Source organism: Carassius carassius, chromosome 38 (genome assembly GCF_963082965.1).
Source record: "Carassius carassius chromosome 38, fCarCar2.1, whole genome shotgun sequence".
NCBI classification, from domain to species: Eukaryota; Metazoa; Chordata; class Actinopteri; order Cypriniformes; family Cyprinidae; genus Carassius; species Carassius carassius.
The window spans coordinates 10,628,109-10,772,287 of NC_081792.1; the positions used below are offsets into that span (position 1 = coordinate 10,628,109).

Consider the following 144,179-nt stretch of genomic DNA (forward strand, 5'->3'; position numbering starts at 1 on the left):
TATATATATATTCCATTCAGGTTATGCAAAGCGAAATAAGAACGCTATGCATTCAGAAATAATCCTTAGAAAATTTGCTATTATTCTTGAATTTTTATCGAATTATGCCTCTACTGTTTGACCAAAAATGATGGAGTCTGTTTTATGTTTCAGCTGTTTGATCGCGCCGGCACCTCACGTGCGCACTCTGCTACTCAGAGGCGGCCTTACCTATTTTTCACCCGTTTCAATTGAAACGGGCCCCGCCCTCCAAGGGGGCCCCCAACAGAACAGGAAAATCCCATTCATTTTCTCCCTAGGATATTGATTTTCAGACATAATGTCTAAAGTGGTCTCAAACACGTCGCTCGCGAGAGTAGCTCGTGACCTGATTGGAGGTAGCTCGAGGGCCGTTCAATATCGCGTCTTTTGCATGCTCAAGTTCATTATTTCAAATAATTGAAGCGACGCGCTCTTTTTCCAGGCGCAACAAGTCAACATGAAGGATGGGGGTGCACCCAAACTACGGGTGTTTTTTCTAAATAAATCTTCTAGCAGAGCTACAGCAAAGCGTTTTTCGGTGGTGGAAATCCATTAGCTATTAAAACTTCTCTGTCGTTGTGGAGAGCGCATGGTGCATAGCAACGACAGACGCCACGGGAACCGAATTTTACTATTAATAATAAAAGATAAGCTAATAATGTGCATTGTAAATGTCAGTATTTTGTCTTCTTTTGAATCATTATTTCTATAAAAATGATTTAAAGGCTGAAATATGCGAGGTTTATCTTTTTATAAAAACTTTTTTGTCAAAACTTTATTTGAACGTGTACATGTTAGATAACATGTTGCAAGACACTCCTTTCAAATTTGGCCATCATTTTTAATGTTACTATTTTAATGTTCATGTAAACAAAAAGTGCATATTGATGGTAAGTTTATTTGTTATTTGGTTTTCTACATAAAACTTGGTGAATTGATTTTATTGTGTAGTATTAGTACTTTTTGAACAGGATTATGTGATAACCATGCTCATTTTGGTCACTATAATCATGAAATTACATTTTTATACCATTTTATCTCTAGTTATGATGCACTATAAAATCAACAATAATTATGTGTTTTTACAGTATAATATTTTGATATATATAGCCTATGTCAATTAAGGGGGACATATATAGGCCTACAATAACTCTTTTAGGTCTAAAACAGTTAGCATAGTTGTTAATATGAGAGTTATGAGACATTATTTAAGAGATTTAATTATTGCATGAGTAGCTCTCGGCCACTTTCATTTTTAAAAAGTAGCTCTCAAATGATCTTCTAAAATGAGTGAGCCACAAATCCGTGAGTACATTTTACAAACCCGTGGGAACGGATTGCGAAAGCGTGGGCACGGTTTATGAATTCGTGGGTACAGATTTCAGAAACTGCAGGCACTGTTTACAAATCTGAGAGCGCGGGTTAGAAACTCGTGGGTACGGTTTATTAATCCGTGGGCACGATTTGTTAAACCGAGGGAACAGTTTGAGAATTCGTGAGTGCGGTTTAGGGCGCACGGATTGCCAAAACCGTCGTCACGGATTTTTTTAAAATTATTTTTACTTACACAGGTGACTTCCCGGGCTCCGTAATACGGCAAGTTGAGGGGATGTTTGAGCTGTTTTTTTTTTTTTTAAAGTCAGCCCAGACAGCTGAAAATATAGCTACTGCGCAAATCAAATACGCAGTGATGTTGCCCTGCGTGAAAGGGCGAGGCTTATTCCAACGTAAAACGCTGTATTGTATATAGTTTGTATAAAGCTGCCTTTTAATGAAGCTGAAAGTGCGAGTAATAAAATAATATGATGCAAACCAACAGGAATCCTTGCTTTTTCTGCTCTATTATGTTTACATTTTATGTGGGCAGGGCCCCATATTAGTTATTGAAACGGGCCCCCAGATGCTTAAGGCAGCCCCTGCTGCTACTGCATTCATTGGAAACAGCGAATGCCAAAATCTATTTTTGCGTATCAATACCACAATTTTTCGTTTTTATTTGGCATACTTTTTATACGCATTTTCTTGAGACTGTGCTTGAATATCCGACCACGTGAAATGTTGACAAACACCCAATTCTCAAACTATGGCTATATGTTAATAAATTGTTCATATAGGCCTAGATTATTTTCATGTTTGTGTTTATCCCATATTTTTTTAATCTGAAAATTACTTTCAGAAACATCTATTTATTTATTTTTTTTTCAAACCAATAAAGATGACAAGCTGATATTTGCATTTTTAGGCTGTGGGTGTAAATAAGAAAAGTATGGAAGCCCATTCCCGCCACATAAGAAAAAAAAACGAGCATAAAAACTCGAAATTATGACATTCTTAAGTCATTATTATGACATAAAATGTCGAATTTATGATTTAGTAAATCGAAATTTTGACATACCAAGTCGAAATTTTGACATACTAAATCGAAATTATGACTTTAAAAGTCATAATTATGAGATAAAAAGTCAAAATTTTGACATACTAAGTCGAAATTATGACATTAAAAAGTCGAAATTATGACTTTAAAAGTCAAAATTATGACATAACTAAATCAAAATTATGACTTGCCGACTGGCACGCTCATTGATCTGACGCACGCGACCCGACACATGATGAATTATGAACAGATTAAGGAGTATTTCGATCGTGGTTTTACAAATGATGAAATTCTTGCCGTACTAGCGGAACAGCATGGAATAGCTCTGAGCAAACGCACTCTTGAGAGGATTTTAAGCAAGAACAAACTTTGGCGCAGAAAGAACAAAACGGATGTGGCGGAGGTGGCATCTTTCATAGAACAACAACTTCAAACATCTGGGCAATGTCATGGCTATAGATGGATGCACCAAAAATGTTGGATGAATGGGATTGTAACTGATAGGGAAACAGTGAGAGTTCTGCTGCGGCTTTTAGATGGTGAAGGGGTTGATCTGAGGTCACGAAATAGACTGAGGCGGCGTGTGTATCATAGCCATGGTCCTAACTTTGTGTGGCATATAGATGGCTATGAGAAGCCATTTGGAATTGGAATAAGTGGATGTATCGGCGGATTTTCCAGGAGCATGATATGGCTAGAGGCATATAAGACCAACAATGATCCAAGACTTATTGCTGGATACTTCACGGATGCAGTCATTAAAGCTGGGGGTTGTCCTGCTAGAGTTAGGCTAGATTTAGGAACAGAAAATGTTCATGTGGCTGAGATGCAAAGATTTTTGACTTTTTCTGACGATCGACCTGCAACAGACCATGTTACTTTTGGCCCAAGCACTGGAAACCAGCGCATCGAAAGATGGTGGCTCACTTTGCGAAGTGAATGTGTTCAATTTTGGATAGACCTCTTTGACAAGCTGAGAGAGGACGGGCACTTTGCAGACACTTTTTTGGACAAATCTTTGGTGCAGTTCTGTTTCCTTAACAAAATTCAGGTGAGTTTATTTCACTTTATCTCAATTGCCTTGCATGCCTAACATCTTTTAATTCATAAAAGAGAAGATTGTAGTCTCAAATATTAAATTATCTGTGTTCTGTAGACTTAATAATACCTACATTTATGTCGTGGTACTGTTTTCAAAATTATTTGGCTTAGACATTAAACGTTACAAAAGTATTCTTAATAGAATCAAAAAGGGAATAATGTGTGGTTTAACACTAGAACTGCCATGGCAGTCATTTTGACCGTTTTGAATTTTATATCTGCTATCTTTGTTGAAAAAATAAATAAAATCCTGCTGGTAGGCTACCTGAGTTTTCCTAAAAGTGTCTGTATTTTCATTTAAAATGTTTTCATATAAATTACAAATAGGCTAAGGCAAAAAAAAATAATTAACATATTTACCTATTTCGGCCATGGACGGTCAGATTGACCGCACTGAAATTCGCGGTATTATTATAGCCTATACATATACCAATATACACAAAAATAAAATGTGGTAAAAAATACACAAAACATATTCCAAAAAAAATTATTTAAATGCAGTGATATTCAGAACAGAACAAGAATGAAAGAATAACTATAAACAAGCCAAAATGAAATAGGCTACTTTCAAGCGAAAGTGAACTCTCTAATTAGAATAAAAATGTTTCAACATTTGCGATGTATTTAGATGGTAAACTATTCTTCATTATAGGCTTTGTAGGCTTCACTCACGTTCCAATATCGACGGAACAAAAAAACATCCTCTTCACATGCGCAAAATGGTACGAATTGTAGCCTATAGGCCTACTTAGGCTACTATATAACAGTGGAATTTTTATATGTTAGGTTGACTTTTTTATTAATATATTTTATTATGGCTATAATGAACAGGCTGCAATGTCAAGATTGCAATGCTGGAACATGCTGTGTGTGTGTAAGGCGCGGGCACGATCGAACAGTGTGGCAAGTTTTTGTTCAGGGGTGCGTTCTCCGAAACTACCTTAACGCTACGTCGTTCTTAAGTTGTACCTTAAGAAGTACCTTATCGTTTATACGTGTTTTCCGAAACCTTCTTAGTTAAGTATACCTTCTGTAAGTCATACGTTCGTAAGGTTGGTCTGGAGCGCTCTTAGCTATACCTTATCGCTGCTGACGGTTCATACCGCTAGTGGCCACCACTACGCAAAAAGCTTTTTTACATCGCAGTTTAATTACACATAGACAATTTTATATGAACATTTAATATAAAATCTGATTTAGTATTAAAATTACATTTTTACTTTACTTTAAAATTTTACACATAAAATACTTAAGTTGTTATAGCCTACACCCAGTGTATGGAAGTGTTTTCATTAATAAAGTTTCCATACACTAATGGTTGTTATCTTTTTTAATTAGCCTACTATCCTAAGGCACATCAGCTGGCGAACCATTTGACAGAAAAGGCTTAGGAGTCTATATAAAGAAAGATGAGTTTACACAAATTTATAGCTATATGGCAGCGAGACAGCGAGTACTTGTTTTAAATCAAAGACGGCGCCGTCCGCGGAGCCAGTTAGTGTATGTCAACTACATGGCTGGTGGATAATCAGCATTCGTTGTGGAGAACATTAACCCACTTATGGCCGTGAGGGTTTGGGATTGCACACTTGCTAAATTATAAACATGTACTCATATTTATTTCTGCATGTACATATTTCAATAAATGCAGTTTGTACTATTTCTAAAACGCTTCTTTATAAAGAACATTGTTTTCTCAATACTTTACCTATACCACTGTGAAGGAAAGAGCGCACAATCGATCATCGAGGCATCGATATCAACCAATTCAGCACCTCCACCATAGACTGCGCCTGCTAAGGTCGAACTTAAGAAAGTGAAGTGACATTCAGCCAAGTATGGTGACCCATACTCAGAATTTGTGCTCTGCATTTAACCCATCCGAAATGCACACACACAGAGTAGTGAACACACACACACTGTGAGCACACACCTGGAGCAGTGGGCAGCCATTTATGCTGCGGCGCCCGGGGAGCAGTTGGGGGTTCGATGCCTTGCTCAAGGGCACCTAAGTCGTGGTATTGAAGGTGGAGAGAGAACTGTACATGCACTCCCCCCACCCACAATTCCTGCCAGCCCGAGACTCGAACTCACAACCTTTCGATTGGGAGTCCAACTCTCTAACCATTAGGCCACGACTTCCCAGAAAGTTAGGCCAGAAGGTTTACCTTAAGCAACATCCTAAGGTATAGTTCGAAGAACACACGTAGCAAAGGTATACCTGTAGTTAAGGTGTAGGCCTACCTTTTGAGTCTTCGTAGCGCGCTAAGAGACAATGTTATCGGAGAACGCACCCCTGGACATCTACGGATATTATTATTTATAGATGTATAATTAAACTTGTTTAAATGTACAGTTTGGTGTTGTTTTGTTTTTTAAAAGATATCCCAATACAATAAATGCATTAATCTCTTAATTGGGTATTTATCATTAAAGGGCCTATATGCAACGTTTTCCCCAAAATAAACGTACCAATAGCCTTTGTATTTTACCATTTATGACTCAAACATGTCCTGATGAGCATACTGACACCTTTTCCGCTCACCGTGGGTGCAACTATAAGTCTGTATCCTATTTTTCCTATTTTCTGTCGGGTCGGATTTTTCCCACGCTGTCTGCGGATATGACGTCAAGCGCGTTCATGTTAAACGTCTCAGATCACTCTGCCACCCCCGCTAGTCAGAAAACATACTTAGTTTCTCAAACAAATTTATGTATTTGACTTTTCTTACCTCTGTAAACATAATGTTGACTTCTTTGCAGCAAGGAAGAGCAGTTCCGTTTTTTGGCCACAGGTGTCAGTAGCGAGTTTAAATTTCACAAAAACGCATATAGGCCCTTTAAAGATATAGAGTTTGAAATCTAGCGGTCAAAATGACCACTTGCGGCAGTTCTAGTAGTTATGGAATTCTGGCACTTCTAGAAATGATAATTTAGAAGTTTTGTGCCATGAATTATGAAATATAAAAATACCATAAATGACTGACATGAGAAAAGCTGGCAACAAAAGAGTTTATCTAAAACCATTATTTAATTTCATCTGATTGGAGTAAGGCTCTGTGATTTTGTCCACACGTGGGTTCACAAAATTAGTTTTTACGTGCATGATACGCATGTTTTCGCGTGCATATGATACACAATTTATTGCGTGTAATACACACGCACCCCACTCCCTAATCCTACCCAAACGTATAATACATACGTACCCCACAAACATGCGTTACACGAAAAAACTCATTTTCGCGTGCTCATGCAGGTTTGGAACATGAGGATGAGTTAATTATGATTTTTGGGGGGTGAACTAACACTTTAAGTCAAACACTGAATTGTAACGTGGCTTACATATCGTATTTATAATGTATTACACATACCAAAAATTAAAATATCTTAAAATACTATTCGTTGCACATTTTTCTGTGATTTGATACCTTGTTCCATGATTCATGCTCTGTGTGATTCTTCTGCTACACACACAGCCTCCCAGACATCTAACTCTACTAACATGTTTCCTTACAGGAAGAGCTTGATGAGAGTCTTCACTTGGAACAACCACAGAATACGGCCAGTCCACAACTCACGTTCACCACATGGCCGACCATCCATCATGTATGCAGTGTCTCATCTATATGGAGCCACAGACCATCTGCATCCAGTGTGTCTGGAGAAGGTTCAAGTCTGTTTAGAAGAGTGTGTTTTCAAGGACTTTCCATGCGATGAAGACACTTTTAACGTATGTGTTGATCTTATGTCAGAGCATGATTTGAACCATACGAATGATGTGTTTGCAGCAGTGGACTTGTACATAACTCTTAGAGTGCTAATTAAAAGTGAGTTGGAGCCTCATATCTAAAAAATATGTGTTGCTAAAGACTAAATTTTAGATTTGTATTATAAGAGTCAGTAGGGAAGACAAACAGGTTGTGTTTTAACCAGGGAATAGTTTAATTGACTCAAAATAACACTTTCCAAAATTGCAGAACAAAAAAACTGTACAATAAACTGTACTTGAGTTATGGGCATAACTGAACATGCTAGAAATGAATACTAGAAAAACAAAAGGAAAGTGTTGTATAATAAAGTGCATTCAAATAAAAACATTCTTTTTATCAAAATACATGGCAAAATAAATTATGGTACAAGCTTTGTAACTGACCCTTTCAAACCTTGTGCCTCAGAGAGAGTACTAACAGGAACTTTGGAAATGTGAACATGTAAAACACATCTTGAAAAAAACATCAAGAAATGAAGCCTGTTATGACCTCAATTATGTTGTTGAAGCTTAACTTCAATTGAAGCTTAATCTTACTGATAGTAAGTCTGTAGTGTACTAGACTATATCCATGACCCATATGTTGCTCTCTAACACTTTGTTCATTTCATGGCGAAACTCTGGGTAGTTGTCATAATTCACAGGCAGCTCCAGGTAACAGCCACATGTGTGTGCAATGGGTCGTCTCTGAAAGCCTTCCAACTGTGTGAAGCTAACAGTGATGGTCTTTCCCAGGAACAAATCTGACCCGGTACAAAACCGAAGGAAGAGGGACAGGTGTTGTTTATCTGATTCTCTAAGAAATGTACTTAGATACCTGCCAGTGTGTTTTTGTTGTAAATTCATTGTAGCAGGGTAGGCTATTGATTTCATGACCTTTCTTGATGACGGTTGTAGTTCATCATAGGCAGCTGCGATGTCCTGGAGCTCAATTCTCATAGGCGCAAGCACATTATGCCACTGCTCTATCAAAAACGCAGGTTCTTGAATGAGCTTCTGATGTGCCATCTCCTCCAATAGCTGCTCGATATTATCTGTTGTTGGGACTCTTCGAGAGTTATGATGATGCATGACCTCAAAGAGCTCTTCTTTGTCCACATCTTCAAAATGTGAACGGCATGATTCTAGGATCATTCTGTCTGATTCTGTAACATATCTGAGAAAGCAGTCCACAAGACTGGTTGTGACACATCCATGGGCCGCCTGTTCCAGCATTACAGGTGCTATTTTTACAGGCAGGTACTTCTCTCTTTGCCAGCCAAATGCAATGATTCGGCCTATGCTTTCCCACTGTTGTTGACCAAAGTCATGTCGTAGATAAGGGACCTTAAAGCTAGTTCCCAAAGTACATTGCTCATAAAAGTCATGCCAAAACTCTGAAAGCACATCCCTCAAAACACCCCCTTCATCAACAGCATTTTCCAGCCTTCCATCGGGAAGAATGACTTTCATAGATATGTCATCCGTCAAGACACTTTCATCACAAAAATGTTCAATAAGCTGTCGAAAGGCCTGACCACGATGAATAACAAGAATTTTCTTCACCCTTTCACTCTGAACAAAGGGCTCCAGTGAGTTATCAATTGGAGAAGGTACAGAATATGATTCCTCTAAAATAGGTAATGTGTCATCAAGCGCAGTGTCTTCCAGTCAAGAGATAAGTCCTGTGGAGATTGTTACAGTGCCACTATCCTCCAAATTGTCCACCTCTGGCTGCCTGGCTGCATCAATTTCAAACACACTTGATGGATCAGTCATGCTAATTATGGAGTCTGACAATAAAACATCATCACTGCCTGTTTCAATTAAAGTGCTACTCCCAACGTAAAGTAGGTCTAACTCTACATTCTCAGTCAACAGAGGGGATTGGCTGGTACGTATGGGAGATCTGGAATCTCGCTCTGTCAACAAAGGGGATTGGCTGGTACGTATGGGAGATCTGGAATCTCGCTCAGGCAGCAGAGAGGGATTGGCTGGTACGTATGGGAGATCTGGAATCTCGCTCAGGCAGCAGAGGGGATTGGCTGGTACGTATGGTAGATCTGGAATCTCGCTCAGTCAACAGAGGGGATTTGCTGGTACGTATGGGAGATCTGGAATCTCGCTCAGGCAGCAGAGGGGATTGGATGGTACGTATGGGAGATCTGGAATCTCGCTCAGGCAGCAGAGGGGATTGGATGGTACGTATGGGAGATCTGGAATCTCGCTCCATCAGAAAGGATTGGCTGGTACGTATGGGAGATCTGGAATCTCGCTCCGTCAGAAAGGATTGGCTAGTACGTATGGGAGATCTGGAATCTTGCTCAGTCAACAGAGGCGATTGGCTGGTACGTATGGGAGATCTGGAATCTCGCTCAGGCAGCAGAGGGGATTGGATGGTACGTATGGGAGATCTGGAATCTCGTTCCATCAGAAAGGATTGGCTGGTACGTATGGGAGATCTGGAATCTCGCTCAGTCAACAGAGGGAATTGGCTGGTACGTATGGGAGATCTGGAATCTCGCTCAGGCAGCAGAGGGGATTGGATGGTACGTATGGGAGATCTGGAATCTCGCTCCATCAGAAAGGATTGGCTGGTACGTATGGGAGATCTGGAATCTCGCTCAGTCAACAGAGGGGATTGGCTGGTACGTATGGGAGATCTGGAATCTCGCTCAGGCAGCAGAGGGGATTGGATGGTACGTATGGGAGATCTGGAATCTCGCTCCATCAGAAAGGATTGGCTGGTACGTATGGGAGATCTGGAATCTCGCTCCGTCAGAAAGGATTGGCTGGTACGTATGGGAGATCTGGAATCTCGCTTCATCAGAAAGGATTGGCTGGTATGTATGGGAGATCTGGAATCTCGCTCAGTCAACAGAGGGGATTGGCTGGTACGTATGGGAGATCTGGAATCTCGCTCAGGCAGCAGAGGGGATTGGATGGTACGTATGGGAGATCTGGAATCTCGCTCAGGCAGCAGAGGGGATTGGATGGTAGGTATGGGAGATCTGGAATCTCGCTCAGGCAGCAGAGGGGATTGGATGGTACGTATGGGAGATCTGGAATCTCGCTCCATCAGAAAGGATTGGCTGGTACGTATGGGAGATCTGGAATCTCGCTCCGTCAGAAAGGATTGGCTGGTACGTATGGGGGATCTGGAATCTTGCTCCATCAGGAAGGATTGGCTGGTACGTATGGGAGATCTGAAATCTTGCCTATTTCCCCCTCCCTGCACAATTGTTTCGTTGTTGAAGTTCAACTGTGTGTCACTAACGATGGCTTTCTTCTTAGTTGTCAAGTAAAAACGCAAGATTGGTAATTTGGTCAGCTCATAAAGTTCTCCAACTGTAATCTGGTCATCTATTGTTTGCTCTTGAAAGTCTGTTACATCGACCAAAAAATCTGTGAAGCTTCCCACGGAACATTTTTCACCTGGAAAAAACAACTCGGCAGCCTTTGCAAGTATATCCTTTTTTGTACAGTCCTTTGACACGCAAATTTTACGTGTACCCCCACCTTTTTTTGTTCGGACCTGAATAAACTTCCCTTCTCGAAAATGCATCCATCCCATTTCAATATTTCGCATACTCTTTTGAGCATTTTTTGACCTTTTTTCATATACATTGTCAGTGTCACCTCTGCTTCTTGCTAGCCTGGTTCTCAGCCGATCAAAAAGTTTAGATTTTCGGCCTCTGGGATCTTGTTCTTTTCGCCTGTAGTATCCATGAATAGCCAGTCGGTCACCATAGGAAGGCAGATATTCCTTCAGCTGGTCATCTGTCATAAGCTGTATGACACTGCAATCAATCTGCAAAAGGAATACAATTTAAAACACTTTAGATATAAGTTTACAATTCTCTGATGACAGTGACCCTGTGAGGTACACTGTTAGACCTTACCAGGCTTTTTTTACAGTAAAATACTGGCAACACTGTTGCCAGTAATTTACTGTTAATTGTACAGTTATTTACTGTAATCTACAAAATGTTACTGTAACAATGCACTAAATTGAAACTCGAGTTAACTAATTTCACTTGGAGACACCGACTGCCTTAAATGAACCAACTGTCGTTTAAATGTGTTATCTAAAATGTATAATGCACTAATAATGTGAGCAAAGAATTAATGTTAACTTATTTCATTTGAGACCACTAAAAAAATATAATAAATAAAGAGACTTCAACTGGACCAGCAACTACACAGTCTCCGCCTGTTAAATAAAGCAACATGCAGCATATCATTAATGTTTGTAGATCTTCTCCTGGACTGAAGCACAGGCTCTACTCTTCAGCACAACGGGGACCCAAAAAACAACATTTTACAGTATAGTGTAATATAGTGTAATATAAAAAGACACCACAACATGTATTTAACAGTAAAATGTTGTTTTTTGGGTCACCATTGTTGCAGAAGAGTAGAGTCTGTGCTTCAGTCCAGGAGAAGATCTACAAACATTGATGATATGCTGCATGTTGCTTTATTTAACAGGTGGAGACTGTGTAGTTGCTCTTTTTATGTTCAATGTTTTTTTAGTGGCCTCAAATGAAATAAGTTCACAGTAATACTTTGCTCGCATTATTTATGCATTAAATATATAATACATTTAAATGACAGTTGGTCAATTCAAGGCAGTCGGTTTCTCCAAGTGAAATTAGTTAACTCGAGTTTCAATTTAGTGCATTTTTACAGTAACAAACTGTAGATTACAGTAAATAACTGTACAATTAACAGTATATTATGGCAACAGTGTTGCCAGTATTTTACTGTAAAAAAAACCTGGTAAGGTCTAACAGTGTAGTCCCAGACTAAATGCGTTATTGAGCTGTTTTAGCTGAAAACAACTTGCACTGATATATCTTAAAATACGTCTGTGGCATTGTTTGTCTCAAGATGCAGACCAGTAGGCTAATGTTTTTTTTTCTTTTTCTAAGGCATGTATATTAAAGCTAGCCTACTTAAATTACCTAACTGAACTAAGGCCTAATCCTGGCTTAATAAGCCCTGCTGTGAAACCAGGTAAATGTGTATTGTATTAAGAACAATAGAAATAAAGGTGACTAATTGCAATAGCTTATTGGATAATTTGATTTCTCGTTTTGTCTTCTAAATGGAAAAATGAAGAAAACTAATTTATCACATATTCATCCCTTCTCATGAACATAAATGAACAAATCTCAAGACGTTTTTTAATATTTTTATTTTTGGACTGTGATGCATATTTATCAGTTTCATGATTACCTTATCCTGTTGCATTCGCTGTATGGTGTCATCAGAGACATTTCTTGACTTCAAAAACTCCCAAAGGTCATCCATCCTAGAAGAACAGACATTATAATATATAAAAAATATTATAACAAACTCTGGAGTTAGCTGGAATAAGATCGGTCCATTCGTTTTGCCCTCTAGTGGACAGTACGACACACATTTGAACGATAGAACGATAGAAATCACACTGAAAAAGGCCAAGTCTTATGATTTAGTTAAATCCAAGTCTTTTACAATACACAAAACTGAATTCAGTATTAGTTCCGAAATATATAGTCAAAATTCGGACTTTTTAAAAACTTAGAGACTTTGGACCTACATAGGCCTATGCACATCATAGCACAATATGGATAATTGGCAACCCTATTACTGTTAAACATGATTAACAGATATTATAAAACTACAATTTTATGACCGAAGCTACATGTTTATGCAGTAAAATTGACCCAATATATTGTGGCACTATGGTACGCATGGCCGGCCCAAGTCTTTATGGGTCCCTAAGCAGAATTTTATTTGGAGGCCACCAATATGATTAACTATTGTCAATACTTGACTATAAATCTAACACACCCATAATCAATTTTATTAGTTGTAGCTGTGTGATACCTGGCATGTTTTTAATCGTAACTGTAGCTAACCCACAAGTGGTGTTTTTTTGTGTGTGTGTTTTTTTTTTTTTGCACTTAAAAACTTTAAATCTTTTCAAAGTCTTTTAAAGTGGTGTACTGAAAGTTAAATAAACCAGCAGAAAAAGAAGTTGTAAACAAGCGCTTTAATTGCTTTTGGTTAAAAAAAAGTGTAAAAGTGCAATTAACTTCTACTAAAATAACTTTAGATAACAGTATCCTCTTATATAAAAAATGTAATTGTACAAAACTGACTATATTAAGTAAAATACTTAAGACAAAAAAAGTCTTCATTTACTCACTCTCAATGTGTTTTAAACATGAATGAGTTTCTTTCTTCTGTTGCACATAAAAGTTATTTTGAAGAATTTGGGTAACCAAACAGTTGCTTGTCACCAGCGACTTCCATAGTATATTTTTGCTATGGAAGTCAATAGACCTACAACTGTTTGGTTACCCAAATTCTTCAAAATTTCTTCTTTTGTGTTTTTCACCGGGTGTAGCCTATGCTTAAAAAAAGCAATTAATTATATTTTGTTATTGCGAATAAGTGCAGTGTCTCGTGAGTGGAAGTCTACAGCTGCGTTTAACATGTGATGTAAATAGCCAATACATCAAGTTGTAGGCTACAACATCCCAGCAAACATTGGTCCGACGGCGACGGCGTGTCCCCGGCAAAAAATAGTTGCGGTAGGACGGCATAAATCGGTGAAAATATGTAACACAGAACATTTCCTAAAAATGCATTCAGATATGTTTGTACATGTCTATAGTTCTATGGGGTTGCATGTATAATTGTTACTTTGACTTTTAGCTGCGTGTAGTTCAATATTTACCCGTGTTGTGAATTGGTTGTGAGAGGACGTCACTAATTGACGTTTTTACACGTGCATTACACATCCATCGTGACCCTCTATGAAATCCTTGTGGAATATGCAAAAGCTGTGCTTACACCTTGATTAATACTGCAATAATTAATATAAGTGCACCAAGTAGTTTTTAAGAAGTTTTAAAGAGGTTGTGAATAGACGTCCACTGACGTCTTTTACACGTCTTGTCACGGTTGTGAAAAGACTCCAAACAAGACTAACAGGGAAAAATTTTTATACAAAGTAAATATAATTACTTTATCTTGTTTAAATAAATTATAATCACAAACTGCCCAGTGTGGTCAAGTGATTGCCATGCTACAATTTAGTCATCATTTCAACCTGTTTTATGAATTCGTTGTTATTATTTTTATGGAATCTATGCATATGTAAAACAGATATATATCCGGTCACCATTTCGGTCTGAGTTGTATGCAATTGCCAAAACGGTGCTGCCAAGATGTAGACACAAAACATAGTAATATATTTTGTGATATTACAAAATCATTTATTCATCTTTTGTATTTGTAATGTCTATGAATCTTTTGTGAATTGTTTTTTTTAGTAGACTGCCCCTTATCTACTGCCTTGCTTTACTCTAAATGTACTGTATTATTTTTTTGTGTGTGCTTGATTCTGTATCCCCTGTGCATTTTGTTAAATAATAAAAAAAAAAGTAAAACTTGTTTGACACGAAGGAACCGAGAGAAATGATGCCCACGTTGTCAACTGAAATTCACTGAGTATGGCTAAAACTCGCTAAGGTTAGAAGGCTAAAAGTTACTTATATTGATGTAATTTTTATTGGTATGCTTTAATTAATTATTCAGGGGACATCACAGCCCTCCTGTCTTATCAGACGTGTCCTGTTCACTTTCTCACAGTTACACACACAGTTGGGTGTTCCTCAACGGCAACACATTAAAACACAACATCTTGTATTCAATAAAAATAAAATCTAATGCATGTTGATTACCTTTTTCTAATGTTTCATTCATGATTCATTCATTTTGTTCCAAGGTTTTTTATTTATTTATTTTTTTTAGCTGTAGACCATAAAGATATTTTGAAAATAAGTGCATGTCATTTATCTCAAATTTTTTATTTTATTTATTTTAAAAATAAATATATTCTCTTCCCTCAGCTGCTGTGAAGAGGTAGATTCTCTGAGACAGATGCAGCGATGGCAGAACACCTGAAGCTCGCTCCAGGAAGAGCTGAGGGTGGAGGTTACAATTTTCTCACCCTCATGTTACGATCATAATCATTTTTCCTACAATGGCAGTTAATGGATTGTGAGATCTGCTTGGTTACAAATATTCTTCCAAATATCTTTGTGTTTATAAGACAACTGTGTAAGTCAATGACAAGATTAATAAAGACATGATAAAAAGAAACCATCTTTTAACATTTTAGTCGAAAACACGTGAACACATTCTCAGAAATGTAATATTTGAATTCATGTCGGTTCTATACAGTTTAACATCATTTACGCTACTTTGATTTTATAAATAGCAATGATTTCAAACATATTTTATGATGAGGGTCTTCTATGTTTTATGATTTTCTTGTAACATGACAACAATGGCTCCTGCAAGGTGTTTATGCCACGTTCAAATATAATATTCTTAATATTATTTATATGATTAAAGTATTTAAAAATAAATGAAATTAATAAATACATTAATAAACAAATTCTGCGAAAATAGAAATTTTTGACAATAATAATGGACTTCAAGATTGAGTATTTCAGCACTTTTTATTCAGTGATGACCCTCATTAAATCATATTTCTGACGAAAATGGTAAGCCTGTAAACTGATTTCAGAAATCCAAAATGGATACAAAGATTACATTGAAAACCTATTTTTTTAAATAGATTTTTATCATCTTGAAGATTCTTATTTGTCATTGACCCAGTAAAGATAACGTGAAAACAATATCATCAGAACATAGAAAGGTATACAGGTTTGAAACATGAGGGTGAGTAAATGACAGAATTTCCCCTTTATATAATAATTCAGTATTTTGTAATTGGTATTTTAGTTTGGTTAACAGATGCTAAACTGTTTAAAAACAATAAAATGTGCTAAATCAGAGCATGCTTCTTTTTTGCATATGTCCACAAATAATGTGTTATTGTTTGTGATGTACACTTGATTAAGATGTTTTATGGATGTTCAGGTCTGACTGATCTAGAACTTTTGTCAAGATGTGTTAAACCTCAAGACATAATTGATTGCCTTTCACGATGTTACACAGTGGGTGTGTGATTATTTTATATGCAGGCTTATATATACATACACTTAAACAATGCAGCAACGCATTTAAAAATTTAAACGACAACGTCCAGAAATCGACGCATTTGGACGTCCAGAAGACGACGCATTTAGACGTCCAGGAGACGTGCAGAAAAGACGTGCAGTTCACGTCCAGAAGACGTCAAAGACGTCGGTTCAACTTTCATTTTGGAACTATTTTTCAACCATGACGGGACGTGTCGGACGGACGTCTTTTCAACTGTCAAAAGATGTCCAAATTTTTGCTGGGATGTTACGGTCAGGGTCTTGGGGTCCACCTAGAGGCGGCGGGGCCCTAAGCAGCTGCTTCGTTCACTTAGGAGGTGGCTGATTATGATGGTAGCCTACATGAAATAAAATGTTATATTGGTTCCCCCATAAAATGTTATATACTGCCATAATTTATTAGGCCTATACATCTGAAACTTTAACATGCGTTCTAATTTTCCCTTATATAGGCCTATTCTTAGAGTGTTTTAGGCGCCAAAGCCATAACATGTTCTAAATGTGATTTAATAGGCCTATATGACGCGGGATCATTCATATTCACATCTATAAATAGGCTACGCGAAATGTAATCTTCATTTTGTGAGTCTTTACTTATGTGCAATTATGCAATAGCCAACTTCTGTGTAGCCTAGGCTACTTTATGACTTACCTGGGATGATGCAATTCTTTCCTTAAATCTTTTCAGAAGTGAGTTTGCTCAGATCCGCTCGCTAAAGGCAAGAATTTCATCCAACTACGATAAAAATAGCCCAATTAATGTGTTCACAATTCTATGGAAGCATGCATGTCATCCTGTGTCGTGTCGTGCCGTGTCCTGTCGAGTGAAGCCTGAAGATCAATAAGCTAGTCGACAAGTCATAATTTCGATTTAGTTATGTCATAATTTTGACTTTTAAAGTCATAATTTCGATTTAGTATGTCAAAATTTTGACTTTTTATCTCATAATTATGACTTTTAAAGTCATAATTTCGGTTTAGTATGTCAAAATTTCGACTTGGTATGTCAAAATTTCGACTTTTTATCTCATAATTATGACTTTTAAAGTCATAATTTCGATTTACTAAATCATATTTTGATGATTTATTTTTATTCTGATGATATTTTTTTTTTCTTATGTGGCGGGAATGGGCTTTCATAATAAGATTAAAAAATTAATCTATGCCCACCACTAATATATATATATATATATATATATATATATATATATATATATATTAGTGGTGGGCATAGATTAATTTTTTTAATCTAGATTAATCTCACTGTGATCTTGAAATTAATCTAGATTACAATGGCTCATTCGAAATCTGCCGAAGGCATTCAGAATATGTGTGTTACCCAAATAAAATTGACAAACAGTAAGTCTTTGAGAAAGGGTTTATCAAGCTAGGTGGTGCATTAGAAAAGGGGCTCATCTCCTGTTTCCAAAATGCATCACAAAGTGCTTGAAAAAGATGTAAACTAATTCCACATTGCACAAGGTGCAAACAACCTTACGCTTGTTTCACACATATACATACACGCATATTTTTTCACGCACCCATGTTAACGGGTTCCAGTTGTGTTCCAGGAGCGTTGCGTCTGCAGCAGTGCAGCAAACGTTTACGTACCGAGTAGCGAACTGCAAACGGGTCCTGTGTGAAAGCACATCGAGTCTGTGCTGCACCACATACGTAACGCACACGGTGAAGGTTGTACCAGTGGGCCCTGTTTGAAATTGTTTAATTTGTATGTTCGTTTATTTTTATTTATTTGTGCTATTTACACAATGTTTAAGTTTTTTCAAGTTTGTAGGCAGTGTTGGGGAGTAACTAGTTACATGTAACGGCGTTACGTAATTTAATTACAAAATAAATGTAACAGTAATCAGTTACAGTTACTAAGAAAAAATGAGTAATTAAATTACAGTTACTTATGAAAATTGTAACGATTACAAAGAGGATTACATTTGAATATTTACACACATCCACATACAGCTTATTTCTTTCCCAAATTGCACTAAGACATATGGCCCATAATCTCCGAGACGCGGAAAACACATTCGTAGAATCCAGTCATAAAAATGGAATTCAGCCTATAACGCGGACGCAATATGCCACATTTTGGACGAATAGATCAAAAGTAGGTCAGTACACTTGAATCAAAACCCGATATGGACTGATGTCTGTGAATATTAAGCCGCAAAAAGACTGAATATGAATCCTGCACGTTCTGCGTGTCTGTGGAAATCATGCGCTGACTGGACATCGGGAGAACCGGGACTATTCCCGGTGGCCTGGCAGACGATTTGGACTTCTACTTTAATATAGTTATTGTATAATTGCAGGCCGAATATACTAAAGCGATTATTTCCGAATCCGCCATTCGATAATTAAATCTCTAATAAATCATGAATCGGTTAGTCGTGACTGGCAATGGTTGGGCTCGCGCGCTCTCTGCGCCTCCGCCGAACGGTTTGGATCAGACTCCGAGTAATCAATGCGAGAGAGAGAGACCGGAGTGAACTGTGTAAGCGCACAGCTGGAGCAGAGAAGCGACACTTCTGTTCAGGGTTTCAGGTGCAGGTCAGTTTCATCTGTAAAGATGCTATTGTAGTTTTGTCTTTAGTCAAGCAGCAGCAGAACATTGCTCGCAATCACTCAAAATACTGTATAAACGACGTCATTATTATCTTTTGTAATGTTACAGTAGTAAGTTAGCAGACAAATCATCATATTTTATCATAGGTTTAGGGGGAGCTAGTGGATACAAAAACACAACCCTTAGGAAAATTAATGTAGCCTATGGTATGGCACTAACCGTGGTTTAACTATGGAATTTGTAGTAAAAATAAATACAAGTGGTAATTCATTTGCCAAAAAAACAAAATTGCACTTACAAAACATGGTAAAAGTCAAATAAAAATCTGAAGGTATTAAATTCATGAGAGAGATGGATGGATAATGGAAGTGAAGGTGCAGTTCAGGAGAGAACTCTTAATTACGTTGCATGTCCCCAACCTAAGGATTCAAATCTTTTTCATGTCAGGTCCAAAAAAAAATAGGGTTGTCCATGTATCAGAATGGGTTGTGGGTGTATGAGTGTGAGATTTCCCAGCCTATTTTTTTTTCCCAGTCCACCCCTCATGGAAATTAATCTCTAGAACAGTCACTTCATGAGCATTTTTACTTATTTTGAGAAACTATCATCATATCATATACAAAGAGACTGAATCATATATTCAGAAAGACACCAATGTTTCAGGAGTTTAGTACACAAAATAGGACACATGCTTATTAGATAACCGTATTTGAGTTGATGTATATGCTTTTATTTTTTTTATTAACTATTTTTCCCCAAACCATTGTTAGATGCAGTTAGATGCCTGTAGTTATGCAAAGATTTGGTTTCAAAAACAGTATCTATAACCTATTCCTTTTGATTTTAAATCTGCTTTGAACTTCAGATCAATCTCTAAGTAAAAGGCAGTACTAAAGTCTGATTGTGTGGTGGATGTGTTCAAATTTGATCATCTTAATTCAGGTGATGAAGAATGATGAAAGTCTGACAGTATTGAGCACTACTGTTAAGGTTAAACCTGCATGGTGTAAAATGGTTGAAGATGATTAACAGTTGCAAATTAACATTCATTAGAAATTTATAAAAGTAATCAAAATGTACTCAAAAGTAATTAGTTACATTACTTTATTAAAGTAATTAAAAAAGTTACACTACTATTACATTTTAAATAGGGTAACTTGTAATCTGTAACCTATTACATTTCCAATGTAACCTTCCCAACACTGTTTGTAGGTTTCAAGGTACAGAAACCAAATAATTAAATGTAAAATAGCACTGGATAGTCTTCAATGTAAAAATGAAATATACAATCAAACCTACATTTATTCAGACACCTTCAACATTTCTCACATTATTACAGTTTTGCTATATATATATCAAAAATTATATCTGGTGTCTGAATTTTTTTTAGTTTGACTGTTAAAACTACAAAGTAATTCAGTCAAGAGCAGTGAGTGATTTTCATTTTCATTTTCTTAGAATTAACATTACAGCAGCTGTAACGCTTTGACTCGGATAACTCAGTATAAGTCCATTAAAATGAAGAGATATGAAGCGAGGAGTTGGTGTCTCACACATTTAATGGTTGGTACACTGCAACCCGCTCTTCTCATACATGAGATATCAACTCTTCCTTGGCGTTACAAATAAACAAAGACAGAAGAATAACAAGCGGCAGAGCTTATTATCTGTCGTGGTTCTCGTTACACAGTCACGTAGTCCTTCTACGTCATCACCAAACAGCGCCTTAAAGTCAAGCAATCAGTCTCTTAAAGGGCACACCGCAATATAACTTGATGCATGCAAAACATACAGTTTTGGCCGTTACAGATTCCCCACCGGAAAGAAAAAGGCTGTCCTCAGCCGTACACAACATAAGGACAACATTTGAATTCAGCTCCATACATGGAAACTTGGAAATCCATCAACACAAATGTTTTACATACACATGGAAATAACTGGCATACATGTCAGTACAAACTTCACATTACACAGTATGCTTTTAAAAGACATATCACAGAAAAAACAAAAGCTTGTGTAACCAACCCATGTGTAAAACAATTTTCTTCTCTTTTTCCTCAACACAACACATGAAAACATAAGAACTAGAACAATGCTTTCTAGATTCCCATTGCCACGCAAGGAAAGTAAAGCATATTAGTAACTTTTAACACATGAGAAATCCAAACCACCAGACACATTACTACTTCAGATCCAATCTGTCAGTATGATACTCGTTAGTCCATTTATTGTCTGACCACCCGGATGTGATTCTAGGTGCCAGTCTAGGTCTGAGATTGTAGTGATGACCTTTAAGATCAGCGTCAAAGTCAGGAAGATGTGCATGTTGTGAAGATGTATTAACATCAGAGTCAGCATTAGGAGTACAACTATTCATGTTAAGCTTGGTCGCGTCATGGGAATTGTCAATGGAATCATCACAATTAATATCGGCCTCACTAGGCAGAGAAAAGCATGCATCTTGAGGTTGGTCCTCACCCCTCTGTCTCACCAGCAACCTGTCCTCCAACCCCTCATAGGGTGTTTCAGACTCATCCTGAGGACCACTTGGTGTATGGCTGCTGTATGCATTCCAAGTGTGGAAAGGCTGCATATTGACCACATGGTAGACACCCGCATCCTGTCCTGTGTCCAGCTTTGCAAGTCTGTAATTCACATCAGACAAAACCTGAGTGACACGGTATGGACCAGAGTACAAGGGTGCCAATTTTGCTGTAAAATTAGCCAGTGCATCTGATTTGGGGTGGGTTTTCACTCTGACAAGGTCACCAATAGCATAAAAAACAGAGCGACGTCTTTTGTCATAGTGCTGCTTCCTTTTGTTGTGACTGGTTTCCAGGGCTGCCCTAGCATGGTCATGTGCCGCTTGCAATGTCATTCTCAAGCTCTCGGGATAAGTAATTTCAGGTTCCTCTATTCCATCCCAGACAGGCTGAGTCACCAGGTCTAATGAAGTGTTCAACTCTCTCCCATACAACATCATGGATGGGGTTTGACCTGTACTTTCATGTGGTGCTGTTCGTAGTGCAAATCAAATTTGTGGAATATATCGGTCCCAAGTTGTATGTTTATCATCCACGTATGCTCGAATTGCTGTCTTGAGAGTCCGGTTCACCCTCTCGGTGGCATTTGTCTGTGGGTGATATGCACCCGTTCAAAAAGGTCGCTCACGAAAGGAGAACCTCTGTCTGAAATTAGGTATGTCGGGGCCCCGTGACGGGAAAACACTTCACTTAGCAGATTATTTGCTGCCACTTGAGCAGTAGCTTCTCTCACTGCCACAATCTCGACCCACTTTGAAAAATAATCGACAAAAACCAAAATGTAAGAATTCCCACTGGCAGTACGTGGCAAAGGACCAACGAAATCCACCCCAACATACTCCCAAGGGTTTTGGGGCCGAATTGGGACCATCAGACCGGCAGGTTTTCTCTGACTTGGTTTTGTTAGTTGGCAAACCGTGCAAGAGGTTACATATTTCTTCACCTCAGATGCCATTTTAGGCCAAAAAAACCTGAGTTTCAGTCGGGCCAAGGTTTTTGTTATCCCTAGGTGACCCGCAGTTGGGTGATCATGGTAGTATCTCAGCAAAGTACTTCTAAGAGACGCAGGAGCATACAGCCTTAAAGATTTCAAGGGGTGGATGCCGCAAGCAAGTTTGGGATCATGGAAGTACAACAGGCCGTCCTGAATGGAATACTGAGAGCAATCATCCATCTCACTCTCCCGTTGAAATGCAGACTCTAGTTTACGGAGGAGATCACCTGTGATTGGATCATCAAGCTGCAATTGTCTAACATGAGAGCGATCCGTGAGAGTCACTGAAGGCAGTGTACGGAGGTCAAGACCACCAATCACAGCGTAGTCAGGAAGGAGGTCCATTGGTGGCACATCATCTACCAGAGGATTTCTTGATAGCGCATCAGGGACTTTGTTTCGAGATCCAGGCTTGTGGACAACATCAAAATCAAAGTCCTGAAGGCGGAGAGACCAACGAGCGAGGCAGCCAGTGGGGTTGGGACGGGACATCAACCACTTGAGACCACTGTGGTCAGTGAAGACTGTGACGCGGAGACCCTCAATGTAAGGCCTAAAGTGCTCAAGGGCCCAAATGACGGCCAGACACTCTTTCTCGGGCGTGGAATAAGGTTTCTCCGATTTATGCAGGGCACGACTAGCACACGCCACAGCAACTTCTCTGCCATGCAGATCTCTCTGCATCAGCGCAGCTCCTAATCCCGCGTCGCAGGCATCGGCATGAACAAAGAAAGGTAGAGAGAAGTCTGGGAAACTTAGCACAGGTGCCGAGGTTAATTTTCGTTTCAGAAGGTCTATGGCGTCTTGGCATGCACTGTCCCATACAAAAGGAGCATCAGTTTTAGTGAGCGCGAAAAGTGGTTCAGCGTGGCGGGCGTAGTCCTGTATGAACCGTCTGTAATAGCCTGATAGGCCCAAAAACTGCCTCATTGCTTCACATTGACAGGGGTTTTAAAGTCCATAACTGCCTTCACTTTGTTCTGGTCCGGCAGGACGCCACTTGGACAGACACGGTACCCCAAGAAAGTGAGCTCTCTGCGACAAAACTGGCATTTGACCAGCTTAATGGTCAACCCAGCAGACTTAAGCCGTGAAAGGACTTCCCTGAGGTCATCGAGATGTTGCTTGAAAGTGGGTGAAGCCACCACGATGTCATCCAAGTAGACTGCACAGCACCTATAAATAAGACCAGCCAAGACACTGTTCATCAGTCTTTGAAAGGTCGCTGGTGCATTGCAAAGACCAAAAGGAAGCACACGGAACTGAAATAGCCCACAATGTGACACAAAAGCAGTCTTAGATCTTGAGTCTTCTGCCATGGAGACCTGCCAGTACCCCCGAGCAAGGTCGATCGTGCTTAAAAATTTTCCTCTAGAAAGGAAGTCTAGGGACTCATCGACTCTTGGTAATGGATAAGAGTCCTTCACCGTAAGCTGGTTTAACCCACGATAGTCCACACAAAATCGTGGTTCACCACAAGGCTTCTGAACAATCACAACGGGGGCTGCCCAAGGTCCTGTTGCCGGTTCAATGATGCCGTCGTTCAACATTTTTCCTATTTGATCCTCAATCAACCGCTTTTTTGCTGGGGAGGTTCGATAAGGGGGAAGGTGGACTGGCTTGGCATTCCCCGTGTCAATGGAGTGCTCTGTTAGTGATGTGCGACCCAGACGACCATCAAAGAGATCTGAAAAACTTTCAAGTACCCCTGACAGTTGTTCCTTCTCAGCATTACTTAGACATGCTTCCTCAACCTTTCCTTGAAGAGTGGAAGGTGGGACTTCCATAAATAACAAACTGCTTTCCGACTCCATTACTTCCCCACCTTCCATCTCCTCTATTAATAAAGGATCGTTGCCTATGACAACAGTTCTGGATGGGATGTGAATGGTGATGGAGGCACACAACATGAAATCCATCCCTAAAACCAATGTTGAGGGTAAGCGTGGGACCATGGCAAACCGGTGATAAAAACGCTGTCCCATGAATCCAAAAGCCAACCATGTCAGACCTAAGGGTTGGCATGCCCCACCATCTGCTAGTTGGATTGGGGGAGCAGACCATGGTTTAATGTTAACCTTCAGTTTGGCATGATTTTGAACAATGTCTGCTTGTACCGCTGAAAGCGATGCACCGGTGTCTAGTGTAGCATCTAACACCTGGCCATGCAGGTTAATCTTGACTCTAAATGGAGTGTTCCAAAAGGAAGATGATGTTGGATCTTCCACATGGCAAAGGACAGGATGTTCTGGAACAGCAGCATTAGACGGTTGAGGCGAAATTATCTTCTGGAGGGAGGATTGCCTCTTCGAATCATCCTCCCCCCTTTGGAGTTTCCCTTGTGTCTTACAAATGAATTTCCTTCCCCTGCATTGTTACTTCCAGGGTCGTTCGTAACACTTGCATCAAGAGCAGGTTCCAAAGGAGCATTAGGGGACTCACTTGGTCGTGGGCCCATTCCAGAAAGTGAGTTGCAGTCTGGACATGTACGAGAAGTGAAACCAGGGCGTGAGCACTTGTAACAGTAGGTTTCTTTGGCAAATTTAGCTTTATTCTGCATTGCAGGCAAAGAACATTTACCTGGTCCCAGGACCACATGGAGCTTGTGAGCCCTAAGCAAAAGATCCATGCCAGAGGAAACAGAAGTTCCATAGAGAGCAACTCTATACTTTTCAAGAGCATGTTTACAAATAAGGCTGATTTGCTCTTGCTCTGGTGGAGGAGTTTTCAATTTTCTGAATTCACTTAGCATGTGAGCCACAAAAGTAGGCAGGGGCTCTTCAGGGCTTTGCATACGGTCCAAGATTCCTCTCATTATTTGTTCCTGGCTGTCGGAAGGAAGAAAGACTTTCCTGAAGAAATCACAGAACTGGGCCCATGTAACAACATGTGAGTCAAGGACGGAAAACCATTTCTTTGGCTCTTTAGCTAAAAACCGTGGCAGCTCAAGAAGAATCTGAGCATCGGCTAAATCAAGGGAGGTTCTGTACACATTTACAGATTGTAGCCAATCTTCCGGGTTAACATGTCCATCTCCCGCAAACACAGGTGGTTCAAGCCTTGACTGGTACAGTACAGATGCGAGGATTCTGCTAGTAGCACTCAAATCAGAAGAATTGGGTTGTGGTGAGAAAGTCACGTTTGTATGAGAAAAGTTATTGGTGGATGTACCTTGTAATGGCATTTGGCTCGGAGGAATGTGGATGTGTGGTGTAGAGCTGGCCATAGGAGGGAGCTGCACATGTGATGCCACAGGGTTGTTGACATCAGAAGGACCAAAACGTCTCAATATCCTCTGCTGTAACTGAAGAGAATCGTTAAGGCACTGTTGCAACACAGATACTTCAGCTTGTAGGAGGTCCACCTGAGTCTCCAGGCTCACACGCTTTGGTAACTGTGGTCTTTGTCTGGGGACAGAATCTGGTAATGTGTAAGTCAAGTCAGTGTCAAGGTCTGGGTGAGAAGCCATCACAGCAAAATGTGCATTTACATAAACAGCAATTAAGCGATTGTAAAAATTCTAAATACAACCCAGAAAATACAACCTGTTATCAAAATGCACCCACCATCAATAAAATAAAAAAAAATTCAATAATCTGACATCAACAATCCCTCTGAGCTAGTTATCGTCTATTTTACTAGAGCTCAATATTTTTGTACCACAATAGGCCCAGAGCAAGAGAAAATGTTGTTTCAAATTGAATTAAATGTTTGTAAAATTACTTGACCATGTAAAAATACATAAAAAAACTATTACTTAGTCCAGCATAAGTAAATTAAGTTCACGATCAAGAAAACTGTTCCAACAGGTGTATTTTTTCCTCAAAATGTTCAAAACACAATTCCAATGCACCACAAAAATAACCCACAAAAGTCTTTGAAAGAAAACCTTTGCTGTTCGCTTGTGCAGTCAAAGTCAAAGCACACACACACAAAAATCCGTGTTGAAATATCCCAGGAAGGTTATATATATATATATAAAAAATAAAAGTTTGTAACGTTAGCTTGGATCAGTCTGTAACTTGGAAATCAGGCAGGGAAAATTTCAATTAGATCACTCAAAAAGAAAAATAAACCTTTTTTTCCATACTGAACTATTTTGTAAAAAAACGTCCCCACCAGCTTGTAAACGATGTCGAAATGTCCAATAAAGCCAAAAGCACAACTTTCAAATGTTGCAGATTAATGCGCTGTCCTCGTCGCATCAAAAAAACTGCGTCATCCACTCACGCAGAAATACGGGTGTTTCTTGCACCCATGGCACCCAGTATTAGCAAGCTAATCTCAGCAGTTTCCACTATGCCGATTGAACACCCTCACGTCTCGCCAACTCCCATACTGGTTTTAGGATTTCATCGCAGTAGGTTCCACTTAGATGTCGGATCCAGTTTCAGTTGTTCGGGCGCCAATTGTAACGCTTTGACTCGGATAACTCAGTATAAGTCCATTAAAATGAAGAGATATGAAGCGAGGAGTTGGTGTCTCACACATTTAATGGTTGGTACACTGCAACCCGCTCTTCTCATACATGAGATATCAACTCTTCCTTGGCGTTACAAATAAACAAAGACAGAAGAATAACAAGCGGCAGAGCTTATTATCTGTCGTGGTTCTCGTTACACAGTCACGTAGTCCTTCTACGTCATCACCAAACAGCGCCTTAAAGTCAAGCAATCAGTCTCTTAAAGGGCACACCGCAATATAACTTGATGCATGCAAAACATACAGTTTTGGCCGTTACACAGCCAGTAGCTAAATTAGGCGCGGTCACTTTAAGAGACCATGAATGCATCCAATATAATACACATCCCATTGTTTTCCTCAACTGTTTACTTTCACTTAAGAAATAACTGACAGTTTTTTCTAGCATAATTTCCAAGGTGGATATTTTGAAATATTTTGTATGTATTTGTCGGCACAAGAGCAAAAAGAAGCAGATTCGATGTTCAAGTGTTTTGAGACGCCTTTCTCTGCGTGTGCCCTGAACACCAGAACACCGCGAGTACTGAATTGGGCTCTTTCACACCTTTTTGTTTGTTCAAACTGCGATTTGTATTTGTTCGTTCAGGTGCAGGAGGGACTTCGATGAGAACTTCGCAGAAGAGAGCTCGGTTCAGTGTCGCTGTCCGTGATAAGCGGCTCTCGATCTCTCTCGTGCGCATCAAACACAGCGCGCGAGTAACCAGCTCTGTTCAGCTTTTCCGCGTCTTGTTTTTGGATGCTTTAATGTTTAAATCGACAAGCGGTAAGGCTTAATAACACGTGAAAAAGATAAGCTTTCGTGATGATGCGCAGCAGTGGCCCGTCATCTGTCCTGAGCATCTTTTTAGGCTGGCCTCAGCCAGTCGGTAATATAAAATATCAAGGTGAAAGTCATCATAGCTTGCTTAGTATAGACCCAGCTCCCAACTTTGAGAATAGATTAACGGCGATATTTTTTTTTATCGCCCGATAAGAGACTCACGTTAACGCAGCACGTTAACGCCGTTAACGGCCCACCACTAATATATATATATATAAAATACAAGCTTGAACATAATATTCAAAATATGATCATTATAAGAAAGTTTTGAACTTGGTAATAATTTAACCAACCATCAAAGTCACTTTGAGAGAAAACGAGCATTTGTGTAAGTGGACTTTTGACTCAAATCCTTATTATAATTGAGATAGAGATAGAGCACTGTGTGACAACTAGCCCCAGTCTCCCTATTAGTTTACGTTATGGTAATTTGAAGGCTATGCTATATCACTGGTATCCGAACTATAATTATAGTGAAAATAATGTCTTAATGCAAAACATTTTTACTTTATTTTAAAATAGTCTTCATTTAATATGAAATATTAACGTTAATTAATTTTATTATTATTATTATTATTATTATTATTATTTCTTAAAATGAGATCCATTCTGTACCCAGTACGTACTATCTTTAATTTTGCTGCAATTCTCCGTGACATACACGAGGGGGCGCCACGTCAAAAACTGCATACACACGAGTCCATTAGTGCGCATGCGCGTAGTCGTGACCGCGCACTCTTGTGAGACGTTTGAAACTTCTCGCCGCCCAGTGTTTAACAGAGCACTTCAACATACGGTTAACGGTAAGACCATTTTATCCCTTTGTCATCTAAATATTAATAAATCCCTACTACATTATCTACCGCTCGCTATGAAATTACGGAATCATCCTGTTTGAATATTAACGCACGCAGCGCACACTGTTAAAGTGAGCTCGTGAGTTAACGTTAGCTCTTCAACTGAGCAAATAACGGCGTACGTTCCTCCTTAATTTCACTAAATTAACCCTATTTGGCGGTTCTTCAATGTCTATCATATTGTTTAATAGATATCGTTTTGTACTGAAGCGCTTTTTATTGTGACTGTTTGGATGGCTAGCAAATCTTCTCCGTAATGCTAACAGCTTTAGCACGTGAATCATGGCCTTAGTTTCTGTCAATAAACTCCATCATACACAGCCAGACTGACCCAGTGGAGCCCAGTGTATACCACACAGATCATAATTAAGTGTTTATTCATACATGTGAGAGAGATAGCTGTCAGGCCGCTTCAGTCAGAGCAGGCCAAACAAGTGTGGCACAGATTATCAACTGCTACCGCTATTAATATACGGGCCGTTTTCTTCTGTTTCTTGTTTTATATATACTGCAGTGTAATTATATCTCACTGCAGTGGTTCTCATAGCAGATATTGTTTTATTTCTGTAGCAATCATGGAGCTCAATGATAGAAATCTCCAAACCCTGACTGAGTATCTGCAGAAAACACTAAGCCCTGACCCAGCTGTGAGACGCCCAGGTAACATTCACTTTAGAGGCTGTTAAAAAATAAATAAATTGTGTATTTTCCTGTACCCATGTAACCTTGTATGGTAATATATTTTGTCTTTACGACTCCAATATTTCATATATTAGTGAAATTTCACAATTCTCAATAGGGCTGTGAAATTTGGCGGAAAATATTTGAAAGAAAACCAGCTTTGTTGTGCTTGTTTGTAGAGCTGCATAATTTGACCAAACATTAAACAAATATTACTATTGTAATAACACTATTACACTATAAAATAATGAAGAACAAGTTTGATACTTAAGATATAGTACTAATTGTCTTATTCAGCATTTATGAAAAACTGCAAGGGGGCCTATAACTATGAATCATTAGAAAGGTCTAAGAATTTTTTTATTAAATATAATATCATTATGCAAAAAAATCTTTTTGAATGTAAAAAAAAAACCACTGAGTCTTCTCTACATCTATCTGTATTCCTGTACTGTAGTGTTATCTGTATGCACCAAGGATCTGGGAGTAACTGGGAGTTTCAATCTCTGTATGTATGTGCTGTACATGTGGAAGAATTGACAATAAATTAAACTTGATTATATCTGCACTGTTATTGTATTCTCATCTTTAGCTGAGAAATTTCTGGAATCGGTGGAGGGAAACCAGAACTACCCCATTTTACTGCTCACAGTGCTAGAGAAGTCCCAGGACGAGGTCATTCGTGTGTGTGCGGCCGTCACCTTCAAGAACTACATCAAGAGGAACTGGCGTGTGGTGCGTGTCCTGTTAAATACGGTTCAGACAGTCTGGGGTGTGATTGGTGGTGTTTAATGAGGATTTAATTGTGCACTTTCTCTTCCTAAGGTTGAGGATGAACCAAACAAAATCTCCGATCCTGACCGGACTGCTATCAAAGCCAACATTGTAAATTTGATGTTAAGCAGCCCAGAGCAAATTCAAAAACAGGTACCCATTTCAGATAACCCTTGTGTGACTCTTTTACTGGGTGTTTTGAAGGCAGATCAACGCTCGCGACGGAAAAATATGTGCAAACTGTAATGAAGCAGAGATCAGTTAGTTTCTACATTAGACGTCACGCCCTGATGTCACGTGTCGTTACGGGACCTTTACGGTTTTGTGTGAACGCACGCACGGTAATCACTGGCAGTGTGAAAGTGCAAAATCTAGCAACCCAGGAACAATTGCCGGGACACATTACCCGTGTATTTTCCGGAATCGCAGTGTGAAAGGGGCTTAATAAACCTTACTGCGGTAGCCTGTAGATCAGTGTTTCTCAACCAGAGGGCCTCAAGATGATTCAAAGTAAGATAAAGACAATCAGTTAAAATAAGCTAAAACAGCTAAGCCAGTGGTTCAAATATTAACGTGCCCTGCCAAAATTTTCACTGTCCCAGCTACAAAAACAAATAAATATATTGAATTTAATTTATTGACCCATGTAACCTGTTTTTCTAATAAATAAGCTTATGACACCAAAAGTTTAGATACCACTTAAATTCACAATTTTTTTATTTTAATATCATAGGAAAAACTATTAGCCTAATTAATGAAATGGTACAAACATTATTTAAGATTAATGAACAGTATGAATAAATTAAGAGCAAGTATATAAATTAGCAAGGGCACACATAAAAACAAGATCTGTAAACGGACGTGACTGTTTTGCCCTCTGCAGCTGAGTGATGCGATCAGCATCATCGGAAGAGAGGATTTTCCTCAGAAATGGCCGGATCTCCTAACCGAGATGGTGACTCGTTTCCAGAGCGGGGACTTCTACATCATCAACGGGATTCTTCGCACGGCGCACTCCCTTTTTAAAAGGTGTTTGAGACCGATTGAATGTGTAACTTTTTGGTGTTATTGTCTTGTTTTTCTTTGATATGTTACTTTTTTTTTTACCTTTACATACATTTGATTTGTATCCAGTAGTTTGAATTTTGTCTCTGTTGTCTTTCAGATATCGCCATGAGTTTAAGTCCAATGAGCTGTGGTCAGAGATCAAGCTGGTGCTGGACACTTTTGCACAGCCTCTCACTGAACTTTTCAAGGTGAAGTCAATGGGTGGTTGCAATCACTTGTGTTTACTCATATGTGTGATATGGAAAAGTAAACATCACTTGTTTGTTTCACTTTTAGGCTACGATTGATTTGTGTCAAACTCATGCAACCGATATCAATGCCCTGAAAGTGCTCTTCTCTTCCCTAACACTTATTTCAAAACTTTTCTACAGCCTTAACTTCCAGGTAAGTCGGCACTGACACCGCTCATAGTTCCATTTACACTTCTGTGCCGGTTTTCCAGTTAACATCTCTTTTCTAATCTCTTCAGGATCTCCCAGAGTTCTTTGAGGACAACATGGAGACTTGGATGACCAATTTTCATAACTTATTGACTTTGGATAACAAGTTGTTGCAAACAGATGTGAGTTTATTCTCGTATTGAAATATTATGACACAGCAATGCTCACAAATCTGCTTTCTGTAACCTTAAAATTTATTGACTTGAATTTCTTGATGTAGGATGAGGAGGAGGCTGGTCTGTTGGAGCTGTTGAAGTCTCAAATCTGTGATAACGCAGCACTTTATGCTCAAAAATACGATGAAGAGTTTCAGCCTTACTTGCCTCGCTTCGTCACAGCTATCTGGAACCTGCTGGTCACAACTGGTCAGGAAGTTAAATATGACTTGGTAAGTGGATTGCATTTAATACATGTTGTATTTACACCTGTTGCAAGTTGAAAACCTTCACAGACTTGGTGGCGGACATTATTTTGGTGTTCATAGTGCTGTGAGTTTTTCCTGATAACATTATGTCTGTTGTAGCTTGTGAGCAATGCTATCCAGTTTTTGGCCTCAGTGTGTGAGCGACCGCACTATAAGCATCTCTTTGAAGACCAGAATGTTCTCACCAGCATCTGTGAGAAGGTCATCGTACCCAACATGGAGTTCAGAAGTATGTGTCAGTTTCTTCTATTTTAGTAGCTGATGAGGTGGTATAAATAATCCGGAAGGATGTTGTAAATTGATAATTGTATGTGAACAGGTGCAGATGAAGAGGCTTTTGAAGATAACTCAGAAGAGTACATCATCAGAGACCTTGAAGGCTCAGGTATGTTAACGCTACTCTCTATTGTTCAGACACTTGGTCTTTTGAGCTTAATCAAATCCTGTTCTCATAGACATCGACACGAGGCGTAGAGCGGCCTGTGATTTGGTGCGAGGCCTCTGTAAGTTCTTTGAGGGCCCGGTGACTGCCATCTTCTCTGGCTATGTGAGCTCCATGCTGACAGAATATGCCAAGAACCCTGGGGTGAACTGGAAACACAAAGATGCTGCTATCTACCTGGTCACATCTCTGGCCTCAAAAGCTCAGACACAAAAGGTGAGATCCCTGCGAGGGTACGTTTAGATCAAACTGTTGATCAAGTGTTGCTGGTGTTCACAACAGCAACATCATCTCACTGGTTTCTCACTTAATGCAAAGTGTTATTTTCTAGTTTAGCATTTTATTTTTGTTAGTACAATTTTAACAGTGTCACAAATAATTGTTTACTGATATAGCTGTTTATTTTGTTTGTGTTGTCTTAGATACATTTTTTTTTCTTAGCAAGGTGGATTTTGCACTATTTAATGTATAGACAATATGCTATTAAAATGAAAATGTCTTTAAATCAACTATATATCAATAAGTATATATTTTTTCTAGACCAATGCAGTGGTAGCCTTAACATTTCTTTTGAAGATTTAACATTTGTAGATTGTTTTAAAGCAAGAGTTATGAAAATCTTTTAGCGCTCCTTGTATTTGTTTTCATAATCCGTAAAAAAAAAAAAAAAACGTAATAGTGCTATCAATTGATTAATTGAGATTAATCGCATCCAAAATAAGTTTTTGTTTACGGATTATGGATAAATACACACACATACAGCATTTATGTTGAAAACATTTACAGTACATGTATATATTTGTTAATATAGTTGTATATATTATGCATTGTTTAAATATATTTAATAGATAAACATAACATAGCATGTATTTATATATACATAATAAATATACACAGTAAACACATGTAACAAACTTTTATTTTACTTTTTTCAACAGTAGTAGCAGTATCACATACATTTTACTAAATAATAGTAATATTTCTAGCACAATGCCTTTATGTAAAAATGAACTTATTTTGACGGGCTACTTTTATTTTGACACTGGTTTTACTCACATGAAACGGTAAAATGCTTGTGCAGTGACTCAGAACAGCTCTGGTGATGTTGTTTATGTATTTATGTCCTCATTGAGACGGCAGATGCTGAAATTACTTCAAGCGTCACATGCTTCAGTCTATGTCAGTGGTTCTCAACCTTTTTTTCCACCAGGCCGCATTATGGTCCAAGTGCAAGTCTCGCGGGCCGCACGCATGTTATTTACACATTACGTCAAAAATAGAAACCAACATGATTTATAATATTATAGCCTAAATATTATGATATCTAATCGATTAGATTCATTGAAATAAATAATTCTACTCCCCAGAAATAAAACACCTTATGTTGTCGGGAGCTGAAAAATTTTGTGAAATTCGGCTCGATTTAGTAACAGTACAATGAAGTTGCGTTTGTAAAGCCTGTGTTTTACTTTCCGCATGAGCAATCCAGACGCAGACACGGACTTCCATCCGATATTGCACATTGCTGTCTTTATATTCTTTGTTGACAGATTTGCTCAGGTTCGATTGGCAATGGGCTTCTTGTCCGTGCGGTCGTCTGCTCAGAGCCTCAGCACATGCTCTCCGATGGCGATTTTTACGTCACGCCTACCTAGCGATCCATAGCAGACTCACGAAAAGTATAACAGAGGGTTAAGATGCAGTCTGTAAGACGCGCACAGGAGCATGACTTGACGCGCGACAATGCAGAAAATGTGCGTTCACAAATGTAGCCTATGTTGATCCAAATATAGAAAGCAATTTCGAATTTAATATTATGAGGTTCTCACCAGAGATGTTTTGCCACATTTCTTCAATTAAGAATGATTGCTGCGTAGTATCTGGTGTTTCCATTTGCTTGAACTTCAAGTAAGTTGCGGGGCAAACCGAAAATCCTCCTTCACTGATACTGCGACTATTCTTTTGTGTTCATTCGCTGGCATTCTCCACATTTCTTTTTTTTCTCCCTTAAAAACAAATTTGTCATTTCTGATGCTTAATTTTACCGAAAGATACTGGTCCATATGGAGATGTGATTTGATTAATTTATGCTAATTTTGACAAATTCCGTGACTGTCCATGTAAAGATGTAAGTTTCATTTTCATGACTGGATTTTGAGATTCTGTCCGCGTTTTCTGCATTGTGGAAATCATAGCGCTGTAAGCGTCAAGCACCAGGTTGACCGGGTCCTCGTTACCACCAGTACTTAAAGAAACCTGTTACTGTCACATTTTCATTTTTTTTTTTTGTACCGACTTGGTACCGAAGTACCGGGTCTTTTGACAACACTAGTACCACATTTTATACACCGAGTAAATCTGCAAAATGTAATTTACAAGCGTCATGTTTGTTTTTTGTTTTTGTTTTGTTTTATCCATGTAAGCTATAGATTCTGATCTTTAAATCAAATCATATTCATGCTTTTTACATGAATTACTGTTTTAATCTTGATATGATTTGTGTATTTTACTTTCATTTTATAACAAGTAACACCCCCCCCCCCCCCCCTCCCCCCCACCCAGTGACTGTTGACTCTGTGGCACAAAGGACAAGTCATTCTGTAGTCGCATTGTCAGATTAAATGCGGCTATCCAAAACAGTGAATTTAATCATCAGGAAATAATTAACTTCAAGAATGACCACACTGCTTATCGCTAGCACACCCTGAGCACTTGAGAGTTTTTTGTGTTACGAGCCAGGCAGATCAGCATCATTTTCCTTATCAGACCAATGCAGATATTTACATTTTAAATCATTATCTCCCATTCTGATCGTATCGTGCATTCTTGATCAATTTAGTGAATGTGAGAAACCTGTAATTTAATATGAAAATAATATCTAGTCTACAATAGGGCTGCACGATATTGGGAAAAAATGACATTGCGATATTTTATTTTTCTGCGATATATATTGCGATATGAAATCTAATCTTATTTTTTCTTACAAACAAAAATGGGGTGAGCACACTTACATTCTCATTTTAAATGGTTTAAACATCGACACCATTGTGTCAATTGATTAATATGTGCGAGGGAGAGAGAGCAAGACAGCGCTCGTGTTGTTTGAAGACGGTGAGCATGCGGCCGGGGCTCGCTCTCTCTCTCTCTCCACCTCTCTCCCTCTCTCTCTCTTTCTCTCTCTCTCGCTCTCTCTCTCTCCACCTCACTCTCTCTCTCTCTCTCCACCTCTCTCCCTCCACCTCTCTCTCTCTCTCTCTCTCTCCCTCTCTCTCCACCTCTCGCTCTCTCTCTCTCCACCTCTCTCTCTCGCTCTCTCTCTCTGCCCTGTTAAACTGACAGGACTTAAAAACACATGCAAATGATAAACTTGAACTCTATGATGGTAGCTGTGCAATTAATCCACAAATCACATTCGTCAAGGGCCGCGGAGCAGCTGGCCCGTACAGTAAATGAATAACGGATCAACTACGACAGCCTACATTGCACATCCTGCGAAGTGTCTATCGTGGACTCGTACATTGCGATATCGATGATTAAACGACACATCGTGCAGTCCTAGTCTACAAGCTTTAAAATTCTATTTACATTTCAGTTTCTTTTCAGATTATAGGAGCCTGTCTGATTTCTGTTGGTTTGTGAGCTATAGATCTGAGGTCCAGTCTGACAAATGTGTACTTCTGTTTTACAGCATGGAATAACACAAGCCAATGAGCTGGTGAACCTGTCCGAATTCTTTGTCAACCACATTCTAGTAGACCTGAAATCTCCCAATGGTAATTGGCTTTGCTCATCTCGTTTAGCATTTTAAACTGGAACTAAAATGATGCTGAATGACAGGTATTTTCTTCTTTTTTCCTCAGTGAACGAGTTTCCAGTTTTGAAAGCAGATGCCATCAAGTATGTTATGACCTTCAGAAGTCAAGTAAGCACTTTCTTTTCCATTACATTGTTCTCTGTCCATTACACAAGCATGCCTTGACTGGGTGTGATGGTCTGGCTTCTGTCTGGTCCTCCAGCTCCCTAAAGAGCAGCTGTTGGAGGCTGTCCCTCTCCTGGTGGCCCACCTGCAGGCAGAGAGCATCGTTCAGCACACCTACGCAGCACATTCACTCGAGAGACTCTTCACCATGAGAGGAGCCAACAACACCACTCTGTGAGTTCATCCAGTACAAGACATAAGATTGTTCATGTTCTGAATTTTGCCATTTATTTATTTTCTTAACGAATCCCATTTTTCAGCATCACTTCTACTGAAATGGCACCCTTCACAGAACAGTTACTCAACAATCTGTTCAAATCTTTAGCAATCCCCGGCTCATCTGAGAACGAGTACATCATGAAAGGTTATTGCCTCTTTGAGATTCACAAACAACATTTTAGTAGGCAGTTTTTTTGTTTACCTTTGTTATATACTCCTTGACCTTTTCTGTTTGTCACCTCCCCAGCCATCATGAGGAGTTTCTCCCTCTTACAGGAAGCCATTGTGCCCTACATCCCCACTCTCATTGGCCAACTCACCCATAAGCTTCTCCTCGTCAGCAAGGTAAGCCAGTCACTAAATCTGCTGTCTCATGAAGGAGGCTTGAGCTCAGGTTTGTGTCCAGTCATGTGGTCTCTGTCACAGTCCATGGCATCAGATGCACTGGCAGGACACACAGAAATATCCGTCCAGAAAAGGGGACATTTCCCAAGCAGGACTTGATCCTAAAGGCAGGACGGGATATGTCCATATTCTATACAGAGATGTGTTCGGCATATCATGCTACTATACAATTCAGTAGGGGTGCACCGAAATTTCGGCCGCCGAAAATTTTCGGCCGAAATGCCATTATCGGTTTCGGGCCGATATAAAAAAAACAGCCGAAAACGTAAACCGAAAATGAATGTCACCCGCCCCTCCCATCCGTGAGCAAGCGCTTAGGTTTCACTCGCGGTCGAGCTGTTATCACGCGTCTGCCTATCAAAGATTAAGCATGTCAAAGGGCTGTCACAATCAAAAACAGCTTGTCACAAAAGCTGCACAATCGATCGGACCAACCAACACAAGTTTCGAAAACGAAAACAGGGAATCGATTTTAATGGCCTTCTCTCGGAGCACGTCCAGCTCGTCACTATACGCTCGCAGCGAACGCGCGTCACACAGCAACTGCAGGTTCTGACACACACACACGCACACAGAGCCTATTAGTGCATAATATCAATGTAGCCTTCAGTAATGTTTTTCATTGATGTTATGGCAGTCCACATTGCTGACTTGTGCGCGTCTCAAGCGCCCTCTTTACGTTCGCCCTAATGCCTGTTTAGTTGTCGGTGGATTTGCCTATATTTGGCGTGAAGAAACGGATCAACGCCAAATATAGGCAATTTACTAACGATTCAATGAACACTTTGCCTATGTCTCAAAAATCGAACAGGATTTTTTTTTCACAAAAGTGACAGCCCTATACGAGAGGACACCAAAGTTGCAATATGTAACATTTGTTCTGCAAAAATCTCCAAAATTGTGGATTTTTTTGCACCATTTTTAAAAAACTATTTTATTTGATGGAACATAAAACTTGAAGAATAATTATTATTTATATTTATTGTAAAAAATATTTTATGTTTTGTTATGTAGGCTAACTGTTAATAAAAGTTTGATTATTATATTGTGATTTTTCAATTCAGATCCATTAAATCCAAGCAATATATATATACGTTTTTAAAAGAAGCCATTTTCGGCTTCAGTTTCGGTTTTCGGCCAAGTGCATCCTAAAGTTTCGGTTTCGGCGCAGAATTTTCATTTCGGTGCATCACTACAATTCAGCATACTAGTTAAATTTCTGCAGCATGCACATTTTCTGCATTCAAATAGCTAGTGGCTGAATAAAATGTGTAACAGTGAGATCATGTGGCAAATGTTAAACATAATTTAGTCATTCAAATAACTGCTTTATAGTAAGCAGTATAAATTATGTACGTGCATGAATCTCTTTTCTCAACAGAATCCCAGTAAGCCACATTTCAACCATTACCTTTTTGAGTCACTGTGCCTGTCCATCAGGATCACCTGCAAGGCCAATCCAGACACCGTGAACAGCTTTGAAGAGGCCCTGTTTCCTGTGCTTACTGAGATCCTCCAGAATGATGTGCAGGGTGTGTTACACTGTTATAAAGCTGTTAAACTCTTAAACCTTTTTCACACAGTTGTATGATGATTTACACAACCATTCAGAAGTATGGAGTCTGCATTTATTTGATTTATTGGAAATTATAATTGTTTCTGTAATGTCAGCAGTCATTACTCTACTCTTAAGTGTCACATTTCTTAAGAAATCATTCTTATATGCTGATTTGCTGCTAAAAGAATATTTGTATTACTGATATTGAAAAGGGGTGTGCAGCATTTCTAATGAAGAGAAAGTTCACAGGAACATTTAACTGAATAAAAATCTTTTATAACATAAGTTGTTACTTGAGGAAAGAGTATTACTTTAGTGTTAAACAATTTAATTTCTTAAAAATAGTCTTACTGACTCCAAACATCTGAACGAGAGAGCGGTGTTTCCTGTATGTAACTTCTTGATGGAAAGCCATGTTTTTATGGGCCTTTCCTCTCGCCTCCTCTGGCCCTGCAGAGTTTGTGCCGTACGTCTTCCAGGTGATGTCTCTGCTGCTGGAGATCCACACCAGCTCCATCCCCTCCTCCTACATGGCCCTGTTTCCTCACCTCCTGCAGCCCGTGCTGTGGGAACGCACCGGAAACATCCCTCCTCTCGTCCGGCTGCTGCAGGCCTATCTGGAGAAAGGAGCCGCTGCCATCGCCAGCACAGCCGCTGATAAGATTGTGAGTGTTTCATGGGATGTCTTCTAGTTTAGTTTTTTGCTAGATAAATAGGCACAATGCAGTTAACCTCACCTAAACCGCTTTTCATTAAAATAATGAATTTAATGATTTTTTTTATTTTTTTTTTCAGCCTGGTCTTCTTGGAGTATTCCAGAAGCTCATCGCATCCAAGGCTAATGACCATCAAGGCTTCTATCTGCTCAACAGTATAGTGGAGCACATGCCTACGTAAGCGATATGCAACGAGGACACAAGAATAAAAGAGTTGACATTTCTGTGCTCGGTTCATTTGGTTCTGTGTTTTTTTTTATGCAGAGATTCCATCACCCAGTACAGGAAACAGATCTTTATTTTGCTTTTCCAGAGGCTTCAGAGCTCCAAGACCACAAAATTTGTTAAGAGTGAGAGATTGCGGTCATTTCTGATCAGAGTTTACTTCTAACCCCATATTTAAATGAGCCCTGTAATTTTAAAATGACAAATTGCTCACTTTATTGATCTGTCACCCCTTTTCTCTTCACAGGCTTCCTGGTGTTCATTAACCTTTATTGTGTGAAATATGGAGCAATTGCATTGCAGGAGATATTTGATAGCATCCAGCCAAAGCAAGTAGCTTTATTATTCAAAACATGTCGAGTCATAATCATTGCAGATATTACTGACTAGCTTAATAAAATTTTCCATCAAAGCATCTTTTAAAAAAAGTGTATGTGTTGGGTTTCCATTATTTTCTGTCTCCTCAGGATGTTTGGCATGGTTGTAGAGAAGATCATAATTCCCGAGGTGCAGAAGGTCTCGGGGCAGGTGGAGAAGAAGATCTGTGCTGTGGGCATCACAAAGATCCTCACTGAGTGTCCTGCCATGATGGACACGGAGTACACCAAACTCTGGTAAGACACACTACAGGCTTTTTTTTTTTTTTTTTTAACAGATAATTTCTAGAGCATCTTATTATTCTGGTATTGTCCCTGTTTTACGGAAAACATCTAAAATAATTAAATTGGGAAATTTTCTTGGCCTTTCATGATTAAGTGATTTTCGACCCAATAGAAATTACATCACTAGTAATGAAGATCTTTGAACAATTTGCATATCAGTCATCCAAGGGGGATGAGAATGCAACTTTAACTCTATTGCATCTGCTGTATTCACTGTTAAAGAAACATAAAACTCATGTGAAAATTCTATTTGTGGATTTCTCATCAGCTTTTAACTCTATTTCCCCCAGTACATTAGCAGTTACCCTGGAAAAAGAATTTATTAAACCGTAGGACGCTTATTTGGGTGACTAAGGCCTGGTTAACACCGGACGCCGAAGCGGCACGGAACGGAGGCCGCTTCCTTTCGGCGCCCATGTTAACCTATGGTGTCGTTTACACCAGACGCGGAGCGCCGCGGCTCAATTCCGGCAAGAAGTCACACCAAGAAACACGAGACAATCCGGTCAATTGTCAAAATATAAGCAATTTTCAAATTAAAAGATCGCAAGTGACAAATGTGATCATATTTGTGTATCTAAACAGACTAGAAAGATGAAAAAAAAAAAAAAAACATAACACACGCACGCACATGGTTAACTTCATAACTTCTTGGTTACAGAAACATGGTGTATTCATTTTATGAGGTTATTTGATTAGCCATGATGTGCTCTGAATAAAAACAACTGAGCAGAAGCACTTGTCGACCGCGCGTAATTTTCCGTTCCGCGTCGCTTCGGCGTCCGGTGTAAACCAGGCCTAATTTGCTTAGTTTTTCTTTTAAAACCTGATATATCATAAATATGCATATGATACTGCTTTAGTGAGCATTTTACGTGATGGGGAGGAAGAACATGGGCCTTTTTTGACATTTTTTTAATTGGTGTGAATGTTAAATATCGCCAAAACTAAGGATGGTTATTGATTTTAGATAGAGCATAATGTAACCCATCCTCATTAATTAATGCGAAGCAAATACAACTAGTAACAATTGTCTTCGAAAGACAATTTACCCTCTTGAGTTGATTAACACGGATACGCGTTATGAGGCATTTTCTCCTGATAACCCCGAAAAGAACTTAAATTACACTTTCAGTTTTGATCGTACAGATAAGAGCAATACATCAATCGAATCTGTAAAGGGGGTACTTTTTTTTTGGATACAGACATAACAAAACTTATGACAAACAAGGTGTGCTGTCTGCTGCCTTTGTCTGCGCTGATCTTCATTTACAAACGTCATTAAAATGAACTGTAACTCTGTGAATACACAACGCAGAGACATGAGAGAGATATCTATAGAAAGATTGACGTGCCTACTTTTAAATTAAACAAGTGCTGCCAAAAACAAATATTCTGTGATAAAGTAATCGATATGAAAACAACGCGATGTCTGTTTTTCACATCTCCCTTCATTATCTTCTAATGTGACCGCGCTGAACGCGCTATTCAGATTCAAATGTTTCACTGAAGCGAGCGGCTTGAATACGCCACACAACAGAAGACAATGCAGCCAGACTGTTCTTCAAGTTTTTTTATTTTACTGTTTGCTTCGCGATGAGAGGAATAAGACATAATTCACCCCAAAAAGATGTGATGTGGTTGAGGATTTGAGAAATGGATTTCCTCAGAAAAAAAAGAATGAAGCACTTTATTCAGCAGCGATCATAAACATGAGTAAGTCTCTTTTTTTTTATTTATATACTTGTACTAGTTTTCACATAACGTGTAAACATTTTACTAGTTAGACTTTTTCCAAACTATAATTCCTGACTAAATATATAATCAAGTGAAACATTATAAAGATTCAATAACAATATACAATACTATACCATTCAAAAGCTTGATGTAAATAATATAAATGTAACAAATAAAGATAACTGTAACAAATGTAACAAACAATGCTGTTCTTTCAATTTATACCCCCCTTAAAAACCTGCAAAAAATATTCGCAGCTCTTTTCAACATTAATAATAATGATAATAACAATAATTTTTTTTATTTTTTTTATTTTGAAAATAAGATTGTTAAAAAGATTTCTGAAGGATTGTGTGACTGGAGTAAAAATGCAAAAAATAGTTTGAAAGTCAGCTTTGATTGTTCCTAATAAACTGTTTAACTGCTCCCCCAAGTGGATATTAAAGTATGTTGTGGGATAATTAAATATATTCTAAATAAACCACAAACATACAATTATATAGATTTATTTTGTTCTCACATTCCTTCTTGTAACTCTTCCCTCTCAGTGGCACAGCTGACTGAGAGGCTCATTATGCAGCTCATTATGCAGGCCTTTGTCTTCTCAGGTGTAAATCACAATGATATTCATGATAGTTGATGCCTACTCGCATATGACTTTTAACAACAAAGTGTCTTAGAAAATTCAAATCAATATATTGTTTTCTGTGAGTGAGTAAAGATGATTTTCACATAATTTTCACAGCCTTTTTCAAGTGATTTTAACATTTTTAGTTTTTCACTAACCACGCATAACTTTTTTTCTAGAAAAAACACAATCATGTACATACTTGCTAAACACATTATTATTATAGCCCAGTATGTGCTGATTACAGTGAGATTAGACTTTACCCATTTAGATATTTATAAGAAACTGAAAAAAGCACAGATGTCAGGGCATGACAAAACTTCTCCAGGCCCCAAAAATACCCTTAGACTCCAGAAGGTTAAAGGTACAGTTCACCCAAAAATCAAAATTATGTCATTAATAATTCACTAATTTTAATATTTGGCTGAACCTAACCCTTTAAGATATTTTGAATGAAAACCAGGAGGCTTGTGACTATCCCATAGACTGTCAAGTAAGTTACACTGTCAAAGTCCAGAAAAGTATGAAAAGCCACATCAGAATAGTCCATCTGCCATCAGTGGTTCAACTGTTACGTTATGAAGTGACAACAATACTTTTTGTATGAGAACAAAACAAAAATAATGACTTAATTCAACAATTCCTTTGTGAACAGTCTCCTCTGTCTCTCCACATCACTTACACTGCCTTCGCTCTTCTGTGTCAGCCACTCCACAAGGATGCACTGGTGTGGCTGACACATGAGCATAGGCAGTGTGAGTCTTGAGTTTGACAGTCACAATCCTCCTGTTTTTTATCTAAAATATCTTAAATTGTGTTCCGAAAACGAACAAAGATTTTACGGGTTTGGAATGACATGGGGCTAGGTGATTAATGACACAATTTTCATTTTGGGGTGGAGTATCCCTTTAAGAACAAATGTAAGGGTTAGACAATTGTTTGATCTAAAATCCCTGTTAAAAACAAAATGAAAAATGTTATTTCTAAGAAGGAAAATGCTTGAACAAAACAGTTTATTATTTTGCAGGGGAAAAAGTTGTCAGCCTAGTCAAGTAGTGTGCTGTGCACAATATACAAAAACATGCAAGGAAAAAAAATCTAAATATCATAGTCGACCCCAGCAGCCAATTATGACCTTACAGATAATTTGACATCTTTATGACCATTCATAATGTCATGTAGTGTCACTTTTCAAAATATGATGATAATGGTGAATAACGTGCCTTGAAAAGTATTTAAATACCTGAAAATGTTTTCAATGTACCTATTACTTTAGTAAAATTGTATAAGTTTTTTAAAACCTTATGAAAACAACAAGGATACAAAGAGCACATTTCTAAGAACTTTTTTCCCTAGATTTCTGTAGACACTCTTATTAGTCATTGAGGAGCCATATACACGACAACGTTTTCAGACAAAAATGTTTTTTAAACTGGCATCGTTATCGTGTAAACACCCAGTAATGGAATCTTTGAAAATGGTGACGTCATGTGCATGTGTAGTACGTGTTGATTTTAAAGGAACACTCCACCGTTTTTTGAAATAGGGCTTATTCACATTATTTCCTACATTTAGATAGGTGGGCAAATGCATTTTTGTGTCAGTGCATGCATTGTTTTAGTTTGACTGGGTCGGCATTAGCTTAGCTTAGCACAATGAATGGAATCCTTTGTTGCCAGCTAGCATGGCCTGAGTAAAAGTGATCAAAATTTTTTTTAAAAACCCACCTAATTACTTCTTGTGGCCTGCGTATTCACAACGAGTACAAATAGCGATCCAGATTAACACTAGGCGATTTCCTAGGCAGATATTGACTTATATTATGGGGGAAGCACAGGCGAAGCACTGCTGCTTAGGCGAAGCACTGCTACTTCGGCGCAGAGATATCACGCAACACATGAAATCCCACGACTTCTGTCAACATAGCGGAAAAAAAAACAGAAGAACAACAACATACCGGTTGTATAAAACTAAAACAATGCATGCACTGACACAAAAATGCATTTGCCCACCTATCTAAATGTAGGAAATAATTTGAATAGGCCCTTTTTCAAAAAACGGTGGAGTGTTCCTTTAAAGGTAAGTGCGAACAAACATACTCGACAAACGCAGCGTACATCGTACTGTTGTTGCCACAAGTTTGCTGTTGCTTTTTTAGCAAAGTGTGTATTTACTTCACCAGTATTACAGCCAATAGCTGAAACGCATCATATACAACATACAATTGTTACTTCCCTACAGATACTGTTTACTAACAAAGTGACAGTGCCAACTACTGGCCTTGCATACGTAATACAGTGCTTTTGGCCATTTTCACGGATGTGTGTAAACACCAATTGTTCTGAAAATGTGTATACGTGAAACTTTTTAATATAACACAAGGGAAAAACTTTTCCGTTTTTGACTACATCGTTGATGTGTAAACGTAGCCTGAGTCTAACAAGATAACTTGGGCTGTCCGATGATCTGATGAATTAATCCTGAACATCTGGTGAGAAAAGTCTGCTTTTTCTCTTTAGGACTCCTTTGTTGCAGTCTTTGATTGGTCTGTTCGAGTTACCTGAAGACGACAGCATCCCAGACGATGAGCATTTCATAGACATCGAGGACACTCCAGGATACCAGACTGCTTTCTCACAGCTTGCATTTGCAGGCAAGAAAGAGCATGACCCCATCGGAGACGCTGTCAGCAATCCCAAAATCCTCCTAGCTCAGTCCTTACACAAACTCTCCACTGCCTGTCCTGGAAGGGTGAGTATCACTCACGAGAAGGATGCTGAGATAATCACTAAAATGATTTGAGAACGTGACAGAAGCATGCTTGGTCTCCTGACTCAGTGAGCTGTATATCCAGAATACTTGCTGAGCTGTTGAAGTAACTAAGTGTCATCTTTAACAGGTGCCATCCATGTTGAGCACCAGTCTGCCAGCAGAAGCTCTTCAGTACCTGCAGGGTTACCTTCAGGCTGCCACTGTACAGCTGGTGTAGCCACACGTCCCAAGAAAAGGATCTCTGACGCTCTCAAGACACCTGGACTGATCCATCCAAAAAAGAGACGACCAGTGAACTCAGCATGAGTGGAGATGTACCCCCCAGTGATACATGGCCAGACAGAAGGGATCTCGAAGAAATAGTTTTAATGATGTATTTGTGATGAAGCATGGAATAATGTTTGGAAAGCAGTGGTGATGAGGGGTGCTGATCATCTCACTGGGTGGCCTCTGCTGATGTTGGCTTTTCTCATGTATTATTTTGAGTCCATTCATTATGTTCTCTTATTGTTTAGTTTGGCGTCTCACCCAACGATACATTTGGCAGTATTTCGAAATGTTGCTTTTTACAAACATTGAACCGCACTTGGGAGTTGGCAGACATTTGGTGGCATCTTTAAAATCAATGGAGGAAGTGTTTTCCATGTGTTCTTTCCCCTGTAGTTTTGGAGATGTTTTTACTGTATAAGCGAGTTGTTTTGCAAAAGCAGAAACATTTGTCAAATGTCGCATGTCATTCACCATGTTATGTCTTCATGTCTTAGTTTTGCTGCTCTAGTTGTTAATAAATAAAATGAAGCACTTGTTTAAAATGTTGGTTCGTGTTTGTATTTGTTCCAAAAAAGACTTTCATCTTGAGGTTTTTGTGCCCGAGACTCTTGCAGATAACAGTGAGCTGAAGATCAGGATTACTGTATTGTTCTCAGCTAATATGATCTACTGTATTTCACAGATCAATGCATTTCAGGAAGGAATGTTCAAAATCATGTAATGATTATCCATAATGCCAAGTTTTCAGTTAACAAACTGAATTTAATGGGTAATATGCTAAATTATCCACTCTACCGCAGAAGATTATATAAATGTACGCTTCACAAAAGTGATCAGATTAGATTTTTAGATTTTAGTCCTGTTCTTAGTTTTGTCTGTTGGTTCCCTTGTCACTAATACTCAAGGCATTATTTATAACATAAAAAATATTTGATTTGTTACAATATTATATGAGTACAGAAAAAACATCTGATTTCTTTCTCTATGTATACATGATTTTCTCTACATAAAGTACTTGCAAAGATAGCTGACCAATAGTTTTTGCCCTGAAATGTGGAGAGTGTGTGGAACTATATGGCAGTATTATGTGATGGCTATTTTAACGATGGCCTTACTACCTTACTGGGCCCTGAATCAGTCATTTACGTTGCTGTCTATGCAGGGTCAGAAAGCTCTTGGATTTCATCAAAAATCTTCGTTTGTGTTCTGAAGATGAACGAATGTCATGTTCAGTGCAGTTGTTTTGACAGAGGGAAACAAGATACATTTCTAGTTTCAACATGATTTGTTCTTCAGACATTCCTGTTTAAAAGAAAAGTATGATCTGTATGCAAAGTGACCCACATTTGGTTTTTGACAACTGAATATGTGTACAATTGAACAGCCATACTGAGTTTCCACTGGAATGGAACCATACAAAATCCAAATCGGAATTAAAAGTATATGTTATTGTCACAAAGACTCATTGCTAACTCTGTAGGCCTATGTGAAAACAGTAGTGCACCTGCACCTTTTCGGGACAGCGGAGTCATTTGCCTGCATGGACACGATTTGTTAAGCTCATTTTGGGCTGCCGGTAAAGTGGTTTCATATGAAAGACGTGTGCATGTTTGTTGAGTTTTGTATGTATTATGTGTTCTTAATGCTGTGAATCATTCAGTGGATGCTTTTCAGAGACAATGAAAAGAGCTTCATTAAGACCTCAACAACTCAAAGAGAAGCTCCTTCAGGCCATCGATGCTCAAAGTAACGTGAGTACAAGCTGAGTTATAGACGCAAGTAATGACTTCAGTCTTTATGGTTTTGTCTAGTATAACCATGCTGCATGTGCATCATTAGTAGTAACAGTCTCTTCATTTAATAATTCAGTTTAACTACATATTTCATATTCTATTCATTCTTTCAGCACTTTATGTGGAGAAAATTAGGGAAGCAATATTTCATGTATTTCAACCTTTTTGTGTGCATTCTTACATATTCTTGACCACATGTTTTATATTAATGTCTGTTTTGCCAGTTTCTGTGTAATAGGCCTGTTTATCCCATAATCAAGATTTCATTTATTCCTTAAATTAATTGGTTTTGTTTTATCTGCTGGTTTGCTCAGTCTCACTGTGGTGAGGTTCATTTTTATTATAACTCCCTGGGGCCTTTTTCACAGATTTTTACAGGAATGAGTATGCAAGCATATTACATTTGCATTGGCAAACAACTGTTGCCTGGGATCTGAAAGAGTCGCTGCTGGTCTGGTGACTGCTGCAGGTGCACATGTGAGAGTAGATTCAAAAACATGAGGCCTATCTACTTTCATGAGTATGACCAGCTTTAGAAAAAAAGACAGGAACCGACTCTCTAAGCATAATTACCTATTATAGGATTTTTCGTTTTTTTTAAAGGTGCTCTAAGTGATGTCACACATTTTTTAGGCCAAAACATTTTTTGTCACATCTAGCAAACATCTCCACACTATCCGCTAGCTGCTTGTCCCCTGAACACACTGTAAAAAAACGGGGTCTCTCTAGACACCACAGGCTCCACAAACGACAAGAAAAACAAACTGGGCTCACGCGCACCACAAAACATAACAAACTGTTCCAGCCAATAACCGACAAGAAAGATTTGGGGGTGGGGTTTGGGAGGTCAGTGCACGGATGAGGAGGAGGGAGGGTCTAGCTAGCCTCCGTTTTGTTTGACAACAATTTGAACGTCAACAAGAAGTTACGACTCCCGGCATCGCTTAGAGCACCTTTAATGCATAGAGAATATTATGAATGCATGGAAGTGACTTTAGCTCAACGTCTACCTGTCAGCAGATACAGAACATGATGGCTGTATCGGATGTGATATGCTGCTTGGAAAGTTACCCCATGACTAAAGAGGCTCTAGTGGTAAGATACTAACTCACTCTGTTTACACTGAGTTTATCCCAACAACTGTGATATGGTGTCACACTGAAAATTTGAATTAAAAGCATGGTTCACTCAAAAAAGCAAGTTGTTCCTAACCTGTATGAGATTTTTTCTTCTGCTGGACACAAGAGAAGATACTTTGAAGAATGTTGGTAACAGTTGCTGATGCCCATTGTATGGAAGCCCGTTTCCGCCACTGAATAAAAAATAAAACAAGATAATTGTGACTTTATATCGCACAATTCTGACTTTCATATCTTGTAATTCTGACTTTATAACACGCAAAAGTCTAAATTGTGAGTTTTAAAGTCAGAATTGCGAGTTCTGATTCTGATTTCTGAGTTGTTGTTTTTTTGCAATTGCGACTTTATATCTTGCAATTCTGACTTCTTTTTTTTCTCACAATTGCAAATTCATATCTCGCAATTCTGACTTCAGAATTGCAAGTTACAGAGTCAGAATTGCGAGATATGAACTCTTTCACATCACACAGTTCTGGTAAAAAAAATCAGAACTGTGAAATAAAAAGTCGCAATTAAATAATTTAATTTTTTATTAAGTGGCGGAAACGGGCTTCCATACCATTGACTTCCATAGTATGATAAAAATGACATGCATACACATTGTGGGCAGTTGCTGTTTAATGCATTAATTTACTTACTTAAAAAATGCAATCTTTAAGGAATGATTTGGTTTGTTGTATTCCAGGAAACCAGGTTTGGAAAGTTGATCAATGATGTGAGAAAAAAGAGCACAGATGAAGATCTTGTTAAGCGTTTAAAAAATCTGATTCGACATTGGCGGAGGATGGTTGGGGACAATGAAGTCACCGTAGAAGAGCTCTCAAACTTTGCAGTCAAATCGACTTCTGCTGAATGTATTCCTGGATCAACACAAACCCTTACTGAACATGACAACAGTAACATGAGTGAGAGAGTTGAAATGTCGCAGGGTTCTGTACCAGATAAAACCATTAAAAATCCAAACAGTTTTAGAAAAAGTAAAATACCTGTCCGTGCGATCAAACCATATTCTTCGTCCATCAAGTGTTTACAACAGTCCACAAGCTGGAGAACATCTCTGTCCAATCATCATTTCCAAAACGACCATAAGACCATTAGCAAAGACAAGCACATGTCTGAAAGAAACACCATCCCTGTCAGTCACAGCGACAAAAAGCACTTTTTGCCAGCCAAGGAACCAGCCCAATCCACTTCCAGTACTTCTCATCAAACAAATTCATTCTTCCAAGATCCACATGTAAAGATGCAACAGCCTTCAGACCTCCTCAACATACTCCAACCTGCTACACTAAATGGTAACCTCGATGAGGTCTCCAGCACAGTGAAAGAGACAAACATAAGGGCTATAGAGGATAAGATGAGGAAGAAACAGTGTAACAGTCACACTGTCACACACAATGGAGGGGACAGTACCAACACTGCACAACTGCAAGCGGCCAAACTAGCAAATGACTCTCATACTCGACCTATATCAAGCAAAACACTTACAAAAGATTACCAGAGATCAACAGGAAGTGAAATCCAGTGCAGTGATCAACAGATAAACTGGAGAGAGATGTCGCAAAGTAAGATGATTCAGAATAGCTTACTGACTTCAGAGAAGTCCGGGATGTTTTCTGTGGATGAGAGCATCAAGCAAGAGATAAAGAATTCCAGAGAGTGCAGAAAAACTCATGGGTTTATCCCAGAGTTCCCTGTGAAAGTCCTTCCAGGGGTCAGCCGAGAGGTCACGGAGCGAGACCTTGCCAGGATACACAGTCAGCGATGGCATGGTGTGAATGGCTGTTACGATAACCAGAATAATTGGTATGACTGGACTCAGTCCATCACCCTGGATCCATATGGGGATGGAAGTCAATTTAAGATTTTGCCTTATGTTGGCATAGATTATAGAGTATTCAGAGGTGGTTTGTAATCCATAAGACAATAGATTCACTGTCAGCAAGACAACATATATGAACATACAAAACCAACATGTACACTACCAGTCAAAAGTTTGGAATATTACACTTTTAGTTTTGTTTGTTTATGCTCACCAAACCTGCATTTGTTTTTCATAAAAAATACAACAAAACAGTAATATTGTGAATTAGAAATTCAAATAACTGTTTACAGTTGTAATGTTTTAAAATGTAATTAATTCATCTGATGCAAAGCTGAATTTTCAACATCTTTACTTCAATCTACAGTCTTCTTCCAAGATTCAGCTTTCAGAAATCATATTATAATATGCTGATGAATTATTTTTGGTGCTCAATTGTTAATAATAGTTAATTATTGTCAATGCTGAAAAGTTTTTTGCTGCTTAATAGTTTTTTTTTTTTTTTTACAATTCTTTTGTTAACAGAAAGTTAAATTAAAAGCATTTATTTGAAATAAGTATCCTTTGTACCATTATAAATTTGTTTACGGTCACTTTTGATCAATTGAATGTGTCTTTGTGGAATAAAATATGAATTTCTTTTTTAGCCAATAAATTAAAAACTAAATTACATCACTAAACTTCAGTAATCCCAATTTTTGTATTTGCAAACACTACTAAAGACTTCAAAATAATAATAAATAAAGGCCAACATTCTAGTTTTGAAAACAAAAATGCTTAAAAGAAAAAAGAAGTAGCCTACTCCATCATGGGAAGAAAAAAAAGAGCATGACATGAAAAATTATAGAAATTATTTTTATTTTGTTTGTTTATATAGCACAAATAAACAATAGGATAACCAATAAAGAAATACAAATATAATTAAGATTTGTTTAAAAACTTCGATTTAAACTTAAGTACAGAGGACAGGGATCTTAGAGATAAGGGAAGGCTATTCCAAAGCCTAGGACCAACAACTGCGAACGCACGATCCCCTCTCGACTTCAAACATGTTCGAGGCTGGGCCATTTCTGTTGGTGGACCGTATGCACCTGCCTGACGTGTTCAGACTTAAGAGTTCAGATAAGTATGTGTGCACAAGAACATTTAGACATTTAAAAACAAACAACATTTTGAAATCAACTTATTACAACCTGAATCTTAAAGTGGAATACAAAAAGACTCCCAGATCTTTCACAGTCAGTTTGATGTAAGAGTACAGATTGGAAACATTAACAGTAGTTTTTTTACCCACAGGACCCAAACACAATTGATTCCGTTTTACTCGCATTTAAGTTAAAAAAAATTTAAGGTCATCCAGGATCGTATATCATTTGTACAAACAACCAGTTTCTAAACTTTTCCTTTCAGTATGCTTCAAAGGCAGATAGATTTTAGTGTCATCTGCATCAAAGTGAAAAGACACTCTATGCCTCCTAAGAATGGTACCTAGAGGTAACAAGAATAGTGAAAACCGAGTTGGAGCCAAGATTGAACCTTGGGGAACACCACAGGTAAGAGGAGCTACAGCTGAGACAGAGCCTCCAATGTCAACTGAAAAGGTTCTGTCAGTAACTTAGGGCCCTTCCATGGATGCCCACATACTGTTCAAGACGTGACAAAAGAATGCCATGATCAACAGTATCAATTTCTGCCTATTCATAAGTCATTCATTTTCTTTCTTGTCAGCGTAATCTCTGAGGTTTTTTTTTGTTTGTTTGTTTTGTTTTTATGCAGTGTGCGCGGTTCTTGTAAGTGGGTGAGACCAAGCCATTGCTCGTATGCGGAAATGAGCTTCAGCTGTGATGGGGGGGGGGGGTTGCTGCGATGGTAACCAGGTGGGCCTTGTGCACAAAACTTTTTGCAGCAAATGGAGGAGGGTTAAAAAGGGGTCAAATTTCAAACCAGTTAAAGTCAAATCTAATTAACCAGAAAACATTCTTAAAGTCTGCATAGCATTTAAAAAAATAATAAAAGACACATTAGAGAATGAGCTGCAGAAAATGGAACATAATACACAACCATTAGAAAATCTCCTGGATAACAAAATCTATGCAATTTTGAGGTTTTAAAGTAAACAGGAATTGAGTTAAGAATATACTTTATTTTATTTATTAAATAATAATTTAAGAGAATTATTATTATTTAATAATTATAAGAGACCCAAATCCTTCAAGCATTACTACAAAAAATATTTAGTAGAGACTGAATACAGAAAAAACATGCATTGTAAAATAATAACCAGAAGACCAGACTGCGTCTCAGGCCTCCAGGGAGGTTCTGGACATGGTGCTGCACTTAGGGGTTTTCACTTCTCTGCTTCCTCCTGCACGCAGAGACTCTTCTTTAAGCTGGTCCTGCTACAGATAACCAACAATTACCCCTGTAACTGTAATGCAACCGTAGTTAATCGGTAAATCAGAATACAAAAAAGATCTTCTGTGTTTCTTACACTCTTCCTCATAATGTGCTGACGGAGTTCTTCACGGGTCAAAGGTCGTTCCGCTTCATCTATCAGAGAAGAGTCCTCTGCCTCATAATCATGCCTGAATCATGCACAATAAAATCAGAAGCATGTATTAACAATATGAAGTTACATATTTAATATTTCCATATATTTTGCCTGTGTGGCTCAATATATATAAAGCCGCTCATACCTGGTAGCAGGAGGCTGAACGCTCGCTTCGTGTGTCTGAACGTCTAGTTTCTGACCCAGCAGGAACGGAGCGACCGTTTTCAGATCAGAACTGTTCTCTGGGTCCTGTCAACATGTGAAATATGTTTACATTAAAGAGGTCACATGATGTTGCTAAAAAGAACATTATTTTGTGTTTTTGGTGTAATGAAATGTGTTTATGCTGTTTAGGGTTCCATATACTGTACATTATTGTTTTTCCTCTATGGCCCACCTTTCTGAAACGCATCAGTTTTTACAAAGCTCATCTGAAAAGTGAGGTGTTCTCTGATCGCTCAGCTATCCAGTGCTTTTTGATTGGCTGAATACCTCAATAATTACTGATTATAATGACTTCAATTCAATTCAATTCAATTCAATTCAAAAGCTTTATTGTCTATCCCCACAGGGGTAGAAAATTGTCTTTAGACAAAAGGCTCAACAAACAATATACAACTATCAATACACAGCTAACAACAATACAAATACAACAGACAACCACACAATTTAAGATAAGCCCCTCCCCTATTTCCTATTTAAAATGTCAACAGCCATCGGGATAAAAGACTTCTTATATTTGGCCTTTTTCGCCAACGGTACTTTAAATCGTCTACCAGATGGAAGTAAATAAAATGAGCTGTGCAGAGGATGGGTAGGGTCTGTCACAATAGCAGATGCTTTCCTTTTTACTGCCACAATATAAAGATCAGACAGGGTTACTTGTTTCTCACCAATAATTTTACCAGCTGTGTTTATAATCCTTAAAAGTCTATTTCTGCATTTAACAGAAAGAGAGTTGACTTATACTGTCTTTTTACGCATTGTATCGCATCGCATTGCATCGCACCGCAAAAACATAAAACCATGTCTGCATTTTTGAATGGAGAAACGACAAACAACAAGCGCTACTCTACACTGCACAGCATCTTCACAACATGGCGGTGGCAGCAACACTACAGTGAGAATAAAAGTTACGCCTTCTTTCTTTGCGTGAACATTTGGGCGTTGTTATGCAAATCTTCCCAGAGTGACATAAACATGGGGGCGTGTTTAAATGAGGTGTTTTTAGGAGGGCATGTACAAATCTTAACTTTTATAAAGAATATCTCTTTGGCTTTGAGACTTTAGTCTTTGCAACTTTAGGGATCTTATCTATTCACAAACAGCTTGTAACGAAAAGTTGAAATCGCATCATATGACCCCTTTAAATTTACATTAATGTTCAAAAGTTTCCAATGCTTTTTTAAAAGACTCTTATTCTTATTCTCAGCGAGGCTGTATTTATTTGATCAAAACTACAGTAAAAACTGTAATATTGTGAAATATTGCAAATGACTTTTTTCTATTTGAATGTATTTTGAAATCTAATTTATTCCTGTGATTTTCGCTGAATATATTTAACTGAGGAATGAGTTGAATGTTTTTCTCTGGTTACTGAATTGTATTTTACCTGCAATACTTTTTTTTAACCCTACAATCTAATGCACAACTTTGTATTTCTTATTTGCATTTGTTAAAGCCACATGAAATTGCTTTAATGCTATCAAACAACCTGTACCTTCTCTCACATGTGTGCTGGAGTGAATTAAGTCTTTTCTGTACCTTAGATTTAATGAAGGCTTGGATGGTGAGCAGTTCACTGGCCTTCTGCTCCACCAAGCCGAGGTACATCATCAGATTACTGTCTGTGATCCCAGAGGAAGATCCCAGCATGCCTTCCATCTGCCCTAAGCTGCAGTCAGTCTTTTTGAACATACTGTCTATCCCTAGAAATGACATCAACATAAGTAACTGCTACTTTTAAGTATAATCGTGTTATATATAGTAAGTAATATACTTATTCCAATATGATAATGTGGTCTTGATTCTTCCAGGGATCACAATCATCTGTTGATGCAGGTGTGATTCTGTTTGTACCTGTTTTGAACTGATCAAGGATCTTGCTGATGTGATCGGCCTGGTCTTCATACTGTTGAGTCTGTGCCTTACTCTCTTGCAGTTGTGCCTTCACCTGTTTTAAAGCCACCTGACTCTCCTGTTCCTGCTGGCGACTTTTTATGTTCAGCTGCTCCGTATCTTTTCTGATCTAGAAGAGCATCAAGACAAAAAATGGGTTTAAAATCATATTAAAATGTCAATATGAATAACATTATTCACACTGCATGTACATTCAGCTTGGTAGGCACAGGCTTTTGCTTGGTCTTCAAGATGTAATTTCCAGCGTTGTTATTGTTGACTAAAACTACAATTATTCAAGACCATTCCTGTGTATTAAAATGTAGCTGGAATGAAATATAAAAGCTTAAAGAGAAATGTTGACAACACTGACCTGTTGGATTTCCTCTCTCAGTTTCTCAGCTTCCGCATTCTGTTCATTAACGTAATTAAACAGAGCAAAGTTCCTTTCTTCACCTGTGAAAAAAAAAACAATCAGTTGTAGCATAACTCACTGGAATCTTTTGCTAGCACAAAAAATGAAACACAAAGCTCACCCTGAATGAATTTTGTAACCAGCTTCCCCAAATTATCTTCTCCAGTCAGTTCCTGAATCTGCTGGAAAGCCTTCCTCAGAGACTCAGGTGTCTCTTCTCCTCCGTCTGCCTTCCTCTGCTCCTTCATCTCTGCCATCAGCACACTTTGTTAACTTTTCAGCCAAAATACAGTAGCATTTCTGATTCATAACAATAACTGCTCTCTGACCCTGTCTGCGTCTGTTTTTCTTCCCATTATCCATGTTGGCTCTCTGATTATTCTTGGTGCTCATGAACTCTTTGAGTTGGTGTTCATGAGCGATGACTCTCTCCAGCTCCTGCATCTCAGCTGAGTACTGTGCAAGATCCTTCACCGCCTTCTCCTTTATCATGGAAGTCTTGGTCTGAGCATCCACTCTGAAATACACACAGATAACTCGAACCATTTTCAAACATCCAATAGACTTAATGAGGGTAGAGCAATTTATAATATCGTACAAGATTAAAAAAAACACTACTAAAAGTGATGTGTGCATTTTTTGTGTGTGCTTTTTCTCTTTTAAAAGTGGTTGGGAAACCTTTTGCATTTAAGTTCGACGATGCTAAATTCACAGATATTACAAGTATTCAGTTTAGTTAAAAATGACACATTCAATTTAATCTATAGTGCATGACAGAATAATATTACCAATAATATTGAATTGAGGACTTTACATATACATAAAATTGTCATGGATGCAGGCCATTAAATTCCTTAAAACTAAAACTATTTTAAGTATATAAAATATCATAGTCATGAAAATTTCTATAATGAATCTAATATTTTATTATTATTATTAATATTATTATTTAAGCTCATTCCTAATATATTTCATTAGCTTTTATTTAAAATACAGTTGAATTGACATTCATTAATATAAAGTGGTGTAAACACTGCATAAAATCATGTGCTGAACAACATAAAATGGGATTTTATGCCGTTTTCTAGCAATTTTCGTGCAGTGTTATTTTAATATTATTTATATAAAGTTTTACTTTTTAATACATTTAATTAATTCAGTATTATATTTAATATTTTAGTCCTCATTTTTCTGTTTTATTTTATTTATATGTTTTTATTTATATTTCAATTCAAATGTTTTTAATTTTCAAAATCACTTGTCAAAATCCCTGATATTTCCAGGTTTTTATGATTGTGGGAACACTGTATATTACCAAATCTTAAAATCTCAAAGTATCTCACTTTGCATCGTAAGCTGTAGCTGACTTGTCGACAACTTCAGCAATTTCCTTACGAATATCTTGCAACACCTGGAAGAAAGACAAGAGCACCTGTTTTAAAGGAATAGTTCACCCCGAAATGAAAGATTGCTGAAAACTGACTCAACCTCCCGACTCGGGCCATTCAAGATGTAGAAGAGTTTCTTTTTTCATCAGAACAGATCTGGCGAAATTTGCCATTACATCACTTGTTCACCAATGGATCCTCTGGGTGCCTTCGGAATGAGAGTCCATACAGTTGATAAAACCAAAAGGGGATGGACTTTTTAACTGAAGGAGGCATTAATTTGGAGTTTGGCCAGAAGTAATGGTATAAAGCCAAAAGGTCTGATGGATTTACTACCTACAAACACGCAGCTTTTCACAAGATGTTCTGATGGACACAATTTTCACAAGATGAACTGATGGACATGATGGACAAATGATGCTCATGTGGATTACAAGTGATATTTTTATCAGCTGTTTGAACTCTCGTTCTGACGGCACCCATTTACTACAGTGGATCCATTTGTGAGCAAGGAATGCAATGCCAAACTTCTCCAAATCTGTTCCGATGAAGTAATAACCTCACCTATATCTTGATGACCTGTAAAGTAAATTTTCTGAAAATTTTCATTTTGCAGGAATTATTCCTTTAACTGCGTTCAGTAAAACTCATTGTATAAAACACTCCAGAGCTGCCCAGGATCCACCACCTTCTCCAGTTTGCGATACAGCTGCTGGAATCGGGTACGCTGCATGTGTAGTGTCTCAATATCTTTTCTGTGCCGGCTGTTTATCTTCATCTGTTCGTTAAAGCGAGCACGAGACTGCAGGGACAACAAGGGAAAAATAAATGAATGGAGAAGATCATCCAAACATTGGGTATGTTTAAATGCACTGCTTTTCACCAATCCACATGAATCCAATCCACTTTCAGATTCTGAAAGTTCTGTTTATGAACCCTAAACTTTTCAATCAGATATTTCTTTAAATGTGCATTACATGGATTCTGAACAAAACTTCAGCATGTGAGTAGTGCCTAGTCGCTGCATTCAGAACCGCAAAATCCATTGCTTCTGCCTTTAGTGACGTATCTATAGAGCTAACAAACAAGCCAGAAGAGCTCTATAGATGTCACAATCTGTAGCTGGAGTGCTCGTGAGCTTCTCTAGAGGTCACTCCATTACAGACTCTTGCCACTTTACCCTGGACTTCATTCCCCATAATCCTTTGCCTTGGTTTCCCATGTTACCTTGTTTTTGACTCTGGACTGTTTCCTTGTCTTTTGGTTATTTGTTGCCTGCCCTAACCTTTGCCTGTTTATTGGATTACTATTTTGTCTCGTCCTGGATTATGATTGCTTGCTGGTGTTTGACCCTGCCAGTCTGATTACAATTCAAATAAAACTTGCATTTGGATCCACATCTCCGTTGTCATGACTCCACCGTTACAATAGACAATAGATAAAAAAAATATTCAGTTACCTTCACTGACCAGTTACTGTCAGTTATGTCATAGAATCTTGTCCCGTTTGCAGTTTACTCTGGCCAAAAACCACTTAAAGGGTAACTAAACCCCTGGTCAGAGCCTGACTCCAGCCACTGGCAATATTTGAAAAATGCTGAAAAGTGGGCAGAGCACAGCGGAGATAGAGGGGATGAACCGAGGGCGGGGCTGAGTGCGTGGGGCGTGAATCTGAGACCCGCAGTGACGGATTAATTGACAGCTGCTCCTAAAATGGAGAGTGACTGTAGTGACGCAAGTAGCTTTGCAACAGAGCGTTCATTTGAAGTAGAGGACTTTTCTCCCCCACATTTACCTGAAGTGGAGGATGTCGATGTATCTGTGGCCTGAGCCATATCATTTCGAGCCGCTGGCTCAAACTGCGGTCTTAACTCCCGCACCGCGTCGCTTTTAAGAGCGAGCTGTGTGGAGAAGCCCATTTCCACCTCCAATGCGTTGGAGAAGCAATTCCTCATAAAATGCAGTTTGCACACTCCAGCTCTAGGCGGGAACTCGCGATCTTTAAGGCCAAGTGCATGCAACCACTGGCGCCTAATTTTAAAGTCTGCTGGAAAACTATGCAGTCCAGCAGTGCTGTCGCAACCAGTAACACTTAACATACGTTCCATCCTGACCACTGTACTAAATACAGATAAATCTACACTAACTTGAAGCTATCCTAACTGATGAAATACTATGCTACTAACTAACTATGCTTCTAACAATACTAACGTTACACTAACAACTATGCTAATTAACTACATAGGCTACACGAAATAATCTAAATAAGTATGTAAATGCTATGCTAAATAGATGCTATAATAGTCTATCCTGGTCATTTTCAATACTCGCAATTCCAACTCCTGACTCACTACAGTGATTTTGATAGAACAAGATGGTTTTATACTGCCAAGGGCGTGGTAGCTCGTACCAAGGGCCGTGGTGAGCTGGAAACTGCTTACGTCAGTTGCCACCGCAACTTCCAATAGGAAAAATCAACTGCAGTAGCCACCATTCAACCTGAAGAGGGCAGCACTCAGACGATTTTACACCATATAGTATAGAATTAAAACACTTTATACTCAAATGTCAAAAAAGTTACTCGAATCAATGAACAGCACTAATAAAGCCCCATTCTTACAGATCATGAACTAAAAAAAGTTGGTTTAGGGTTTAGTTACTCTTTAAATCAGAAGGGTCTGATTTACATGTAAAGTTCCTACAACTCTGTGGTCTGTAAAAATGCATGCTGTGAAATGTCTGATTCTCTGTTTACCCGATCCAGTTTGCTCTGTGTGGTTCGTATGGCCTTCTGAATGTCGCGGGGCTGAGAATTGTGACCGTGAGAAGCCTGTCCTCTTCTCATTTCCGCCAGTTTTTTCTCCATAATCGTGATCTGTAAATCGAATGAATGCAAATAACTACATGTTGCATAGTATAAGAATGTGTTTTATGATGATGTTTAATAATTAGGCACATATGCACCTCTTTTTGCAGCTCTGCTTGGGTCTGTTTTTCTTTCTCAGTTTCTTCGTCTAGCTTGTCACGTTGCTTCAGCAGATCTCTGACAGCCTTGACAGCCGGACTTTCACTCTCTCTTTGCGCTTGCAGCAGCCTCTCTTGTTCGGCACGCAGTTCAGCAATCTGTTGCCTGTGTACAAACATGCACACACAAGGAAAGTAAATTGACTGGATGTTACATGTGACACTGAAGGCTGGAGTAATGATGCTGAAAATTCAGCTTTGCATCACAGGAATAAATTATTTTTTAAAAGTATATTCAAAGAGAAAACTATTATTTTAAGTTGTAATAATATTTCACAATATTACAGTTTTTTCTGTATTTTTAATCAAATAAATGCAGGCTTGATGAACAGAAGAAACTTCTTTCAAAAACATTAAAAATAGTAATGTTTCCAAACTTTTGTTCTGTACTGTATATATATACTCAAACACACACATTCCACAAAACACAATGCAGCAAATATAGCCTACATAATGCAACACTGTTGTGCAAAATGATGGCATATTATTTGCTTCAAATATGATCAGTTTTGTCATTGCTTTGTCTTTGTCAATAAACTTTGTTTCTGTGTGTGTATGTTATGCATTATCATGTTATTTTTATGTTAAAATAATATTGTGCATAAATGTCTTAAATCTTATTATTTTTTAGCTCTGCTGAAGTGAAGTATATTATTATGAATAACGCACAAATATACTATTTTAAAATGTTATATGAAATATGTATTTTACAAATCACGTTCTGCTCTAAAACGGCAAGAAATTCAAAGGCATAAATCGAAACAAATTGTGTTCCAAATCTTGAGGTTGAAATCTCAAAACATGAATTTTCAGTAAGTTAGTTTGTTCAGAGGTCGTGTACCATTAAGTTAAAAAAACTGTCATGTGGGTTAAGGCCAGTCTAAGGTGATGGCATTGAGCGCTGGACTGACCGCTGTTTGCGTAAAGTTTCTTCTTCCTGCAAGTAGAGCTCGCGATTCCTTTCCAGTCTGCGTAACTCCAGCCGCAGTCGATGCACTCTTTGTAGATCGGTCTCTTCTGGACACAAACAACTGGCTGCATAAGAACACTCATCTACATGATGATGATTATCAATTACAATGTTTAATTGCATACCACTTTCCCCCAAACTGCTGTCAAAGCCAGCTTTGGTCGTGGATCGTCCGCCAGACATAGTGAATCCAACACTGGGCTAACAACGGAAGTTTTGAATTATGATTAATAAACACAAAACAAGAGTAACAGCAAACTTCACCGTCACCGAGTCATATGATCAGTAAACAAAAAAAAGTTAATATGGTCTAAATATTTAGAGTACAAGCTAAACATTTTAGATGAGGTATGTATGCATCTGACTTTCCCTTAACATTTATGTGAGTGACTACTAGCTAACAAATTAACTAACTAACTAACGTTAACTAGGTAAATAAAGTCTTATCTTACCTTAGAAACTCTCAGGGTGACTTTAATCGTCTGCCACTGTTTTGGAGGGTTGATTGTTGTTAGCAACAGTATCTAAGAGAGATAACGGTCAGCAGGGGGTGCTGCGTCTTACAAACACGAGAGCATTATTTTTACTCATATTTTTTTATTTTATATTATTAAAATTAAACATGTTTATGCATGAGTTATACAAGAAACACACACACACAAATTTCAGCTGTATATGTATAGGTTTACGAGGACACCTTTTTCTGTCCTCGTACAAAACATTTGGCCCTTATCGAACTCGCTCAAATTCTTACACTTGTCCATTTTTCCTGCTTCTAACACATCAACTTTGAGGACAAAGTGTTCACTTTCTGCCTAATATATCCCAGCCACTAACAGGTGCCGTGGGCTCAGTAGCATTAGGTCACTCAGTTTCACCAGTGCTGTTCCTCTTGGAGTGAAGAACAGAGCCCCGACCCACACATTGCAGTGAGAGTCCTTCCAGAAAAAGCTTGAGCTCCTGAACAGAAGGACATGATTTACACTGGATGTCATCCTCCAGTCAAAAGAGGAGGCAGACAAAGACAGATAAATACTGATAAAAGTGCACACACAGTATACGAGACCTCCATCCTGACTCCTGGCAGTGGACCAATGATGTGATAAATGATTGTTGGGAAATTTTTAGTATATGCAAGAAGATTTATTCAAAGCACTTATGAAGTATGTAATGTATGACAAATCAAATACACTGTGGCTGCTGTGCCTCAATACTGTCTCCTGCAGATGACAGGATTTATTTGCTTACAAAAGGATTAAAACAAGTACTGTATATTAGTTTATATCTTAATAAAAATGTAAACATCCTGTAGTATGTGACTTACTTTTTGTTTTGCACTTTTTTAAATCTTTATATATATAATCTAAATAATAATGATTATTATATTATATCATATAGGCCTACTAACCGGGGTCACTAAAGGGACTTAGTGATGGGGAAATAAATATTGGATGGGAGAAAAAAATAAAATAATATGTAAAAACTCTCGAAAACCGTTTGAGTTCCCGCGAGAAATTATCAGTTTGCTAGCATATCTTTTGTGATGTAAATAAAATGAAGTGGAAGTCAATAAAAAACGAATGAATGAATGTTGTATATCAATGTCTTTGCGAGCGAAATAAAGTTACTCAGTACTTTTGCAAGACAACGAATCTTTTTTCCCTCCCGTCACGTCCACTTATGGGCTCCATAATAATAATACACATATTTTATTATTTATTTAGTAAAAACAAGATCTACAATTTAACACATAAATATAATAACTGGAAATAATGAATCAACACGGGACCTCCTTCAGACAGTGTACGAAGCTTTCAGAGTTCAGAAATATTATTTTCGATAACAATAGAGGCCCAATTCTGAGCGTGGCTCCGTTAAATTGATTGATTATGTATACAGTAAACATTTAACCGATCTAAACTAATCTAACCGAACTCTCTCGAAGCCCGTGGTAGGGGCGTGACAGAGTCACGTGACTCTTCCACCGAATCCTCCAGTGCGTGGCTCGTAGCGTCGCGGCTCGCGCTGAAAGATGGCCGCGGTGGAGCAGCGCCCGCCCGTGCGGGAGGGGATTCGGATCGCGGTGCTGTGCCTGTGCTGGTACACCGTCAGCTCTGGTGGCAACGTGGTCAATAAAATCATCCTCAACGGCTTCCCCTATCCGGTCACAGTGTCTCTCTTTCATATAGTCTCCATCATCGTGTTTCTCCCGCCGCTGCTGCGAGCCTGGGGCGTCTCGCGAGCGGAGTTACCGGCCCGTTACTACCGCTGGTTCATTCTGCCGCTCGCCTTCGGGAAATACTTCGCCTCCGTCTCGGCCCATTTCAGCATATGGAAGGTCCCGGTGTCGTACGCGCACACGGGTGAGTAACGGCTTAGGTTATTCGGTAAGAGAGGCCTTATTCTTCAAGCTCAATTTAAACCCAACCAGATCGGATAGTCTCGGCTCGGTTCGAGTTTTAAATCGCCGAGGGTTATTTATTTATCGCTGTCTGTCATTTACCACAAATATCTGGTGTGAATTCAGTCTGCGTTCCCAGTTTAAACGCCCACTTTTTTATCCAAACTCTAGGAAACCAATCGTAATTTAAGAGATTTTAGTTTTTATACGTCCGAGTTTTGACAACATTATACTTTAATGCAGCGATCCCAGACTACGTCACTTCCGCGCTCGCTCTTAACAACACTGCCACATCACCCACCTGCATGGCTGCAGATCTGTAACAAACACGTGTGTAGTTTAGGAAGCCCAATTTCCTTTTGTTGACATGTCCTCCGCTATTATCAAACTCCACGCATATATTAAAAGAAGCTTTATCTGCAGAATCCACAATGACAGAGTATTAGCAGAGTAGAGCTGGACATATAGACATGTCATGTTTTCTTACAAGCATGTTGTTAAAAATAATAATAAAACTACAGGAAAGTGAGGACTTATAGAGGTAAATTATTGTTTGAAAAGTTACACCATGACAGTGACGTCCTTCAATGTGATGCACAAGTCAGACATAACAAACATTTCACATGCATTCAATAATGTGTCTGAAGTAATCAAGTCTGAAACATAAAAGTGATACAAATAGTAATTATTTATAATGGTATTAAATGGTTTATCAACTTGCAAAATCATTCATATCAACACAATACAGACCTGCCTTCTGCTTCCTGATCTCTGTGTATACAGGTCCTTCTCAAAAAAATTAGCATATTGTGATAGTTCATTATTTTCCATAATGTAATGATAAAAATTAAACTTTCATATATTTTAGATTCATTGCACACCAACTGAAATATTTCAGGTCTTTTATTGTTTTAATACTGATGATTTTGGCATACAGCTCATGAAAACCCAAAATTCCTATCTCAAAGAATTAGCATATCATGAAAAGGTTCTCTAAACGAGCTATTAACCTAATCATCTGAATCAACTAATTAACTCTAAACACCTGCAAAAGATTCCTGAGGCTTTTAAAAACTCCCAGCCTGGTTCATTACTCAAAACCGCAATCATGGGTAAGACTGCTGTCCAGAAGGCCATCATTGACACCCTCAAGCGAGAGGGTAAGACACAGAAAGAAATTTCTGAACGAACAGGCTGTTCCCAGAGTGCTGGGAACAGCCTGTAAGTAAGGGAAGTCTTGTATTAAGGGAAGTCGTGGCCTAATGGTTAGAGAATCGGACTCCCAATCGAAGGGTTGTGGGTTCGAGTCCCGGGCCGGCAGGAATTGCGGGTGGGGGGAGTGCATGTACAGTTCTCTCTCCACCCTCAATACCACGACTTAGGTGCCCTTGAGCAAGGCATCGAACCCCCAACTGCTCCCCGGGCGCCGCAGCATAAAAGGCTGCCCACTGCTCCGGGTGTGTGCTCACAGTGTGTGTGTGTGTGTGTGTTCACTGCTCTGTGTGTGTGCACTTCGGATGGGTTAAATGCAGAGCACAAATTCTGAGTATGGGTCACCATACTTGGCTGAGTGTCACTTCACTCACTCACTCACTCACTGTATCAAGGCACCTCAGTGGGAAGTCTGTGGGAAGGAAAAAGTGTGGCAAAAAACGCTGCACAACGAGAAGAGGTGACCGGACCCTGAGGAAGATTGTGGAGAAGGACTGATTCCAGACCTTGGGGGACCTGCGGAAGCAGTGGACTGAGTCTGGAGTAGAAACATCCAGAGCCACCGTGCACAGGCGTGTGCAGGAAATGGGCTACAGGTGCCGCATTCCCCAGGTCAAGCCACTTTTGAACCAGAAACAGCGGCAGAAGCGCCTGACCTGGGCTACAGAGAAGCAGCACTGGACTTTTGGACAAATTTTGCATGTCATTCGGAAATCAAGGTGCCAGAGTCTAGAGGAAGACTGGGGAGAAGGAAATGCCAAAATACCTGAAGTCCAGTGTCAAGTACCCACAGTCAGTGATGGTTTGGAGTGCCATGTCAACTGCTGGTGTTGGTCCACTGTGTTTTATCAAGGGCAGGGTCAATGCAGCTAGCTATCAGGAGATTTTGGAGCACTTCATGCTTCCATCTGCTGAAAAGCTTTATGGAGATGAAGATTTCGTATTTCAGCACGACCTGGCACCTGCTCACAGTGCCAAAACCACTGGTAAATGGTTTACTGACCATGGTATTACTGTGCTCAATTGGCCTGCCAACTCTCCTGACCTGAAACCCATAGAGAATCTGTGGGATATTGTGAAGAGAAAGTTGAGAGACGTAAGACCCAACACTCTGGATGAGCTTAAGGCCGCTATCGAAGCATCCTGGGCCTCCATAACACCTCAGCAGTGCCACAGGCTGATTGCCTCCATGCCACGCCGCATTGAAGCAGTCATTTCTGCAAAAGGATTCCCGACCAAGTATTGAGTGCATAACTGAACATAATTATTTGAAGGTTGACTTTCTTTGTATTAAAAACACTTTTCTTTTATTGGTCGGATGAAATATGCTAATTTTTTGAGATAGGAATTTTGGGTTTTCATGAGCTGTATGCCAAAATCATCAGTATTAAAACAATAAAAGACCTGAAATATTTCAGTTGGTGTGCAATGAATCTAAAATATATGAAAGTTTAATTTTTATCATTACATTATGGAAAATAATGAACTTTATCACAATATGCTAATTTTTTGAGAAGGACCTGTAGATTATAGAGATTTCATATGATGTGTTTCAAATCAGCTTGGCAACTTGTGTATTGTATAGAATTCCCTCCTGTGTGTTGTGCATGAACTCATCACTCTTAATTACACTGTTTGGACACTTGAAGGAGACATGATGTAACTGTGATTTCCAGGCTTGGAAAAGTCACGGTAGTTTTTTTCCACAAGTTTGTAATAATTCTTTAGGGTCTTCGTGAAATGTTCTGCAAAATAGTTTGGTTAAAATTCCTCAGTGGTTTTGTAAAACGACACCCTTTTTAGCTCGTCAACAGCTCTGTTCACAGCGAGCCGTTTCGATGCATGTCTCTTTAAATGATAATGAGCTACTGCTAAACCCCGCCCTCGCTTCGGTGCAAGAGAAGCTTAAAAAAAGTGAAAATTTTAAAATTTTTACTTTGTTTCTATTTATACAGATTTTTAGTCTAGTCAGCTGTTCTACGTTACTGGAAACATTTTGTAAGTGTTCAGATTTGTAATGTTTTTTGGCTTTAGTGTCAGATGACCTACGAGTGCAGCCTGTTTGCAGCGACGTCTGATGCATTTAAGTTTGTTCGGATGCCGATTGCTTTAAACAGCTGTGTGTTTTAAATCTGAAGCAGCATTAGTGCAGGAGTCAACAGGGAGAGCGTGAGTTGTTTTTGAAGTCTCGACTGCTGCTGAGATGTTTCAGACCCCAGGTGTGATCTAGGGCTGTCACTTTTGAGAAAAATCTAATTCGAACGGATATCAAATATCATGCAATGTATTCGAATATCTACGTGCCCGCCCTCCCGCGCATAAAAAAAACATAGCCTAATGGAGATTCAATCACAAATGTATTAACAGTGAGGCAAAAAAAGTACTATCTGGATTGTTTTTACATTGTTTGAAACAGCAGGTTATCAACTTATAATATCAACTATCATATGAAGTGCCACTATGCCATGGCCGGCTCTAGGTTATTTGGTGCCCAAGGCGAGAGACGAGGGCCTACGCTACAATACGAGTGCCCTCTACTGGATAAGATGGCAAAGAATAAAATAAAAACTAACGGTCTAATCATAGACTGTAAAAAATGCGCTACACATGGCATTTTAAAAACCGGATATTTTATTTATAGTTCGATTACGGATATTTCACGTCATGTTCGAATGCATATTCGAATATCGAATAAAAAGTGACAGCCCTAGTGTGATCACAAGACTGCACAGACGAACATGTGACGAAACTAATGGCTGATTAGATCACGCAGATGAGTGAATGCATGTCTTCTTTTCATTCCTTCATTCTAGTGAAGGCCACCATGCCCATCTGGGTGGTCCTGCTATCACGGATTATCATGAGAGAGAAGCAAACCACAAAGGTCTGTCTGCATCTAAACACAGTTAGAAAGAAGTCATGTATTTACTGAATTCAAAATGGCTTAAACAGTCACTGGTTGCCTATTAGTAAGTTTGAATTGTTTGATGAGTTTGGTTCTTTTTTGACCAGGTGTATGTGTCTCTAGTACCCATCATTGGAGGTGTCCTGTTGGCCACGGTCACTGAACTGTCCTTTGACGTCTCTGGATTGATCAGCGCTCTGGCAGCTACGCTCTGCTTCTCTTTACAGAACATATTCTCCAAAAAGGTTCATTTAAGTAGGAGGTGATTTCTGTCAATTAGAAAAGAAAAGTCTGGACGGGTTTCCTGTATGAAATGATGTTTGTGGTTGTTTTAGGTCTTGCGTGACACAAGGATTCATCACCTCCAGTTACTGAACATCCTGGGCTTCAATGCACTCCTGTTCATGCTGCCCACGTGGATTCTGGTGGATTTCTCATCCTTCCTGATGGATGGAGACCTGGTAAATGGGTTTTTAATGGTTTTTATCGGAATAAGAGGATGTTTATCTGAAAATATGTCTTCATTTTTGTTATCCCAAAGGTCATGTCATTCAAAAGTGTAGGTAGGGTCAGTAAGATTTAAATTTTTATGTTTTTTATTTATTCAGCAATTGAAGTAAAGACTTTTAAATTCTTACAAACCATTCTTTTTCAAATAAATTGTTCTTTTGAACTTTCTATTCATCAAAGAATCCAGAAAAAGTGTCATGGTTTCTTCAAAAATATTAAGCAGAAAAACAGTCGTTAAAGTTAATAATCAGAAATGTTTCTTGAGCAGCAAATCAGTATATCAGAATTATTTCTGAAATATAATGTGACACTGAAGACTGGAGGAATGATGCTGGAAATTCAGCTTTGCATCACTCCATTTTATTAATATAGAAAACAACATTACTGTAATTTGTATCCAATAAATGCAGCCTTGGTGAGCATAAGAGACATGCCTCAAAAACATAAAAAAATAGTAGTGGACATTTTTTTCTTGTGATTTTTGAGGTTAATAAGTTATGACTCGGTTTCAAGAGATTCAACCCAACTCTTTATGCCCACACTTTTTCTTCTACAGACAGAGGTTTCCAACTGGACAGGAACAATCGTGCTCCTCCTCATTAGTGGTTTCTGCAACTTTGCACAAAACATGATCGCTTTCAGTGTGCTGAACCTGGTGAGCCCACTCAGTTACGCCGTGGCCAACGCAACGAAGAGGATCATGGTCATCAGTATATCCCTGCTGATGCTCAGGAACCCCGTCAACACCTCCAACATCATCGGCATGATGACGGCAATACTGGGCGTCTTCCTCTATAATAAGGTCATTATACACGCCATCCATTGTTTGTTCAACCACTAATGAGGAGGAATGTTAAAAACTGATGTCAACTTAAATATCATTGCTTTTCTCACCAGGCGAAATACGATTCTAACCAGGAGGCCAAAAAGAAACTGCTGCCAGTTTCAGCAAAGGATTTGGTTTCCTTCGACAAGCCCCAGTCCAACGGCTCCGGGCCCTTCGCTCACAGCTCAGACTTTCAGCACAGTCGCAGCGCAGTACTCACCGATCACTTTGAGTACAGTCGACAGGCCTACACGACCAGTTACAGCTCCAAGCAGTATGTTGTGTGAGTCGAGCACTTTGGAGGACTCTAAAGACTCTTCAGAGGAGACGGCTGTGTGTTTCATACAGACGAGGAAGTGGCAGAATGACCAGAAAAAGAATGTTTACTCACAGAATCCTACTGCTTTTTTCAAAGGCCTGTTATTTATTTCATTACAAACCCTATTTTGTATGGTTTCCCATTTACGAGGAATATCTCAGTGGTGTGCTGGGATGTTTTTGCCAGTTTTTTTTTTTTTGCACCGGATGCATTTCAGCCAAGTTCAGAATGTAACTTGTCTTCGACGTCATCGTGCTGCAGCGAGAGAGAGACAGACAGCGAGCGAGACACACACTGAGTCACTGCAAATACAAATGCTTTTAATTTGTAACTATTTATTTTTCTAGAGGAAGGTGTATTGGTTGACCATATCGTGAACTGAAACACCCCATTGGATTGTTTTGAATCTCTAATATCTGTGAAGGAATGCTTTTTTTAGTTCCGGGGGTGTAAAATTAAACTGAGGTCACTGTACAAGATCACTTGAATCATGGTTCACACGTTCATGTGCATGATAATCAATTTTTTGTATTGATGTTTTATTAATGCTGTGCAGACGGGAATTACCGTACAATGGCCGTAACTTATGGGTCAGTTTCAGTAGTATTAAATGTCTGGGAAGGGAAAATGGGGGATTCATAAAGCAGTTTATTTATTTGTATTTTTCAGGAAATTGACATTCTGTACGTTTAAATTTGTCTCCGTTCCTCAAACTGACATCGTTTCGTGACAGCTGGAGGTGTTTCAAGCCCTTTTAGCGTGTAAAAACTGTAGTAAACAGAATCCGTCAACTCATTTTGGGGATAAATATGCAAAAATTGGAAAAAATATATACTTTTTAGATGTTATTTCACCGTTATCATCTTCATTCTCAAATGTATGCCTGTTTTAGCTAAATGTGTGAAGTGAGGGATTAGTTTAATGTTTGTAAGCTAGCTTTTTTCCCCTCTATTTTTGATTTATTGTCTTGCTGCTGGAAAGTTAAGACACTTTTTTTTTTTTTTTGGGTCAAAAAACGTGTATGTTTGCATAACTGCAATAAGAAAAGAACTTTAAGTGTTATGGATTTCAAATAGCATCTTGACATTTTTCACGTTGTGTATTTTGAAGGACTCGGTCTTCCTATTGTGAATTTATTGGATCAGTTCAGGCAGATGAAGCGGTTCATTAACTGATATTGTAACTTGTGCAGCCAAAAGGAAGACTGTGTGTGTGTGTGTGTGTGTGTGTGTGTGCCCTCTTCCTTATACCTGTTTTTCACCGGATGAAACCTATCGCTCTTACTTTGTTACATCACTAGTCTGTTTTTCAGTGCCGATTTCTTCTCTTCTCCCCAATTCTTACTGCTTTTAGGTGACTGGTTGTAATCTGTACAGGAAACATTGTGCTTGTGCGTCGTAATCATTAACAAGAGATTGTATGCCAGTACTGGAATCCTCAAAATGAGATTTTAAGGCGTTCAGGAAAGTCTTTCTAATTTTTGTGTTGATTTATTACACCGTAAATCATTGTAAGTTGAGCCTAAACCCATGAACTCAGCTCAACAGTTCCAATATTTAACTGATTTTATCTTTTTTTATTCAGAATATCATGCACTACTGTAGTCCTTAATGATTCTTCAGCATCTTCAAGCTCTTAGATTTTTCCCCTTTTGGAGATTGACTTGTGTCTCTGTAATCTGACAGCCATGTTAAGATCTGTTAATTGGGTTTTCTTCGTTTGTTTTCTATGGTGCGTTGAGACCGTTTTACTCTCAGCCGGTCTCTATATATGATTTAGTTTTTAAGATGCCTTGGTACAGTTAATGTCATATTTCTCCCAGTCAGTTTAAAGGTTATAAGATGACTTATTTTTAAATGTGAAAATAAAGAAGAGTAATTGATAAAGTGTAGCTGTAGTCTTTGTTAAGGTCTAATTTAGGATCTAAAAATGTCTTTTGTTTTTAAGCACAACCTCGTGAACCTCTCTGTAGGGAGAATATTCACAAGAATAGAAAATAACATTAACCCTTTTTGTTTTTATGAGTAGCACAGTTTAAAACCTCCCAAATATTATTATTCTTAGTTCGAAGTTAGAATTCTCAAATGCAGTTTTTTATTATTATTATGTGAAAAGGGTTCAAACTTCTTTACACAGGCTAATTTCTTAATATTAAAAAAAGTCACTAAGGATATTTAATTAAATATTTATCTGTGAATTTGAATATAATAATGATAGATTTAATTTTTTTCTCACCAAACTCCATCCTTAATGGACATAAATCTTCCAGAAAACCATTCAGCTGATATAAAAACGTGTATCTTGTGAGCACAACATCTAAAATCCAATAAACCAAATACAGTTGGACAGCGGGCCATTATGAGAACACATCATAGACGCTTTCCTTTTTTTTTTCATTTGCTTTTCTCATGTTCTCCACAAATGCGCTTTAGATACAGATAAATGCTGTTTGCATTGCTATTTAGATTTTTCAAGAAACAAGAAGCCACTAAGAAAAAAAGCCACACAAAATTGGTTCCTTTCCTATCTGACCGACAGAGGGAGACAAACCTCAGTTTTCCTCTCCATCACAGTTCAGACGCGAAAGAGCCAGCATTCAACATGTACGACGTTTCCAAAACTTATATTAACTCAAACCATTACTCAAGTCACTAATAAACTAAACTCTAGGTTTCGACAAAACATCATTCCTCGCGCCTGAACATGTAGCCATGCAAAGACGTGGTTTATTCTAATGCGTCTCGCCCAGCTGATAGGCCTGTGTATGTAAATGCGGAGTTGCCCGATGGATTTGCCTTCCTTCATTCACTTCTCGAGCACTTCCTGCTGTGACAGCTTCGAGAGCTCGCGCTGCGCTTCAGGAAACTGCTGCAGTCTGCTTCACTCACATGACATCAAGCTTTGGAAATAAAACACATGGTAAGGCCAGCTCGATTCTCTTTTTAGTGGAATAGGGATTCTCAGACCTCCTATTTAATTAGTATTAGATGAAGAATCAGTTCATTCTGATACTGATATCATAAAGTTTGGTCAGACCTAAATCGAAATAATCACTTACTTCTCCTGTATTAAGTTGTTGTAAGCTTTTACTCCAGTATCTATTTTGGTCAGCATCAGCATCAGCAGCCGAGATCCTAAAACACTGTCTGATCTGAAGCTAGTCTAATTTGAGAACAGCCTGATCATGGGATTTTTTAGTTTTATAAACCTAAATCGCATTTAACCCTAGAGTAGCCAATCCTGCGTTGTCTTGATTCATGATCTTCATCCTTTTTTTTTTTTCTTCCTATGAATATTTTTAGCACATTTCAACTAATGTGAAATATCACTTAGCCCTGAGTTGAAACACGCATTGATAAATAAATTAAAAAGTTAAAAGTTGTTGAAGACGTCTCTCAAAGGAATGCAAAACGAGTCTCTGTGAGAAGGAACATTTTAGTGCATGATTTCAAAGTGTGAATGACATGATTGTTTGGATTGTGGCTGGAGCAGATGAGACAAAGCTTTCATTTTTTTCTTCTGTCTTTGACGCTAGTTGCGTTCTTAGCAAAGCATGCAGCTGATTGGCTGGCTTTTAGCTGTCATCTCCATGGCAACCTTTGCTGAGTGATGTGCTGTGCAAAGGTGTGTGGTTGGAGACACTTCCTGTGCCTCACTATTGTTCTGAATCTGCCGCTCACTTCATGAACACTTCACGGCAGTTTATTATCTCCCACGCAACGTGTGATGTCTTTAAGTTATTGTTTTAAAATACCACACATGCAATACTTATAGATGCATGTTAAATCACTGATTATCATCCACGCCCTGAGGAAGGTAATCAAATCAGAGACAAGATACTATACTGATGACAATGAGTGGTCTGAAGTCTATTATAGTCCATTCTGCTGAAACCACAGCGATGGCATGCACTTCTGCTAAAAACTTCTACTTTCCACAACTGATTCGGATCAATACCTATTTCTGAACAAACAACAATGTGTTCTATTACAGTTAAGTCCTCTGAGCAGGTTTCAGGTTCAGTACAAGTAAATCTCTGTCGATAGCATCTGTGGCCCTGCTGTCAGTCACCACAGAAAACCATCGCAGAGTTCAGAAGGACAAGCAAAACTGCAAAACAACGGTAATGTACTTACAAAGGCAGTCTGCGTTTCTGGCTAAACATGGTGTTTAAACGATGATGCAACAATTTACCTCTGTATGGTTTGAGTGAAACCGGTATTTGACTAATTAAATATTCAAATCCATTTCCACTGTCTCTAGTGTAGTGATGTAGGCTACATATGAATTAAATTAGGCTATTGCTCATACAGAAGTTACAGATCATGCAGATTCCTACTGAAATCACTAGATCTGAAGGCATTCATGAAGGATTTTTATTTATTTTTTTCCCCAGAGAAACGCTGATGAATTGATGAAGAAGACTAGGAATGTATATTTAAAAACGTATTCAAGTATTTGCTGTTAAAGGCTTCTGTGCATTTAATTGTCTATTTATCAGTGCATTAAATGCCTAATTGTCAGTGCATTACTGTTAATGCTGTTTTTTGCATAAGTCAAAATTATTTCCTGTGATCCATATGTTTGTCCTCGGACATTCCTTTAACTGTTTGAAGCTGGAGAGCATTCTTCTGTGTGTCCATCTATCCATTCTTTACAGTCTTTTGTAACTCTGAAGTTGTTACTTAATTCAGATATTGAAATTTTTTTTTTTTTTTTTAGTAAATTCACACCTGCTCTGTAGACGGCATATCATGCTTGTTAATGTCGTGTGGTAAAGCACCCAAAAGGTCAGATGTTTATGTGTCAGAAGCCATCTGTACTGTTCCCAGATTCCTTCGACAGAAGCACAGCGCTGCCGCAGAACATGGCAGTCAAATTCAAAGCATCTAACAGCGAATGATTAACTCAGAATGGTCTTTTCCTTCATTGTGTTCATCTACTATATATAGATTTAATTTTGGTTCGCTGAAAATAATTGACGCTAATACAATGCAGAGTAAAAACTGTCACATTGCTATAATGTTAAACTGTAAAAAAGATAAAAGTGAAATATAAAAAATAAAAAAACGGCAAGTGTTGAACTTACCGTAAAACACATGGTAGCAACTTTTTAAATATTAGAGAATCTCGTTTAAAAACATGTTTCATAAACTTCAATAGTGTTAATATGTCATATTACTAATATATATATATATATATATATATATATATATATATATTTTTTTTTTTTTTTTTTTTTTTTACATTTATAATATACTGGCATCCACCTTAAAAAAACAATATAAAGAGAAAGCCACATGATGAATCAGACTTCATCACAAGTAGTTTTTCCACAAGATGAAGTAAATATCAATACACAGAAAGCACACAATGTCATACACTCAAATACAAAACGCCACACACTAAACTAATGCAATAAACATTTATTTAACAACATAAATGTAACATGATGTTCATAACTGATGACAAAAACTAAGAAGAAACCTGATCTGTCATGCAGAGGATTCAGGGAATATCAATTTACGTTGTTTTTTTTTTTACTGTTAATTATAAGCTGGCTCTTTCTTTTTCCACTGCTAGTAACAGTATAAATTTACTGTAAAATTACATGAAATGTTAAGACAACTTAATGTTAACCAGTTAACAGGTATTTACGTTTGAGATGAAACACACCAGTCAAAGGGGCATTTGAGTTGTTTTAGAGCTCAGATGAGAATATGGTTTATTTCTTTACAGGAGGAAAATGTGGACGTCAAGGCCCTCCGGGCCAGATTTCACGCTCAGTTAGAAATGGCAGCTTCCGGAGGTGGATCCTCCATCAAACCTCATACGGTTGGTGCGCCGCCGGAGTCTCTAACCAATGGAGCGCTCAGAAACAAGATTTCAGCAGTGCCTCCGAGACCAGTCTTTCCTCTCAACGCTCAAAGTGAACCAGAGATGTTTCCTTCGGGTCCTCATGGAGTGTTCCCCAGACCTCCTCCTTCTCATCGTTTGGGAGCCCAGGGGAGTCCTAAGATGCCCCCTCCGGAGGTCAATGTGCCGAGCAAAGTCAAGCAGACAGGAGAACTTCTTCAGCGCAAGATGCTTCAGCAGCACGCCGACATGAAAGTGTCTTCAGCTTTTAAACCACCGCTGCCGAGCCAGAGGAGCGTGTCGGAGGTAGTCCCGCTAAGAAAGCCGCTTCCCATCGCCGGGCCGCGACCCTCCAAACCAAAACGTCCTCCATCTGTAAACCTAGACCATTTCCGGAAAAAAGCCCCTCTGGTTCTTCCCAAAAAAACCATAGAGCTACAGAGTTCGAAAGGTAGGAGCCGAACCCTTTCAGTGCTTCACTGCAGATGTGTCATGAAAATACATCACTCGTCATTAAAAATGTGCATTTCTTGATCCATATGATGCTTTAGTTCGTATTTATGGTATATTTTGAGCAGGACCAGCACGGCCACCATTCAAACCCAGCCAGAAGGCATCATCCTTCTCAGAATTGTGAGTAATACGTGGTTGACTGTAAGTAGTTGTCTAGATTGCCAAAGTTTGGAAGAGAAGGGGAAGGAAACTGTAACACAACTGTGTCGTTGTTTCCATATCTGTACTGTCTCTAATTTATAAAGAAATAATTCTGAAACGCTGTTGTATGGCTTCATACGTGCATCTTACAGTGCAGTCTTTCGTCCTGGAAGTATGTGGGTGTAAAGCACGCACTGTGGCATTTCCTGACTCTCTTTGTAGATTCTTCTGAAACCGGATCAGATAGCATGCATTGTGTTGCGTTGAGGTTGTTTTTAATTGTAAGTCTTGCGTATATTTGCTGTCAGTGAGTCTGCTTGGGTTGGTATATAATGTGACTCTCCTTTCAATGTTTTTAGAAACTCCGACCCCCAAGAGGACTATGATGACATCAGCCCACTCCCACCCCCTCCTCCCACCCCTCCCAGGCCCAGAGGTAAAGGTGAATATACCTTGCAATCGGACTTATGATTCTCACCTGGTGGGTTATCAACCGATCTCATAGATTTACACTGAGCAACCCAGCCAGAACTGAAGATCATAGAGACTTGAGGGAGGGTTGTTGTAACTTATACCAGTAGGAAACCACCTAGCAACCACATGAGCTAAAAAAACCTTAGTAACCACAAAGCAGTACCCCGGTGACCATTCACAACAACCTATCACTATGGTGCACTTTTGACCGGGCGTAATGTAATCTAGCATTGGTTTCAAATGATGTTTTTTTAGTTTTGTTGTTGTTTTTTTCTCCTCAAACAGCGTATCTCTCTTCTCATGTTGCAGACCCGTGGACGGACAGTTTCTCTTCTCAGCAGGAGGTCAGTCTCTCGGGTTATTTTTGTGTGTTTGCTTCTCAGAAAGTGAAAGAGAAGTTCAAGGGTCTCCGTGTGCAGTGGTTACAGTCCTTTGATATGTTCAGCATGTGCTCTAATGTGTTTTTTGATTGTGTTGTAGGACAGCGACCAAGAAATCTATGAAGACCCAGATATGTAAGTCATATCTGTGTTCTTTTACACAGAAGGAGTTCCCTTCCCAGTCCATTTCTGAAACTAAACTGCAACAATGGCTCGTTCATAAATTTGCATGATTATCATGCCCTAAACATGAACACATTGACGTCGCACAACTTGCTCTATAATAACAGAAGTCATTTGCATATAGAAACATGATACATTCATTCTTTATCAGTTAATAAAGGATATTAGTAACATTTAGTTTAGCAGTATCAGGTGTGTAAAACACTTCAACTGTTAATCTTTATAATTTAATTAAAAAGTTATATGGAATGTTCTTAGCAAATATCAAAATTAATGGTTATTAATTCTGTGCATTATAATGTGATGCTAAATTCTTTTGTAGTTTTTTTTTTGTGTTTTTAGTGTCATTTTTCATTTCCACTGTACTTTTCAAGTTTTTGTGCGTTTGTTTGTTTTAAAATGTATTAATACTTTTATACAGCAAGGATGCATTAAATGATCAAAGTGACAGTAAAGACATTTACAATGTTAAACAAAAGTAAAAAAAAAAATGCTGTTCGTTTTAACTCTGATAAAAAAGTGAAAAATGTTTACATTTTCCACAAAAATAAACAAAGAAGAGAAAGTAAGGGAAAAAATCAGTTTCTTGAGCAGAAAGTTAGCATATTAGAATGATCATGTGACACTGGAGAACTGAAAATTCATCTTTTACAATAACAGGAATAAATTACATTTTAAAATATATTACAATAGAAAAAAAGGTATTTTAAATTGTGATAATATTTCACAATATTGCCGTTTTTACTGTACTTGTCACCAAATTAATGCAGCCTTGATGAGCATATGCCAAAAGTTTGAGATTTAGGGTATTTAGACAAAATAGTTTATAATTTATGAGTTTTTGGCCATCAGATAAAAATAATTACTGGCTTATTTTTACCAGCCAGAATTTTACTATCTGTGCATAGAAGTCTAAAAAGTAAAGGAGCAAAAGACTGTAGCATGTTTAATTATTAAGGTTGATCAAGCAAAACTGAATTATAACTAAGCACAAGAAATCTTGGAACAAATAATCTTTTCATCAAATATCAGTTAATGGTATAAAATCTCTCTTATTATATCCATATGTTGTAGCCACAGACTGCAGAATTATTGCTGAAATGATCATATCTTTAAAAGGAAAGGTGAATAAGCAGGGACTCTCTTAGCTCTAAAAACAGCGGTGTGAACATTCATGAGAATTGCTCCTTCTGGCTTCCACTGAAGAGAGAAAGTCATCGCGGTTCCTTTCATCTCAACTGTATTTCTGTACGTTGTAGGCCTCTTCCAGTTGAGAGGAAAGTATTGAAAGAGACTAAAAAGACAGAGCTGGACAAGAAAGAACTGAAGGAAAAGCAGAAGTGGGAAAATGAGTATAGAAAAAAATTTAAGGTAAGCCTTTTGTCTATTGAAGCTACAAAAGGATGTCATAAATGTGTCTTTCCTACAGATATTAACATGCTCATAATCATGTTTGTGTGCATAGCTGAATGGACCTATTGAGGTGATCCACATGGCTCGTGTGAGAGAGGACTGGCAGGGTGGAAAGAATGACCTGACGGTGCGACAGGGAGAGAACGTGGAGATCATCCGTGTGAGCAACAACCCGGAGGGGAAATGGCTGGCACGAAACCTGAGGGGCGGCAGTAAGTCTTATCCTCAAGTTCTGACTGTGACATGCTGCCGATTACCTCAGAAAGACATTCTGACCGGTTTCCAAAAACTAGAATCAGGTTTCCACCAATGCACTTCCAGTGGAAGTCTACGAGGCAAGACGTTCTGCACAGGAAGTGATGTCAGCTTTGTGTGTGCTGCTTGTATTCATCCTTTCAGAAGTGAGGGGGACAGAATGTCAATTGTATGCCAATTTGCCCTATTCTATTTTATTCTATTCTATTCTACAGTCCATGATTCAATAAAGAATTTTACCGTTATGTATTATTTAATTGAACTGACCTGGCCCACGGTAAGGAGACCTTATAACAGTAGAACAATAACATGCAATACATTTTAGTGTCATTTAGGTTTGAGCGGCTTTTTTATTTCCTTTTTAAGCTCTTTATAACCTTTTTAATGTTTTCTGGAATGCTTGTGAAACAACAAAATATCACAGATGAAGCAGTTTAAACATATCTCAGTATTGATAAAGACCATCTTTATTCTAATTTGAAGGGCTTTGATAACATAACCTGTGAAAATAACATTTTCAGAAAGAGTGAGATCATGAAATATCTGTCGCTACTTCCTTTCAATCTTTTCAAATTCTTTCTTGTTCATTAATGCGTTTCACTCGGTGGCATGTCAAAATATGGCACAAATGATCTTTTGCCACTTTTTGTTTCCGTTATGATCCAATAAGTCCCCGTTCTACTTTGTTGTTTGTTCGTTTTTTTGACAATCTGTTCCACATATGTCACCAAAACAGAATAAAATCTGTCAGTACTTTCTTTTCATCACGATTCAAGTCCTCTAGCAACTTTTTTTCATTTTTTTTCATTAACGTGTTAGTACAGAATCATCTGTTTCTCTCATGCACATCACAATATGGAAGAACAGATCTGTTGCTACATGCATTTCATCTCAATCCAAGTCCTCACTCTATATTTCCTTCTTTTTAATAATCCATTTCACATAAAATCATCATTATCCAAGAAAGATCTGTTGCATTGCGACATTAACTTATATTTAAGCAGTCTATATCACATAAATATGTGTTTACTGTTTCAGTGGGCTACATCAGTAACTCCTGTGTGGATGTGGATTATGAAGAAGTGAAGCGGAAGATCCGTGGTCAGTCCATGCCCTCCTGTAACCCTTCTGCAGGACGCCCCGTAAACCCAGAGTTATATGATGACATCGGCTCCAGCGACCAGCTGGACAGGTGAGACCTCACGCCTCATGACGAGGGAACACAGAGGGCATCTTTTTATGAGTTTGAGCTCATATTCTGTTTTTTTTCTTTCTGTTTTTAGCAGTTTTCACAGTGATGGTGAGTAAACGTACCAGACTTCTACTTTCATGATTTGAGGTGATTTCTCATGTTTCTGTAGTGGATTGATAAGAATATGCTCTACCTCTCTCAGATGTATACGATGATGTGGACCATGATGAGTTTCCTCCTCCTCCCCCAGAGATCAGGTATCTCTCATCTTGCTCTGCATCTCAGTTTTTTAACAAATGGACCTCTGTAACCAATATTTAATGTTGCACAAATGGAAATGGGGCTATGAGGGATCAGGTATGTTTAGTGGGTTGTACTGTTGAGTACTTTTAGTGTTGATCACTCAGTTACAAAATGCAAATGAAAATTAATCAGTGTTGCCAAAATTTGATGTGATCTCATTTTTAGTCATTTTCTGTCCGTTTATATATAACCTGGCCGTGTGCGGTCACAATCACTGTTGTTTGGTGAATTTTCACACGCAAAATAGTTATTTCAATAGGAATCAACATAATTGGGTGAACAAAAATCTGCACACAGATTTTGTAATGGGTTTAATTTGGTCACACAGATTTGCTTAAATTTCACTAATGTGACCACATCTTAAGGTCTTCACGTGTTCCCAAACAAATGATCACACCAATTATGTACATTTCCTCCTATTTGCTATTTTTGTCTCATATTGCACATATGAAAAGCTGCTGAAGTTGTGTCTCTTCAGCTTCATTTGCCTTTTGAACAAATGACAAACTCCCACCGAGGAAAAAGTGGGCTTTGTTTTAACTTCCCTAACCAGGAGTTTCTTTAGATCTTCTGTATTGATCATCATATAATGATCACAATAGTATTTTCAAGCAGTAATTATTAATATATATATTTATATATATACAGTATATATATACTGTGTATATATATATCTTAATGTTTCTTTTGACTTCAGAACAAAATTGTAATCTTTTACAATGTTGTTTTTTGTGCTGTCAAACGCGATTAATCTCATCCAAAATAAAAGGTTTTTGTTTATGTAATATATGTGTAGTGTGCTGTGTATATTTATTATGTATATATAAATCCAAACACATGCTTGCATTTGTTTATGAAAAATATATCATGTTTATATATTTAACATTATATATATTAAAAAATATATTATGCAAACAAAAACTTTTATTTTGGATGCGATTAATCGCGATTAATCGTTGCCCAGCACTAGTCTTTTTCTTTCAAAATGAACATCGCACCCTGAATGGTATTTGTTTTTTAATGTTCTGTGCATTGTGGTGAACATCATATATGTGACCGTTTATACCATATGGTTTTATCTAGCCCCGATCCAGTAAAGTCCAAGCAGCGAGAGAGAGATGAGAAAGACTTTCGAAAAAGGTTTAAGGTGAATCTGTCTTCCTTTTGTCCATTTGTATTTTACAGATTAGCTTTGATTCCGGTTGATTATTGCCATGAGAAGCTGCCAGTTGTCCTAAATTGTAGTAAACATATAACACATATGTTTAACAGTTTGAAGGGCCCATCCGAGTTCTGTACACCATGATGGTGGACCCTAATGCCAATCTGAAGAAGGCTGGGAGCAAGTACCTGGATGTGGTCCGTGGAGAGATTCTGGATGTTATACAGGAGACCAGCAAGAAGCATGTTCTGTGCTGTAATAAACTGGGCAAATGTGAGTCACACACCACCTGCTGGAAATCATACGCTATTGAGGCTTTGCCTTTTTCTTAAATGATCTTAAATGAAGATTTATCATTATTAATAATTGTATGCTCTTTCTCATTGCACAGATGGATATGTACCTGTTAATTACCTTTTGCATGAGTACGTATTCAAATACAGAAATACAAGTTATTTTTATTTGCTTAATAGTTTTTGAATGTTACCAAATCCTCTGCGTTCATTTTTTAATTTTTATTTTTTTAGGGAGAATGAGGTTTATGACGACATTGATACTGCTTCAGGTACATATATATATATATATTTTTTTTTTTTAATCTTAAATCAAATATCGTGTTTCGTCCCATCAAACGAGGGATTTTTTATTTGTTATCGTAATAGCAAATTTGATTGATTTATTGTTTGTTTGTTTGCTTTCTAACAGATATATATGACAATGACGACAGCTGACCTGCTTGGAGATGATGGTTATCATCCATGTAAAACTGTTTTCACCTGAGAAAGTAAAAAAAAAAAAGACTGAACACCGACCTTTTCTTATAACGAATGAAAGAAATGAAAGAAAACCAAAAAACGGAATGCTCAAAGCTTTGTATATTGTAGAAATAATTATTGTACGGTACATTATAATTATGCAAATTATTGTGAATTTGACATTTGTAACTATCATAGGGATTTTTTTTATATGTGTTTACTTTCAGATTTGTCTCTTTTGTGATATATATGACGATCTTTTTTCAAATAAAAAGAAAAAAAAAGTTTTATATTCCTTTGTTTTCCACTCTCTGTGGTTCTCTATTTACTTTTAACCATTTACCCTGCTGCTAGTGTTTTATCTGTGTCTTTACAAACACTTCAAATGCGATGCCACTGCCTACAACAGCAGCAGTGTTTTCTGAGCCAGCACACTCAACTGTGATTGGCTGCTGCAGGTGAGTAGACGCTCGATGACGTCACAGTGGTTAATGACGTCACCACTGAGCTCGGCTCTCGACTGCTTTGGTCTGACGTGAACCTGACTAACTTCCTGTACGAAGTCCACTAACCTAACGCAAGACTGCTTGCAAAAAGATGAATTTGACAAACAAAACTCGCCTTTTATGTGTTTAATATGTCTGACGTTCTGCAAAGTTATTAATGCAAACGAGAAACAGCCTCCACTTCGCAGGATTGAGTGTTTGCAGATGACAATTAGACAAATCATGCAGAATTCAGTCGAGTCCTTCATAAATGTGTTAGAGTCATACAGAGGAAGAGATAAAGTGGTAAGTTCGTATTTACACGTACAGTATGTAATAGACAGCACTTATGATAGTGTACATTGCACTTTATCTTTTTGATTTGTGTAAATGGTCGGTATTGTATTAAATAATAATAAATATAAAATAAAATACTTAAATGTTTAAGAAATCGTAGCCAATAGTGAGAGACGTTTTAAAATGTAATTATGAGTATTGCATATGCATACAGTAGACAACATGGAAACATACATTGCACACTAACTTTTTCCCTTTTTTATTTACTTAAATATTAGTAATTACTGCATTTAAATGTGATAACTATAAAATAAAAACTATAAAGTAAAATAATTGCTATTATCACCATTATACATTAAAGAGATTGTGAAGAATGAGACATTTTAGCTGAAATGACGTTAGATGGAAAAGATTAGAAAATCATGTTGGACAAATGTACAGTGCTCTGCTACTCTTAAATCTTGTTAGAAATGTAGTACATGTGAGGAATTAATCAGACACATTGCATATTCCAAATTATGCACACAAGCTGTTTAGTGACATCATACTGTATGTGATTAGAGCACAATGTAATCATTGTTGTTTAGATAAGGACGCTCTGCTATGGCTCTCAGCTGGTCGGTGGACTTCTAGCTGGAAAGAGCTCTCAGTCGTCTCTGGGGAAGAGTCTCCTGCTGTTCTCAGCTCAGTTGAGTGACTGCAGAACCACTCTCAGGCTCTTTGACGACCTGTCCATGCTGGCGTACTCCACCAGCTATGGGTTAGGAGCCTCGGTGAGGACACAGGATGGAAAATTGGAGTTTTGAAGGAGAGTCGGAATTAATGGCTTTTTTTTTTCTTAGGAGGAGGATGCTTTGGTGCGCTGGATGTCAATTCTGAATAATGTAGCGGATCAGTTGTATTACCCCTGCGAGCACATCGCCTGGGCGGCAGATGCAGAGCTCATCCGAACCAAATCTGACAAGTGGTGGGTGCTGAGCACAGGCCTCTGGGGTATATCGCTTATCCTCAGCATACTCAGGTAAAGGCAGAGAGTGGACCGGGCATCATTCACCACATACTGTGCAGTGGGGTCCAGATGTCTGAGCACTCAAAGACAATTTAGACTTTTTTTATGTTTTAAAACCTGCAAAGTTTTAGGCTAAAAATGTAAAACAAAGAAAAGTTATTAAATAAAATCCACTAATGAAATTAAAGGATTTGTTATAGAACTACTAACCCTGCTCCTAATTATGCCTCCTGTATAGTAGGCGAAAAGCTGTTGTTTTAGAAGTAGTTTTTACAAACATTTTTGTCACCCACAGTAAACATTAACTGAAATAAAATGGTATATATATTTATATATATATTTGTGTGTGTGACCCTGGATCACAAGAGTCTTATGTCGCTTGGCTATATTTTTAGCAATTGCCAAAAATACATTGCATGGGTCAAAGTTATTGATATATATTTTCTTTTATGCCAAAAATCATTAGGATATTAAGTAAAGATTATGTTCCATGAAGATATTTTGTAAATTTCCTAAAGTAAATATATCAAAACTTAATATTTGATTAGTAATATGCACCGCTAAAAATTCATTTGGACAACTTCAAAGTCGATTTTCTCAGTATTTAGATTTTTTTGCACCCTCAGATTCCAGATTTTCAAATAATTGTATTTCGGACAAATATTGTCCAATCCTAATAAACCATACATCAATGGAGAGCTGATTTAGATGATGTATAAATCTATATTTTGAAAAATTGACACTTAAGACTGGTTTTGTTGTCCTGGGTCAAATATACTGTGTGTGTGTATATATACATATATACATATATAACATAATCTTTATATATATATATATATAGTGTATCTATCTATGTAACTTATTTCAAGTAATTTCTTAGGTGACATACTATATAGACAAAAAAGTGTATATATATATATTAAACAATAGTATCTCAGTTATGCTAAAATGCAAATTAACAGTATTCATAAAACTCAAAAAGTACCCATTCTGTACAATATGTGTTTGTCTTTGATAAACAGCAAAACTCTTTTTTTTAGATCCATTAGGTCCATCCAGATTCTGAAGAGAAAAGCGCAGACGTGTCAAAGATCAGCTCCAGCTGAGAGCAGGTGGGTGTTCATTTCTAAACGCACGACACTTAGGTCTAAATGTTAATGTTTCCATATTCACTGCCCAATCACAGAATGGCTCATTGTGTCAGGGAGGAAGTGTGTTCTCAGACAGCTGTGCTCCGGAGGCAGATCCGAGGGGAAGTGTTCAGTATCCTGAGCAGTCTGGCAGATCTCAGCAATGCTGTTCATTGGATGCCTCCTGGGTTTCTGTGGGCTGGACGGTTTCCTCCATGGCTGGTGGGACTGATGGGAACAACCTCCTCTCTGATAGGCCTTCTACAGATGAGCTCCGGTGATCAAGGAGCATGTTCCTGAAGCATCATTACTCTTACAAATCTTTGATATCTAATCTGTTGCTATTTGTAATAATCATGCGTTGTGTGAGAACTGAGAAATTCGCATTTAGGAATTTTGTCAAATTCCACACTGGTGAATAATGAAAATATATATATTTAATTGTATATGGATAAATGTATTCGAGAAAATGTACTATTTGTAAACTAATAATGTGAAAATGTTTCATGCATAATTGTGAAATAAATGTTTTTTCAATGACTCGTTGAAATGTGGAGAAGCCTTTAATTTCAGATTTATATTTTTGAGTTTTATATATATATATAATTAAGATTCTGTGCAGCTCTTTGGACGACACGATGGATTAGTTCTGTCTTGTCTTGGTGCGCATGCGCGGTCTAGAGACGTTCTGAACTACGTTGAAGTTCTGTGGAGTCGCATAATAACAGTGCAAACCCAATAAAAGTCATCAGTCCTGTACACAAATGAATTCCGTTCATTTCTAGGACTGTCTCACTGAAAAACGACATGCTTTTGACCGGTTCCCATCTCCAGCCATTAAAACAACGACATCCAGAATCTGCGTGATACTTCTTGATGATTAACTTTAGCTACTGATGGGGATCTAACGTTAGATAAAAGGTAAGCCGTTATATTAAATAACATTAAACTTCATTTGGAATACCTGTTAATTTGCATGCTTGTATGTATAAACAAACACAAATCTGTCATTGCACCTGACCAAAAATACTGTAATTGTACCATATTACAGTGTCTAAGCAATGAATACTTTATTAGTATACTATAGTATTATCATAGTTCTCCGATTTTCTTACTACCATGTGTATTTTCCATAATTTCCAAACATTTTACTAGTACAGTATGTATATTACACTAAATCACTAGTTGATTTCATTTTACACTTTGATAATCTGTTATTTAGGTCGCTTTACATGGATCAAGGCTCTTCTGGAAGATGAATGGGTATTAAGGGTCCTATTTAAGGGAAGCTGGGAACTATCTGGATGAGGAAAATAACTAGTAGTAATGGCAGATGATTTTCTCTACAATGGAGGTTTGGAGTTGGAACAGAGTTCCCAACCTGCTTCTTCTGATTCCTCGAACTCTCGAACTGAAGCTTCAGCGCAGGATGCAAAATGGGCTCCTGATGCTTCTAACCGTCCCGCATCCTCAAATCTGCTCAGTGAAAACTGGCAGAGCCCTGAGGATCTGGATCCCTGTAACCCGGTCGAGCCCCCACTGCTGAACTGGAGGTCCGGCTCTTTCAGCGAGCCCCGTTCAGCTGTAGGACTTGAAAACTGTTCGGTGGGAGATTTAGAGGCTTCTGGATCTCTCAACACAGAGCTGAATGAAGACATGGTGTCTGCTGTAAGCGATTACGGAGCTCAGGACTCCAGCGAAGAGCTTTCGCCTCAAGAAATGTGTGAGAACAAGCCTGAAGTTTGTGTTTTTCAACAGCAGGATGAGCAGCAAAAACCAAAAGAGAATTACGTTGAGGATAGAGATAGAAAATTGAGGAATTATGAACTGAAGAAAGAGAAAATCAGAGACAAAAGTGCGAAACAGGACATTGACCACTCGCACATTCAGAGTCTCCTCACTCAGCTCCATCTTTTTCATCCATCCATCAATCACACACACTGCACCCCTGATGAATCAGCCAATCACGGCGCTCCGCATAAGTCTTATACTCCAGCGGAGGCCACTGCTTGCTCCTTTCAAGAGCTTGAGTTTACCGTCCAGTCAGCATGTGGAGATGCGGACAGAAACGTTCCTGAAGCCTTGCTCTTTTCACATGAGTATCAGAAAGATCTGCTACAGCTGCTAGAGGAGCCAGAGTCTGAGAGACCCAGAAGTGCCCCACTGTTTGTTCACACGCCCCTGGTGACCCCCGGACATCAGTCAGGGCTCCGAGGGCAGAGCAGTGAAGCAGAAGAGATGATCTCCGTGTCTCACAGCAAGGACGCCTGGCACAGACACCTGCAGGAAGAGCTGCTGGTCTCAGGAATCACAGAGGAGGAGCAGAGCACGGCATCTAAAGGCCTGAGCGTGGTTCAGTCCATCTCCCCAAACAGTGATCTAGTGAGAGTTTAGTCCTTTTAAATTAGTTCGACTGTGTTCCAATAAAAAGCAGATGGGGAGAATTCTATTCTATTAGTCAATTTCTGGACAGGAAAGCTCATTTAAAGCATTGTACACAGATGTTTATTAAGAAAGCCCATTTCTGCCGTGGAATAAAACAATATAGATAATTGCGATTTATCTCACAATCTGGCTTTCTTGCAATTTTGTCTTTAGATCTCACTTTTTTTTTCTTTTTTTTTTTTACATCTCGTTATTCACAGAAATGATTTCTCAGAATTGCGTTTTTATCGCACACAATTCCGACTTAATTTTTCCAATAAATTCAGAATTGATCTTTTTTCTGAGACAAATGTAGACGATATGCTATCTCAATATTTAATATTTAAACTTGAAATAAAGCCAGGATTGTGAGATAAAAAGGGCGAATTACCCTTTTTTTCATTTGTATTTATTTATTTTTTTTTATTCCATGGAACAGGTTTCTAGGGCTGCCCCCTAATAGTCGACGAGAAGAGGTTTAGTTGCAGGGACAAACAAAAATATATCCACAGAAAGTGGCGATGTCACGTAGTCCATGACATACAGATTATTAAAAGTGACTTTATCACTGCAGAAAAACATTGCCTTAACATCATAATAATTCATCAATAAACTAGTGTTCTTGCAGTTTTTTTCTCTGATGCATTCATAATCATCACTTCTGCGGTGTGCTTTGACAAGTTTTATGTGTAGGCAATTAAAGGCTCATTATCATGAATTATATTGTTTATTAATATATACGTGTAATTAGTCGACTAATTGCTTGAAATGAGCAACTATTGCTCATTTATGCATCCCTACAGTTTTCTGCACCTGTAATCAGATCAGATTTTATCACGTAATCATAGAAAGTTGTGAATTCCGACTTTCTGCATTGAGTGGAACACAGCAATGGATCCAACGAGTTAAGTTGTTTATGTGATGTCACTCATTTTCTTTTGTGTTTTAACAGGAAGCTGAGACATGGCCGGCTTATAAGAGTGGTATGAAGTTTAGTGCAGAAGTATTTTCAAGTTGTGCTTTCACAGCTCTCGTGATGTAGATGATAATGTCATTTGTTGTTGTTCTGAGTGCCTGGACCATGTGATCCTGAAGACCTCCTGGATGGGGTGATCTTTGGAGCTAAATATCTTGGATCCACGCAATTAAAGTCTGAGAAAAATCCCTCCACCAGCGCCCGGATGGCTCAGGCACAGGAAGCTGTGGATCGCATTAAGGTGGAAGAACATTATTTATTTATAAAAAAGCTAATTTAACAAAAAAAGCATAACGACAAGACTCCACAATAAGGATTATATCTGCAGTATATCTGTTATGAATTTGAAATGAACTGTAATTTAAAAGTGTTACATGTATCATTTTTAAAAGTAGAATTTTGAAAAACATTTTTAAATACTAATATTATTTATTATTATTTTAGCACACATATTTTAAGTTTTAAAGGGATAGTTCCCCCAAAATGTACTGTCCCTCATGTTCCAAACCCATTAGCCTTTGGTTAAGCTTCCAAACACAACCTTTTAATTAAAGGGTACATAACATACACAGTTTCACCTAATCTCATGTTAATCTTGAGTACCTATAGAGTAGTACTGCATCCTTCATATCTCCAAAAAGTCTTTAGTTTTATCATATTTATAAAAGAAAAATACAGCTTTCCGATTCTTTCCGGAAAAAGCCATGCTCCTGGAGGCGTGCCGTGAATAATACAGCTATAATACTGATGTTTCATGTTGTTTCCATGAACATATATTCACTTATGTGCTGATTTCCAACAAAAGACAGAAATCTGATGCAATTGTACTTACATGAATGGGGTCTTTTAGCAAACAATGTGCAAATCCAGCAATGACTTTGGCCTTGTTTATAAAACATTCGTCACTCAAATGACCAGAACACCCAAACGCACTTGATACACTCCGTTGCTGCCCCGAAAAAACAAACTGCATCCACTGTTCATGTAACGCTGGGTTCTTGGGGAAGCTGAACACGGTAAACTTTCCCTCACATCTAAAAACACACTTATTTGGAGACATTCTCGAACAAATCCTATGCAGCGCTGCCGCCGATTTTGAAGTGTGTTGATGTGCGCGGTCTCGCTCTCCTCTGGTGAACGTGTGTGTGGGAGCGCTTTTCTGGGAGAAATGCTCATATACGGACTTCCGCTCTCGTCTACGTCATTAGATTCACAATCAAAAACAAACAGCCAAAACTTGTACCAACCCGGAAGTACGATTTTCGGCACAGAAATTCTCAGTCATTCTTCTAAATTATTTTTTTATAACTTTGGCCATGTTTAGCATGAGAATCCATCTCTTTAAACCTGTGAACAACTCTGAATACACGAAACACCATTGTACCCCCCCTTTAAACTTGAGAGTTTGGCTTGGCTTGGCTTGGATCTGCCACAACACTCATTATAGTGACCACTACTAGTACTTTCTTTAGGAATTAACATATATTTGCGTGTGTATCTAGGCACCTGAAGGAGAGTCTCAGCCTATGACAGAGGTCGATCTGTTCATTTCTACACAGAGAATCAAAGTGCTGAGTGCTGACACACAGGTAAGACAAAGACTTCTTATGTTCTGTGAGTGCCGTCTTCTCTGATGTGCGGCTGATTTCTCTCATGCTTCCAGGAGGCCATGATGGACCACGCTCTGCAGATGATTTCATACATCGCAGACATTGGGAACATAGTCGTTTTGATGGCCCGCAGGAGGCCAGCCGATGGCAAATCAGCCGACTCGCCGGCTGGCTCTGCAGCACCACCGAAGAAGTGCTGGATGATCTGCCACGTGTTTTCTTCAGACAATGTGAGTGCTTTCTGTGTGATGTCCACCTTGATAAAGAGTACAGATGTTCCATTGTCATCGTTGTAGGGTCTTTATTATACAATACACAATATTTATATATAGTGATCTACATTTACTCTTATTTGTGTCTTCTTTAGGCTCAGATCATCGCACAGGCCATTGGACAGGCTTTTGGTGTCACATATCAGCAGTTTCTGCACACGAATGGAATAAAAGCCAGTGATCTGAAGCCAGGCGAGTACAGCGATTACCTCAGCACTCAAGAACTTTATAACGGAGACCTGGTTCACTTTTCTCGCTCTGAAAACCTCAGAGAGGTGAGGATATCTTCCCTTCTGTGTGGATCCATGGCGGAAGCTGTTGCTCTCAACACTGTTTTATAATTTACTATGGCTAGGTAGCTTGGAAAAACCCCATTCGCCTCTTTTTATCGTTAGGTGTGCATATCAAAGAAGCCTGGAGAGTTGTTAGGCCTCGTGATCGTGGAGTCTGGCTGGGGCTCCATCTTGCCGACTGTGGTGGTAGCCAATCTGCTGCACGGCGGTCCTGCAGAACGCTCTGGAGAGCTGAGCATCGGCGATCACATCATGTCCGTTAACGGCACCAGTCTGGTGGGCCTCCCCATCACCACCTGCCAAAGCATCATACGAGTAAGACCAGCCAGAAATGAAGATGAAAGCTCCTAATTCCTCTGTATCTCATGTCAAAATTGATTTACCATATTTTCTAGGATTTAAAGAACCTTTCGATAATAAATCTCAGCATCGTTCACTGTCCACCGGTCACCAGTGCGATCATTAAACGTCCAGACGCCAAATATCAGCTGGGCTTCAGCGTGGAAGATGGGGTTGTAAGCAACTGTTTTTTGCCACTATGTTTATAAAACCATACTGAGTGTCTGACATTCAGTCAATGTGATTTATGCAATAGATTTGCAGTTTAATGCGCGGTGGAATAGCTGAGCGGGGCGGCATTCGAGTTGGTCATCGCATCATTGAGATCAATGGACAGAGTGTCGTAGCTACACCTCACGAGAAGATCATTGACATCCTGTCCAATGCTGTAGGAGAGGTAAGAGGAGTGTAATACACTTTAAACAAATTGCCAGCTTTATACTATATTGAAAACCATTTGAAATTAGATCTGATCATGCATACATCAACATTATCACTTAAAAATGGAGACAGAAGAGTGTGAGCCTCCAGAGGTGGGTTTAAGCTGTCTAAATGATTCATCACCAGAGAAAAGTCTTGTCATTTTCACCCAAAAGACCCAGTTATGATGTTACAATTACATTCTCTCAGTAAGAGCTGGAACAAGTGTTTAGAAAATAGATAGTGCCGACTTTAAAGTAGTAGTAATCATTTTTATCTGATTTGTAACAGATTCATCTGAAGACTATGCCGACTTCAATGTACCGTCTCCTGACTGGCCTAGATCAGCCTGTGTACCTTTAGGAGGCGGGTCCTCTCAGGTCCTCTCGGTCACATGCAAATTTGCCACTGAACACTTGACTAAAGTGTAGAAAAATGTTTTTTCTTAAACTCTGCCTTTTAGCAGATGCATTAAAACTGAACAGTGTAAGAATGTACAGAGATCATGGACATTTGTTTTTGCTGTTGGTGCTGAGGCAAGGTGCCTCAAGACAAGCCTTGTGTTTGCATGACTATGCATTAGAATCCACACTTAAATCATCTTGAGCATCCCATCTCAAGTTTCCAGCACTTCTGCAATATCGCAGTACAGATTTGATATTCAGTGTTTTTAAATGGTTTGCAATGCTCTTTACAGAGCTCAAGAATTAGTGCCTGTAAAAAATCAGTGGAGCAATGCCTGGGTTCGTTTTAAGCTTTAGGGAAAGGTATATTTTAATAACTGCTGTATTGGATGTTTATTAAAGATGGTACATAAAGAAATGTTTTCCTTGTCTTGTGTTTAATTAAGAAGGGAGGTTGTAAACAATTATACTTTTTTCTATAATTTTATATCAACTAAGACTTTATAAACACTACGTTGCCCAGTAGACGACATGGTCGGTTTACTAAGTTTTGTCATGGCTACGTTATAATATGTCATGGCCACAAGATATTAATTTGTGGGAACTGATATTAAGTCATGGCTACGAAATTATTTTGTCGCGGTAACGTCATCCTTATTCAAGATTTCTCATGACCACGAGATTAATATGTAAACAAACCTGCAACATAGCAAGCCCCGGATTATCTGAGAATTATACATTAATATTATATTTTGAATTAAGAAATTAAATTATTTATTGTAGAAAATAATATTAGATTATTAGATTAACCATATCCCTGGGCTACCAGACTTTATAACATGCGATAGTGAGCAGTCAAATGAAGTTTATCAGGGATAAATGTTACATAAAGTGCATCATATAAAATAGGCCTACAAGAAAAGAAATTGTATCCATCCTACAGTCTTGTAAATCCATTAACTGATCGTCTTTCCCCCGTAATATTTGTATATTATTATTAGACTATATTATTGGTTATATTTTATATTAGTTTATATTCATTTTTTGCTTAATTAAATACGTAAATACACTTAACCCTGACTTAATATTATAATTTAAATTGCGTTTTGATTGATCTATTTTCTGTATTTTAATAAATGGTGCATTAAACAAATTTCAGGGCTCTGTATAGGTCATTACACGTTTTCATTGGAAAGATAGTTTTATAGGGTTATAAGGAATAACCATAAGGGAAAGTTCTGTATAAGTTATTTATAGGTTAATTAAAAAAAACCAACATGCAATGTTTAATGGTTACAAAAAATATAATTAAAAATAATGTTTCCCTAATGTTAGTATCTGGTTTCCAAAAAAATAACTAAACGGGAACCAAAAACTAACGTTCTGTGTTTGCTGGGAGCCTACTGTAAATGTTCGATATGCAAATCAAGCTTTGATTATGCAGACTGGAATTCTTGCTGGAATACAGTTTAAATTGAACATATATTTGATTTCAGTTATTTCTGGTCAAGCTAAACGTGTTTTTCATGAACACACAGTTAAAACAACCAGCATAACATTACCACCAAAACGTCAAAGGATCAGAAGCCCAACAAAAGGAAACACTGATCTCCCTGATGGTGATTTCAAATGAAACAATATAACATCTAAACCTCTGTTCATTCTCAATAAGAGCTTCTCTAGACGTCTGACAGAAATAAAGTCAGTCTGGCTAATAATGAAGAGCAGGTGAAGCTGTTTTATGAGTCGTTTTATCAGATCTTGAGAGATTTAATGGCTTTTATTTCAGTTGATTTCATCTTCGTCTGTGGCTGAAGTCAGTTGTAGTTCTTGTGTTTCTCTTTCCTTCTGTGATTCTGCTTTTTAACAGCAGCTGTTCATCATTAATGGTCAATCATCACATAATTATCTTCTTTACTCCAGCACTGCTTCAGTTCTACTTTAACACTCAGTAGTGTGGAAACACATGAACACTGAGCAGTGTGGGGACTTTGCTGTGAACTATTACATAAAATGTATCTCTTTCATTCACGTATGACTGACGCAATATGAATCACATTAAGTTTATTGATTTCTTTTATGTTAAAACTATGTAATCTAAATGGATGGAAAAGTGTTATGTAATTCAATTATTTGAACTAATTGAACATCCTTCAACAAAGTCTTAAGTTACTGTATTAAAGCTTCCCTCTTTCCTTCTGCCATGTCAGTGCACCTCTTCGTAATTGTCACGTGGCGGGGAATAACAGAGTTTACGCAAACCCTTCCACACACAGCCCCAACATTAATTATTTTTTGCACCAGCTCTTTGAACCTCGATCCCTTCGGAGCCCATGTAAAATTATATAAATTAAGTCCAAACCCGACCAAACCTGTCGGTTCCTGTCAGGTTTGGGCAAAGATCTTCATCTCTAAAGTAGACTATCATGGCATGAACATGTCTGACGAATTTCTCTTTTCTTCTCAATAGACTTGACTCACTATTGATTTCAGTGGAATTTTGCATTAATATGTTGCTAAGCTAACAAGACAATAACCTAACAAGCATAAAAACAGCACAAAAATATTGGGTAGTCTATTTTAAATTAATATGAAATACTAACATTTATAGTTGACATTTCTGTCGCTTTGTACAGAATTTTGAATTTTACACAGAGGTTACACATAAAGGATATCTGTCACGGCTTATGCTGCTGGAAGGAACACGGAGCCGAGGGATAAACGAAACAAGGATTTATTAAATAAAACATAAACAAGGTAAGTCGTAAATAACAGGTGGCAAGAGGCAAGTAACAGGTGACAAGTTGACATTTAGACGAGTAGACCCGACAAAACAGAACTGAAAGGACAAGGCTTTTATAGAAGGGATAATTGGGGAAACACAGGTGGATGGCATGACTAAATTAACAGGGACATGGAACACATGGGGAAATGAAGAGACACACCTGGAAACTAATCAAACCAGACACGGAAGACAGAAACTGGGTCACAGGGGCAAAAACACACAAAATGAGTCCAGGTGTGTGACAGTACTCCCCCCTCCCGGTAGGTGCGTCCTCGCACCGTAGAAACAACAAAGGGAGGCGTGGGTGGGAACTTGGGAGGAGGTTCCGGTGGAGGACAGCCTCCCAGGAGGGGGCCAGCAGACAGGGACTACAGAGGAAGGAGCCAGGGAGGAGACAGGAAGGATGTGAAGCAGGAGGTACCCAGCAAGACCCAGGCCACAGCCATAACGGCCCAAGGTGGGGCCGACGGTGGAAGGAGCCATGGAGGAGGAATAGTCACTGACTCCAGGGACTCGATCCACGGCAACGGAGCAAGTGGAGGAGGAGCCCGAGGCGGAGACGGAGAGCCGAAGAGCCAGGGTGACGGGGAGGAGCCGGAGGTCCTAGGCGGAACAGATGGCTCTGGTGACTGACGCGGCGATGTGGATCAGGAAGGCCGCGGTGAGGCCAGAGTGACCGAGGAGTAGCCGAAGGGATGAAGGAGCCTGACGGAGCCGGAGGGACGGAGGGATGAGGCGAAGCCGGAGGAGTGGAGTCCCGAGGCATAGGATGGACGACGCCAGACCAAGGCGGAGCCGGAGGGACGAGGGAGCCAGGCAGAGCCTGCGGACTGCCGGGCCACGGCGGAGAGGAAGGAGCTAGGAGCCATGGTGGAGCCGACGGGTCAACGGGCCGAGGCGGAGTCCAGGCCTCAGAGGCTGGAGGCGGAGGTGAGGGAGACGCCGACCAAGGCGTCGCTGGAGGATGGCGGTCCCGCTGAGCTCGCACCACAATGATGGTAGGCTGAGGGCGAGCAGAGGGGAAGCCAGACGACAGCGGAGGAGGAGGCAGGAGTGGGTGGGAGGGTGGGAATTTTGGAGGAGCAGGCATTGGAGTAAGCTCTGGGGCTGGAGCCCTTCCTGGGCTTAACGGAGGATCAGGAGCCCGTCCTGGGCTTAACGGAGGATCAGGAGCCCGTCCTGGGCTTAACGGGGGTTCAGGAGCCCGTCCTGGGCTTAACGGGGGTTCAGGAGCTCGTCCTCGGCTTAACGGGGGAACAGGAGCCCGTCCTGGGCTTAACGGGGGATCAGGAGCCCGTCCTGGGCTTAACGGGGGAATCAGGAGCCCTTCCTGGGCTTAACAGAGGATCAGGAGCCCATCCTGGGCTTACAGGAGGATCAGGAGCCCATCCTGGGCTTAACGGAAGATCAGGAGCCCGTCCTGGGCTTAAAGGAGGATCAGGAGCCCGTCCTGGGCTTAACGGGGGAACAGGAGCCCGTCCTGGGCTTAACGGGGGAACAGGAGCCCGTCCTGGGCTTAACGGGGGAACAGGAGCCCGTCCTGGGCTTAACGGGGGAACAGGAGCCCGTCCTGGGCTTAACGGGGGAACAGGAGCCCGTCCTGGGCTTACAGGAGGATCTGGCATAGGTGAATTGGAACCCCCCTCATTTTGACCCATTTGGCGCTCCATATTTTGCTCCCTCGTGGTGGGCAGTGTCGCCGGCTCTCGCACCTGGTCTGACGGGATGCTCTCTGGCTCTCCCTCATCGGTGGGCTCGGGCTTATGCCCCGTACCGTGGGGAGATTGTAGGCTGGGCTCTGGGTCCAGAGTGGACCTGGCGAGATCCTCCATTGGGCCGACCGTGAGAGGGGATCCATTTCTCACCAGATTCCACTCTATGAAGGCGGCGAAATCCTCCCGAGGACCATCTTCGGGCGACAACGCTCTGCACCTAGGGTTCAGGCTGGCGTGATAAAAGGTGCAGAGCGCGTGGTCCGGGTAGCTGGTGGCATTAGCTAGCCAGAGAAACCGTCTGGTATGGTCCTCGAGAGACAGTCCCTCCTGCTCCAGCAGGAGGAGGAGGTATTCGGGGCGATAGAGGGGATCCATGAAACACTACGGAAAGAAAAAAGACTGTGAAAAAAAAACGGAAAACAAAACGGAGGGAAAACACGCAGTTTTTAACTTTTTCAGGTCGGGTCTTCTGTCACGGCTTATGCTGCTGGAAGGAACACGGAGCCGAGGGATAAACGAAACAAGGATTTATTAAATAAAACATAAACAAGGTAAGTCGTAAATAACAGGTGGCAAGAGGCAAGTGGCAAGTAACAGGTGACAAGTAGACAAGTTGACATTTAGACGAGTAGACCCGACAAAACAGAACTGAAAGGACAAGGCTTTTATAGAAGGGATAATTGGGGAAACACAGGTGGATGGCATGACTAAATTAACAGGGACATGGAACACATGGGGAAATGAAGAGACACACCTGGAAACTAATCAAACCAGACACGGAAGACAGAAACTGGGTCACAGGGGCAAAAACACACAAAATGAGTCCAGGTGTGTGACAATATCCAACTTATTTTTAACTTAAGAGCATAAGTAACGTGACCATTTGTAAATTGTAAAATGTGCAAAAACATTTTATTCATTCATTTCCATTTATTTTACTTGTACAAAAACATTCCATTATGCTGCTTGATATTTCAGACTGGCATTTGTTATAATATTAATTTAATTAATCATAATTAGGAACTCAGGTTTGTAGTGCAAATAGTTTACGTCACTTTGTTATTCCCCTAGTTATTTACCTTAGCGGCAAATTAAACTGAAGCTTACACACACACACACACACACACACACACACAAAAGCTTACTTCCACATTTTAGAATAAGGAAGCTATTATATGTGTGGTCACATTTACGGTTGTTTGGCAAATCTTTGCCAAATTCAGCAGGAATCAATGTGTTGTACAACTTCATGGGAGGACAAAAGATTTCCCCCTGCAGATTTTGTAAATAGTTCAAGTTGGTCAAAGAGATTTGCCAAATTCACCAACAGATAGTTGCTTGGTTTGAAAGTGACTTTTGTGTGATCTGTGCTTCCTACATCACTACGTTGTTGACCATAGACAATGGGCATTTTTGCCCATGAAATATTGTCATTGTGACTGAACCTTTTGATTACTCTTAGGTTATTCTTGGGCTTATTACTCAGAACTAAGACAGGTGTTTGTTAACTTTTCGAAAGAGCAGACAGATGATGATCAGCTCAGGGAGGTCACAGTAAACAGTGGAAGATCTGTGGCAATTCAACCTCAAACTTGAGGAATCCAGCCGGTCTTCCACACCCCGCTCTACTTCAGTGCCTTCTACAGATAAAGCTGCTCGCTCAGTACAGACCCCGGAGCCTTCATTTACATTTACATTTAGTAATTTAGCAGATGCTTTTATCCAAAGCGACTTACAAATGAGGACAATGGAAGCAATCGAAAACAACAAAGGAGCAATGATATACAAGTGCTATAACAAGTCTGTTAGCTTAAACGCAGTACACGTAGCATAGGCTTTTAAATAATATAATAAATAAAAAGAAAACGGATAGAATAGAGAAAGAATAGAAAGGTTTTTTTAAAGAGTAGAATTAAAATAGTGAGTGCTAAAGTTATAGGGTCAAATAAGGAAGAGATGGGTTTTAAGATCGAACCCTCTGAAGACCAGACTCCCGGGAAAAAAGACCCATCCATGTTGTTTATTGTCAGTACCAAAACACAGGGAAGCAAAGTGTAAAAATAGAAAGAGATTTAGAACTGAGCAATCATGATCTGGATCACCAGTGACTCAGTGATTTTTTTTTATTGAATGTAATTATTTTAAAAGCAATCAATTAATGATTCAGTTTGGATCTCCTGGTAATTCTCCAATTCCTCATTGATCGTATATCTTGTTCTTACTCTGAAACTTGAAGATAATGCATGGCATCATGTATGTGTTTTGGCAGGAAATCTTTTTCCCAGACCTCTTTATAAATTATGCATATTTTAACTATCTCTTTCTGATGCACTTTATCTTAAAACATTTCTAATCTTAAATCTGGATTATCACTGTATCTCTTCACTGCAATGATTGTTACAATACTTAACATGTAGCTCATTTTAATGTTGTATTTATTGTATGTACGGAGATATTATGTATGAAATGACTGAATTGAAGTATGAATGTGAAGTTTGTGATCTTCCTTATGTGCTTGATGCTATGTTGAAGTGCTGGGATATTTATATGCAAATCTATATATTAATAAATATCTGGGTACTGTGCAGATGTTTGGTGTGTGCACATTGTTTAATGAAAACACTGCCTTGGGTAAAAATAAAAAAGTATCAGTGTCATTTTTAATCAGTTAACACAGTAACTAAACAAAAATCATAAAAGTGATTTATTTTTAAGGTTGCATGTGCAAATTGTATCTTGACATTTACCAATCTGGCAGTAAAATGTTACAAATCTGAATAATAAAACATTTAATTTTATACAGATATTTAGTCCTACCCATTGTTCATTTAAACTATTATTAAATATTCTTTAACTCCGCATTAACAAAATCATCTCCAGCCAGATCTTGATATGATGTTGACAACACCTTAACATATCATAAAATACCTAAATATAGTGACGTAAATTGATATATTTTATAATTATTATGCAGCTTTTCTGAGCTCATACTGAAATGGAATATTGAGTATTTGTACTAGTAACACTTCCAAGACTATTTATAATTAACTAGAATAGGTAAAAAGTTGTGAAAAAATGAAAGTGGTAACCAGTTACAAGATACTCACTTTCTATTAAATGGTCAAATAAATGTAAAATCTAAACTAATACGTATCATGTAATATAATATAAATATAACTTACGTCAAGTTGAGGCAAATGATTTTTATTGGCTGCAGGGTCACCCAAGCTCCGCCCATTTCCCCTAGCATTAGCCATCAGGGCTTACAGCAGCTGTTCTGGACCTTTTATCCGTCTTAATTTCTGTTTGTGTCACTGTCGTGCTTTTGTGAGAGACTGTGAGATGGTTTTGTTAAATAGCAATAACAATGAGGAACAGGATTTAATGTAAGTCTATTTAAATGATCTGATTTGTCTCAGCACATACACGTCAGGTGTTTTTGTTAGCCGGTAAAGCTCATTAGCCAAATATAAAAACAAACATCAGATACGTCTCTCAAGTCTTCTTTGCGTTCACGGTTTTACATTATTAAAATAACTGTTGTATTTGTTTAAAACTGTGTTCGCGGTGTAATGAGTGATTTAAATGTGTAGCTTCTCTGCTAAATGATCATTATGTAACTTACAGTGAAACAGCTGGAAGGTTATGATTGAACTACTTAAACTGGAAATATCTGAGTAAACTGAACACAAACCGTGTTTTAGTAAGTTATTCGGTCTTAAATGTTTCTCATAATTTCTTATTCGTTAGTGACCAATGGCAGCCTCTTCACTAAACGATAAAAAAGGGGGAAAAAAATCATACAAGATAGCACTCTTAAGGCAAAACTAAAACCTGAATATGTTTTTGCAGAGATAAGCTGTGACCTATTTTCATGGTAAAAGATCTGGCCTGTAGCAGTTGCTATAAATAAGTCATAGGAGTGGGTCCACACTGAATGAACTGTAGTTTCATTACAGCCAGTGTGAAAGATTGCATTAAAATACACTTATACATTATGGCAAATTAATTTAAGCATATGCAGGATCTTTAGATGTTTTGCACATATGCATATGTTTCTATTTTTTCTAATTGAGACCAATATCCCAATTTACTACTGGTAGCCACATCCAGAATTGTATATAACGAATGAACTGGGCAAAATAGGTTCTTTGTGACTATGGAGTAAACCGTTCATAAAGAATGGTTCAGTGAAAACAAGACGCATCTGATACCTGTTTGTCTTGCAGCCTGAATGAGCCACGCTGCTCGTCTCTACCCAGCTCTCCTGCAAAACGTGCTTCTCCAGCCAAAAAGAAGCAGTTTTTTATCAACCAGGCCATTCGTAACTCTGACCTCACTCCCAGAGCCAAGGGCAAGAAGAGTCTGAGACGACAGGAAAACAGTAAGAATCTTTTGCCCTCGCACAAAACTCCAGAACGAGCAGATTTCTGTTGCAATATGTAGATTTTTTTATTTTATTTTACAGAGCAAATTCTGGTAAAGGTAGATAAATGCAAAGAAAATGTGACTACACCTTGTTGTAGTTTAATCAGTAGGGTGTGGTGCTAGCAGCGCCAACGTCATTGGTTTGTTTCCCAGGGAATGCATGAGGTATTTATTTATATGTGTGTGTGTGTGTGTGTATATCTTGAATGCAGTGTAAGTTGCATTGGATAAAAGCAATCTGCCAAATGCATAAAAAAATAAAATAAATATAAAAAAAACTCTTGCTGTCCGGCTCGGAAAAAGAGTTTTAGCTATGTTTTTCTAATATTTAATATTAACAACTGTGCTTCGGTGAAGCTCGTTTTCTGGACAATCTTTTGGAACGGGACGAGTGCTCTAAAGAGGATGGTGAAGGGCATGAAACAGCCTTGCCCACCATCTTCACTGAAGCCTGCACCAATGGAAACTATGTGGAGGTAAAGCAGGTTTCTTTAACTGCTGTGAGTTAAGGAATGTTTTGACTTGTTATCTCTCTCTCACGTCTCTCAGTACTGGAGTGATTTTATGAATCGTTCTGGGGAGGAGCAAGAGCGACTGTTGGCTCTGCTGGAGGAGGAGGCCCAGAGGACTCACTCTGACAAGAGCCATAAAGACCAAAGAGAAGGTCTGACAGCATTTAATCACACAAACCCAGTTTGCATCTAATAGGAAAGACAGTTTCTCATCAGTTTATTGAAGAACATGCATCTTAAGCCTTGTTTATGCTTGACGTATTTGCTGTAGTGTGCACCTCAGGTGCCAGAGAGGCATTTATACTTCACATTTTTTGACAGTATTACCACAATCAGAGGATAACTAATATAACTTAGTAATCAGGTGCTGTTTGCCGGTTCGAGTCTCGGTGCTGGCAGGAGTTGTAAGTGGGAGGGACCCATGGCTGAAGTGCCCTTGGCCTTGATCAAGGCACTGAACCCCCAGTTGCTCCCCGGGCACTGTATATATAGCTGCCCACTGCCCCGGGTGTGTGTTCAATTCTCACTGCTGTGTGTGTGTTCACTGCTCCGGGTGTGTGTTCAATTCTCACTGCTGTGTGTGTGTTCACTGCCCCGGGTGTGTGTTCAATTCTCACTGCTGTGTGTGTGTTCACTGCTCCGGGTGTGTGTTCAATTCTCACTGCTGTGTGTGTGTTCACTGCCCCGGGTGTGTGTTCAATTCTCACTGCTGTGTGTGTGTTCACTGCTCCGGGTGTGTGTTCACGGTGTGTTCACTTCTCACTGCTTTGTGTGTGTTCACTGCTCCGGGTGTGTGTTCACGGTGTGTTCACTTCTCACTGCTGTGTGTGTGCACTTGGATGGGTTTAATGCAGAGCACCAATTCCGAGTATGGGTTACCATACTTGGCAAATTTCACGACTTTCACTTTTTATCGGTACTTCAGTATCGACCAAATTATGGTCCAAAAAAAGTACTTTTTGAATTCGAAGATCAAAGTACATTTTTCTTAAAGGGGTCATATGATGCGATTTAAATGTTTCCTTTCTCTTTGGAGTGTTACAAGCTCTTGGTGCATAAAGAAGATCTGTAAAGTTGCAAAGACTAAAGTCTCAAATCCAAAGAGATATTCTTTATCAAAGTTAAGACTCTGCCACGCCCCCCTAAAACGCCTCGTTCAAACACGCCTCACATGTCTACGTCACCGTGTGGAAATACGTGTGTAATGCTGCCCAAATGTTCAGCAAAGAAAGAAGGTGTGGTTTCAGTAACTGCAGATAGTGTTAAAGCAGTCATGTCAGGGAGATGCTGTGTGTATCTAAAATGTCGACCATTTCGGGAACCCAAGAGAGGAGGTCATTCTGACTTTGCTGTGACAATCTGGCACTTCTGAATCCGCTAATGTTAGTATGTAGTTTAGTTTAGTTTAGCACGAACGTGTGTGTGGTTAGAGAGAGAGGAGCAGGGGTGATTCTCAATTCTTATTTGTGCATCCTCGTTTCCTTTCCTCGCTTCCTTTCCTCGTGTCTTAGCTCCACCTCTTCAGGATCTGAGGGAAGGACGCAAGGAAAAGACGTGAGGATGGAGGACTTGAATCAAGAGAAATGATTTATCCTCGCTCCCTTCAGCGTTACTTCAAAGTGTCATCAGCTGTGATTAAAGGGATCTGCTCTTATGTTGTTAAAGTTTGTTAATTAAGACATTCATAATAAATATTAAGAAAGCAAGATACCCTGTTTGAAATATATGACATGCATGATTTATTTGTAGTAAAAAGGTAAAATATAAATAAAAATTATTACAACAGATGTGAAGGGGGAGGAGAATTTATATGTGCGTCACGTTAAGTCGATAAAAGACTTCTGCATAGGATACACCTGTGTATCCTCGCTCATCGCTCCTCATGAAGCCTCCTCCCTCCTCGATCCTCACCTCCTTGTGGTGCAATTAGAGAATTGATATGTCCTTCAAGATGGCTGTGCTCGATCGGTTTCCGGGTCATAGGATGGAGGACGGAGGAGCGAGGGGATGAGGAGGGATATTGAGAAGCACCCAGGGTCACACAGTGAAGTCCGCTATCTTAACCCTCCGTGTCTTCTGTACTGCAAACACATACGAGCTTCATCACTGTCTGTCACACGACTGTTTCTCATTTGGGCTTGAACTGATGGTAAATCTAAGGACATTATTAACTGTCTTTACATCTATTTTAAAAGATGAAGTTTGTGATTATGTAAAGGGACGTTACATTTCTGACCAGTGCTTGCGGTGTTCAGCCAATCACAATGCACTGGGCCAGTTGACCAATCAGAGCAGACTGCTCTTGTCAGAAGGAGGGACTTAAAAGAAAATGACACGTTTGAGAGAGGCATAGAGGACCTACAATAATGTAGAGTATTTGAAAAATATTTTTTTCTGAACATTAAACATCTCAACATAACACAAAATAATGATCTTTAAAAAAGCGTCATATGACCTCTTTAATCTGTTTTCTATGAAACATGCAAGTATCTTCTGTTGCTTCCAAAGGGCAGTACTAAATGGGGAAAAAAAAATATTTCAACAAAATAAAAAAGAAATAAAACACTTTTCAAAAGTTTTCAGCCCGTCTCTTAAGTCATCTTGTTTCCTTCTGGAGCATCAGTGAATGTTTGAACCATTTTTAATAGTTGTGTTTGAGCCCCTCAAATGTCCTCAGTGTGAAAAGATGAATCTCGAAATCATACAGTCACTGCTGGAAAGGCTTCAAATATGCAAAGATGCTGGAAAACTGAAGAATCTCCAGGACATGGAGGAAGTGACATACAGCCAAGTATGGTGACCCATAATCGGAATTCATGCTCTGCATTTAACCCATTCAAAGTGCACACACACAGCAGTGAACACACACACACAGCAGTGAACACACACACAGCAGTGAACACACACACACACAGCAGTGAACACACACACACAGCAGTGAACACACACACACAGCAGTGAACACACACACACACAGCAGTGAACACACACACACACACACACAGCAGTGAACACACACACACACACAGCAGTGAACACACACACACAGCAGTGAACACACACACACAGCAGTGAACACACACACACAGCAGTGAACACACACAGCAGTGAACACACACACAGCAGTGAACACACACACACAGCAGTGAACACACACACACACACACACACACACAGCAGTGAACACACACACACACACACAGCAGTGAACACACACACACAGCAGTGAACACAAACACACAGCAGTGAACACACACACAGCAGTGAACACACACACACACACACACAGCAGTGAACACACACACACACAGCAGTGAACACACACACACAGCAGTGAACACACACACAGCAGTGAACACACACACACACAGCAGTGAACACACACACACAGCAGTGAACACACACACACACAGCAGTGAACACACACACACAGCAGTGAACACACACACACAGCAGTGAACACACACACACACACACACACACAGCAGTGAACACACACACACAGCAGTGAACACACACACAGCAGTGAACACACACACAGCAGTGAACACACACACACACACACACAGCAGTGAACACACACACACAGCAGTGAACACACACACACACACACAGCAGTGAACACACACACACACACACACAGCAGTGAACACACACACACAGCAGTGAACACACACACACAGCAGTGAACACAAACACACAGCAGTGAACACACACACACACACACACACACAGCAGTGAACACACACACACAGCAGTGAACACACACACAGCAGTGAACACAAACACACAGCAGTGAACACACACACACACAGCAGTGAACACACACACACACACACACACACACACACACAGCAGTGAACACACACACACAGCAGTGAACACACACACAGCAGTGAACACACACACACACACACAGCAGTGAACACACACACAGCAGTGAACACACACACAGCAGTGAACACACACACACAGCAGTGAACACACACACACACACACACAGCAGTGAACACACACACAGCAGTGAACACACACACACAGCAGTGAACACACACACACACACACACAGCAGTGAACACACACACACACACACACACACACAGCAGTGAACACACACACACAGCAGTGAACACAAACACACAGCAGTGAACACACACACAGCAGTGAACACACACACACACACACACAGCAGTGAACACACACACACACAGCAGTGAACACACACACACAGCAGTGAACACACACACAGCAGTGAACACACACACACACAGCAGTGAACACACACACACAGCAGTGAACACACACACACAGCAGTGAACACACACACACAGCAGTGAACACACACACACAGCAGTGAACACACACACACACACACACACACACACAGCAGTGAACACACACACACAGCAGTGAACACACACACACACACAGCAGTGAACACACACACACAGCAGTGAACACACACACAGCAGTGAACACACACACACACACACACAGCAGTGAACACACACACACAGCAGTGAACACACACACACACACACAGCAGTGAACACACACACACACACACAGCAGTGAACACACACACACACACACACAGCAGTGAACACACACACACAGCAGTGAACACACACACACAGCAGTGAACACAAACACACAGCAGTGAACACACACACACACACACAGCAGTGAACACACACACACAGCAGTGAACACACACACAGCAGTGAACACAAACACACAGCAGTGAACACACACACACACAGCAGTGAACACACACACACACACACACACACACACACACACACAGCAGTGAACACACACACACAGCAGTGAACACACACACAGCAGTGAACACACACACACACACAGCAGTGAACACACACACAGCAGTGAACACACACACAGCAGTGAACACACACACACAGCAGTGAACACACACACACACAGCAGTGAACACACACACACAGCAGTGAACACACACACACAGCAGTGAACACACACACACACACACACACAGCAGTGAACACACACACACACACACACACAGCAGTGAACACACACACACAGCAGTGAACACACACACACACACAGCAGTGAACACACACACACACAGCAGTGAACACACACACACAGCAGTGAACACACACACACAGCAGTGAACACACACACACACAGCAGTGAACACACACACACACACACACACACACACACAGCAGTGAACACACACACACACACACACACACACAGCAGTGAACACACACACACACAGCAGTGAACACACACACACAGCAGTGAACACACACACACACACACACAGCAGTGAACACACACACACACACACAGCAGTGAACACACACACACACACACACACACACAGCAGTGAACACACACACACACACACACAGCAGTGAACACACACACACACACACACACACACACACAGCAGTGAACACACACACACAGCAGTGAACACACACACACACAGCAGTGAACACACACACACAGCAGTGAACACACACACACAGCAGTGAACACACACACACACACACACACAGCAGTGAACACACACACACACACACAGCAGTGAACACACACACACACAGCAGTGAACACACACACACAGCAGTGAACACACACACACAGCAGTGAACACACACACACACACACACAGCAGTGAACACACACACCCGGAGCAGTGAACACACACACACAGCAGTGAACACACACACACAGCAGTGAACACACACACACAGCAGTGAACACACACACACACACACAGCAGTGAACACACACACACAGCAGTGAACACACACACACAGCAGTGAACACACACACACAGCAGTGAACACACACACCCGGAGCAGAGGGCACATGTATGCTGCAGTGCCCGGGAGCAGTTAGGGGTTTGGTGCCATGTTTAAGAGCACCTCAGTCGGAGCTGAGAACAAAGCTCATTTAACTGTTCAGAGCAAACCATGGACTCATGAACAACCATCTCAAAACAATAAACAGTCCACGTTTGGGATCCCAAACTTTTGAATGGGGTTGTTTTTTTCTATTTTATTTTTCCAAATGTAAGCATATTTTATGTAAAATATCTTACTCCGGACAGTACTAAATGCATTTTTTTGTATGATCTCTCTTATTTTGTTAAAATGATTCACATTTTCACAGACTCTGTAAGGGGTTCCCAAACTTTTGCATGCCACTGTACATAGAGCACATAAGTTATGGTTAACAGAAGCTCATCCATGCTTGTTTGATCTTCAAGAACAAACCTAAATAAAAATTGGAAATACAATGTTATCATATTTTTAATGTGTATATTAATATGTCAGGACGCTCATCCAAACAGAGCAATGTTTTGCTTGTGCCACCAGTATTTGTCTCCGTCAATATAAAAAATTGCACACTTCATTTTTATTAATTCAATGAAGCGCGGATTATTTCTTTTTATATTTGACATGTTAGTGAAATATATTTTCCTTTCTTTTGAGCAGTAAATCCTGCCTTCAGCGCTCAGGAAGGTTTTCAGAGAATTGATCGGCGGCTGCGTGTGACACTGAGACGCAGACAGATTCCCATGGTGACTCTCTTTGTCATTTGCTTGATCTTTTATTTCCCCATATCTTTTTTTCCTGTCCTGTCATTCTTTTTTTCTGTCTGATATCTGTTCTGCTGTTTCCTCTGTTTAAGGGGGTGTTGGAGGGTCTGGAGTCCAGTCTGCTGGGATTCTTCATGGCTCATCCACACTCAATTTACATAACCAAACTCAGCAGCAGGTGCACAGACTACCACACTTAATGCATCTTTCACTTCCACAGACTAATTCAGACCACTACTAACTAGTAATAGATGCATGCTTGAGATTTAGTTTCAGAAATCATTATGTTAGGGTATGAATAGAGTGCCACGGTTTGATCTTGATGTATCTGTGTTTCTTCAGTTATGAGCGACTGCTGCTTCATGCTGTCTGTCAGTACATGGCTCTGACCTCTGCTAGTGAGTCAAGTTTTACATTATTCAAACATTGGAAATTTATGGAGGCTAGTGTGAATTTTGGTTTGTTAAGGTTCCTAATGAAGTCTATGTCAGTTATACACATTAAACCTGTTAACTTAAACCTGTGGTTAACTTAAAATGAAAATTCATTTATAATTGGCTAACCTACAGTACTCTTCTGTCATTGATGTTACACGTCATGCCACTAATACTGTACCAGAGGAGGACATTACAAAATCAAAATGCTGGTTTTAATCTTGTGCTTTAATTGTCAGTATTATCAAAAAAAAACGATTTTAACATCCTGTCTGAACACCGCTTACAAATTTAAATGGCCCCTCAAATATTGTGATACTGTGATATTTAATTCAACATTTTATTACAGTGGTTCTAAATCCTGGTCCTGCCATTAGATGTGAGTTTTCCACCACAGTAATTTCTACCATTGTAAAAAAAAAAAAAAAAAAATATATATATATATATATATATATATATATATATATATATATATATATATATATATATATATATATATATATATATATATATATATATATTTTTTTTTTTTTTTTTTTTTTTTACTTTTAGTTAACTAAAATAAATATAATATATAAATATATCAATAAAACTTAAACAAATTTTTATTTCAGTTACTTGCCAAAGCAACATTTCTTATTTTTTGCTTGTTGTACTGAAATAACTAAAACTAAAATAAAAATAAATAAAGACGCACATACATACATAAAAATTATATAGATAAAAAAAACATATATAATGACAAAAAAACAATGATACTAAAATAACAACAGTAGAAAGACCCATATGTAATGACAGTTTTGTGTGAGCCAGAGTGTGTGATCTTCTGCAGGCTCTGACTGTAATGGTGCTCGACAGACAGAGGTGGTCAACAAACAGGAAGAGTTCCTCCCTCCTCAGCCTCTGCTGTCTGCCTACCTGGAGAAGCTGAGCTAAACTGCTAAGATCCTGGCTACAACCAGTGCCACTGATGCTCATCCAGCCAGATCCGGCACCACTGCCCTTAAAAATAAAGCTTGACCTTGACCTGGCCAGCATTAACTGAGCACATGGCATTATGTCACAGGTCCTGGCCTTAAAGGCCTTGCCCTTTTAGAGAGACTGGGCAAACTAGATTATTGTACTCTGTCACTGTCTCTTTCATTCAGTTTTTAAATGCATTTTGGAGCATGTATAAGTAGATGTTGTTACTACAACTGTCTTTATAAATTATTATTTTTTCCCATGTTGCAGAACGAATGTTTACATTTACTGTCATGGAATCCTTGTATGTAATAAGAAACAAAATTGTGTGTCCTCAAGAGAAGGCAGAAAATGATTTGTTGATTACTGTTTTTGATGTTCACAATCTTATCAGGAAAATGAATTGAAATGGGTTTAGATATTCGTGTACCTCTCCAATGCTATACAAGCCACATGTAATCACTGTCAAAAAATGTACAACTCAGGCTCCTACTAAAGGATGACATCATATAAATCAGCACATGTATCACAAATATCATGATGGTTATGCAGTTATTGATCATTTATACTTGTGAATCCTGTTTATTCTTACTGCACGATTTTTTACAGTTCACATGCATTTGAATATGTGCAGACTTGTAATGCCACTAATTTACTTCAACCAATCCTGCCTGACAACTAAAGAGTGATCAGTTGACCTTTTATATCCAGCATTCTGTAACTTGAATTTGAGTACAACAGTACTTGTCATATTTGTTGTGATCAGGTAACACACTTATTTTTTCCATAAAGGATCTGCCAACATGCACTATGCCTTACCTGTACGCAGCTTATTTGTCAGTTATGCATTTTTGTATTTATACATTAAGCCATTACATCAAGGTTATGGTTTACAAAGTAAAAAAATCTTTTAACTTGAGCAGTTATTACGTTGGTGTTTAGAACCAAAGTGTGTGTGTGTCTACAGTGCTGATTCTCAGGCATCAACCATCATGAATGTGGACTTTAAACATTGACTTTACTCATAGAATCACCTGAAAACCAGGTGTTTTTGGAATAATATTTATACTAGTGTAAAATATCTGAGTTTATTGCTATTTATAGTGTGGTGGTAGAACATGAATACATAGCAGCACTCAATTGTATTTAGTTTTTTTTTCTGTGGTGATTATCTGTACCTAAGACTATTAAAATATTAAGTTTTTAACTGAGATCATATACTGTGTTATTATTTTAGGGATCCAATGTAACTCATTACAAATGAGGTTTAAAGGTTTGGTTAAAACTTGGTTCCCTTTTTGCCTCTGGTTTCACCCCAAATTTTTTATTTTGTCTTCACTTACTTCCAATTGTTCCAATCCTGTCTGAATTTATGACCCTGATGAATTTAAAGGGGTTATATGATGTGATAAAGAAATTTCTTTCTCTTTGGAGTGTTACAAGCTGTTTGTGAATAGATACCAAATCCAAAAGATATTTTTTTACTAAAGTTTAGACTCGTCCACGCCGTCCTAAAACACCTTGTTTAAACACTCCCCCACTTGTCTACGTCACTGTGTGGTAGATTTGCATAATACCACCCAAATTTTCAAGAAAAGATGGCATAACTTTTTTTCTTGCTGTAGTTGCTGCCGCCGCCCAATCATGGAGACGCTGTGTGTTTCATTGTGAAAGCAAAACTACTTTGTTTGTCCTTCCTAAAGAGGACACAACTAGAAATCCTAGTACAGTAGTAAAGAAAGGGGTTTTTTTTTGGTTTTATAATTGCCACATTGAACAAGTCTTTACTCATTTTCAAGAAACATCTAAAGACTCATCTTTTTCGCCAGCACTTAACCAACTAATACTAGCACTTTTCCTTCTTTTCTTTTCTTGTCTTTTCATTTATTTAAAAAAAAAAAAAAAAAAAAAAAAACGCCTGGCTATGCGTTCTGTACTCAACTGAGACTTGTCATGGCACTTGTATACTGTTGTTGTTCTCTTGTTGACCTGACTGCTTCTATTGTTCTCATTTGTAAGTCGCTTTGGATAAAAGCGTCTGTTAAATGATTAAATGTAAATGTAACAATGAACCACAAACTAAGCATTGGTTTCAAATAAGTGAAAATACCTTATTTATTTGGACTACAATGGCTATATCTATCTTATTCCTTTGTTTTTATTACAAGGTAGATGCTTAATATATGCAAATTTGTATATAATAGATGCTTAATATATGCAATCAGCCATTGTACTATTTTATGGCTGATGTGTTTTAATTAATAAGATAATAAACCACAAACTACCAACGTTTTTAACTGTAGCGGCCTCATATGCAGCAGACCCAGATGGCACACTGAAGAAGCCGCTGCCATCAAGGCAAGGCAAGTTTATTTATATAGCACATTTCATACACAATGGTAATTCAAAGTGCTTTACATAAAGAAAGTAAAAATAACAAAAATAAAACAAGCAATTTTTAAACTTTTAAAATGATTAAAAAATTTACTTATTTAAAATGAATTTAAAAACAGAAACAGAAAACGATTTTACAGTAAAAAAAAAAACAGTGAAAATACAGTGCAATCAGTTTTGACATTGCACAGTGCTCATTCAATAAATGCACAGCTTAACAGATAAGTTCTAAGTCTAGATTTAATGTGTCCAGTGTTTTAGCACATCTGATCTCTTCTGGAAGTTGATTCCAACTGCGGGCGGCATAGTAACTAAAGGCGGACTCCCCTTGTTTTTGCTCTGCAGCATTTAAACCCACATAGCAATCGTCACCCGTAGGAACATGGGGGACATGATATGCCTTTGAAAATGTTCCTTGGGGAAGGGGCCTCCAGCGTGCTCTCTCTTCCTCTTTAACAGTCTGTCAGGAAAACGCTGTCTCTCTCGCGGCGCGGGCTCCTCCTCTGACCCTGATGTTTTCTTCCAGGCCCTGACCACTGCTTGTTTCGGCCGAAAGGGTGCCACGGTGGGCTGTCTAGCTGGTCCCTGAACCTGGTGAGGTGCCGAAGGAGAGCGGGACCTCGTAAACAACGGCTGAAGTGAGTGATGGGGCATCACGTTGCTCATCGCCTTGGCGCGCTTCTGTGTCTCGGAGAAACACTCCGTGACTGACTCCACGGCAATCACCAAAGAGGCCGAAGGGAGTGACTGGAGTGTTTAAGAGCATCTTGCAGTCAGCATCCTTCAGGTCAGCTATGGTATTGATTGGGGTGTAGCCCATTACTTTACGACGTGCTCCTGCAAATTTGGGAAGAACAGGTTTTTCTCCTCGATGCGGCCTGGCAGCGGCTCGACTGAAGGAACCAGGAGTCCAGTTTACTTTTCACAGGCTCCTCAGGTGCGTTCCAAGCCAGGTCCACATCTCAACAAATTAGAATATGGTGACATGCCAATCAGCTAATCAACTCAAAACACCTGCAAATGTTTCCTGAGCCTTCAAAATGGTCTCTCAGGTTGGTTCACTAAGCTACACAATCATGGGGAAAACTGCTGATCTGACAGTTGTCCAGAAGACAATCATTAACACCCTTCACAAGGAGGGTAAGCCACAATTAATTGCCAAAGATGCACAACCAACCGAGAGAACCGCAGCCTTATGAGGACTGTCAAGCAAAATCGATTCAAGAATTTGAGAGAACTTCACAAGGAATGAACTGAGGCTGGGGTCAAGGCATCAAGAGGAAGGAATTTGCTGAACCACAGACAACGTTAGAGGTGTCTTACCTGGGCTAAGGAGAAGAAGAACTGGACTGTTGCCCAGTGATCCAAAGTCATCTTTTCACATGAGAGCAAGTTTTGTATTTCATTTGGAAACCAAGGTCCTAGAGTCTGGAAGAAGGGTGGAGAAGCTCATAGCCCAAGTGGCTTGAAGTCCAGTGTTAAGTTTCCACAGTCTGTGATGATTTGGGGTGGAATGTCATCTGCTGGAATTGTTATATTGTGTTTTTTTGAAAACTAAAGTCACTGCACCTGTTTACCAAGAAATTTTGGAGCACTTCATGCTTCCTTCTGCTGACCAACTTTTTGAATATGCTGATTTCATTTTCCGGCAGGATTTGGCACCTGCCCACACTGCCAAAAGAAACAAAAGTTGGTTAAATGACCATGGTGTTGGTGTGCTTGACTGGCCAGAAAACTCACCAGACTTGAACCACCCCAGAGAGAATCTATGCGCTATTGTCAAGAGGAGCTGATGAGCTGAAGGCCACTGTCAAAGAAACCTGGACTTTCATACCACTCCAGCAGTGTCAAAAACTGATCACCTCCACGCCACGCTGAATTGAGGCAGTAATTAAAGCAAAAGGAGGCACTACCAAATATTGAGTACATGTACAGTAAATGTTGATGAATTATGAAGTATTCTAATTTGTTAAGATAGTAAATTGGTGGGTTCTTGTTAAATGTGAGCAAAAATCATCAATTATAAGAACCAAAGACTTAAACTACTTCAGTCTGTGTGCACTGATTTTATCTAATACAAGAGTTTCACATTTTGAGTTGAATTTCTGAAATAAATGAACTTTTCCACGACATTCTAATTTATCGAGATGCACTTGTGAACACACACACACACACACACATATATATATACATATATATATATAAAGACTCACATCAAATATACAAAAGCAGACATGTTGAGTGGTGAAATGTGGCAGGTTAATAGTTTTCTGCAGTAAATATGTTCCTACTTTCCTAAATATGTTCCTTCCTAATTACAAACACTGTGGTTGTACTGTATATAACGTAAGAAAGGAACATAATGATTAGTGGAAAACAAAAGCTAGATATTTAATGAATACTTGGAATAATAAATTATTTAAATACATTCAGCAAAGAATCACTCAGCCATGACTGAAATAACATAGGGAATGAATACTTGCAATACTTAATGATTAAATGAAATTCTTGCAAAGATATAGAAAATAAAAAACTTTAGCCCCGTTATGCATCAAAGGCTTAAATAGCATCAGTTAGCAACATGTTAAGTTAGCTTGCTTTGTTACGCAATCGTAGATCGATCTAAATAATCTTTATTCCAAATCTTGAATTAATTTTTTAACAAATAGGGTAACACTAATGTCACAAATTTGTAATTTGATAAGGCTTACCTTGAATCTCCAGATAACAGATGTCCAGTGAGAGTGAGTTACAAATAAAACAGGGCAAAAGGGACTGCTACTAGGGGGAACGAAAGGGAAAAGAGAAGGCGAAAGGAGGGAAAGCAATATATGCATTAAACTTCATGAACACTGGACTTCCTGCTTAACGATCTATGGAGTAGGATGCAACTTTTCGGAGCTCCTGCAGTTAGCGTTAAATTACATTCATTGGCACATTTTCGCGTTATTTTTCTTGGTGTGTGCTCTATCTAACACTTCTTCTTTAACTATTGCTGAGTAAAATGCCTGCTAAACCCAAATCTGGCAATGCTCCATCTGCTGCGCTTCAGCGGCCTGCTGCACACGCTTCATCCCCGCCTGGTAGTGATTCCTCCTCCCCTGGCGACAGTGCTGTAATGCCCGCTGCCCCACCCGATTTCAAGGAGGAGCTGCTCTCATCACTTCGTAAAGACATGGCGGCTATTTTCAAAACCGAGCTTCAGGCTGCCCTAAGCGAACATTTTACGTCTATCAAGACGGAGCTGCAGGCAGTTAAATCCGAATTCACTGGTTCTATAACAAACATCCAGGCTAAAGTGAGCGCCCTGGAGAGCACTGTAGTTGAAATGGAAACTTCACTCTCCACCAACAGTGATGACATTGCTTCGCTACAGTCAAAAGTGGAACATCTGTCTGCCGAGCTGCTAAGAGTGGACAACAAATGTGAGGATCTCGAGGCCAGATTCCGTCGCAATAATATTAGGATCATAGGTGTGCCCGAAGACTCAACCAGCTCTTCCATGATGTCGGCTGTCTCTATTCTGCTCAAAGAGGCCTTTCAGCTGGATAAAGAGCCCATTTTGGATCGCGCTCACCACACCCTGCAGACCAAGCCCAAACCCGGGGAACGCCCACATCCCATAATCGCCCGGCTGCACTATCATACAGACTTTGTGGACATTTTGCGGCGAGCTAGAGACCAACTAAGAATAAAGATCGGTGATATGGCTATACATATCTTCCCTGACCATACCGCGAAGACTGCCCGGTCCCGTGCTGCCTTCAATGACATTCGCTGCCAGCTCCATGAGACAACGTTGCCTGGGTTACGGTATGGCCTTCTTTACCTGGCTCGCCTCCGTGTTACATATGACGGTACCGAGAGAGTGTTCGAATCACCGGAGGACGCCAGAGCATACATTAAGACATTAACCAAGTAAGAGATCTGGTTTCTTTTCAGGCAGTTTTACCATCGTGGAAGTGGTACCCAGCCGGCACATGACCAACCTTCAACGTTGAAATATGTTTGAAATAAGGTCAGTTGTTGTTTCAACGCTGAAACAACGTTGATACAACGTTTAAAGCTGAACGGTTGAAAAACAGTCTGCCCATGACCAACTTTCAACGTTGAAATATGTTTGAAATAAGGTCAGTTGTTGTTTTAACGCTGAAACAACGTTGATACAACAGTGAATCAACATTATGATATCAACGTTGATCCAATTTGCAAAATCGAAAGGTAATTCAACGTTGATTCAACCATGGTACCAACGTTGTTTCAACCTTCAATCAACGTTGAAATGCCGGCTGGGTATGGACAATTACGATCTTTTTACTTAACACACTAGGTGCTTTGTTACAGCTGATGTTCATCACGTGTGCCTTTTTCTTTATTGTTGTAAGTTGTGGGAGCCCGTCTTAAGCTTAACTGTTTCCATTAGGCAAAACCAGTAGCCTTGTCCTTAGGGAATTTACTCCTAGTGGAGTTAGCACTGGGTTCTCCATCGTTTGGGGATGGGGTCAATGTAAGTGCTTTGGTGAGGGTGGGAGCCCAGCCGGCATTTCAACGTTGATTGAAGGTTGAAACAACGTTGGTACCATGGTTGAATCAATGTTGAATTACCTTTCGATTTTGCAAATTGGATCAACGTTGATATCATAATGTTGATTCACTGTTGTATCAACGTTGTTTCAGCGTTAAAACAACAACTGACCTTATTTCAAACATATTTCAACGTTGAAAGTTGGTCATGGGCAGACTGTTTTTCAATAGTTCAGCTTTAAACGTTGTATCAACGTTGTTTCAGCGTTGAAACAACAACTGACCTTATTTCAAACATATTTCAACGTTGAAGGTTGGTCATGTGCCGGCTGGGAGGGGTGTGGCTAATGTTCAGCCTGTTTGGCCATCCAGTTTATGTGTGTGTGTGTGTGTGTTTGCCCCCCCCCCCTTTTTCTCTCTCTCTCTCTGGGGTAGTGTTCTTCATTCATCTACGGCTCTTAGTTAATAATCCATAAATGTCTACTAACACTGGCTATTCAGGACCCACCATTAGAGGTTCACATATTAGGTTTGTGAGTTGGAACATCAAGGGTTTGGGAAGCCCCATAAAAAGATCTAGGGTATTTACCCACTTGAAAAGGCTTAATACAAGAAACCCACATGCGCACCTCAGACCAGGTCAGGCTAAAATGCCCGTGGGTCTCTGAGGTGTTTTACTCCAACTTTAACTGTAAAGCCAGAGGAGTTGCTATTTTAATTGGTAAATAAGTTCAATTTTCTACTTCTTAATTGATTTCTGATGAAAATGGCAGATATTTAATCATTTCAGGCATGCTGTCGCACATTCCTGTATTACTAGTCAATATCTATGCTCCAAATTTTGATAACCCAGATTTTATGAATAAGGTATTTGAACGTCTCCCTTCTCTGCATGATAACCTCCTCATCTTTGGAGGGGACATGAACTGTGTTATTGATCCCAGGTTAGACCGCTCCTCTCCCAAAAGATTGACCCCATCATTAATGTCCAGCTCGCTCTCTGATTTCATGGCTAAAAATGGTTGCATTGATCCCTGGAGATTCTATAACACCACCATCAAGGAGTATTCTTTTTTTCACATATGCATAAATCCTTTTCTCGGATTGATTATTTTTTTTATTGATGCTAAACTTATCTCCAAGGTGTCAACGATTAAATATCATCCTATAGTTATCTCAAACCATGCCCCGCTCTCTTTGGATATTCAGCTCTCTCTGCAATCCCGATACTCCTCACCATGGAGGTTAAATACTCTGCTCTTATCAGATGATAAAATTAACTCTTTTATTGTATCTTCAATTGATGATTTTATCATGATCAATCAAAACAAGGCTGATCCTATTTCTTGTTCACTGCTATGGGAATCACTCAAAGCATACTTGCATGGTCAAATAATTTCCTACTCTGCACATTTAAATAAAACTCGAATAGCTAAACTTCAAGAGCTTTCAACTAGATTGAACAAATTAGATCAACAGCTAGCCACTTGCCCCTCCCCTAACTTGCTCAAAGACCGTGTTGATTTACAAACTGAATTTGACCTCGTTACGACTACTGAGGCAGAGCGCCTTCTTTTGCGCTCGCGTTCCACATATTATGAACATGGTGATAAGGCAAGTCGGCTCCTAGCCCATCAGTTGCGTCGCCAGGCTGCCTCACGTATGATTCTTCAAATCAAGGATCCCTCAGGCACACTGCATACTGACCCTAATTCCATTAACTCTGTATTCTGCTCATTCTATTCTTCTCTGTAGAAGTCCGAGTCTTCTTCTGACACTTCTGAGATGGGTGATTTTTAGATAGCCTCGACTTTCCTACTATTAGCCCACATGTTACCAAAGATCTTGATCTGTGTAGCGGAAATGACTCGAACCATTAAGACAAATTAAAGAGTCGATCAGGGCTGTGTTTGAAACACGAGCCGAATTCCTCAGGAAGTCATAAAGCATTCTGTGCCACAAGTCCCAAGCAAGATAACCAACCAACCAAAGCTTTCACAGAACAGCTTTCAACATTAACACCACTAGAACAATTATTGACAATTTCAATTAGGAGAAGAGATTTGTCAAATTTGTTGTTCGTAATTGAAATGCAACGCTGGACATCACATGTAAACCCATAAGAGTTAAAGACTTCCATTGACTTCCCCCAACCTAACAGAACCAGACTGAAATTCCTAAGGGGGAAGGGGCTTTGAACCTCTGGTCTCCACAGAAGTCTTTGTCAAGAGAATGGCAAATTAACTGTCTTTTGTACATATATATGGACCAGAATGAACTCAAAAAGACTTAGAAATGAATCAGTCCATCGCTTCACTCCATATTCATTTATATGTAACCCACACATTTGACTATCACGTTATAATCACTTATTGTGTATGTCTTTTAATAACTATGGGATAACTTAAGGATTCATAATCATGTTTGGTATGTTTGTGATGGAAACTGCTTGCTTTAAATAGGCCTGACAATCAAATATTTATCAAATGTATCATATTCGTGTTATAGGAATCATGTCCAAAATTATAGCCTGCAAGAGCGGGAAAATTCGGACCACATGCTTCGTAAGATAAACATATGATTTATGATACCCCAAGCCAAGACTATATCTGATTGGTCAAGACAACTTTTGAGGTGTGGCCAACAGGCCAGTTTAAATACCCAGGACACCATAAAATCTTGCTTTTAGTATCTAGCTATGCTTCTGCTACTAGTCATGCCGGCTTTTAGTCTCTAGCTTGGCTTCTGCTACTAGTCATGCCAGTTTTTAGTTCTAGCCTTGCTTTAGCTATCAGTCATGCCAGCTTTTAGCTTTGCTTCTTAGCTTTAGCTTTTAGCCATGCTGTTTGTCATCACTGTTCTTTGAGCGCGGTCCCAGCGTGCTTCAGCCTGCACGCCTGCTGCTACTTAGCCACGATGAGAAGAAACACCACCTATAGTCTCGTCAAACTTTACTTCTTTTCTTTTCCGTTTGAGAGTTTTGTGTTCTGAGTTAAGTTTTGTAACGTCGAGTTCAACTTCAGCCAGCTACACACAACTCTCTGCATCTTCAGCCAACGCCCCACCACGGGCCTTCTCAAGACGTCACTTCAAGGACTACTGAACTTCCAGCCAATCAGCGACAACTTTACACAGGCAACGAGGGTTAATTAAGTGATTGATGGTTGTTCATGTCTGCAATTTAATGTATTGCTGTAAACTTGGGATTCCATATTTCCATTCTCTTAAACTCATCTTTCCCTAACTTTTGATCTTCCTGCAACTTGTGTGAATGTGTGAGTGTGTGTGTTTATGTGTTAGATTAGTTTATATGTCTTAGATTTATCTAATAAAGCCTTATTCATATTGAAAAGAGAAGTATCTTGTGTTTTGTGCTTACAAGTTAATGTCTTAAACTGCCGATCTTGTTACTGTGCTAATTGATAGTGTTTTCACTATAGTTTGGATATTAATATCCAGCGCAGAATTGATGTTAAACGGCTCGTTCAGTGAATCGCAGGGCGTCTCAGTGATCAGCCGTGAAACAGTGATTCTGTTCAAATTCCCTTTAAAATCTTTATTGATTCACTTTGAGCTAAATTGAACTGTTTCCCTTACATCTGCCACTAACAGTTGATGAAATCAACACTGCTATTAACAACATGCAAAAATCTAAAGCTCCTGGCCCTGATGGATTCCCAGTGGAATTTTTTAAAAGATTTCAATCTAAATTGGCCCCGATTTTGCTTTCTGTATATAAGGAATCTCTGCAGGTTGGCTCTCTCCCTCTTACTTTAAAGGGTTAGTTCACCCAGATAGCAAAATTATGTAATAAATAACTTACCCTCATGTTGTTCCAAACCAGTGAGACCTCCGTTTATCTTTGGAACACAGTTTAAAATATTTTAGATTTAGTCCGAGAGCTCTCAGTCCCTCCATTGAAACTGCGTGTACGGTCTACTGTCCATGTCCAGAAAGGTAAGAAAAACATCATCAAAGTAGTCCATGTGACATCAGAGGGTCAGTTAGAATTTGTTGAAGCATCGAAAATACATTTTGGTCCAAAAATAGCAAAAACGAAGACTTTATTCAGCATTGTCTTCTCTTCCGTGTCTGTTGTGTGAGAGAGTTCAAAACAAAGCAGTCTGGATATCCGGTTCGCGAACGAATCATTCAGTTATTGGTTTATTTTAACTCAGAGGGAGTGTCAGCCACATTAAAAAAGTTAACAGCTTAAGTTATTTGTGGATTAATGCGTATTGGAGATGCGAACCGTTTAAAACGATTCAGTTCGATTTGGTGAACTGAATGATTCGTTCGCGAACCGGATATCCAGACTGCTTTGTTTTGAACTCTCTCACACAACAGACATGGAAGAGAAGACAATGCTGAATAAAGTCGTTGTTTTTGCTATTTTTGGACCAAAATGTATTTTTGATGCTTCAAAAAATTCTAACTGACCCTCTGATGTCACATGGACTACTTTGATGATGTTTTTCTTACCTTTCTGGACATGGACAGTAGACTGTACACACAGTTTCAATGGAGGGACTGAGAGCTCTCGGACTCAATCTAAAATATCTTAAACTGTGTTCCAAAGATAAACAGAGGTCTTACGGGTTTGGAACAACATGAGGGTGAGTTATTAATGACATAATTTTGCTATCTGGGTGAACTAACCCTTTAAGACAAGCCTCCATATGTCTGCTGCTAAAGAAAGACAAGGATCCCGATCACTGTGGTTCTTACAGACCCTTATCTCTACTAAACGTGGATGCAAAAATCCTTGCTAAGGCTCTGGCCAGCCGCTTGGAAAGATTATTTCCGGCCATGATTTCAGAAGAGCAAACTGGCTTTATAAAGGGCTGTCAGTTATTTTACAACGTCTGTACCCTTTTAAATATAATATACTCTAAAAATTCCACTATAACCCCTGAAGTGGTCATCTCAGTTGACGCTGAAAAGGCATTCGATAGGGTCGAATGGAACTTCCTGCTTGCCGTACTAAAAAAAATTGGGTTGGGTGATATATTCATTTCATGGATACGCCTTCTCTATACATCCCCAGAAGCTAGTATCTCCACTAATGGCGTTCAATCCGCTTATTTTCCTTTATCTCGAGGCACCCGACAGGGTGTTATATGTTGTTTGTTATATGTCTCTGACCCCAGCCGCTCTATACCAGTAATTTTGTCCTTTATTCAGAAATTTGGTTCTTTTTCAGGTTACAAAGTTAATATCTCCAAAAGCGAATGTTATCCTGTTAACGCTCTAGCTTGTCAACTGAGTCAGTCTGATATCCCCTTCAAATTGAGCCCCTTAGGTTTTAAGTATTTAGGAGTTAATGTAACCAGAAAGCAAACCTCTCTATTTTTTCTGCCAATTTCTCCACTTTAATGTCTAAAATTAAGTCTGACTTTCAAAGATGGAAGGGCTTGCCATTATCGCTTATAGGTAGGATCAACACAGTAAAAATGAACATTTTACCCAAGTTCTTGTTTCTATTCCAAAGTCTCCCTCTTTTCCTATCTAAGCGCTTTTTTAAAACTATTGATCAGGATATATCTAGCTTTTTATGGTGTGGAAAGGCATCCAGAATAAGTAAATCAATTCTTCAGAGATGTAAACTTAATGCCGGACTCTCTCTCCCAAATATCCAATTATACTACTGGGCAACACATATTCATAAAATCTCATTTTGGTCCAAATCCACACATCCCCCATGGTGCAAGTTAGAGATACAATCATGCTGCTCATCCTCTTTGCCTGCTTTGCTCACCTCCTCTATCCCTACCAACTTCTCTGGCTTTACAGATAACCCAGTGGTAATTTCCACTCTAAAAATCTGGTTCCAACTTAGAAGGTGTCTTAACTCTATTTCTCCATCTATTTCAGCTCCTTTGCTAAAAAATCATTTGTTTCAACCTGCACTATCTGATCCCACGTTTTCTACATGGTATGACAAAGGCCTGAAAACTTTTAAAGATTTCTATAGAGATGGTACTTTCCGTAGCTTTGCAGATTTGTCTAGTGAATTTCAACTCCCGCCATCTCACCTCTTCCGCTATTTCCAAATCAGACACTGCGCCAAATCCTTGTTCCCAGCCTTTCCCTCATCTCCCCCACTCCAATTGTGGGAAGACTTTCTCTCTCCGGACCCCCCTCAGAAGTCATTCATTTCAGAAATCTATAACAAACTCCTGAATCATGATACCTCATCCATCACTAAAGTTAAGGCTGCCTGGCAGGGTCAACTTGGGTTGGAGTTGCATGACACTTGGTGGGACGTTGCCCTCAACAAAATTCACTCTAGCTCAACCTGTGCCCATCTTACTTTGATACAATTCAAAGTATTGTACAGGATCCATTTCTCCAAGGCACGTTTGTCACAAATTTTTCCCACTGTCACCGACAGCTGTGATAAATGCCATACCTCTCCCTGCAATCTAACTCATATGTTTTATTCTTGCCCGTTAGTTTTTTCTTTCTGGCCGAGGTACTTTGACATTATTTCTGAAATACTTGTGACGACTGTAACTATCTCTCCCCATATTGCCATATTCGGATGCCCAGAGGATTATGATAGATTTACATCAAAGCAATTAGATATCTTTGCTTTCACATCGTTATTGGCGAGATGACATCTCCTTCTCCACTGGAAATCTACAAAAGCCCCTTCCAGCGCTCAATGGCTAAGGGATGTTTTGTTTTTTCTGAAATTAGAAAAGATTAAATATTCTCTGAGAGGTGATTCCAACAAGTTTTACAGTATATGGCAGCCCTTTTTAACTTTCTTTAAATCTCTTCCATCTTTACCCCCTGATTGATTGACCCCCTCCCGTATTGTTGTTTATCAGTTATTGGTTTTATTTCTTTTATTTTATTTATTTATTTATTAATTTTTTCTGCTTTTGTGTATTTGCTAATGCCTGTATGTTTTGAACTTTGCACTTAGTTTGCATTGTGTACTCGTTTTTATTTTATTTTTATTTATTTATTTTATTTTTTACGTTTAAAAAAAAAGAAAAAACAGCGAAGTATGGCTTTATTTTTGTGTCATCTCTACCTCATTGTTATGTATTTTTCAATGTGCCATATTTTTCAATAAAAATATAAAAAAAATAAAAAATAAAAAAAAATAACTGATTTGAAAACCAAAAACCAAGGCAAGGAAAATCACATCGTCTCACCAATTTCCTCGTAGCGCATTGCAGTACCAAGGTTGGCATTTTCGTCTGTTCAGAAAAAACAGAAAAGCATGGGAGGTCACAGGGATGATTGATTCACTGGAAAGTCACCAGAGTCATGTAAAATTGATACACATTTTGTGTGAAGCATATGAATAATTCAGATTAATTATACAGAATTATGTGATTTTTACATGAACCAAAACACAAAGCTGTGGCATATCTTTGTGAAAACATTTTCATTTTTGACACAAATTGAAAGGGGTTGAAATGGTTTGAAAGCCTGGGTGTATGATTTAATGCATTAATTTAGTGTGATTAATTACTTTAAAATGCAATTAAAAATGAACACACTAGTTAAATAAAAAAATAGACTTTTGTAATGTCTATTCAGTGGTTTTGTCTGACATAATGTAAAGTCTTACATTACATTACATCTAGGGGTTTTAACAAATATTTGTATATGTGATTTATTGTGATCAGTGTGATTAATTAATTTGCATGTCATTTAATGAATACAGTTTTAATAAATTTTTCAGTCATTGTAAAAATGTAAAAAAAAAAAAAAAAATTCATGAACACTCACAAAGGATTAAAGTAAAGTGTTTGATAGATTTTAGACCATACAATTTCTAATAAAATAATAATAATAAATATAGCTGCAAGCAGCAATTATGGGGCCAAGCTCTCCAACGTCACATTGAGGAGCTAAACATGGCATGGAGCATCAGACCAAATGCATCAATGAGCAATAACAGCAATTTTAACCCTCTGATGGTCTTCGTTTACTGTCCACACTCGTGTTTTTTGGGGTCTCCAGAGACCCCAGACAATAACATTTAATTTTGTAACAAGATAATAGTTTTTTTTTTTTTACAAATGTAATTTTACTCTGTTTGTTAATGTTTGTACTCAACATTTGTGCAGTTTTTGGAGGATTTATGATATATTTTAAATATTTTAATAAATAAATATTTATTTAAATAGGCTTTTTACAAAAAAACAGCATTTGATGTAAAATTCACTTTATAAAAGACCCAGATTTCTAACTTCCATTCATGGGGATAACATGGGTAATTTTAACTGATGTAATGTAACATTTATACCCATTTTTTGGAAAATGCAGTTTAAAAAAAAAAAAAAAATCACTTTAACCACTAGATGGCTATTAGAGCTCCACTATGTGCTATTTGCTATTTGACTACCTGAAAGATATCTTTTCACAAGTTGGATTCATATCTAAATATTATAAAATCACAATTATAACAAAAATAAAATATATTTTTTGTCAACATTTAGTATTTTTTTTACTGAAAAAAAAAACAGTTTTTCAATAATGTTACATTATGATTAGAATCAAACCTGAACAAAATGTTACAAAGAGAAATGTTGGAGTCTTAAGATTTTATCATTTATTTCAATCATCTATTTTTAATATAATTCTACAATTTTAATCAACATTTCAGTTACTAACTGTAACAGAACAAAAATTAACAGAATTGAACAGTTATATTACATATGAACACATGCATTGCAGTCAGTAAGCATGGTAAACCGCATGACTTCTGTAGACGGGGTTGGAGCAGGTTTGTGTGTGTGCGCGTGCTAAATTGTTTTGTCTCATCCTGTCATCTCTCTCTCACTCTCTCTCCCTCTTTGGTGGTTCTGCATTTTGCATGATTTTTTTTTAATAATTATAAGAGAGCAGTTGTTTTATATCCTCACAAGTGTGTGTGTGTGTGTGTGTGTGTGTGTGTGTGTGTGTGTGTGTGTGTGAGTGTACACATTGTCGGTGTCAGTGTCACCACTTTATATTTGTGTTGGTTCTGCATTTTGGATGATTTTATTTGACAAATGATAAGAGAACAGTTTTTATAGTCTCAAAAATGTATTCCTCTATATGTGTGTGTGTGTGTGTGTGCGCAAAAGGTTTCATACCATTTGGACAAAGGGAACATTTTTTTAATTTGAGCAAAAGTCATTTGGGGTCAAAAAAGACCCCGGAAACCATCTGAGGGTTAAGATGATTGTAATTGAAATGGCTGAAAAATAAATACAACCTCTAGTAGCATGATTTATTGGCTTATCAAGTGTGACAAATAGGTGGCGCTGTTATTAAATCGATATGGCGTGCTCTGTGTGAGTTGACAATGACACACACAAATTTTGGTGTCAATATGCCAAAGCATTGCAGAGATATAACTACAAGTGACATTTGAACACCATGCCTCAAATTTGTTGCTGTAGATTGTGAAAAGTTTTGTCTATCGACACAAAATCCATAACATTTTTTCAGCACAGTCTCAAGATCATCTCACACGATTTTGGTGAAAATCGGACCAACAGTTGATAAGGAGTTTGAAAAAGTAGGTTTTCAACATAAATCAAAATGGCGGAATGGAAGTCCAACTTACTCAGGCATATTTGGTATCTATGTTGTCAGCATAAGCCACAGAAAATTTTGAGACAAGTTTCATTACAATAGCCTAATGCAATCAAAAGTTATTAGCATTTTTGGAAATTTTGAAGGTTTTGGGGACATATCTTAATGACAATGAGGAATTAATAATAGTCAGAAGAGGATCTATGACTTCTGGAAGCACCTCTTTTAGGAGCTTAGATGGTATAGGGTCTAACATACATGTTGTTGGTTTAGATGATTTAACAAGTTTATACAATTCTTCCTCTCCTATAGTAGAGAATGAGTGGAACTGTTCATCAGGGGATCTATAGTGCTACTGTGAGAGTCTGATGTGATACTGTAGCTGACGGCTGAATGGTTGCAATTTTATCTCTAATAGTATCGATTTTAGAAGTAAAGTAGTTCATAAAGTCATTACTGCTGTGGTGTTGGGAAATGTCAACACTTGTTGAGGCTTTGTTTTTTCCTTAATTTAGCCACTGTATTGAATAAATACCTGGGGTTATGTTTGTTTTCTTCTAAAAGAGAAGAAAAGTAATCGGATCTAGCAGTTTTTAATGCTTTTCTGTAGGATAGGTTACTTTTCCGCCAAGCAATACGAAATACCTCTAGTTTTGTTTTCCTCCAGCTGCACTCCATTTTTCGGGCTGCTCTCTTTAGGGTGCGAGTATGCTCATTATACCATGGTGTCAAACTGTTTTCCTGAACCTTCCTTAAGTGTAAAGGAGCAACTGTATTTAAAGTGCTAGCAAAGAGAGAGTCCATAGTTTCTGTTACATCATCAAGTTGTTCTGAGGTTTTGGATATGCTAAGGAATTTGGATACATCAGGAAGATAACTTAAAAAGCAGTCTTTTGTGTTAGAAGTGATGGTTCTTCCATACTTGTAACAAGAAGTAGAATTTACAATTTTGGCTATATGAAGTTTGCACAGAACTAAATAATGATCTGAGATATCAGCACTTGGCTGAATAATTTCAACACCATCAACATCAATTCCATGTGACAGTATTAAATCTTGAGTATGATTTCGACAATGAGTAGGTCCTGAAACGTGTTGTCTAACACCAATAGAGTTCAGAATGTCTATAAATGCTGATCCCAATGCATCGTTTTCATTATCAACATGGATATTAAAATCACCAACTATTAAAACTTTATCTGCAGCCAGAACTAACTCGGATGTAAAATCACCAAACTCTTTAATAAAGTTTGTATGGTGCCCTGGTGGCCTGTATACAGTAGCCAGTACAAACATAACAGGGGATTTATCATTAACATTTGTTTCTCTGGATAATGTTATATGAAGCACCATTACTTCAAACGAGTTGTACTTGAAGCCTGCACTCTGAGAAATCCTGAAAACGTTGTTATAAATTGAAGCAACACCTCCCCCTTTGCCTTTTAGACGCGGCTCATGTTTATAACAGTGATCTTGGGGGGTGGACTCATTTAAAATGTAATCATCAGGTTTTAGCCAGGTTTCTGTCAAACAGAGTACATCTATATTATGATCAGTGATCATATTATTTACAAAAAGTGTTTTCGTAGAAAGGGATCTGATATTCAATAAGCCAAGCTTTATCATTTGTTTATCCATATTGCATCTGTTTTTTATTTGTTGAACCTTGTGTGTAGTACCCGTGCGATCGGAGTCATCGGACTCGGAGAACACCTGGCCTTGATCAGACACTGCTTGTGCTTTTTGTAACTTGCAACTTGTAAGATTAGGAAAAGAAAAGTGTGAGCCAAAAAAAGCTACCTCTATCGCTCTCTCTCTCTCTCTCTGCCGTTAGAAGCAGAGCATGCAGACTCAGAGTTAATGCAAGTGCCCGCACGGTAATAATGCTTGCAGGCTTGACACACTTACATTTAATATATTTCAAATCAGCAACACAATCTGAGGTGAACTGTAACATGAATGTTTTCTATGATGCTCAAATTGCGTTAAACATTTTAGGTTGATACAGCTAGCAGGCATGTGCAGTCTCCAGCATGTTTCATGTTTCTATGGCAACCAGTGAGGGACACTTCAACCGCCAAACCGCGCTTTACATTTTCTCCCATTTTTATAATAATATAAATGAACCGTTTAATCTTAAAAGTTTTATTGGTCAGATTCAGACTTGACGCAGAGCAGAGAGCACAAAGATGTTAGCAAATAAATAACGTCAGTGGCGTTATTATAGTTCAAAAGGGCAAACAGTCGAAGTTATTACTTCTATTTTTTGCAACAGGTTTATTGACTTGTAATAGCAATTTAAGGGGGAATATGTGACAATCGGGTCCAGTCGGGTCTGTGTCTTCCTGGCGGGTTCGGATCCAGCTTTCAAATAATATACGGGTCCGGGTCGGGTCCGGGTAGGCATTTCTCAGATCTACACGGGTCCGGGTCCAGCTTTTGAAATAATATACGATATTATACGTCCGGGTCGGTTCTGTGTAGTACATTACGGGTCTCTTTCGGGTTCGGGCACAAATCTTTGGACCCGTATAGGGCCTCTAACCTGAACTACACTCAACCTCCATTTGTCATTCAAACTACATTTCAGTAATGACCATTCTGTTTGATTTATGATTAATTGACTGCACTGTACATCAACGACTGCACATCTAAAGACCCCTCTGTCAAGTTCCTGAAGTTTGCAAATGACACCACACTCATCAGCCTCATCCAGGATGGTGATGAGTGCGTACAGACAGGAGTTTAAAGAGCTGGCTGTCTCGTGCAGTCTCAACAACCTGGAGCTCAACATGCTCAAAGCAGTGGAGATGATTGTGTACTTCGGAAGAAACCCCCCTGCTCTCCCCCCACTCACCATCAATGACAGCACTTTGACTGCAACGGAGTCATTCAGGTTCCTGGGCACCACAATCTCTCAGGACCTAAAGTGGAACATACACATTGACTCCATTGTAAAAAAGGCCCAGCAGAGGTTGTACTTCCTTCGGCAGCAGAGGAAATTCAACCTGACACATGAGCTGCTGAAACAGTTCTACTCCGCCATCATTGAATCCGTCCCCTGCACACCTCTGCAGTAACTGTCTGGTTTAGCTCAGCTACCAAATCTGACTTCAGAAGACTACAGAGGGTAGTCCAGACTGCTGAGCGAATCATTGGTACAACCCTCCCTCCTATTCAAGAACTGTACTCATCCAGAGTTAGCAAAAGGGATGGCAAAATCGGCCTGGACCCCTCACATCCAGCGCACTCTCTTTCAGCTGTTGCCATCTGGTCGCCACTACAGAGCTCAGAGCACCAGAATGGCCAGACACAGGAACAGTTTCTTCCCTCAAGCAATCCATCTTGTGAAGACTTGGCAATAACTGTGGAACACACAACACTACTTATAATAATAATAATAATAATAATAATAATAATAATAATATTACTTATACACTCATACACTTATTTATCTAACACACTTAGTCTACACTTCAAATTTACACATAATATACTTGTACATACAAAACTGTCTATTGTAATGTACCTGCACATACAATTGTCAACTTCTATACTGTTATTCCTTACTTGTTCTATTTTTTATTCTTTTATTTTATTTTTATCTTTTTTTGTTCTGTCACTGTCATTCTGTTGCACTGCTGAAGCTTCTGTCACGAAAACAAATTCCTCGCATGTGTAAACATACCTGGCAATAAAGCTCATTCTGATTCTGATCCTGATTATTGCAGAGGTCCTGAACATTATTTTGGCAGCAGGCTTTGCTCTGATGAGTTCAGATTCTGAGCTGTCTACAAGCAAACGCGTTGTTCAAGTCAAGATCACAAAACTGAATCCAAAGTGAAATTCGTTGGGGAACAAATCCTTTCATTTGTTTAAAAGCTGTCCTGTGTGAGTGTAGCCTATTTGAATTTAAATTATTAACATATTTATTAGGTAAAATAGGATTTGTAGTTCACGCATGCTCCAGTATTGACAGAAAAATATCACAATGAGCTAAAATGTTTCACCATACAGTAAAGGCATAATTCGAAACTACAAAGTGCAGTGTGTTAGCAGTTTGAAAATTCAAGAATAATAACAAAGTTAATAAGAATTATTTTTCTAAATGCAGTACGGTTCTTATTTTCACACACCTGAAATTTTTTTTGCTAAGAACAACCCGAAATGAAAACATTTACCCTTTAATTTGTGTATTTAACTACCTGGAGACCTTCCCAGGGCAGTACCCTGCCTCACAGACTTAAATTAGGGCTCCCACAACAAAGAAGGCACTTGAGGTGAGGGGGCACAGTGAGCGAGGTGACTGGGCCAGGCCCCCTCGGGCCCCCCTGTAGTGCCAATGCTGTCCCATTTTTTAGAACAACACGCCCATGGGGGGAAATACATTTGCTATTTAAATAACGTGGCGCAGGACAGGAAAATGAGATCTGCGTCAGGCTGAAACTAGCAAACACTTTGATAGGGCCCTTAGTATGGTAATGTATAGTTAATGTTATGTTTAAAACCATTTCAAAATAAAGAGATATTGTTTGATAAATTGTAAAAAAAAAAAAAAAAAAAAAAAAAAAAAAACTTCCCTTCACAGAATGTGTACAGGCGTCTGGTACAGGCTATTATCAGCACTTATTGTACGTTGGTTTAGTCTCATGATTTCTTATTTTCACGGTTTCTTGGCATTTTCCCCTTTTTTCCATTTCATTTACGTTCTGAGACCAGGGGCCTGTTCTTCGTATATCACTAACTCTGTGTCACTAGGTGATTTTGGCATTATCTTGGATTGGTTGGTTCTTCAAAACTCATCCCAGAGTTACTGTCATAGCAAGTCCGTAGCCTAAGCTTAAACCTGTTTGGGAGCACGCCTATTTCATGTAAACAGGATTAGATTACAAATTTTTTCAAGCAGAATTTATATTTAAAATCTGTCTGCTACCATCACTACTTTATTACAAGATTATCCTACTGATCCAGGGACAATAATTCAAAAATAATAATCATTTAAAAATGTATATATAATATATACTAATAATACTGTGTAGTCTATAATGCTACAAACCGTAAGTTTTACTCACTGAAAGACACTTTATTCATCATAAAATAATTACTTCATGGTTGTATTTGAGTCTTACACACATGCTATAAAGATAATGTTGAGTCGTGCATTAATTTGAGTGCTGACAGCTGTTATGGGAGTGTCTTGATGGAGTGCAGGAGATGCAGATTACACTATCTTGGCCCTTGAAACTTTTATTAATGCTGTCACGTTATAACAACTCCAACTCTTTACCAAAGTGTTGAATCATTATCACAAGGGGTTTGAATATGATTGCCTTTTACTCATTGTCCAAACTGTAAAACACAGAAACAGCATGAATACAAACCCGGATGTGAGACACAATAGACACTGTTTAGACACATGCAAAGATACCGCAATCTGTTGACTCTTCTTTTTTTTAAACCTAAATGAAACCATCAAAGTTCATGAGTAGGCTTATTGCTGACAACCCAATGGTCCTTCCAAACCAAAAAAAAAAATTACATATAAAGATGATACTCAACAGTCCTTCCTGCTTTAGGGTAGGGAGGAAATGTGATGTCCTGATGGAAAAAACAATGTCCCCAAAAAGAGAAGAAATATAAATCCACTGGATCAAGGCCTCACCAAAAAGGTACCCAGAGTAATGTCCAAAACATATATCCCAGACCAGATCGTGTCCATATATAATGGTTTCAAAGTCTAATATGCCATGTGTCAATTATCAGAGATCTCTTAGGACCATTACACAGAGCTAGTTAAGCCCAAAAAAACAAGCCATCTCATCACTCCTCCAAACAAAGAAACTGTTCCCTCAAAAAATGGCCGCCCTCCTCCTTTTATTAGTAGGCCCACCATAATAAGAGTCCTTAGAGGTCAACAAAAAAATCCCCCTCAAACAAAAATATTTTGGAAAAAAAAAAACTCAAAATCAACATGACAAGTGAGCATAGTGCAGGGCTTTACTCTGGCAGTGTCACAGAGTCCCCCCCCCCCCCCAGTATTGTTTAAGGTTCACCACATTTACATTGTCCACCTTTATTCCGTTTTATCTTCACAGGACCCTCCCATATAGGGGCTAGTTTAGCTGAAAAGAAATCATCAGCTTTTGACATTGGATGAGCATGGACCCAAACCATATGACTGTCCCAGATTTGGAGGATGAGCTACAAGTCTTTCTAGGGGACCTTTCAGCTGCCTGCCCATTGCTAGTTCCGCAGGTGAGTGTCCTGTGGTCTCACTGCAAGCTCAGTGTTGATAGAAAAATGAAATTCAGCCAGCCACTTGTCCCAGTCACGATGGCTTCCACCTACAAAGGATCCCATCAAGGTATTGAGGGTTCTGTTGACTCCCTCTGAGAGATTTGTTTGAGGATGGTAACTGGTGGTGAGCTTACTTGTTACTCACCATCTCTTACACATATCATCCATCAGCTGGCTTAGGAACTGGGGCCCGCGGTCTGACAGTAGGAACTTTGGAACTCCCCACCTTGTAAACACCTCCTCTTGCAGGATCTGGCAGATTCGATGTGTCTTGCTATCTCTGAGGGGAAAAAGCTCTTGCCATTTAGTGAAGTAATCAACTACTACCAGAAGATACACACTTCCCTTTTTACTTTTGGGAAGGGGCCCCATAAGGCCCACCCCTAACATGTACCCTGGCTCCTCCACCTCTGTGGACTGGAGTAAACCAGAGGGCTTGGTGTTGCTGGGCTTGTATTTCTGGCAGACTGTGCATTCTTTCACATATTTCCATACATCTTTGCGCACTTCTGGCCACCAGGTGACTTCTAGAATTTTCAGAAGTGTCTTCATTCTTCCTAGATGTGCCCCTAGCAGATTGTTATGGAAGTAATTGATGAAAGTATTGGTTAGAGTCTTGGGCACTACTAGCTGGTACCGTGTACCCGCAGCAAAGGGCGACACTCTATATAATACTCCTTGCTGGACTTCCCACCTAATACGGTTGATATCATCTGAGATTCTGAGCCCGAACTTTAACTCACTCACCTCAACATCCTCACTCTGGGCTTTTAATATTTCTGCCATGTTTGATGGAATATCCAAATTCCAGTGGGAGGATTTCTCGTCAACATACACCGCCAAAGGAACGTTGCAATGCTGACCTCTTGACAAGGCATCAGGAACTACATTCACCCGTCCCTTCCGGTATTGTACTTGGAAGTGAAACCGCTGGAGCCCTAAGGTCCATCTCGTCAACCGGGAGGTAGTTTTGGGGGAGTTAAAGGCCCAGGTCAAGGCAACATGGTCCATGTACACCACGAATGGTACTCCTTCCAGGTAGTGGTGCCACTTTTCGACGGCCCACACCACTGCAAGGCACTCCTTTTCTGAGGTTGAATAATTCACCTCGGCTCCCCTCAAACCTCTGGAGCCATATGCAATCACCTTTTCTTCTCCACTGATGTTCTGGGTTAGAACTGCTCCTAGACCAACTGAGCTAGCATCCGTCTGGACCTGGAAAGGTTGTGACAGATCAGGTTGAACTAGTACAGGGGCATGTTGCAGAGCATGTTTGAGACTCTCAAAGCTCAATTGTGTTTCTTTGGTCCATGTCCATTTTACACCTTTTCTCTTAAGGTGGTTCAATGATGCAGCCAGTTCAGCAAAGTGGGGAAAAAACTTATGGTACCACCCAACCAGCCCCAAGAACCTCTGAAGCTCCAACAAGTTTTTTGGAATTGGATACCCACTGAGGGCAGTGATCTTGTTCAAGTCGACTTTTACTCCCTCCTCAGACACAACATGTCCCAAAAATTTGAGCTCTGCTTTCAAGAAGTGGCATTTTCTTAGGTTTAGGGAAAGATTTGCCTCTTTCAGCTTCTGAAAGACAGCTTCAAGATCTTTTATATGTTGTTGCTGGCTTGGGGAGTAGACAATAATGTCATCTATGTAGACGAAACACACACTTCCTCTTTACTTGCCCAAAATTTTCTCCATCAACCTCTGGAATGTGGCCCCAGCATTTGTAGCCCAAAGGGCATGGTCAAAAAATCAAATAATCCAAAAGGGGTTGTAAACACGGTCTTTTCCCTGCTGCTTTCTTCCATTTCAACCTGCCAGTATCCAGATTTTAAGTCGAGGGTACTGAAATAATGGTCACCTTGCAATGACTCCAATATGTCATGGATGAGAGGCATCGGGTAAGCATCTTGGGGAGTTTTGGAATTAAGTCTGCGATAATCCGCGCAGAACCTTGGACTGCCATCTGTCTTTGGGACCAATACTACTGGAGATGCCCAAGGGGACTGAGATGGCTCAATGATGCCTTCTTGCATCATCTTATTGATCTCCCTTTCCATCACCTCTTTCCCGAACTGCTATGTCATCGGTTGTTACAATCAGATGGGTGGCTTGAATGGTTCTCCCTAGAGTTCCAGAACAGACAGTTGCCCATCTATTTAGAAAGGATTGGACTTCCGGCAGATGGCTTGCTATAATGTCTTTTCTGCTTGTGGCTATAGCACTGGCTGTCTCTAGTTCTCCACAGTTTTCCATTGGCACAGCCATGAACAAAGATGTAACCATTTCCCTCTTCAAAATGTACTGAGTTCTACCTTCTGACATATGAGACTTTCCATTTGCCACCATAAACGTCTTGTTCGAATTCTGCAGCAGTCTTTCCTCTGTTTTTTTCACAGCCTCACATAGCTGTTTCTGCATTAAGGAGTAGGTTGAACCAGTGTCAACAATGGCTTTGACATGGTAATTCCTCACATCTATGGCCACTTTCAGCAGAGGAGGTGTAGTTGTTTGAATCAATGAGACATGTTGAACTGATGTACTTGGTGGTTTGGATTGTTGGTCACGTCAGAATGAGGCACTCTTTTTTGCTTCATTAGTTACTTTAAGTTGATTGACTCGATTCCAGTAATCCTTCTTTGAATTCAAGTCCCTCTCTACCAAAGATCCCACTTTAATTAACTGTTCTACAGTATGTACTGCACCTCTGAGACTGCTCGCCAGGGAAGGGTTACAACTATTTAGAATTCGTCTTACCACCTCCTCCTCTGGCAAGTCATCCCTCCATCTCAGACACAGAGCTCTATAAGCATAAGCAAAGTCAAGTATACTCTGGTTTGGGCCTTGAATCATAGCTTTAGCTGATCTTTTAACTCAGTCAGGTAATCGGTAGAAAGAAAGGCAGACATGAACGAGTGTTTGAACTCATCCCAGTTGTGTATCTTTAACTTTCCGGCTGCCCACCAACTCCTCGCAGGACCTGTTAGCACTGCATTGATTGTGGCAAGCAATTCCACATCTGTGAGAGGTCTAAGTGACAGGAAGTTTTCACACTTTTCAATGAACTCCAAAACATCACAGGTTTCTCGGTTTTGTCCGAAGGTAGGAAACTCCAGATTAATAGGAGGTTTGGGTAGCGACGGAGAAGGAATCGCAGAGGGAAGATGTCCTGGATCCAGAAAGCTACGGCTAAAAGGATGGGGCGATAATGGGGTACTGCTCGTCTTTACACGTGACATTTCCTTTTTCCATTGCTCATCCCGCCGCTTAAGACAATTCACCATCTCTGTCTCTAAATGAATCAAAGATCTATTCATTACCTTTTCTAGTGCTTCGAAAACGTTGATCAATGGCATCCCTGAAACAAGCCTCCCTGTTAACAATGCTGTCGTTGCTGGCCATAAAATCATTTTTTAACACTTGCACCTCTATCTGCAGAGCCTGTAGGGTTGAAGAGAGATTAATTATTTGAGTGTCAAGTTGGTCCACCATTTCTACCCTTGGTTTCAACATTGGGGGCCACCGACTGCTCACACACCTTATCTACTGGGTTATCCATGATTCACAGACAGATACCTTTGCAAAAATATAAACTGTACAATATTAATCTCTAAACAGTACCTCACAATAATTCAGTCCCCGTACAGGCCACCATCTATAACAACTCCAACTCTTTACCAAAGTGTTGAATCATCATCACAAGTGGTTTGAATATTATTGCCTTTTACTCATTTGTCCAAACTGTAAAACACAGAAACAGCATGAATACAAACCCGGATGTGAGACAAAATAGACACTGTTTAGACACATGCAAAGATACCGCAATCTGTTTTTTTAAACCTAAATGAAACCATCAAAGTTCATGAGTAGGCTTATTGCTCACAACCCAACGGTCCTTCCAAACAACAAAAAAAAAGACATATAAAGATGATACTCAACAGTCCTTCCTGCTTTAGGGTAGGGAGGAAATTTGAAGTCCTGATGGAAAAAACAATGTCCCCAAAAAGAGAAGAAATATAAATCCACTGGATCAAGGCCTCACCAAAAAAAAAAAAACAGGTTATCTTCCAGCTGTAAGAAAAGGTACCCGGAGTAATGTCCAAAAAATGTATCCCAGACCAGATCGTGTCCATATATAATGGTTTCAAAGTCTAATATGCCATGTGTCAATTATCAGAGATCTCTTAGTACCATTACACAGAGCTAGGTTAGCCCAAAAAAACAAGCCATCTCATCACTCCTCCAAACAAAGAAACTGTTCCCTCAAAATGGCCGCCCTCCTCCTTTTATTAGTAGGCCCACCATAATAAGAGTCCTTAGAGGTCAAAAAAAAAATCCCCCTCAAACAAAAAGATTTTGGAGAAAAAAAACCTCAATATCCAAATGACACAAGTGAGCATAGTGCAGGGCTTTACTGTGGCAGTGTTACAACGTAATAAACCTGTTTCAAATATAAAATTAAATGAATTGCTAATTGCTTAATTGAAATAAAAATGTAAAGTCTGTACCAATATTAGATGGCATTACATTGCTGTCTTACCAAGTATACCAAGTATCAATACATAGCCCATTTTAAACAAACCCATAAACACAAAATTATCTCAGATAACTCAATCCAGCCGTACTAATCATCAACAACAGGTGCTTTCGAAGAGCCTTACTAGCCAGATCCTGATTAGCGAGATGATATCATCTTGGATGTGTCATTTAATTTCGGATGTAATAAGCGACGTCAAAGTCCTTTTAGGCAAGTCGTGCCACTCGGCCGCCATCTTGGCAACAGCTCCGGGCAGCTATTTCAGACTAACAAGACCAGGCTCCTATCTAAATGAATGGGCATAGAGTCAGAACTGCACTTTCACTGGTCACTAGGACATAAAAACTGCATGTATAGAAAAAGCAGTAAAATATGATAAAAATCACTGAAAAATTTGTGACTTTGCCTCAAAATAAAGTTTAAAATGTAGTTTTATTTATTATTTATACTTTTACTACCCATGCGCAAGGGTTCCTGAACTGTGCGCATACGTCAGTGGAACCAGACGATAGGCTTAAATGTTTCCCAGCTTGACTGTTAAAAGCAGATGATTGGCTTTCCAGCGGGAGGGGCGGGACATGTGCATACAACCGCCATCTTTGCCGTTACGGGTTTTCCTTATATAGTTGTATTGAGGATTGAGGAAGTGGCATGTCTCTTATAAATTGTCTCTGGCGACATACAAAGAATGGGCCCCATGGGGCTGTTTCATAAAGGACGCTAAGAAAAGCGGGGATTAAAGTCCAAAACCTGACTTGAAATAACCTAACAAATCAATCCGGACTAAAGCAGTTTCATAAATGACAATTCAAATTCACATAATCTCACTAATTTGATCCAGGTTCAATGAGTCAGGATAATTTAATGTGCACGAATATTGCATGCAGCCCTTAATGTCGATCATGGATCAAATCGATCCAACATAGCAAAAAGTGTATATTTGTGCTGTTTTAATGCATTTGACACATTGTGTTTTCGTAACTGAGACATCACAGGTATATTTTTCATCTGTAAATGTTAGAAAGTCATGCAAATTCGATGAGTGAATTCATACTACACAGATGGATTTTAACTTTTAATTTAGTGTTCTTATTGCTTTTAAAGATTTTATATAATTTTATATTGCAATGTTTTAATCTTCTACTAATAACCATAAAGTACAGCTGTCATATCAGAGAAACTGCTGATCAACTGAATGCGCATGCAGCATGTTTTTAAAGCTGCAGTAGGGAACTTTTGATGCTCTAGCGGTTAATAAACAGAACTGCTTGCGTCTTGCGGAAGAACATTGTAGCCGGAGCTACTTCTCTCTGTTTATGTCTATGAAGAATCACAACGGTACTGGGTTACTCCGCTGCGGTACCCCCAAAGCAATCTAAAATAGTCTGAATATAAACACTTATTATAGATGTACCCTAATGATTCAGGACAGGCTAAAAACACGTTTGGAAAATGGATTCATGGTGTACTCGCTTATTATAAACATTTTGTAAATCTTGAACACAAAAAAAAGTTACGGACCGCAGCTCTGATTGGTTGTTTCTTACCGGGAACGGATGAATTTCTGCAAATGGCAATAGGACCACTGGGAGGAGCCAGAGGAGCTTGATTTTTTCATGGATTATCTATCTCATATTCTACTGTCAGGACATAATGACAGGTTTCTCAAATACATTTTTACAAAAGTTACCTACTTCAGCTTTAAATATTGTGACAAGTGGGGAGGGGCCGAGAGCCGTGGGAACGGAGCAAGGCTGGTGGAGTGATTGGGAAATTAGTGACACCTGCTCCACTCACCGGTCTCGAGTCCCACGGAGGAGATTGGAAGGATACAAAAGAGGAGTGACGACAGTGAAGGGCGAGAGAGGACCAGTCCTGGGCTCTATTTTGTTTTAGTTTTGTTTGTGCAAAGTAGTCGTCCGCGAGTCGTCCGTTTTGTGTTTATTTTATTATTAAAGTTTCATTTGACTGTCCGCCGGTTCCCGCCTCCTTCTTCCCGTGAATATAAAGCTTTAATATACCATTAAAAATATCTTAAAACATAGTCATTAAATCTTGGGCACAATACATTAAATACAATCTGCTGTAGACTATATTGGTATTTATAAACCCGATTCCAAAAAAGTTGTGACACTGTACAAATTCTGAATAAAAACCGAATGCATGTCACGGCTTACGCTGCTGGAAGGAACACGAAGCCGAGGGATAAACGAAACAAGGATTTATTAACTCAAACATAGGCATGGTAAGTAGCAAAATAACAGGTGGCAAGAGGCAAGTAACAGGTAACAGGTGACAAGTGGACAAGTAGACATTTAGACGAGTCGACCCGACAAAACAGAACTGAAAGGACAAGGCTTTTATAGAAGGGATAATTGGGGAAACACAGGTGGATGGCATGACTAAATTAACAGGGACATGGAACACATGGGGAAATGACTAGACACACCTGGGAACTAATCAAAACCACACACGGAAGACAGAAACTGGGTCACAGGGGAAAAAACACACAAAATAAGTCCAGGTGTGTGACAGTACTCCCCCCTCCCGGTAGGTGCGTCCTCGCACCGTAGAAACAACAAAGGGAGGCGTGGGTGGGAACTTGGGAGGAGGTTCCGGTGGAGGACAGCCTCCCAGGAGGGGGCCAGCAGACAGGGACCACAGAGGAAGAAGCCAGGGAGGAGATGACGGAGGGAGGAGCCAGGGAGGAGACAGGAAGGATCTGAAGCAGGAGGTACCCAGCAGGACCCAGGCCACAGCCATAACGGCCCAAGGTGGGGCCGACGGAGGAAGGAGCCATGGAGGAGGAATGGTCACCGACTCCAGGGACTCGACCCACGGCAACGGAGCAAGTGGAGGAGGAGCCCGAGGCGGAGACGGAGAGCCAGGGTGACGGGGAGGAGCCGGAGGTCCTAGGCGGAACTGATGGCTCTGGTGACTGACGCGGCGATGTGGATCCGGAAGGCCGCGGTGAGGCCAGAGTGACCGAGGACTGAGGTGTAGCCGAGGGGAGTAAGCTCTGGGGCTGGAGCCCTTCCTGGGCTTAACGGAGGATCAGGAGCCCGTCCAGGGCTTAACAGAGGATCAGGAGCCCGTCCTGGGCTTAACGGGGGTTCAGGAGCCCGTCCTGGGCTTAACGGGGGTTCAGGAGCCCGTCCTCGGCTTAACGGGGGTTCAGGAGCCCGTCCTCGGCTTAACGAGGGATCAGGAGCCCGTCCTGGGCTTAACAGAGGATCAGGAGCCCGTCCTGGGCTTAACGGGGGATCAGGAGCCCGTCCTGGGCTTAAAGGAGGATCAGGAGCCCGTCCTGGGCTAAACGGAAGATCAGGAGCCCGTCCTGGGCTTAACGGGGGAACAGGAGCCCGTCCTGGGCTTAACGGGGGAACAGGAGCCCGTCCTGGGCTTAACGGGGAATCAGGAGCCCGTCCTGGGCTTAACGGGGGAACAGGAGCCCGTCCTGGGCTTAACGGGGGAACAGGAGCCCGTCCTGGGCTTAACGGGGGAACAGGAGGCCGTCCTGGGCTTAACGGGGGAACAGGAGCCCGTCCTGGGCTTAACAGGGGAACAGGAGCCCGTCCTGGGCTTAACGGGGGAACAGGAGCCCGTCCTGGGCTTAACGGGGGAACAGGAGCCCGTCCTGGGCTTAACGGGGGAACAGGAGCCCGTCCTGGGCTTAAAGGAGGATCAGGAGCCCGTCCTGGGCTTAACGGGGGAACAGGAGCCCGTCCTGGGCTTAACGGAAGATCAGGAGCCCGTCCTGGGCTTAACGGAAGATCAGGAGCCCGTCCTGGGCTTAACAGAGGATCTGGCATAGGTGTATTGGAAACCCCCTCATTTTGACCCATTTGGCGCTCCACATTTTGCTCCCTCGTGGTGGGCAGTGTCGCCGGCTCTTGCACCTGGTCTGACGGGTTGCTCTCTGGCTCTCCGTCATCGGTGGGCTCGGGCTTATGCCTCGTACCGTGGGGAGATTGTAGGCTGGGCTCTGGGTCCAGAGTGGACCTGGCGAGATCCTCCATTGGGCCGACCGTGAGAGGTGACCCATTTCTCACCAGATTCCACTCTATGAAGGCGGCGAAATCCTCCCGAGGACCATCTTCGGGCGACAACGCTCTGCACCAGGAGTTCAGGCTGGCGTGATAAAAGGTGCAGAGCGCGTGGTCCGGGTAGCTGGTGGCATTAGCTATCCAGAGAAACCGTCTGGTATGGTCCTCGAGAGACAGGCCCTCCTGCTCCAGCAGGAGGAGGAGGTATTCGGGGCGATAGAGGGGATCCATGACACACTACGGAAAGAAAAAGACAGTGAAAAAACGGAAAAAAAAAACAGAGGGAAAACACGCAGTTTATAACTTTTTAGGTCGGGTCTTCTGTCACGGCTTACGCTGCTGGAAGGAACACGAAGCCGAGGGATAAACGAAACAAGGATTTATTAACTCAAACATAGGCATGGTAAGTAGCAAAATAACAGGTGGCAAGAGGCAAGTGGCAAGTAACAGGTAACAGGTGACAAGTGGACAAGTTGACATTTAGACGAGTCGACCCGACAAAACAGAACTGAAAGGACAAGGCTTTTATAGAAGGGATAATTGGGGAAACACAGGTGGATGGCATGACTAAATTAACAGGGACATGGAACACATGGGGAAATGACTAGACACACCTGGGAACTAATCAAAACCACACACGGAAGACAGAAACTGGGTCACAGGGGAAAAAACACACAAAATAAGTCCAGGTGTGTGACAATGCACTGATGTGGAAGTTTCAAATTTAAATATTTTATTCAGAATACAACATATATGACATATCAAATGTTTAAACTGAGAAAATGTATATCATTTTAAGGGAAAAGTTGATTTTAAATTTCATGGCATCAATGCTTCTCAAGAAGGTTGTGATAAAGCCATGTTTACCACTGTGTGGCATCTCCTCTTCTTTTTATAACAGTGTGGAAATGTCTGGGGACTGAGAAGACAATTTGCTCAAGTTTAGGAATAGGAATGTTGTCCCATACTTGTCTAATACAGGCATCTAGTTGCTTACAGTATCTGTCTTAGATCTTATTTGTCGCATCTTCCTCTTTATGATGCGCCAAATGTTTTCTATGGGTGAAAGATCTGGACTGCAGGCTGGCCATTTCAGTACCCCGATCATTCTTCTACGCAGCCATGATGTTGTAATTGATGCAGTATGTGGTCTGGCATTGTCATGTTGGAAAATGCAAGGTCTTCCCTGAAAGAGACGTTGTCTGGATGGGAGCATATGTTGTTCTAGAACTTGGATATACCTTTCAGCATTGATGGTGCCTTTCCAGATGTGTAAGCTGTCCATGCCACACGCACTCATGCAACCCCATACCATCAGAGATGCAGGCTTCTGAACTGAGCGCTGATAACAACTTGAGTTGTCCTTGTCCTCTTTGGTTCAGATGACATGGCGTCCCAGTTTTCCAAAAAGAACTTCAAATTTTGATTAATCTTACCACAGAACAGTTTTCCACTTTGCCAAAGTCCATTTTAAATGAGCCTTTGCTCAGAGAAAATGCCTGCGCTTCTGGATCATGGTTAAATATGGCTTCAACGCCGAATGGCATGGTCGAAAATGTTTTCTGGAAGTATTCCTGAGCCCATGTTGTGATTTCCATTACAGTAGCATTCCTGTATGTGATGTAGAGCCGTCTAAGGGCCCGAAGATCACAGGCATCCAGTATGGTTTTTCCGGCCTTGACCCTTACGCACAGAGATTGTTCCAGATTCTCTCAATCTTTGGATGATATTATGCACTGTAGATAATGATAACTTCAAACTCTTTGCAATTTTTCTCTGAGAAACTCCTTTCTGATATTGCTCCACTATTTTTGACTTCTGAGAGACACTGCCACTCTGAGAGAATCTTTTTATACCCAGTCATGTTGCCAATTGACCTAAGTTGCAAATTGTTCCTCCAGCTGTTCCTTATATGTACATTTAACTTTTCCAGCCTCTTATTGCTACCTGTCCCAACTTTTTTGGAATGTGTAGCTCTCATGAAATCCAAAATGAGCCAATATTTGGCATGACATTTCAAAATGTCTCACTTTCAACATTTGATCTATTATCTATATTCTATTGTGAATAAAATCTAAGTTTATGAGATTTGAAAGTTATTCCATTCCTTTTTTAAACTGTAATTTGTACAGTGTCCCAAATTTTTTGGAATTCAATTTGTATTTGCTTTATTTATGTTGCATTTTCTGTATACTTTTATTTTTGGACTGATAATGTAAAATAATTGTATGTGAGAGAGTCCGTGGTAATATCCAATGTGTTCTTATTGGTCAGGGTTAGAGGAGCTCAGCTAAGCCTGATGGTTAGTATACTCTGAACCAGATTAGTTTCCCAGAATAAGTTGCCAGAGTGACTGAGTTTGAGCTATGGTAATTTTGCTTTATGAATCCAAATCAAGTGAAGTGAGACTAACTGAAACAAATCTGGCTTATTTGGTAAACTTTTTAATGAAACAGTCCCCTGAAGTCAGAACAGATGCTAAGTAAATATGAATACAAATTTTATTTGTACACTTTATTTACCTTTACATGAGTGGGTTTTCACAGATATAGGATACATGGATATTTTATATAAATGCATAGAGAGAGAGAGAGAGAGAGAGATGGTTGGTCAGGTGATAAATTTTGCATTTCACAATGCAGCTCATGATAGATCAATCACAGCCATTTGTAGTTACTGGTTAAGGAATTTTCTTTAATTATTTCTTAGAGAAGGTTGATTTTAATTTGTATGTGGTGTATATATCTGTGAATTTATTTAAGTAATTATACTTTTTATTATACAAATCTATCCAACAAACATTCTATAATTGAATGTACTTTATTGTGGGAGCCTATATGCACCTTGACTGACATTTGTCTTTGTGAGCTGCCCAGTGAATTCATTTTGATGTCAGCTATGCACCTGACAGATGTTCCTATCGAAAGAAGATTAGTTCTTGCCTTGCTTCCCCTTTAAATTGAGTGAACTTCCCCTGTTCACTGTGCAGTAAGTGTGCAGCAACTTGAAAGCGTTTCATGTAACAATACATGATTTCAACAATGCATCGCAAAGGAATCTGTCCAGAGATATGAATGTCTTTTTTTTTTTTGCATCCAGTTTGTAAAAATGAAAGTGTATCATGCGTGTATTCATGTTCAAAATATAAAAAGAGTGGGTAGAGTATCCAAAAACTGTACTCAAGTTAAAGTGCTTCTGGAAATAATTTCTCAAGTAAAAGTAAAAGTAGTGCGGCCCGACCTAGCAATATAAGCGGACGCATAGGTCCCTGTGACCACCAGGGGGCCCCATGTTAGGGTTCAGACAGTAATGTTTGATATAATAACTTTTATAAAGTTTCAGTCAGTGTGTTAATGTTTGAAAATGATGTGGAAAAGATGTGGCACTATAAAACTGGTGCATCTTCAAAGAGGTGGAAAAAGAGAAAAGAAATTGATCAAGATAAGTGTAAGTGAGGGATTTTAAAAGTATATTGTTGAAATGGCGGATGCTGCATTGTGCTGCAAGCAATTTGATGAAGCGCTGTGAATGTAACAACAGAAATGAATATGAACGTATTATTACAGTGAGTACTTCAAAATACACAAATATTTCTAGATATTGTTTTATCCCAATGGTTTACATTTTTTGAAAGTACATTATCTTATTTTCCATCGACCAGTTAAGTTTTACAACACTAAGCATTTAGTGAAATGAAACTCCTCCAGCATAGGATCAAGGACGTCATCCAGGGCAACCCAGGAATGTTCTACTGGTCTGTAACCTTCCCCATCGACCAGGTATTCGAGTTGGCCACCCCGTCGCCACGAGTCCAAGATGTCCTGAACTTGATAGATGGAGAGTTGGTCCAGGATCTCTGGAGGAGGGGGTTCTTTGGGTTCCAGGGTGTCTGGAATGGAAGGAGAACATGGTTTTAGGAATGTGACATGAAGAGAGGAGTGAATTTGGTACCTTGGTGGCAGTCGCAGTTGATAAGTGACCTCATCGATCTGCCTCTAGATTATTAATGGACCATTGACCAATGTAAATGACTCAGCTTCCTACTGGGCAGATGGAGATGTAGATCCTGGGTGGACAGCCATACCTTGTTTTCAGGGTGGTAAACGGGAGTGGAGGCATGT

The 144,179-nt window shown here is 39.3% G+C and overlaps 8 protein-coding genes across 13 annotated transcripts; 7 read left to right on the plus strand and 1 right to left on the minus strand.

Moving 5' to 3' along the window:
• The first annotated feature begins 28,406 nt into the window (after nt 1-28,406).
• On the plus strand, nt 28,407-46,134 carry LOC132119285 (exportin-2). Its single transcript, XM_059529116.1, has 25 exons — nt 28,407-28,538; nt 29,163-29,252; nt 29,866-30,008; nt 30,099-30,200; nt 30,931-31,076; nt 31,213-31,303; nt 31,392-31,499; nt 31,585-31,677; nt 31,776-31,943; nt 32,079-32,208; nt 32,299-32,364; nt 32,435-32,637; nt 36,110-36,194; nt 36,282-36,343; nt 36,438-36,574; nt 36,661-36,764; nt 36,867-36,964; nt 38,406-38,556; nt 39,039-39,247; nt 39,378-39,475; nt 39,563-39,648; nt 39,771-39,852; nt 39,991-40,137; nt 45,070-45,301; nt 45,450-46,134. Exons 1-25 carry the CDS (start codon nt 28,448-28,450, stop codon nt 45,537-45,539), a joined length of 3,012 nt encoding a protein of 1,003 aa, XP_059385099.1. The 5' UTR covers nt 28,407-28,447; the 3' UTR covers nt 45,540-46,134.
• A 2,247-nt stretch (nt 46,135-48,381) lies between these two features.
• Nucleotides 48,382-50,571, plus strand: LOC132118998 (mediator of RNA polymerase II transcription subunit 26-like). Its single transcript, XM_059528737.1, has 2 exons — nt 48,382-48,480; nt 49,210-50,571. Exons 1-2 carry the CDS (start codon nt 48,415-48,417, stop codon nt 50,437-50,439), a joined length of 1,296 nt encoding a protein of 431 aa, XP_059384720.1. The 5' UTR covers nt 48,382-48,414; the 3' UTR covers nt 50,440-50,571.
• A 1,120-nt stretch (nt 50,572-51,691) lies between these two features.
• On the minus strand, nt 51,692-61,416 carry odad1 (outer dynein arm docking complex subunit 1). 2 transcript variants are annotated; one of them, XM_059528739.1, is made up of 15 exons: nt 61,264-61,416; nt 60,937-61,012; nt 60,753-60,858; nt 59,782-59,947; nt 59,573-59,692; nt 57,507-57,620; nt 56,774-56,841; nt 55,760-55,947; nt 55,552-55,680; nt 55,389-55,471; nt 54,977-55,145; nt 54,662-54,825; nt 53,043-53,146; nt 52,838-52,931; nt 51,692-52,742 (listed from the first exon to the last, which is right to left on the minus strand). In XM_059528739.1, exons 2-15 carry the CDS (start codon nt 60,992-60,994, stop codon nt 52,647-52,649), a joined length of 1,659 nt encoding a protein of 552 aa, XP_059384722.1. In that variant the 5' UTR covers nt 60,995-61,012; nt 61,264-61,416; the 3' UTR covers nt 51,692-52,646. The 2 variants fall into 2 exon arrangements, with proteins under 2 accessions (XP_059384722.1, XP_059384721.1); XM_059528738.1 differs by having other exon boundaries at nt 51,692-52,745.
• A 1,424-nt stretch (nt 61,417-62,840) lies between these two features.
• On the plus strand, nt 62,841-68,966 carry LOC132119286 (solute carrier family 35 member E1-like). The gene is made up of 6 exons (XM_059529118.1): nt 62,841-63,174; nt 67,238-67,308; nt 67,437-67,574; nt 67,665-67,790; nt 68,396-68,641; nt 68,737-68,966. Exons 1-6 carry the CDS (start codon nt 62,844-62,846, stop codon nt 68,950-68,952), a joined length of 1,128 nt encoding a protein of 375 aa, XP_059385101.1. The 5' UTR covers nt 62,841-62,843; the 3' UTR covers nt 68,953-68,966.
• A 4,113-nt stretch (nt 68,967-73,079) lies between these two features.
• On the plus strand, nt 73,080-81,899 carry LOC132119289 (FYN-binding protein 1-like). The gene is made up of 16 exons (XM_059529124.1): nt 73,080-73,107; nt 74,724-75,291; nt 75,419-75,473; nt 75,854-75,936; nt 76,254-76,312; nt 76,449-76,483; nt 77,791-77,902; nt 77,997-78,156; nt 79,238-79,391; nt 79,483-79,499; nt 79,594-79,648; nt 80,778-80,841; nt 80,967-81,129; nt 81,248-81,281; nt 81,384-81,421; nt 81,562-81,899. The coding sequence occupies exons 2-16, from the start codon at nt 74,778-74,780 to the stop codon at nt 81,585-81,587; spliced, it is 1,569 nt and encodes a 522-aa protein (XP_059385107.1). The 5' UTR covers nt 73,080-73,107; nt 74,724-74,777; the 3' UTR covers nt 81,588-81,899.
• Nucleotides 81,900-82,123: 224 nt separating this feature from the next.
• On the plus strand, nt 82,124-84,898 carry pex11g (peroxisomal biogenesis factor 11 gamma). 2 transcript variants are annotated; one of them, XM_059529126.1, is made up of 5 exons: nt 82,124-82,402; nt 82,981-83,166; nt 83,236-83,414; nt 84,443-84,514; nt 84,589-84,898. In XM_059529126.1, exons 1-5 carry the CDS (start codon nt 82,238-82,240, stop codon nt 84,830-84,832), a joined length of 846 nt encoding a protein of 281 aa, XP_059385109.1. In that variant the 5' UTR covers nt 82,124-82,237; the 3' UTR covers nt 84,833-84,898. The 2 variants fall into 2 exon arrangements, with proteins under 2 accessions (XP_059385109.1, XP_059385110.1); XM_059529127.1 differs by having other exon boundaries at nt 82,126-82,402; nt 84,607-84,898.
• Nucleotides 84,899-85,758: 860 nt separating this feature from the next.
• On the plus strand, nt 85,759-91,700 carry LOC132119287 (amyloid-beta A4 precursor protein-binding family A member 1-like). Of its 4 annotated transcripts, none has more exons than XM_059529122.1 (9): nt 86,773-86,914; nt 88,028-88,173; nt 89,435-89,521; nt 89,599-89,772; nt 89,910-90,089; nt 90,210-90,422; nt 90,503-90,622; nt 90,703-90,843; nt 91,155-91,700. In XM_059529122.1, coding segments are annotated over exons 1-9 (1,137 nt in total). In that variant the 5' UTR covers nt 86,773-86,913; the 3' UTR covers nt 91,230-91,700. The 4 variants fall into 4 exon arrangements, with proteins under 4 accessions (XP_059385102.1, XP_059385105.1, XP_059385103.1 ...); XM_059529120.1 differs by having other exon boundaries at nt 89,596-89,772; nt 91,155-91,697; XM_059529121.1 differs by having other exon boundaries at nt 89,596-89,772; nt 91,158-91,695.
• A 7,282-nt stretch (nt 91,701-98,982) lies between these two features.
• On the plus strand, nt 98,983-109,922 carry r3hdm4 (R3H domain containing 4). Its single transcript, XM_059529123.1, has 8 exons — nt 98,983-99,156; nt 100,000-100,154; nt 100,556-100,674; nt 100,748-100,862; nt 107,211-107,296; nt 107,407-107,492; nt 107,657-107,712; nt 108,581-109,922. The coding sequence occupies exons 1-8, from the start codon at nt 99,113-99,115 to the stop codon at nt 108,682-108,684; spliced, it is 765 nt and encodes a 254-aa protein (XP_059385106.1). The 5' UTR covers nt 98,983-99,112; the 3' UTR covers nt 108,685-109,922.
• Nucleotides 109,923-144,179: the final 34,257 nt, after the last annotated feature.

Bases quoted from the DNA above. Each gene is read 5' to 3' on its own strand.
- LOC132119285 (XM_059529116.1), top strand. From the start codon at position 28,448: ATGCGCGTAGTCGTGACCGCGCACTCTTGTGAGACGTTTGAAACTTCT. The intron at 31,944-32,078 runs GTAAGTGGATTG...TGTCTGTTGTAG, and splicing joins AGGAAGTTAAATATGACTTG to CTTGTGAGCAATGCTATCCA. The intron at 36,575-36,660 runs GTGAGTTCATCC...CCCATTTTTCAG, and splicing joins GGAGCCAACAACACCACTCT to CATCACTTCTACTGAAATGG.
- LOC132118998 (XM_059528737.1), top strand. From the start codon at position 48,415: ATGATGGCTGTATCGGATGTGATATGCTGCTTGGAAAGTTACCCCATG. The intron at 48,481-49,209 runs GTAAGATACTAA...GTTGTATTCCAG, and splicing joins TGACTAAAGAGGCTCTAGTG to GAAACCAGGTTTGGAAAGTT.
- odad1 (XM_059528738.1), bottom strand. From the start codon at position 60,994: ATGTCTGGCGGACGATCCACGACCAAAGCTGGCTTTGACAGCAGTTTG. The intron at 60,859-60,936 runs GTATGCAATTAA...GTTTGTGTCCAG, and splicing joins CAGCAGTTTGGGGGAAAGTG to AAGAGACCGATCTACAAAGA. The intron at 57,621-59,572 runs GTAAACAGAGAA...TTGTCCCTGCAG, and splicing joins CACAGAGCAAACTGGATCGG to TCTCGTGCTCGCTTTAACGA.
- LOC132119286 (XM_059529118.1), top strand. From the start codon at position 62,844: ATGGCCGCGGTGGAGCAGCGCCCGCCCGTGCGGGAGGGGATTCGGATC. The intron at 63,175-67,237 runs GTGAGTAACGGC...CCTTCATTCTAG, and splicing joins GGTGTCGTACGCGCACACGG to TGAAGGCCACCATGCCCATC. The intron at 68,642-68,736 runs GTCATTATACAC...TTTTCTCACCAG, and splicing joins GCGTCTTCCTCTATAATAAG to GCGAAATACGATTCTAACCA.
- LOC132119289 (XM_059529124.1), top strand. From the start codon at position 74,778: ATGGCAGCTTCCGGAGGTGGATCCTCCATCAAACCTCATACGGTTGGT. The intron at 81,282-81,383 runs GTACGTATTCAA...TTATTTTTTTAG, and splicing joins GTTAATTACCTTTTGCATGA to GGAGAATGAGGTTTATGACG. The intron at 81,422-81,561 runs GTACATATATAT...GCTTTCTAACAG, and splicing joins CGACATTGATACTGCTTCAG to ATATATATGACAATGACGAC.
- pex11g (XM_059529126.1), top strand. From the start codon at position 82,238: ATGTGTTTAATATGTCTGACGTTCTGCAAAGTTATTAATGCAAACGAG. The intron at 83,415-84,442 runs GTAAAGGCAGAG...TCTTTTTTTTAG, and splicing joins CTTATCCTCAGCATACTCAG to ATCCATTAGGTCCATCCAGA. The intron at 84,515-84,588 runs GTGGGTGTTCAT...GCCCAATCACAG, and splicing joins TCAGCTCCAGCTGAGAGCAG to AATGGCTCATTGTGTCAGGG.
- LOC132119287 (XM_059529119.1), top strand. From the start codon at position 85,859: ATGGCAGATGATTTTCTCTACAATGGAGGTTTGGAGTTGGAACAGAGT. The intron at 86,915-87,908 runs GTGAGAGTTTAG...GTGTTTTAACAG, and splicing joins TCTCCCCAAACAGTGATCTA to GAAGCTGAGACATGGCCGGC.
- r3hdm4 (XM_059529123.1), top strand. From the start codon at position 99,113: ATGGTTTTGTTAAATAGCAATAACAATGAGGAACAGGATTTAAT. The intron at 99,157-99,999 runs GTAAGTCTATTT...TTTGTCTTGCAG, and splicing joins AATGAGGAACAGGATTTAAT to CCTGAATGAGCCACGCTGCT. The intron at 107,713-108,580 runs GTGAGTCAAGTT...GATCTTCTGCAG, and splicing joins CATGGCTCTGACCTCTGCTA to GCTCTGACTGTAATGGTGCT.